At 45.8% G+C, this 136,793-nt stretch overlaps 4 protein-coding genes across 8 annotated transcripts; all 4 read left to right on the forward strand.

The window, feature by feature from the left end:
* Positions 1-561: 561 nt before the first annotated feature.
* Positions 562-32,387, forward strand: CCDC187 (coiled-coil domain containing 187). Of its 3 annotated transcripts, XM_082775688.1 has the most exons (27): positions 562-686; positions 1,102-1,850; positions 2,210-2,301; positions 2,867-3,540; positions 3,901-4,000; positions 8,474-8,664; positions 14,657-14,763; positions 15,215-15,325; positions 16,217-16,320; positions 16,494-16,627; positions 17,011-17,156; positions 17,274-17,461; positions 17,987-18,074; positions 18,792-18,938; positions 19,332-19,504; positions 22,096-22,280; positions 22,842-22,954; positions 23,453-23,621; positions 24,562-24,683; positions 24,931-25,070; positions 25,574-25,653; positions 26,075-26,536; positions 26,633-28,947; positions 29,164-29,505; positions 29,835-29,978; positions 30,434-30,559; positions 30,864-32,387. In XM_082775688.1, exons 2-27 carry the CDS (start codon positions 1,125-1,127, stop codon positions 31,059-31,061), a joined length of 7,377 nt encoding a protein of 2,458 aa, XP_082631814.1. In that variant the 5' UTR covers positions 562-686; positions 1,102-1,124; the 3' UTR covers positions 31,062-32,387. The 3 variants fall into 3 exon arrangements, with proteins under 3 accessions (XP_082631814.1, XP_082631813.1, XP_082631815.1); XM_082775687.1 differs by having other exon boundaries at positions 26,075-28,947; XM_082775689.1 differs by lacking the exons at positions 29,835-29,978; positions 30,434-30,559; positions 30,864-32,387 and having other exon boundaries at positions 26,075-28,360; positions 29,164-29,334.
* Positions 32,388-34,899: 2,512 nt separating this feature from the next.
* QSOX2 (quiescin sulfhydryl oxidase 2) lies at positions 34,900-56,953 on the forward strand (the record flags this gene model as incomplete). Its single annotated transcript, XM_082775789.1, has 12 exons — positions 34,900-35,143; positions 38,882-38,982; positions 39,935-39,983; positions 41,117-41,222; positions 41,419-41,509; positions 43,419-43,564; positions 44,558-44,701; positions 45,637-45,766; positions 47,213-47,335; positions 48,990-49,140; positions 53,129-53,317; positions 55,855-56,953. The coding sequence occupies 12 exons, from the start codon at positions 34,900-34,902 to the stop codon at positions 56,403-56,405; spliced, it is 2,025 nt and encodes a 674-aa protein (XP_082631915.1). The 3' UTR covers positions 56,406-56,953.
* Positions 56,954-62,344: 5,391 nt separating this feature from the next.
* LHX3 (LIM homeobox 3) lies at positions 62,345-69,579 on the forward strand. Of its 2 annotated transcripts, none has more exons than XM_082775397.1 (6): positions 62,345-62,417; positions 65,002-65,173; positions 65,735-65,937; positions 66,137-66,288; positions 66,378-66,549; positions 68,098-69,579. In XM_082775397.1, exons 1-6 carry the CDS (start codon positions 62,348-62,350, stop codon positions 68,514-68,516), a joined length of 1,188 nt encoding a protein of 395 aa, XP_082631523.1. In that variant the 5' UTR covers positions 62,345-62,347; the 3' UTR covers positions 68,517-69,579. The 2 variants fall into 2 exon arrangements, with proteins under 2 accessions (XP_082631523.1, XP_082631524.1); XM_082775398.1 differs by lacking the exon at positions 62,345-62,417 and adding an exon at positions 63,828-63,932.
* A 48,647-nt stretch (positions 69,580-118,226) lies between these two features.
* TMEM250 (transmembrane protein 250) lies at positions 118,227-122,404 on the forward strand. 2 transcript variants are annotated; one of them, XM_082775880.1, is made up of 3 exons: positions 118,227-118,407; positions 118,814-118,924; positions 121,011-122,404. In XM_082775880.1, the coding sequence occupies exon 3, from the start codon at positions 121,144-121,146 to the stop codon at positions 121,561-121,563; it is 420 nt and encodes a 139-aa protein (XP_082632006.1). In that variant the 5' UTR covers positions 118,227-118,407; positions 118,814-118,924; positions 121,011-121,143; the 3' UTR covers positions 121,564-122,404. The 2 variants fall into 2 exon arrangements, with proteins under 2 accessions (XP_082632006.1, XP_082632005.1); XM_082775879.1 differs by lacking the exon at positions 118,814-118,924.
* Positions 122,405-136,793: the final 14,389 nt, after the last annotated feature.

The raw sequence follows: 136,793 nt of genomic DNA on the forward strand, positions 1-136,793 counted from the left end.
ATTAAGCAAGAATAATTTGTTTGTGCTGCATACTGCAGCGTTTATTTTTGCATTATACATGGTCCCTCGTCCTGTATTGCTCATTGATTCTTCCACGCTGCATCCTGCTGATTCTCACCAGTTTAAAAACGAATTAGTTCACCCTAGTTAGGCTGATGCAATCACAAGGAAAATCATATTTTCATTATCCCCTCCCTCCAGTTCTCAAATCTGCTGGAACCCAGCAAGTACCAGCTGTCTGCAGCTGCCATTGCAGAGGGATGCTGTCAGATGCTTGTGTCCTGACCTCTTCTTTTTGTTTTTGAGGACTCTAGGGTTCACTGGCTTCTGAGTAGAGATCATAAGAACTGTATGAATGTGACACAAGTGATAAATGGTATAAATTGTAAGTCTGAGTGCTTTAAAAACTTTTTGTTAACTTACTCTGACTGAAACTTTAGATCTCCCCACATCTTCAGTGTGATTTCTGGACATCACCATTAAAAAGAATTATGATAGAGCTGCAATTTTCTTTCAAAGAACATGTGAGGGTTTAATAATGAAGTTCTCTGTTTCAGATACAAAGCTACTTGGTGCTGCTGCATGGAGAGAAGGTCAGAAGCTAGCTAGGCAGTTGCTTGGTCCACCCCCTGCATTTCCAAAGCTGCAGAGCACAGCTGAGGAGCAGACCACTGGAAACACCTTGGGTACAGTTGCCTCTCACTGCTACGCTAGTTGTTTTGGCACGTGAACAAAAAAGTGGTGGACCACTTATTAAATCTAGTTGTAATAAATGGTTTCAGGGCTCTTCTAAGCACCTATCTTTAAAGACTCGAGCAATAACTCATTTGTCAAACACCAAAAGCTCTGATTTTCAGCTGGGCTGGTTTGCCAGACACAGCTGTATGGCTTCCTTGGCCACAAACTGCACATCATTTGTATAACTGGACACTGCCACTTCAAAATTAGCAGAGATTTGTCTTCCATCTAGACTATAGAACATTTTACAGCAGTCCTCAGACCTATGTTAGGAAGCAGATTTTGAGATGCATGTGATAGATACAGGAATTGATACATCACTGGAGTGATAACACCATTGTTGTTTCAAAATCATTTCCACAGAGCCTGAACGAAGATTTGTAGCAATGCCAGCAATGGAAAACAGCTCTAGAGAAAATGGAAATGAACCTGCGGGGAAAAGCCCTGAATTCACAAGCTGCACAGTTCCCCCCCACAGGCCCTTTGGAGGGAGCAGCAGTGCACCAACCAAGGATACAAACCCAGTACTCAGCAACCTGCATCTGCAAAGCCAGTGGCAGGAGGAACACAGATGTAGCAGGCTCCCAGAAGACACTGAGAGAGCAGAGGCAGAAGTTCTGCAGCAATACCCAGGGATTCGTTCTCCTTCACCTGAAGCTCAGAGCACGACTCCCCCTGCCTTCACCAAGGACAAGATAAGAGCTTCATTTATAAAGCCTGGAGCCAAGCCCGGCAGCTCTGGGAAGTGCAGCAGAGGAAAAAGCACACCTCCTCAGGGATGGAAAGGCTCAAGCAGCCCTCTGCAGAAAGGGCCTGAGAAAGAAAACCTTAAATGCCCTTCAAAGAGGAGGGTAAACATTAGAAAACCTCGCCCCTACAGCCCTGAAGTTGTTCGGGAATATATTCATAGGAAGAATAAAGAGAGAAAGAAAAAAAAGCTAGAAGAGAAAAAGTCTCTGATGAAAGCCATGGAAATGAGAAATAAGAGGCTGCAAGAAGTATACAGGAAACAGAGAGAAGCTGTCGGAAAGAAAACGCATTCAGACCAGACACACAGCCTGAGCGGGGGAACAGCTGCTGTGACACAAAGCCCTCGGTGTGCACTTGAGCAGGTAAGTCATAAAGGAAAGGCAGGTTGAAAACCCTACAATCTTGATCACTGCAGCACCAAGTAGGACACAAAATGCTCCATGCAAGTGCTCTGAAGCATCAGAAAGTTTTATCTGGAAAAACAGAGCAATTGACTTCTAATTATAGCAAGAACTGCTGTGCTCATTAGTAAGGCTGGAACCCTGGACTTTAGGGTCAAAAGCCTGGAAATCTCAATTGCTTTAGCTAAAAGAACAGGTTTGTTGTTTGGCTCGTGCATTTTTCCGGTTACATGAAGCAATTATTAAGTGGAACAAAGGCCAAATACCGCTCTTATTGCCCAGTTATTTAGTGCTTACACTAATGGTTGCTTTTGTTTCAGAAGCAAACCAGCAGTGGAATCCTGGAGAGGAGTTTCATGGCCTGGGTGGATGAAACATCCCATACTCTACTAAATAAAGATCACAGAGACAGGTACTCAGATGTTAAAAGCATCCTAGAAAGCCTCTTTCTCAGCACACTGCAGACTTTTCATAGAGTTCTGCTGAAAGCTTTAAGAAACAGAGCAATGGATTAATTTACTCTCTTATCTCACCCTAAAACAGGCCTCATTGAACCTAAGTCCAAAGCAGTTACAGCTCTGTAAGATGCAGCTTGTGTGTTTCAGGATGTGAAATATATTTTTCCTTCTGCCAACGCATTAAATGAACCCGCATGGTGCTTTACCTGGCCTCTGTGTGCTCTGGTTTACCAGCACTGCCTGAGCTACCCAGTGCAAAGCCCAGTTTCAGCCTACTTTTATGATTTGTGTTTTTAAATAATTATTCCTTATCAGCGCCAAGCAAAACTCTGAATCTCCCTTCTATTTGTCAGCAGTTTGAGCTCCATCCTGAATCTATCATGTGACAAAGGTATCTACAGATAGGGAAATCTGTTTCTTTTTCTTTTGTGAAGTGCTTTAGCTGAGGACACTGGTCAGTGTAAAAACCTAACGTTATTTGGTTTTATAACCTGACAGTTCTGCTTTTTATTTAAACAGGGATCAGCTTCTAAAACGAGATCAATCACCTAAAAACAGAGAGACATTACCTTCTGCAGCAGCACTGGGATCTGAATGCTGGTTCCTGAGTCCTCTGAAACGTGAAGACTTGGGGGACTGCTCTCCCCCAGCTCTCTCTATACCTCCTCTCAGCTTTTCTCTTCCTCAGAAAGATGCAAAACTGGACTCCAAGGGCTCGGTTTCTGGTCCTTCTCCATACAGAAATCAGTGGGATCGAGTGAAAGCCATACACAATCTATCCAAGGAACTTGCAGACAAGATTGAGATGTCAACCAAGAGACTCAGTGCAACAAGCAGGGCTGGGGACTTTGCTGACAAAACATCAGCAGAGACAACTTGGGACCTTTTCAACAAGTCTTCTGTCACGGAGCCTGAGACTTGCAAGGATGAGCAAGACAGGACCATGACCTTACAAATGCTTCTGGGAGACCCGGATCCTGCTGAGTTACGTGTGTCTTCAGACAGGGCATTTCATGGACTGGGCAGGATCGGCCTTGTGGGCACTGAGAGAGCAGCGGACCAGGCCAGCCAGAAGAAAATACCCACTTCTCTGTCTGGGGGGAGTGCTGGGGGCAAGGAATTACCACAGAACACCCACATCATGAAATCAAGGCATCTCAGCCCTGGGGAACACGTGAGCAGCACACTGAAAGGTAGATAATGTTGGTAAGATGTGTCAGGGATACTCCCATACCATAGCCCAGCTCTTTCGAAACTATGAAGGCTAATCAAAGCGTTGTGTCTTGGGAAAATCCCTGAGAAGTGGGTCCTCTCGGCTGTATCCAAAGTGCCGACTTGGACACATCACTTCACCTTCTGGTGCCCAGGCTTTCCCAGCAGTAAGAAAGGAGTTATAAGCCTAACCTGACATACTTGGAAATGTGTGGATAAGAAAAGCCATATGGAAGTTAAGTGCTCGCACATAAGCAGGCAGAGAATAGGTGCCAAAGCTTGAACATTTCATTTCTACAAAGAGCATGTTTATTAAATGCCTTCATTTGTCTTTTTAAAAGGTTTCCCTATGAATAAAGGCTCCGAGGTGGACATGAGCCTACTGCATGAAAAGCCAATAACCAGCCCAGCCTTTCCATCTCACGGATTCCTCACTAGAAGGTAAACAAATTTGGATATATTATTCTCTGCTAAAATATTATTCTCTGCTAAACACACCACACATACATACAGTTAAAATAAATAGCACCAGCTCAGCACGGAGCCAGGCTGCTCTTTTCTCCTTACCCCGAGAATTGCCAAGTAGGCAGATTTTGACACAAGATATACTGAAAGAGGGACCCACCTATTTGTAGAGAGATGGAAGATCAATAGGAAGGTTTCAGCCTTATTTTTTTTTTAGAGAGATGGATCTCCCCTACAGAGGTTTTGCCCTAGATGCAACCTCCCAGCTGTGTAAGGAGGCTGGGGGCTGAGGGAGGGATTCCCCTCCTGCAGCCAGGCTCTGTTCATCTGCACGGGGCAGCTTGGCCTTTGTACACCCCATCTTGAGCAGGGGGAGCTGCAAGGAGGTGGTGAAAACCAGGGGGCATGCTGCGGGCACTGTCAGGGCTGCTGGGGCTGCCTGCCAGGTGAAAACCCAATGCCAACCCTATACCAACCTGCACCAACCCCATGCCAATGATCTGGGCGTAGTAGAGCTCCTACCTGACCAAATCAGTACAGACTAGTGCGTCAGGTGTTGGGAAGCACCTCCTCAAAAACCTTCCTGTTAAACTATAAAATACCTCTGGAGAGGTGGTACAGAAGATGGCTCTTGGAATATATCGAATGCAGTTCTGTCAGCATTATACTTGCTGTGTTGAGAAACACCAGAGCCATAAAGGGGGCTCAAAGTACACTGCTCTGCTCTGTGACTCCATTCACGAGTAACAATAAAGCACTTGTCGTGTAAAGGTGTTTGAAAAGCCACGTGTAGATCTAGCCTCCCTCCCCTCCCCAGTAAAATAAAAACCTCGCTATCTCAACATATGGCACCGGCAGAAGAATAAATTGATTATCTTTATGAGTACCTAGTTAAATCTCCACTGATCTCCTTTTTGCAGGGGATTAAAGAGTGATTTAATCAACTGAATACTATAAATTCATTTATAGTGATTGTTTTCACTCACTTTGCTCCAAAAGTGGGTAAAAAAAATCTGGTTGCTGCAGCTGCACAGATTGTGTGTATGTGCAGCAACACCTACCCACAGACTCTGAGCTTCCTCGAACAGGATGATAGAGCATGATAATTATGGAAAATCTGTTTCAGAACAGGAAGTTTGGAGAAAAGAACTACATTAATGGAGGTTATTTTCAGTCAACCAACGTTAATTAAATGTTTAATGTAGATGGCTATTGATAGAAAACCCTTCCCATTAACCTGTATCTTAGAGAGCAAAGCAATATCTGTGTAGCTGCCCCGGCTGGTTTGTCTCTGGTTACAGGGGAGCTGGGAAGGGAGCTGGTAGCTCAGAAGCAAGGCACAGGCTACAAACCAGACCGTGTCCCTGTACAGCCCCTGGAGAATGACAGAGTCCCACCAGGAGCCACGCATCTCCCTGCAGAGAGGTCTCCCTCAAAGAATAAAGCCCTGAACTTTAGCAGATTAAATATGGCCTGGGCAGGCAGTGCCAAAAAGGACATACGTGCAGCAAACTGCCCCCCATGTCCCCAGCTTCCCATTCGAAGAGCAGGATGAGGTGCTGGTGCTGTGGGACCCCAGCCCAGGTGGGGACAGTGTGGCTCTGCCTCACCAGGCTGCTCCATGGTGTATGCATGGTTATATGCAGCTCTAATTTACAGTAATAGAAGGTAGGTGCAGACCCTCCATGGGCCCCCACGGGAGCAGCTGTAATGGAGAAGCAGCAGGCAAAGCAGAAGTAAGACAGATTGCACTGATCTCCTGAGCAGTGCAATTACTGAGAGAGCAGAGCTCCCGCGTGTCTGAGCAGTGGAGTCAAACAAAGTCCTCAGAGCACCGCAGGAAAATATCAGCAATAAAAACCTACCAAAAAATAAATCACAACCCTGCTGCGAGTGCTGCTTCAAAAGATGAGGAGAGCTACTTGCAGATAAAATATCAGTGTTTTTAGAGTTTAGAAGTGGGAAGTGCAGCTATACTGCAAACAGCTCCAGACTCATCTCCTTGTGAGCTGAGGACTCCCTCTGATGCAGTAGTGACAGCAGGGAGATGATATAAAGGAAGGATCACCTCGTGTCCAACCCTTCCTTAGGTACTGTTAAAGTAGATAGTACAAATGTTTGGAGCAAAAGCCAATCTCTGAATGGCCCTGAGCTTTTATATGCATGGGATCTAGATCCTAACTTGATACCTAATCCTAGAACCTGCACAACCACTCATGGGATGAGAGTCCTGCACACACAGTAAGGATGATGTGAAGGTCCCATAACCAAGTGATTCCCAAGGTTCCTCCAACGTAAACTGGTTCACATGCCTGCTGAAGGCATATATCTACAAGTTGCTCAGAAAGCCACACACTAAAGGAGCACCAGCATGCTAAAGAGTGAAAGAAGCCAGTCTCTTGGCTAACACACCAAACTTCACAGGATTGTGCTACTGAACAGGGAGAGTGCTTTGTTCTTAGCCATTGGTAAACCCATGCCTGTAACACACATCACCAATGGAGCTAGGAGCTAGGTTAGAAAACATGACAGTAACAGCAGCTGAGTTGGGTCTCTGCTCTGACTTCCCTTGTTGCTACCAGTGATAATGAGTTACGTGTCTGCAGCTGGCTGCATGCATATTCCCTTCAACACTTCATTTAAACAAAGCCACCTGTTAAAAACTGTTTGCCAGCCTCATTCACAAATACAAAACATCCCGCATTACAAAATCAGTGCTCTTGAACATGATCCTAGCAGAGCCAGTTGCGACAGCACAGTTTTGTGTTTACATGTTTAATTAGAGCTGTGAAAACAGTGATTCATGTTCATGCAAGAAATCCCGCAGGTGCATCTTTCCATAAGAAATGTTCCCATTTCACGCACGGCTGCTCGGCCGTCCGCAGGGGCGGCTGACGGAGATCTGTTGTTAATGCAAATCACTCACTGATGGGAATTCTCCAAACTGCCAGAAAATGTTTATGCAATTTCATCCTTATTTTGATTCAATTACCTATAGAAGTGGCTTTCTGTGTCCCTAGAGAGTCAAAGAGATCGCAGCACTTTTGCCATAAGTTCATTTTTAAACTTGCAGTGGGTGGCCTCACAGCCCAAGGCAGAGCAAGCAGCAGTCAGGGAGAGGCCTGATGTCCTGAGACTGTTAGATGAGGGACCTCAGCTCTGCCTCCTGCTGCCTCCTACTCCAGTAATGCTTTCTCTTTGGTTGGTGCAAATCCAAAGAGCCTCATCTGGCAGTTGTGAAGGTTTTTGCCGGCTGCAGAGCTGGTTGTGTTCAGAGGAGAGGGGTTGCTGGCTACTCCTGTATCATCACGGTGTATTCTGTAGAAACTGGATTGACTTCCACTGATGTTAGCAGGAGTAATCCCAGGACCTAGGTAGGGCTGGATTCAGAGCTTGACATCAGGCTTTCCAACCAGAAGAAGGCATTTCTCGAAAGCCAAAAGAAATAGTGGCATTGTCTGAAAAACTAACACAACACAAATGCAGAAACTATACTCAGCATATTTGCCTGACAAATATTAGAATTGCTTTGTAAGAAATCCCTTTTATCTCTTCTCTTTCATCCCCCTTTGCTTCCACTTTCTGAAGACTACATCCAAGATGTGCTAGTGGAGACTGCTCTAATCGTTTTAGCAGTTTCTGGGTCACGAAAAACAAAGAAAAGCTTATTAACAAGAAAAATGAAATGAGATTTCCCTAAGCTGATTGCTGATTAAAAAAATTTCCACATTCATTTTTCTGTATAAAAAGAAGACATCTGTCACCAGCTCAGCGTGTCCCAGGGTCTTTGCCTGTGTTTCAGCTGAGGCTTGATCAACAAATGCCCATTTTCACACCTTCCTTCCTCATCTTTTTAGTTAAGCTCAGATAGTTACAGATCAAAACAAAGTAAACCCGGTTAGCTGCGATATTTGTCGGGACTGTGGGGTTTGGTGCTGACGTTGTTTTGGAATATTGAAGTGTGTGTATCCATAACTAACCTCAGCTGGGCCACAACCATGCTCAGCACAAGTCCCAGAAGCAGTGGACCAGCGAGTGTTACTCTGGGGAGTTTCTAAAATGATTTCAGAAAACTTTGCCGAGGTTCAGAGTTAGATTGTGCAACCAAGTACTAGCAACAGCCCGGATTGTACAATGCGGCCTCAATAAATTAAGCTAGGTTGTTTCTGCTCTCCACCAGGCTGAAAAATAATTCCATCTCTTTCAGAGCAGTAATTAGAGTAGGTAATGAAGAGAGTTTTTAGCTTTCCTGACAATATCAAAGTACAAGAAAGGGGATTTTGTACATGGGCAGGTGTGACTTTTCAGTGAATCTTTTATTTCCATTTAACAAAATTTAATAAATGATAGATCTGATAAAACGAAATAGCCATCCTTTAGTTCACCAGTTGCTTATGGTCGTGCATCACCTCAAAAAATCTCTGAGTAATTGTTGCTGCCTTGACACAGCCTGCAGAGAGAACCCGCAGCTCAGAGGAACCACCGCTGGCCTGAGACGATCCTGGAAGTTCAACATCGGGAGGGAATTGCCTGCTGGTCTCCTCCAGAGAGCCTGAGGACACTGGATGGCCTCAGAACCCAGCTCTCTGCTGCTCCAACCAGTGGATCAAAGACTCGAGACGGCTTCAAGCAGGACTTTGGTAAGGTGGCGTTTCCCATGGTGTCAGTGCAGTGGGTGCTCCGTGCCCTCCCCAGGTGCTTCTTGCGCTATTGCAGGAGAATGAGTGGCCTTTGGTTACAAGAGAGCTCTTGCTAAAAGTTCAGACCATGACTGAAAAACTTGAGGGGTGAAGGGAAATTTCAAGGAGCCGGTGAGCATTCCAGATTTTGAAGGTGATGAACGAATAAAGACAAAAATGTGGAATTGACCAGAACGTCACCGCACAGTGGCTGCTGTGCCGTGACACAGGGACAGCCACAGAGAGCCCCTAATGGAACAAACCCCATCCAGATCAGGCACTTGCAGCCCCTTGCAGCTTCCTCTGAAAGTCTCAAGGAGCTTCGCAATGAACTCCTCGTAATTAACACATCAGATAAGTGTGGGACGTGATCCTCCTTGTACAGCAAGGGGCAGCTCAGAACATTCACAGGGTTAACAAAGGCTGCGGGGCGAATGGAGACACATGCTCGAGAATCCCACATGGCTGGCAAAGCATCGCTACTGCTGCTGACAACAAGTATTTGCATAGAAACAAGGGGATTTTGTTGTCCAAAGGGTTAAGCAGCAAACGGCAGCGTGCAGGCCTGCTCTGGCTGGAGAGCCCTGCTCGCTTCCACCAAACGGCAGCAGATGGTGCATTGTTTTAAGGGCTTTTCCAGACAAAAGAACAAGCTCAGATATCCTTTCTTCAAAGAGGGTACTTACAAAAAGCCTTTGCTCTTATTAAGGATTCTTCATTGTTTTCCCCACAACATTTTATAAGTCATATTGGATTTTGAGGTGGTGGAGAAGCCAGCGTTGTTTACGCTGCTTCTCCCCAGCCCCCGGGGACTGCGAGGGTACCTTACACAATTGGACACAAGTCCATTGTCTGAAGTGTTCACCACGAGTGAAAGACACTGCATTTATTGAATATTAATAATTAAAGCCCCCAATTCTGGCAGCTATCTGACAAAAATACCCTACTCAGCACTCGAACAATAGGAGCTGCTGCCTGGTGTCTGTGCCAGGAGATCCCTGTCCCTTCCCTCAGCAGTTGTAGGAGCTGCTGAGTCCAAACCCAGGTTTGACTGCAAGCCAGCAGTTCCACTTCGGGTCATGTTGCTGCAGATGAGGCACAGAACTGTCAGCCTGAAGACAATGTTGCTCTGAAATATGGGTCACAAGTGGATCTGTTCTCCTCTCTTATCAGGGAACGGCTGTTCAGCTGCGGGGCTGCATTGTCTGCCCGATGCATCACGCCGGCAGCTGATCCTGTTCTCTTTCACGGAGCCCAGAAGTTACCGTGCACACGCAGCATAATGATGTGTAATTATACATCTGACGCAAAATATAAATATTTACATTTAAAAGATACATGCAGCACCTAACCACTAATTGCTGTGCCAAAGACGTTAGATGTTCCTGCAGTAAACACACTTGGCAGAATAACAAATTGCAATTTCAAACGTAACAAAACGGTACAAGAAGTGGATATTCACAAAATACTTGTAACTATTTATATTTATGTATATATATTTATATATATTTATAACTATATAACTGCAGCACACCCCCTGAATACAGCCCCAGCACCCAGGTTTCTGTGTCACTCTTAAATAAGGGAATGAGGTGGTTTTAAAACCATTTGGCCTATGTCCTTCCTACAGCCTTATGTTTGGAGTATGAACCAGAAAGTTCATTTCAGCAAGCCAGATTCCCCCCCCCCCGTTTTTTTTTTTTAGTACCTGAGAGACAACAAAGTATAAGCTGAAATTCCTTATTAAGCAGGTATTTTCTAAGTGTTTAATCTTCAGCATAGCTACAGGTTTAAAGTAATTGGCATTAGGAAACCAAATGAAATGCTACCCGTTATAATAAAACGCAATTTTATCCTGGATTTAAAAATAAAAATAAAAAAATGCTATGTAACATCTTTCCCCTTAGCTGCTGACTGGCTTACCTTCTCGTATCACTAGAGGGAGCTGCCTTCTTGCTTGTAGGAGAGGGAGAAATGATTAAACTAATGGCATCAGCATGGCTAACAGCATGGTTTCAGCTAATTGTCCTCTGATTGATAGTTTAGAGACGAGAGAGCTCTTCGTGTTTTGCTTCTATTTACTAAATACTGCGTTATTTTTCCTGGTTTACAAAGCTTCTGTCTGGCGGAGCTTCGGTGAGCAACTCCAAAGCAGCCTGCAATGAGGGCAGCGCTGGAGCACAGGATGCTTCGTGACTGTGACAGGCAGCACCAGAACTGCTCTTGAGAATCGCTCTCACTTCCTCTGACACCATTTTTTTCTATGAACTTGTTTCTTTCCACACCCTCACAAACTGCATTTGCACTGCTCTAGCTTGGCTGAACAACATCCTGCCACCCGTGTGTGCACAGCAGTCAGGACTTGGTCCTTCTCTGTGCCACTACCCCGTAACGTGCTGCTACCTGTAAAATACCGCTGCAAAGCATGTGGACAAGGGAGTGTTTCTTGCTCTGTTGTGTCCTGTGTTGCTTTGCCATACAGGCTGGGGCTTTGTTATCGATACTAGAAGTGCAGTGGACTGAGGGAATTTTATAATTGGTGAGAAATAGAAGAAACATTTCATGGACATTCAGGGTCCCGGTTAGGTCCAGATTCAGGCTCGTCTCTCTCCTGTCAGCCTGTGGCAAGAGGTGCTTGGCTGCTCTGTATGTGATGCCCCACGGGGAAGGGTCAGTAGCAGGGAGGCGTACTGCCATGTGCTGCAACATCTGGCTGGAAGCTGAACTCTGGCCAACCCTATGCACTGGAGGATTTAGATGTAAGCACAAAACATGCTGAGGACAAGAGCAGCACAGGCCGCATTAATCCCTAGTTTAGCAAGCAGCCACTCTTCGGTGACAAGTGGGATGCCAGCTGTATTTAGAGAGGAGAGAGGAGACTGATCCGGTGGGTACAGAAATCCAGATTCTCCAAGGTACTCGAGAATGCAGATGAGCCCATTGATTTTCCTTGGTAAACGAGTACAGCCTTCAAGTTTAGAGTCTCTTGAATAGGACTCTTGGCTCAGCTCTTGCTAGAGAAGGGCCAAACAGCCACACTATTTGTTTGTGCTGCATATCTCAGTTGTGGTCAGGAGTTAGCAAACCTTGTTTCTGAATCTCCATTCACTGTAATCACTGTGGCTCTGTTCCTACACACGAACAAACGCATGGCTATAGCATTTCTTCCCTTGCCTGAAGAGCATCAGTAAATAATAAAGCAACAGAGACAGTGCAGTAATTTTGGAGATAGAAAGATTGCCTGACTTAGGTACCAAGTGGGTCAGGTACTCCTGGATCTGCTGCTCCATTCCACAGCAGCCTTTCAGCACCATTTTCAACCCATCTTCGTATACCTCCAACACAGTCAAAGTTGTGCTTCTATCCAAAGTTGCAAGTATGTAGTTTTGTAATGACTGCTTTGGACTGATTGCTGACATGGGCAGAAAGAGGAAAAGCTGTCCTTGAGTAAAGCAGCAGTAAGTGCTTCTGCCTAGCTTCGAGTGATTAGAAAAATGAGACTTTTAGCCCAGCTTTTTTAATTACATGTCACAGAGATTCTACAGGGCTTTACTGAGATTCTGCAGGTGCAGCGGAAAGTGATTTAATAAATAGCATTCTGTAAAAAAAGAAGACTGAGTGTATGAACATTGAAGCTATCTGGGTATGCAGTAAAATGCCATTCATCATAAGGTAAGAGGACATGAAGTTTAGCCAGATGGTATTTTCTTTGATGCAGGATGTCACAACACAAGAAATGCATCTGGCAATAGCCACAGTCAGGAAAACTGTGTTCAAGAGGAGGGAAAACAGATCAGAACAAACTTTTTATTCACCTTCAGATCACTACCATTGGTCAGTCCTTGAGCAGAATGGCAATAACATTGTTCAGTTTGAAGAACAAATTGAAAATACTTCCTGACAGCAACAGATTCCTGTACTTCAGAATGGCCCAAATGTTAGCAATGAAACTACTCAGACAACTTAGCATCAATAGATTTAGGTTGTAATTTTTTTTGTATAAGGTTACCTTATTTCTTTGTATTTAAGGGGACATCCTCATCTAGTTGTTGAAAATGATGAGCTATCTGTATACCTATTGAAGAGCTGTTCAGTTGCCTTTTTTTTTTTTTTTTATTACATTGCTTAAAACAAGTAATAAAACTTCCTTGTAGAAACAATGGCACTTTCACCCACAGGATTATCCTAAATATACCATTTCACAAAATTATCTCTGGTAGCTATTAAGGAGTCTGAATCAGTCCCCAGAATTGGAAAGATTGGGGTAAAAACATTTTTTATTCATTTTTTTAATGAATAAGCTCTTTAATGGCCATGTGATTTCTAAATCAGTCCGTGTGATTTTGCCTTTTCAAACAACCACACAGAACCAGGAGATATGTATTACTGACATAAAAGATGAGATTTTCACCCAGTCTTAGGGGGGTTAAGAAAAGCCTCCTATTGTAAAAAACTTTGATAACTGGAAACACTCTTAAGATGGAAGTGAAATTCGCAACCAAGCTGTTTATAAAAATGCAGCAACATTCTAATAGAAAATCTGGATCAGGCTTGAAGCATTAACATTTTATTTCACTCACATCCTTGTAAACATAAAGAGCATTTTGGCATGCAAAGAAGTCCACATCACTGATCCTCCCCGTGTTACGAATCCTTCGGTATTTAAAACAAAACCAAGCCCTGCATGTTGTGGGCTTATCCTGGGGTATAGGGTAATTTGGATTCAGACAATCTGAATAGGGCTACAGATTTTATCTGAAGTTTCCAAGTCAAACCTATTTCTATTTATGACCCACACTTCAATTCATTTATGACTCTGGTTGCTCTGACAGTGTCACAGCTCAGAGTAAACACTCAACCTGTTTGCATAAGCTTAGCAATTCATCTGAGAAGCTCAGAGCAGCCAAGAACATATCACTGGTAAACATTACATCACCTACACTGTAAAAGACAGACAGGAGAGTCCCAATAAGGAAGCAGCAGTGCAATAGGTGCACCTGGAGCTAGAGATATTTACCCCACTTGAAAGCAAAAGCTTTTTTTCCACGGGTTTGTCTCCCCTGTGACAAAAGAGAGAAGACAAGTCTGCAGAGAAGCTGCAAGATGGAGGGGCACGCGGGATGCTGCTAGAGATCCCAGAGAGGTTGGGAAGCTTTTCTTCTTCTGTAACTGGTGGGTCTGACTCTGATGATGCAGAGGAGGAGCAGGGAGAAAAAAGAGCAGCAATAGTGTACCCTCTGGACTTCAGGCCAGGGTGTGGTTTGGAAAGGGAACGGCTCCTCCATCCTTCTGCTTCCTGGGGCTGGCCCCTCCAAATCCTACCCCTTCCCCTCTCCCCAGTGCTCACAGGAGTTTATGCTAACAGATTTCTTGTCAGGCTGGAGGTAGTGACAATTCCCTCCTTCAGATATGGCAGAAGCTGTAAGTGCATGCAGAGAAGTTATTCCAGGAAAAAAGGCAGATGTCAGATTTGGGAGGCCTCCAAAAACGGGCCCAGGGAGGATTCAAAAGGAAAATGCAGGTAGGAGCCATGTACACAGACCCCTTCCCCTCTCAGCAATCTCCTCTGTAAGTCTATGTATTAAGACTCAGGCACGTTTGAAGAAGTACATCCACGTCTGAAATGCAGCAGAGTTGAGGATCAGATGTCCTGGAACCCCACTGAAAATATCACGATGCTGTTAAATTATTTACAGGGTGTGCCAGCCTCATTTGTGACCCAGCAAGCCATCCCTCCCAGCAAAATACTTAGCAAATCCTTAAATCTCCATGGACTTGGAGAGCACAGAAATGCAGTTTGAGGACAACATCCCACTAGAATCTGAAAGAATCTGCTTCCACTGCCTCCCTCTAGTAACCTCTGATACTTTGTTCAGCTGGTACCTATCAAATGGAACACATGTTTTGTTTTGTTTTTTAAGAAATGGGTGACTGTTAACATCTATTTTCTAAGCTTCTGCAGGTACAGGAAACCCTAACTGTGCAGAACTGGAGGAGAAACACTGGAGCCATCTGGACAATTTGAGACACACCTCCCTCCTGCTGGCTCACAGACTGAAGGTACAGTAAGCAACCTATGCAAAGAGCAATGCCAGGGCTGCTATCACAGGATAAATAAATAAATAAATAAATAAATAAATAAATAAATAAATAAATAAATAAATAAATGGTGCTAGCAACCACCAGACCCAGGTGTGATTAGGCTACAATCAGTTGGCATCAGCTGGTTCTGCAACAGGTTCATAAAACCCATGTACCTGCGGGGGGAGGTGCTGACCTTAATTCACCACTTGTAAATCACGTATTAGTTCTGGTGTGCAAGAATGGGTTATTTTGCTCTAGCTAAAGAAGCATTTAGACTGCCTTCTAAAGGCAGCAGGGTGCAACAGGAGTTGGTGGCATGGTACCTGTGCTGCCTTCTTCTGGAGTTTGCAGCCCCTGGGGACCCAGCTCTGAGGAATCATGTGGCTCAGTTAAAATATCATTTATAGCATGCTATTTCCTAATGCAGGCCCATCAGCTCCAGCAGAAGCAGCAACTTACTGTGCTGAGTGAGAAAGCAAAGCGAGAGGTTCAAGAAAGCCAGAGGTTCTTGAGTGACATCCTTCAAGACAATTTAAAGGTAAATTAATTCAGTTTGTGTATCATTGCTTCTGAATTCAGCAAAACATTCCCCTGATCTCTATGTTTCATTCTGTTTTTTATCTCACTTGGAGTCCCTTAACCAAATTTTCTAACTGGTAAGGAATGTAGATCAGGGTAACGTTTTTCAGAAGCACCCACATCTCTCAGGTAACAAAGTCCCTTAGGCTGTTATTTGGATTGTGGTTCTGAAATTACTTATACTGCAGCTGTTGTTTTTTGTAAAATCAAGAGAAGGGGTTTTAAGCCCTCGGGAGATAACTACTGCAATGTTTGTTTACGCATGAGAGCATAGTGAGATGCTAATCATAACCAAAAGTTATAATTTCAGGAAAAAAACACCATGCTGTTTATTAATTGTTTACCTTTCTGCACTGGGTTCTGAAGTCCTGTAGAAACTGATGGACTTCAGCGACTATTTGTTAGAATAAAAATTTAGCTCCACATCCATAAACATAAGCTCAGGCCTCATCTGCAATTCCAAGCTCTCTTACATAATTGTGAACACTTGCTTTGGAAGATACTTCAGCTCAATGAATTCTCTCGATCTGTTTGAACAGCTCAGACAGAAGCGATCTCTGTATTTTTATTTATTTTTCAAAGCCCTTGGGATGGGCACAGTACCCCAACTCCCATGAGCAGAGCTCTAAATAAGAAACATTTTGTGAGCTGTTACACCACCTTTCTTCCCTATGCCCACGCAGTTATTTCACTGTGAGTAGTATCCATCTCATTAGTTACTCCAGTTCTTTAGGAACTATGAGCATTATTTATGAAAACATCTGTATCTAAGAGGACTGGGGGGGTGGGGGGGGGAGGTCTGCCTTCCAAACACATCATTCAGGTCTACGGACAACTTCTGTTTTTGCAGCTGTGCAGTAGCTCCAAAGGCAGTTATTCTTCTGTGCCAAAACTGGACCGCGCAGAGCAAACATGGACAGGATCCCAGTCTGAAGGTGACAACGCATCTGGCAGGTAGAGTGCAGTAGGCAGCGAGGCACTCAGGTGGTTTAGTTTGTGCATAAAAATAAGCACCATGCTGGTTTATAAAATATTCAGCCTCCAGAGGACTTTTCTATGAAAGCTAAGGGTTGAAATTGAATCTCTGACTGCAATAAGAAAAAATTACTTTTCTTTCCTACCTTCAGTAATGAAGAGATGCATTCACTGAAACTGTCTGAATTGAATATGGAAAGAGATCACAATCTGGTGGATCCCAAAGCAGTGGAACAAAGAAAATCTCCAGGAGGAAGGGATTTGCATTGCTCAACCCTCCAAGAAGGTGAACTCTGATTTAAGGGATTTGGTGGTTCTGAGTAAACAAACGCCCTTCAGCCTTAATTAAGACATAGCATAGCATCCAGGGGCTTCAGCACTTAATTACAAATTTTGTTAACTTCCAAACTGACCTCGAAATTCTTGAAGGCAGCACAAGAATAAGCCTGGCCGCTGAGTCTCTGCAGAGACTGCTTGCGTTCACAAAGGGATGCTAACTCATGTACTGTGTGAACAGTTTCTTGTGGAGAGTATATTAGCATCATATAGCTCTAACCTTCACTTTTTTATGCCCAAACATTCATTTTTAGAAACAAGACACATCACTCCATTTGGTCCTTTTGTTAGAGAAATGTTTTACTTAGTGATTTTAAATCTTCCTCTCCTTAGGATCCCTGCCGGCAGAGGATGGGGAGCTGCTGCACATCCACCAAGCCTCGAATCTGTCGTCACCTCTAGGAAATGCTTCCCATGGGGAGCCTGGTGCAGCAGATGGCTCTGCAGAGAGCAGTGACCAGGCCAGCTTGGACAGCCAGGTAACCCCAGCTCTGCTGCTGGCCTGCAGGACGTTCCTAGTTCTTATTTTTTGTTTGTTCTGCCACTCGCACAGCAGTTCTCCAGTCACTGTGGTACTCTGCTCTGTCTGTCCCCAGTGGAGTGAGGTCGGCCGGCACTATGGAAGCTCCAGCACCTTCCGCCACTTCAGCCTGGCCATGGCAGAGCAGTGTCTGAGGGGAGAGGAGCTGCGAGCTCGACACCAGGCTGCCCTCCTCAAGCTCCGCAGAAAAGCTCTCCGGGCAAAAGCCAGGGCTGAGCTGGCCTGGCTGGGCCACCAGAAGCGGTGAGGCCGGGGGCAGGTCACCACAAGCCTGCCCTGGGGTCTCTGTGAGGGGACGGGTCCATGGGGGAGCAGCTGGACACTGACTAGTTTTGGGGGAAAGGAGCAAGTACAAAATCCTCTCTCTTAAGGAGAGGAGCTTGTGCAGTCTTCCTTTCAGACTGTGGAAGAAATGGCTGCTGCAGCCTCCCTCAGGTGTGGTGTGAGGCATCCCTCAGTGACGGGTGAAGCCCACTGGGGCTGAGGGCAGAGCCCACCAGGTGGGCTGAGGCCCTGCTGGGGACCCTCACCAGTTGGTACCCTGCACTGGATGTCCCGAGGAGGCCCCAAACACCTCAGGATAGTTCCAGGCTGGGTGGCCCTGGGTGTCCTCAAAGCCCAGCAGAACTGCTGCAGAGCCTTCCATGGCTACTGCTGCTTCGTGGCTGTTTAGAGAGAAGCTTTGCTCCTGTCCCTTTGTTTTTTCAAGACTTATGCTCACGGCAATATATGATCTAACTCTGATACCTGTCTTTCTCTGGTTTTCAGCTGCCTGGAAAGCCTGCAGGATAGTAAGGGAGCCTCTGCTGTGGCTGAGAAGCAGCACAAAATTTTAACAGAGCTGGAACAGGAGCAGGTAACACTACAGCAAGAGGAGCCAGGCTTCCTCTTGTGTGTGGTGGAAGGGTGCAACGCTGGGGAGGTGGCTGGAGCTGCTGGAGCAAACTTTTTCTTTTTTTTTTTAAGAGAAAAGGTCACTAGTGTTATTGTTCTGTTTCCTGCATTCAGTAAGTCTCTCAGGGGAGAAAAACTTTTTTTTTTTTTTTTTTTTTGCACTACTCCAATGTAATTGTGTATATTTCTGTTTGTGCCGTAACAAACAGCATGAGATGTATTCAGGATTTCACTGATTTCTGTAGATTTACGCTTCTGCTGTTGAAATGTATTAATTTAATTTGCAAGCTAATTTTATAGTCTGCTTTCCTGACCGTAAGGAATGCTGGGCTCATAATTACACTTAGTAAACAGACTTTTGTTACACTCCTTGTGTACTACAAGCCTCTCTTTTGCTTCAAGGAATTCCTTTGCAAACAGGGTACCACAAGTGACCTGAAGGTACTTCATTTCCAAAGGTCTCACCTCTCAGAGACACCCTATCTCTCAGTCAGCATTAGTGAAAAATAAAAGCACAAAAATCCTGTTATAAACAAAAAATAACCTGCATGTTGAATTCTCTGGATGCTGTAAGAGTAGTATTGCCTTATGTTAATGAATATTAGACATGTTTTTTTTAAGTATATCTCTTTTCTACTATCTTTGCTCTTACACTCCTTCCTTTTTCTGTTTTGTTTAGGTAGAAATACAGCACCTGCAAAATCTCTACAGGGCAGCCCATCAAGAAAGGAAGCTTTTACTAAAGCAGCAGAGAGAAATCTTAATGATGCAGCATTCAACAGCACAGCTCCAGGAAGAGCTGCATAATTTGACTGGGAAGAAAAAGGTTAAGTCACTTTAGAAGTGATAGCTTTTAGTTGTAGGGTTAGCCCTTCCTCAGACTGAAACACACAGAATTTCTGGCCTTAGTCTCATAAGGATTACGTTTTTCATTATTTCAATGGAATCTAAGACAATGATTCTTACATAAGAGGTTCTTACCTGGATCTGCAGTGGTACTTCAACGCTTTCAAAACATTCAATTCTCACCTAAGGTTGTTACCACTAAACTCAGTCATAGCCCTTTGACTACTTTTGCTGTCTTAATGAGGCTGTTACGAGATTTTTTGTGTGTGTGTGTGTTTGTTTTTTTTGAATGGATAATAACTGAAGTCAGAAGAACTGGCACTGCAACTAAGGAACCCAAGTGAAAACTTACGCACTATCCTCTTCCTTTTAGCTTACAAGGAGCCCAGCAACTGAAGAAGCAAATAAGCCAAAGACAAGACAGGTTTTGAGCTCAAAGTTCAACTCCTTGGCAGAATCTACAGCATGCTCAGAAAGGCCTGATATGACTGGGGATAAAAAGAATTGTGCCCAGCTAAGGAATGAACAAAGCAAGAATTATGATAGGTAAGTACAACCCTTTCCACAATGATAACTGAAGACAAAAACCAATCCAGTAGAGAAGACAGAAGCAGTTATAGCCTAGATAATTGTGTGAGCTTTAAATGCTCCCAAGAGGGAGTTTTATAATGACAAGTTTTGAAAACCTCTGTGGTCAAGCAATTGATGCATCAAGATCGCTACTTAACATTCTGACCGATACTGTCTCATTGATCGGCGTCCTCTACCTGTCCAATCCACCATCTCATGTCTAAAACAGTAAGCTCCTTGGGGCAGGTACCAGCTTATTGCAAGGTATGTGAACAGCACCAAGTAAATTTAAATCTGGATCCATACCTGGAGATCCTCTACCTACCACTTGCTAAACTGTTCAGGTAGAATACATTTACCATTTCCATATTATCAGTAAGAACAAGTGTATTTTTTTCAGATTTTTCTACCCTTTAGGAAGATTGTGCTCTTCTGTGCATGGGGGGGGGAAAGTGTCTTAACTGAAATTTTGGATTTTACAGGAAAGGTATTTGAGTCATTATAAACAGGACATCTGGGCTAAATCAGTGATTCCTTCTAACCTTCTAATGTTCACACGTGCCCCTCCTATACTCCTTCCTGGTGTTACAAAGGCAGCTGCATTATGATCTCAGTTCTGTTTTATATCACAAACACTAGCTCCTTCAATAGAACATGAAAAATCTGAGCCTGAATTTTGGAGAGTATATATACACATGTAATTATGTAGTACTGTGGTTTGGATTTATCATTACAAATTCAACAAGCCTGTTTCATGCACAAAAAAGCCATGTTGATCTGCCATCATAAACTGACTGCACATGAGAAGGAGTGGAAAGGGCTGTACTAGGTAATAAACTTTAATTCTGTGTGTAAAAGGTTGAGCAATATTTGTTCTCCAGGCCATTGTGCTTTCATTAGAATGTCTCCGTACTCTTGCATTCAATGTCACAATCCTCCATGCTTTGAGAAAGCTTTGCAGGCTTTACATATTCATTTTTAAGCTGCATTTTTGTGCGCATAGGTATGACATTTCACTAGGATTCTCTATAGTATGAACTGTTAAGCAGTGTTTAAGTCTGTGGGACTGGGACCTACCACTGTAATATTAGGAACAAATGTAGCTTTGACATCAGACCTAGGCCAGTTAATTTACATAGCATTAATAACCTGGATATTTTTTAATGATGCCATACAACATTTAATGATAACTCACACTTCCATGATGGCTTTTAACTACAAACCTGAAGCACTTTGCAACTATATGTTAATTAAACTTCAAAATACCCATATGAAATGAGTAGAAATGTATTGATTTAATTGGTGAAATTCACTCCTTTGTCATCTGCTGGCTCTAAGCCTATGTATCACTTAACCCCTTACGGGCAGGTTTGTGTTCCACTTGGGATTTAATCACGGGAAGCTCTTGTACTACTTGGGGCTTAATTTTATGTTTAAATTGAAGCTTAGAGGTGTCATGTTCTGAGAAATCATTGGACTCCCCTTCCCCAGATGCTGTATCCCCAACATCCCAATTTGCTTCACCTTGAGCAGGAGGTGCTGAGCAGTGCAGATGAGGATCCAGCAGTATGCACGCTGCTCAAAACAGCAGTTGTCCAAAACAAGCTCAGATGAACAAACATATTACAGAAAGAGACACAATTGAAGTCAAATATATATCTACATGAATTAAAAACTCCTTTCATTCAGTATTACCCAGACCCTTTGCAGACTGGTGAGTCAGGGCTGTGCATTTACTTAAGTTCCCCACAGGGAAAGGCTTTCAAATAAATCCCTGCATGGAACTGATCTATAATTCATGGTGTTATTGATTATAAGTCACAAGAATCTTTAAAAGGTTTCTTGGCTGTGCTTTCACTTCTTATTATTGACAAGCCTACTCATAGGAGAACAGTGAATATTAGAGGAAGTCTAGAGCAGACAGGGCCTGGCGGAGCTCAATGCACCCAAACTCTGGCTGCTGTGTTATTACATATAGATCTGTTTCCTGTGTAGAGTGATAATTATGCCATCTATCCACCAGTGTGGGTATGTTAATATTTTACACTGATCAAGAAGGCAGTTAATAAGCAGGGCTGTAAGGGAATGGAAGGGGTTGGGAGATGCTTGTAAAATAAAAGTGAACCAAAACAATAAATAAATTGCCAACATGCAGGAAAAGCTGCTGGTTTGGAGTTTCATTAATAGATATTAAATACTACAAACAAGGAATACAGAGCTTGCAATTGTTATTATAAATAGACAAGCTAGCATCATTCAGGTTCAGAGTATGACTATTTTTGCTTTTTCAGTGCCAATGACTTTTTTTTTTTTGGTCTTTTCCTATTCTTGTCTATAAAGACAAGATACCCGGCTTTATAAAATAGTGTATTGTGAGATGGAGGAGAACAGAGAAATAATTTGCTGTTTTATAAACTTATGCACATGTAAACACTCTACAGTTACTGTCAAGGGCTACCAGAATCATTTAATTCATACCTTTATTGACTTTGCATAGATTTGTCATGATTAACAAGAGAACATGAAAACAACTCCCAATCGTTAATTCCTTGTCTAACTGTCTACAGCTTTTCTACTGAGAACAAGAAAACACCGGTACAACATCAGAAATGGGCAGAGGATTCCCCAAGTTTGGAGCAGTCCCTTGTCCTGCAAGGTCCTGATGTGTCTGGAAGAGTGACCAGGGAAGTGTGTGATGCCACCAGTCAAACCACAGGCTTGGTCTTCATGATTAAAAACTGCAAAACCACAGGTACCCAACATAAAAGACTTCTGAGAAGACTTCTGTAGTCAACTGTGAACTTAGAACAAAGTTGAAATCTCAGCTGTTTTCTGGAGCAGCTCAAATGAGTTGAGGACTGTCAAGCTGATTAGCCTATGAGAGAGAACTTGTGATGCTAATCTGTTTCTTGGTCACCTCCAGTGTGGGTTTTGGTACCAGGATCTATTCAGGATTAGCAAGCAGGTGTAACAAAGGTCTAAATTGTCTCGTTGAGGTACTTGAGGTAATTGTCTCATTGAGGTATCTGTGCACAGATGAAAAAAGCATGTGTAGAAATATCTGGAAGTGGGCATTATAGTTCCTATTATGTAAGGAGAAGATAAGAAAGGTGATGATTAGATTAATAAGGTCGTTGCTCCTTTCAGCTTCTGTTGGAGTGACAAGGAATGTGTAGGGCAAAAATAAAATTATTCAAACTATAAACATTTTATATAAGCATTTTTGACTTTGACAAAAGATGATAGTCAATTTACTCATGGGGGAAAAAATGCAAATCTTCAAATATTGTAACTTCATGCTGTAACCTTTCAGAACTTAATGCTCAGGATCACATTTTATTACATCTGGAACGTGTAAATTCAGCTGGAACAGATGAAGCTATAGCCACATCCACTACAATAGAAGGCAGAAAGTGTGTGATTCCGGTAAGAAAAATCACCTCTGGAATTCCACTTCTGCTTAAAGTAATGGTGTCCCAGGTTATACCTGCCTTAAGACAGGACCAGCACAAGATGCTTCAGCTAAACACTTAATTTTTCACATGGGCTGACTTACTATCGCTTTCCTGCTTCTTCCCTTTTCTTCACGTTGTTAACTGGTGATGACATGCTTAAGCCATCTCTTGCTGCTCAGTGTTGTGCTGCACCAGGAGAAACTAAACCTCCTGCTCTTGAAGCAATAAACTATCAGCTGTCCTTCACAGTTGCAGAGACTAGTTCCTTTCCTATTTCCTACGTCAGTGACACTACCCTAAAGAGAGTGTACATGTATACACACTTATATTTTGAGCCTGTATAAACTGACATTTAGATGAAGACTAGTGCAAAAGTAGATTTAATCTCTGATCTCTGTGCCAGTCTGCTAAGAGCAAAGTCCCTTTTCCTTAGGATGTTAATTCTATCTCTTGCATATTTACGCTCTAGGAATCTGTGCTGAAGGAAAAGGCATTTGTTTCAAATGCAAAGATAGAACCTAAAGATAATGAAGATATTAATCCATGTTTCAGCAAGTTTACAGTGAAAAACTTGGGGATGCTTACTACATTGTGTAACTTATGTCAGGCTCAGACAGAAAATATTCCTCAAGAAACAGGTAAATCATATTTAATGCTATTATGTCCAATCTGTTTCAACCACTTCAATCAAACTTTAATCCAGACAGAAAGAGAGACAATCTTCTCATTTATTACTGAAGTGTCTTGCTCACTATACCTAAAGTATAAATCACTGCTAGGTAAGATGGTGGAGATCTCTCTAACGTTTATTATGAGATATGATTACACTGCTTCCTCAGAACAAAATCATAACTTATTCTGATTGTGTCATTAACAATTTACTTTCTTTTGAGGCATTTTTTAAATAATTTAAGGGTGTTCACTTTAAAAGAACATAGATCAGTTGAATATAGACTTCAACAGCGCATGCTGCAGTTATTTTTGTTTCCAGGTTTTATTCTCAGTTCATATTTCTTGCTCTCAGTACAACATATAAAAATAAAACTGGTTGTTATATATGAGCCAGTTATACAATTTATAGAGTTTTGGGTATGCATAATCTCTGTATTATTAAATACTTGCATTTTGTGGTAATATTTCATATTTTTGTTTTTCTAATTAGCTACTTTTCTGCATCTACTCCTAGATACCATAGTGAGTGAGACTGACTTAGTCTGTAACTAAGAGTTAGTAAAAATGGTCTTGATGATAAAAGTTCTGCAGAGGCTGCACACTTACTGGATTCTCAAGCCTTGCTCTTAGCATGTGGACAGCAAACTGTCTGATATAAAACTTGTCCCTCAGGTAAAGAGAGAGCTTCCCATGGATTTCAGTGGATTACAATTTCACCGTTAGTGTTTTGACTTTATTTTTGTATTTGGCAGGAGTCTCATGCTCTTTCATAACCTAGAGTGTGAGTGCAGAGGTGACATGAACTCTAGTAGCAAGCCTTATATTGTTTTAGTCGTGGCACTTAGTGTGACTGAGGTGATGGAGAACCTTGTATTTGCCTTCTGTGCTGAGTAACCTGTGTTTCAGGTGATGATGCACCATCCTTAATAGAAGATCAAGAGAATGATTCTCTGACAGTGGAGAAAGTACATGGGGAGCAGAGAAGTCACAGAACTCCAAGAGAAGAGCAGGGCTCCTGTCCGTTTCAGGTATGCAGCAAGCTTATAGTTTTATCTTAACTGTTTTTCTCACCTAAATTTTCATCAGAAGAAATCCTCAGTGTTGGCTGTCATGGAGATATTACACTTGGGACTCAGCTTGCACATTGAGAAGCTGAAGCTGTATGAGGTTTTGTTGTACTGAGCTAAAATATTGCCCTTAAATCTGGGGGAATTTCAATAGCAATTCATTGGCATTCTTCAGTTTTCCTGCATACTTAGTGATTCTTGATCATAGTCTCTTCAGACTCAGACACAGAAGAAAGATCCTTCTTTTGACACTGAAGATAATGAAAGAAGGTCAGCACTGATTTCCAATGAAGCTACGGTAGTGAAAACGCAGTTAAGGAAGGAAAACTCACCACAGGAGCAGCAGAGGTACTAGATCTGTCAAGGTCAAGACCACCTGCCGTACATTCTGCTTCTTGTCGATGTGTCAAATGTTGCCTTGTTTGCATTTAATGCCCACAGTCGGTTCTGTTGTGGAAAGGGGGGAGGCAGGCTATAATGACCTTAACCTGGGACTTATTTTGTCTTGTAAAACCTTATAAAAATAAAAAGGGGAGGTGGGGGGGGGAAGCTCTCACAAACTAATATTATTTAATACATGCCATGTTAATCAAATATTGGCTGCCAATTTTTCTTCGGATGTCTAATTTTTTGGAGTCAGTTGAAGGTATGTTGAAATCAACTTGGAAAAAAAAGTCTTCTTTTCAGAAGACTGGGCTAGACAGAAAGCATCAGCAGTAAGAGCTAAAAACAAAGCATTTTGCATTATGCTCCAAAGAAATTTGATGTTCTACACCAACGTTCTTGAATGCCACTGAGTGCCTTCACTTCATAACTTCAGTTTTAACCTAATTACAATGTGGTGTTTTCAGGGTTAGCACAGACTCCGAGAGAAAAGCAGAAGTTGTGCATATGAATGAAAAAGCACCTTCTGAAATTCTGTCTTCAGAAGGTAGGAAGTGCTTTTCCCCAACATGCCTTCTACATTTACTTACTTTATAATCTGAGTAATAATTCTTCTTGGAGTTGTTCATAGAGGATATTAGTCTGCTGCCTGTACCAGGCAGTGAAGTTGCTCTTTGGGCTAAAATAATAAAGATCTTAATGTACGCCCTACATTCAAACCTTTCTTATCAACTACCTTGGACACTACTGTATTAGCTTGTTTACTAAGTTAATGATTTCTTCATCTTTCTTTATTTGATGTCTTATTTATTTTTTGTATGATTTGATATTAAAAACAATCTTCAAGTTGACTCAGCATTTAACACTGCTGACTTTTGAATGCAATTCACTGCTGAGGATTACCAGATTTGAATCAGAAGTTAACTATCAGCACTTCTATCAAATACTTCTCTGAAATTATTTTTTAGATGCTCCAGTTAAAGAAATGGAAGCATCTTTCCCTTGTGAGATCCATCACGTGGATGGAAGTCCATGTTTGAAGCCTTTGAACCATAATTCTCATGAAGCTTCTGATGAAGAACTAACTTTAAAAGTGTTTTGCAAAGGATTAGATCCTGCTGAGTCATCGCCCAAGTCAAACGACTTCTCTCCAAGATGTGAAAGTGCCAAATCAGACTCTTCTCTCTCAGAATTTCAGAAAGTGTCTGCAGTTTGGATTGACATCTCTGAAGGCTCTATCTCAGACTCTGAATTAGAGGTGAAAAATGGAAAGGACACAGATGTCAGTATCGCAGAAGAGTTTATCTGTGATAACAATGATGCATTTTCTAGCACTTCAAAAGAGATGCCAATAGCAGTAATTATTGGAAAAGAAACATTACGCAGTGACAAATGTAATGAACATGAAGCACCCAAAGAGGACAACAGCAGTAAGATTTCTTTACTCTCTCAGAACTCCCAGAAATGTCCTGGAGAGGCTTCAGATCATGGGTGTCCTGATCATTTGCTTTCTTTCCTTCCCACAGACAAGGCAAATACCCTCAAAACAAAGCCACTGGATCCCCTCCAGTTTGAAAAACCAGCCAAGGAAATGGATAAGCCAAGTTTGGAAGCCTCAGAAAACTCAAAAGATGCAGCTGCCAGCTCTTTGGGCAGTGATGGTGTTTACCTCCTTAAGATCTATGAACAGCAGGAGCCTACTTCCAGAACTAGCAGAGTGAAAAAGGATGGTGGAATTAACAGTTTATTCATGGATCACAGCAGAGAGCAAAAGCAGCTTATTCTGATGGATTCTTTGGAACATCTAGACTTGGCTACTGACCAGTTCAGTAGCACAGTCTCTTTTCCCCCTGACAAAGGTATTACAAATGGTAAATTAGTAGCATGTCTGTCTTCCAGAAATGCAGCAGTGCAAAATAATCACGCACAGCTTTTGAATGAGAGCCTTGCATCCAGAAAACTTGATAAGATTGTATCTCTGCCCATGTCTGTGCAAGGAATTTCTGAGGAAGTACATACAGAAGCCTACTTGTTTGAGTCTTTGCAAAGGGTGGCCCCAGGAAATCAAAATCACTCAAAAACTGAAAGGCAAGACGCAAAGGAATTGGGGAAGGATTTTTCTTCCAACTCCTCAAAAAAGCAACTGTTTCAAGCTGAGAAGTGCTCTTCCAAAGGTGAAGATGATACAATTTTTATTAGTGATGAGGGCCTCCCTCTAGCTGATGAGGACACCTTGTCAGAAATACTGTCTCCTGTTGATGAAGTGCTGTCCTATGGAAGTGCTGACTTGCCATCCTCTAATAAAAAGGATTTGTCATTTCCAAGTGAAGATCTTCCTCCTCCCCCTTTAGGTGTAAATGCAATGAAAAATGATGATTCTAGCTTTAGTATGGATGATTTCCCATCTCCACCAGAACAAATGACAGTCTCAGAGACTAGACAGTGTATGGATGAAGATATATCACTGCGAACGGATGCATTACCCCCATTACTTGATAACATCATGCCTGAAGAATTTCCCCTGCTCAGTCGAGAGCCAACTGATGTTTTTTCAAGGCAGGTTAGGAATGTCTCAGAACAATCTTTAGTTAAAGAAGATAAGTCCTCCTTTGCACAAGAACTATCAGAATACCGAGAAGGAGAACATGAGACACCTTTACAGTATTTGGAATGTCTGCCTGTGTCAAATCCCATTTCTTCTGGTCAGGCCAGTAAAAATCCTGATTCCATGATGAAACAATGCGGAACATACTTAACACTACTCAAAGCTGAAGAGGATGCTGATGACCCATTATCATCGTTTGAAATTGGGGACAGAGTGTTAGTAAAGCAGACCCAGCCTGGAACCCTCATGTTCAAAGGCCGGACTTGTTTTGACTGTGGCCATTGGGCGGGTGTTGCACTTGACAAAGCTGAAGGTGATCATGCTGGAACTTACAAAGGGGTGAAGTATTTCGAGTGTGCTCAGCGCTGTGGTATCTTTGTCAGACCTAATGAGATTTCACACCTCTTGGAGGATAACAACAATGGTTCCAGTAACGCTGGGCATGAAGACTCAGACTCCTCCTATGATGATGAATCCTTCAAAAGAGACTGCAAATACCCTGAAGCTGATGAACAGGGCACAGGGGTAACAAAACAGAACACTAAAGACACAAAAAGCGCAGGAGGATCAGAAATGCCAGAAAACCAGTCTAGGTTACACGTTGCCTTGCTGCCTGGAAAAGGTCAGAAGTTCACACATTCTGACCAGTGTAAGTGTAATGAATTCCTTTGTCAAAATAACTTAATGTGCTTGGGGTCAGATAAAGAAAAAACAGAAGTTACCCAAATAAAACAAGGCATGCTTGCAGATGTGCTTCTAAAGAAAAATAAGATCAGCAGCAGAGATGGGGTAAATACAAGCAAAAGTATTTGTTGCTTGTTAGAGGATCAGAAAAGAAATATACTTGCTGATGATACCACAGGTGAACTCGATAAACTTCTGTTTGACACATTAATTGCATTTGTTGAAACAGATCAACACAAATATAAAAGTGCCTTTGAAAAAGACATTATGAATTATGGCAAAGGCCTAGGACAAGAAGACAATCTGAAACAGTTTCTCGTCAAAGAAAATTCAGTTGCTAGCTTATCTGAGCAATCAGCAAAGGTTTCTGATGTTTTACTGTGTGACTTCAACATGCTTAGCATTCATGGTTGTCACACAGTAGCAGAAAGAATTGTGACTAAATTTGTAGATGATGCAGTTAAAGAATATAAGAAGATTAAAAGAAAACATGGAGCAAAAGCAGACAAGATATTTCATTCATCTTCAGAGACTTCTCCAACCACTTTGCCTGTAAGTAGAGTCAAAGTTTGTCTGAGTGTTCAGCCTGAAATTGGGTCTACACAGGCAAGCATTTCTGTTGCCCAGTTGTTTTGAGCCCATGAGTAAAAGAATCTGATTCCTTAGTTTTAAGTGCAACCTTAAATAATTTGCTAATTTCAATACCTCTAAAATTGTGGAAAAAATATGGGGTATGTCACCTGTTTTTTCTTTTTCTCCTTACTGAAGTTCCTTATAAAAATCCTTGATGCGGGTGTTTTTGGAAGCTCTGAAGATTTTGATCAGCCTAATTCTGATGGACATGCCCTAGAAAGACAAACACAAAAGCAGTACTTGTACAAATTGGATCGATGGCACTCAGCTCCTTGGAAAAAAACTGTGGAGGTTCCTCTTGTGGTACCACATTACAGTTCATATGTTAAAAAATTATCTGCATCTGCTGTAGAAGAATTATGGACTCCAGAAAACATATATTCAAATTTCAAGAGAATTAGTGTGCCAAAGCATTTTGAATGTAATGACTTCTCAGGGAATCATTTGGAAACAGAAAGCAAGAGGATGTATAATCAGGTATTTTAAAAACGGTTACTAATTTTTTTTCTGGTATTCTGTAGCCTGAATCATATTAGCTACTGCTTACTATTATTCTAGCTGCTAATACTAAATATAGTAAAGGAACACTGAAAGAGTTATTGCAAAATATATTGCTGCTTTTAATCAACTGCGAAATAATTTTAGTAGGACAGATATCCTTGCTGTGATGCAAGCCTTTTGCTAGAGCTCTTCTTTCGTAAGACCAAATATTGTCAGCAGCCTTTCTTACTGTTCAATGAAAAATAAAAACTTTTGAAAGGGTATCAGAGTCGGTACTCAGTTTGGTACTGTTTTGGTTGTTACAGGTTATATTTGATTTGACTCGTGAGGTGCTATGTACCGAATATCAAGTAACTGCAAATCCAAATAGACTTCCATGGTTAAAAGAAAATTTGGGATCTCACTGTTCCAGATGTCATTGCAGAAATGCAGATGTCAATGAGGTCAAGGTAAATTCTGGAAATGCAAAGTGCACCACAGTAAGAGTCGGTGAAGGGAGCAGACATTGCAATGACACAATGGCAAAGACATTGGGAGGGCGATAGCATTACAACTGAGGTGATCAGAGAAGAAAACAGCATTGATCTGAAATGCCTGAATAAATACAGACTGAGCTGATTTGTTAGGCTAAGTATTCCAAGTGCATGGAGTTCTGTAGAGGAATGGACTTCTAAAAATATCTGTGGTTATGATGATCTTAGGTGTAACCTCTAAAGTAATCTTATGTTTAAAATGTATTGGTTGGTCAGTACTACTTAGCTACATCTAGTTCTGTTCCCCAAACACCAGGGTGTTTCTAGATTGGAAACTGGATCTTGACATTAGCCCCTGTCACTCATTTGCAAGCTTCACAATGATAGGTTTCCAATGAGAACAATTCTTTTCAGCCTCTTTTATTTTGTAGGCATTTGTTCAGGGTGAAGTTATTAAAATAATGAACCTGGAAAAGAATGACTTAGAAATGAAAAGAAAAATTCTTAATATGACCAAGTATGGAAACTGTGAAAGAGACAGAGTGGACCTTATTCTGGTAAGCAGACATCCAGATAGACATTTGTTTACTTTAGGTTTAAACTAGAAATTTTCATGTTTTTATGAGAACCATGTTTACTTTTTAAAAAAAAAAAAAAAAAAGAAAAGAAAAAGAAATTTGAGTTATTGTCTTCCTTTTTGTTACACTTGCAATAATAACCCAGTATTTTCATTTTTTATGAGTGGTTTGAGTGGATTTTGCATACATAAATTGTCAGATTAGGCACAGCTTCTTATTGCCTCTTAGAACTGACCATGCTCTTGTTCTTCAAGTAAACATTCATATCCATGTTGTATTTTAGATTCAGGAGCTCCGCAAAGAAGAACCTCAGTGGACTTACTATGATGATGACGAATTAACTGTGAAGATGAGAATGACTGAAAGAATATTTGATAGCTTGATCCTTGATACAATCAGAGTTCTTAATAAGATTTATCTGAGAAAAGCCTGTGATAAGAAGTTTTTCCCTAATGGTGGAATTTTAGTCCCTGATTTTTAAGGCAAGAATACATGATTAAGAATTTTAATTCTGAACTGTACCCAATACCAGTTTTACATTCATATTTACAATTAAAGGATGCAAGCAGCGATGTAAGCATGTAGAAAAAATATCACATAAAATATTCTTCTTGAGTTCTGAGCTCTGGGAATGCTAATTAAGATCAATGTTCTTCTTAGACTGATGTTATTTGGAATCTAAGTTGTGGAAATTTTATTCTTGTCTGTTTTTTAATCAAGATGGCACTTTATTCACCTATGCATTTTAAGAGCATCATATGTGTTTAAAATTGTATAGGAGTCTATGGTTATACAAACAGTTCAGAAACAATTTGTGTGTAAATGATTTTATTCTGTTATCATGTTCTGATGGTGAATGATGATGAAAATTATATTTTGAGAATACTGTTTGGAAAATCAATGTTTTCAGAGCATATGGGTACAGAGGGAATTAAGTCTCCCAGAAATTGAATTGCTATGGACCTCTGTCTTTTGGAATGAACTCTTCCAACTGGATCATGTCTACAACTTTTCCTAATGGGTGAAGCAGCATAACAAAGGTGACTGAGGAAAAAAATGACCATTTTTTTACACCCTGTGGAATGGTTTTAAATTAGCCCAGAGATGACTTGAGAGATGTGGCATATGCCAGGATCTACAGCCAAACATTCACTTCTAATGTCTATAACATCATGTAAATGAGACATATACTGATGTAATGCACTTTAAATGGATGCTTTTCTACCAGTAACTTCAAATTCTGAATAATAAATATGTGCATTTGATTACATTCCTTATCATGGAATTCATATGGGCCCTTTGAACTCCAACACTGTCTAAACACCTGAGGATGTACTTTAACTGGCAAATCAGAAGAAAATAACCTTATTTTATTTTGTATTTGTAAAATGGGAAAAAAAAATCAAGATTTGAAGAAGGAAATGTAAGCGTTCCCCAAATATGCTAATTGCTAAAAATGTATAGTAATGTGTCTTTACCTATTTTGCATTAAGACTAATGATAAATTTGTATTAATGTTTAAAACAAATATGCAACTATTACATAATGGCATTCGGAATTTTTTCATTACTAAATAATTGAATATAAGGAGATTTATTTAAATCCCCTTCCTTTAGGGAGTCTTTCAAATGAAAAGCAGGACAATTAATATGATTTTTAAAAATTGAAAGGCACTTTGTTTCTGTTTTTAACTACTGATGGTTTACTTGTTTTCATATTGAATTGTTTTCTGAATAAACAAAACTTCTCTGTGTCTCTTATTTTTACTGAAAGTTTGACTTCAGATTATATTGTATATATTGCTATTCCCATGAGTGAATGGGATTTGTTCTATTGTTTTTAGAAATAGTTCCTTAGGCCATTAAAAAGCACTGTCACACTAGCTGCCCTATGAACAGAAATAAAAAGGTAACTTGTGTTCCAAGCACATTAACTATTGATCATATCCTGTAAACTAGTTTCATGTCCCAAGTGCTACCTTTTCTTAGAAGCCTGACATACATTGTAAAAATTTATTCCTAACTGATTGATATAGTCTGGAAGATTTTACATGCTGAGCTTGGGCTCTAGTCTTCTGCAAAGGTTGTATCCCTTCTGCTGGTAAGGATAAAGACTCAGCTGCACTCTTCCTTAACTGATTAACTGACTTTGGTGCTGTACTTGAAGCCTTGACTCTCCTGGTTTGAGAACCTCTGGTAAGACCCTGCAGCTGATGGCACTGCTGAGATACAGCATTAACTGAGCTCTTCCTTCTTAGGTGAGAATTACCACCCTCATGACCTTTATCCTCATTGATTAATTAATCCAGATAACTTATTTGTTCTAAGATTAATGCTTTCTTCTTGTCAGCTTATGGTAGAATTTAATTCAATGCTTTTTTTCCCTGGACTTATAGACAAATTGTTGGATACAATGACAGATCTATATATTGAAGTGCTACAGATTTTCAGTTTGTTGTTGCTGTGGTTCTGCAGCAGCAGCACCAGGATCCTTGTTGTGTGTTTGGAATGAAAGCTATTAAAAATATCATTTATATGTGTGAATGAATAGATGAAGGACTTGTTTAATTTCAGACTGCTATATGTTACGCTGGAGGAAGATAACCATTATGTTTGCAACTCAGGCTGTGAGTGAAGCCTGAACCCTTGCAAGATAGCTATATACAGAAGGACATAGCCATAAAGTAACTACTACTGATGAGAATAAAAAGTGTACGCGTAGAACATGTCAGACATATTTAATATCCCCTACCATTATGTGTTCAAAACCTTAGATTCTGGCACCCAGATATATTGACCTGTTCAGTCAGCGGCAAGACTTCAATATCAAGATTACTCTACTTCAAGGTCTAATATTTTGTTTGCCTTGGTTTTGATCAATATTAACCTCCTAGGTCAATAAATCTTGATACTAGCCTCAAGAGGAGTCATTATCTTTCATAGAAAATGATTATTTCTCAGTTAAACCCTACATTTAATTTTCCTGTAATCCATCTCTTTCATCTTCACACATTTAATAATTCTTCTGAATAAAATGCACTCTAAAATACCTTACACACTGCCGATTTTAAAATCCTAATTAGCAGCTGCCACAAGATTTTCCATTGCTTTAATGTATTTGGATTCCACCACTGTAACCGTCTCATTTTGTTACTTATAGAAGGTAGGAAAAATAGAGATGGAAAACCCCTCAAATGGAACGTAATACAAGGAAACAAATAACTTGTGTTGTGAATATGGATGCAAAAGCTATGTGACTGAACAACTTTAGACATTAATGGTCAAGAAAAGATGCAATCAGGGAAAAAATAGGTAAACGTGGCAGAATCTGTTACTCAGTTCTCAGATGAGAGGATTTTTACTGCGTGTGAGATTCCTACTCTTACACTGTTTGTGTACAGCTGGCCATAAATGATCATAAACCAGATTCTCACCTCTGAATTTACAGCAGAGTGCATGAAGTAAGAATTTAGATTCATTTGTTTTCTATTTGGTCTTGAAGGATTAAAAGTACTGTTTGTGAGTAAAGGAAGCAAGAATTAACTTCTAGGGGACGTTAGCCTTTTGTCATCCCCTTAAACTCCACTGAATTCTTCCTCTGGGGACGTTCTCTGTTGTTTTTCTGCCTCTGCTAACGTAACGAAATTTCTTAACCCTGTATTTACAACTGAGAAGAGCCCTTCGTACTGTGGCTACAGCTGTACGAGGAGCTAAAATGCATTCCCGGCTCACAAGCAATCTCAAGTAAAGGACAGCATCTAGCAGCTTGTCAGACTCACAGCATCCTACGTGCAGCTTTTTACCGGCTCCTGCTTTGAAGAGAGCTGTCCCCCTCCTGCCGCCACGGCTCAGTGCGAGGCTGCGCTGTCTTCAACCCAGCGCCCGGCTCCGTGAGGCCGCGATTTGTTCCTGCAGCGGTTCGCCTGCGTGTTAAAACCACCCACCGAGCATTTAAAGCATTGCTTTAACCTACTTCTTCATTCCACCCATTCCCTTAGGGAGCCCTACGGGACACGCGCATCCCAACACAGCACCCACAGCTTCGCACCGCAGCAGGGGACACCGGGGAGCGATCTCCCCCCCCCTCACCCTACCCCAGGCCCTCAGCGGACCTGTGTCCACCCCGGGCGAGACAACACCCGCTCCCCTAACCCTTTCAGAGCCCGTTTGGCCGAGAGGGGCTGCAACACCCCCCTCCCCCTTGCGGGGGGATCCCCCCCCGCGGGCTTCGGGCGGGCGCCGCCGCCGCTAGGCCGCGTTGCCAGGGCCGGCCGCGTTGCTAGGGCGCGGGCCCCGCCCCCTGGCCGCCGGCCTCCCAAGATGGCGGCGGGCAGCGGCCGCCCGCTGGCGGTGCCGCTGCTGCTGCTGGCGGCGGCGGTGGCGGCGGTGACGGCGCGGTTGTACCGGGCCGGGGAGGACCCGTTGACCGTGCTGACGGCCTCTACGGTGCGTAGGGCTCTGCTTAACTCCTCGGCGGCCTGGGTGGTGCAGTTCTACAGCTCGTCCTGCGGTCACTGCATCGCCTTCGCCCCCACCTGGCGGGCGCTGGCCGGGGACGTTAAAGGTGAGGCGCAGCCGCCGCCGGTCCCGGTCCCGGTCCCCTCATCCCCGGCACCGGGGGGGCTCCGTCAGGGCCCGGCCCGGTGTGGGGGAACGGGTGTGAGGCTGGCACGGGGCCTGGCGACGCGGGGGGGCTCGGCGGGGCCTGCCCTGAGCGCTGGGGCCCAACGGGGGCGGTGGGGTGGGAAGGTTTTGGGGTGAAATCCCTGAGGTTGGGAGGTTTGTAGATAAAAAGTGACTGTTGGGAGGCAGCGGGGGAAGAAAGAACAGGGAGAGATAAAAAATAAATAAATACAGAAATCAAGCTCGGTGAGTCAGATTTGTGGTGTCTGCCTGCTGGTCCTGGCACCCGCTGAAGCGTTTCGCCTTCTGGGGATCTGAGACAAGCGGGTCCCTGAGCTCCTGGTTAAATTCAGGGCCTGTGGCGGGGAAAAGACCCGAGATGGAATTTGTGGGAAATGCCATGCAGAGTATGGGTGTCCTAAAAGGCCTTTAAAGTGCTCTGGGCATCACGTTTTACCCAAGGGGCGCTCTCAGGATGGCGACAGCGGTTCTGAGGCGCTGATGTGGTTTTGTTTTGAGGGGCAGTGAAGTGCTCTGGCTTTTCTGCTGTGCTCTGGGGTGTGAAAAGTGTTAACAAAGTCTAAAACGAAACGTAGGTGCAGTATTGGGTATACACATTTTTAGACGTAAGGATACGGAGGCCTACCCAAAAATAGGCCCTGACGAGTTTGTCATGTGCTGGGGGCTGCTGACTGCCGAGCAGAAACTGAGAAAAACAAGAAACCCAGAGCACTGGTGGTTTCCAGGCTTTTCAAACACTCATTACTTCCATGGGTCTTCTTTATTTATAAAAGCAGTATTTTTCCTGCTTTCTTTGCATAAGCTTCTGTCACATTTTCACCTTCTGATTTGATTTGCTTTTGGCCAATTTACCATAGTCTGTGTCTTCATAAAGACTTTCTTTTAAACAGTGCACTCTTATACTTGTGGATGTTGGCCTGACCAGCAAATGCAAATTGGCGTTATTTGTCCATCTCGAAACCAGAATGGGTGGGTTTGAGCAGGAGACTGAGAACAGCCACACTTCTCATTGGTGGCTGCATCTGAAAAACATTTCACCCACATACGCTGACTCAACATCTATTTTTCAAAAATATTTACTCACCTGCTGGGATGTTTCAAGGATCTTTGTGGATGCAGACTCAACTGTACCTGAAAATTCTTTAATCATTATGGTTATATTTAATAATTGAGTATGGATCAGTTAAATTGGTGCAACTTTTTGCTTAAATAGAAGGCCCGTGCTAATAGAACTATTTTTTAGTCCATTTCTCCTTTGTTAAACGTTGGCAATATTGTTGCAAGCTTAAAGATAATGCTCCTGAAAAATGGGAGCAGAGCTCACTTTTGTGTAATTTGCATTTTTCATTTTGATACTTTGTCCTCTCTGGACAGGCTTTAAGGTTGAAGTTGTTGCTGCTGTGTTCCTAATCATACATTTTGTTTTTTTATGGTAGTGTCCAAAGTGGACATTCTAGTTAATTGTACTTTTGATATCTTAGAGGGTGGTTGAATCTATGCACCGAAATTTCTGTGGACAGGAATTCTGTGCAGAAGTAACAAACCCTTGGAAGTCCCACATCCAGCAACCCTTTAATTATATGCAGAAGTAATCCTGGCCAGTTGTTCCAGATACAGGAACTCCTAGAAATTGCTTTATTTATTTGTTGAGGAAGGATTTTAACCTTGCCCTTATTCTGGAAGCAGCCTGTGTGTTAAATAAATACGTGGTTCTCAATTAGCACTCAAGAGGGGATCCTTGTGATGTATTCCTGATCTCCCTGACTGCACGTCACAACAGAAGCCAGCACGATGCTTGTAATACACGTGCTGCAGGGAGTACGCAAGGTTTGTGCAAGGAAGCATGTTCCTAGCGATGCACTACGGCTGGTGTGCTGGTATTCTGTAGCATTTAACAAGTGGGAGCAGCATTTCAGTTGGCCAGCCTGCTGGATTGTCAGTTCATTTATCCCGTGTATTCACGTGATTGCTGGAACTCGTTTAGCATAAACAGAAGTGGGCTTGGTTAACGTGGTGTCATTCAGCTGCCCCTTCCTTGTAGTTTGTGAGTTAGTCAAGCTGTTTGGAGTCTCTAATGTATCTTCTGTCAGAAATTTTATCTTTCCCTTACATTTTTGTTACAAATTTGGAGCAACCTTCAGTATGCTTAAACATTTTTCTCAGATTTAACAACATACTCCGTGTGGAATAGGCCAAGCTAATTGTTCTACCCTGCAGAGCTCTGAATGCTACAACAACGCTTGTACTCTGTCGTAATAGCAAACTCCATGGGTATTTTCCTTTGCCCTCTCTACAGCATGCAGCGAGTAGAACTGAGTTATGCATTATTTCAAAAATGCTAATGCTATTTAAAAATTCAGCAGCGTAAAACCCCCCAAATCTATGCTGCAGTGATAGTGTGAACTTACACAGCCTACGCTGTGTACTCCAGCAACTTCCACATCCCTTAGAGACGAGAAGCTCCTTTTTAAGCAGAAGCAAATGCTAAGCAGCACACATCCCAGCTGGTGCTCTTTAACCCAAGTGTTTAGCTGGAGATGCGTTCCATTGTTGTACGTGGGCTATTTGCATCAGTTCATAGAGCTGCTATTCAGCCTGCCGAGGAGGATGGAGACAGGTGGAAAAAGGAGGAGGAGTGGTGGAAGTTGAATGAGATAGATACCCAGAAGCCGAAGTTTTATTTATTTTGCATTTTGTTTGATAAAATGGACGGTTGTATCCTTTGTGTCTGTGTGAATACGTGCCCATCTGCTCTAGAATGCTTGTAGTCACTCCTGGTGCCTGTTCAGCTGTTGGCATGTTGAGCACAACTGAAATTCCCCCTCAGCTGCCCCATCCTCCTCAAAGACAAATAAAGGTCAAGCTACATTTCCAGCACAGCTAGGCGTACAACTGAGAATCAGATCTTGAACTTGATGATGCTTTCATGCTCCTTGCTATAAAAGCAGATTTAATTTTTAGTGCTGTTTTGGTTTATGTTTTATTGATCTTGGGGAATTGTGATGCATCTTCAAATTCTGCCCACAGCTGTCTTGATTCAGCTTAGCTTTAAAAAGTAGCTGTACAAGGAGCCTCTTGGAGGGGGTCTTCTTTAAAGTGATTGCTGCAGTGGAGCATGACTCGAAAAGACAAGTTCCTGGCAATATGAGAAGGAAAAAAGGCTATGAATGAATTGAAAGCTTTTATTGAAGTTATATAAGCATGTTTATGGAAATACTTGAACTCTTGTGGTTGTGGTTATTAAACATTTATAAAGGAAACTCAGCCATTTAGCGCTCTGGTTAAAACTCAGGTATTTCTGAAGTATCTCTAAGGTACTCCTGGAAAGTACTAAAAGGTAAGGACATACTGGTCAGCAGGCAATGTGGGAGCCTTGTGGTGAGTGTGAATCTGAAGACCTCTGAGGACACGGCAAGTTCAGCAGCTAGTGAGTCCTTTTGTTAAAATTAACCCTGATACCAAATGCGTCAAAACTAGAGTTTTGTAATTGATGGCCACGCAAACGAGTAACTGCTGGATTCATCTTATTCAGTTAAATATATTCTGCGTGCTTATCTTTGGAGTTCTGTTGCCTGATTTCCTTGGGAACCAGGCTGATCTGTCAGCTGGCACCTCTGATCACTTCTGCTGAAAATAGAAATATATATATTTTTTCCAGATTGGGAGTCTGCAATTAGGATCGGTGTGCTGGATTGCGGGGAAGAAGAGAACTATGAGACGTGTAAAGAATATGGTATTCACTACTATCCAACTTTTAGGGTAAGTGGCATGATATATTGCTGTATGTAAATGATGCATGGTTCATTTATAGTAACTAAAACCATAACAAACTTATTTGTCCATAGTAATGCATGGAACCAGTTGTTCTTTATCTTGGCTTTTTCTGTGATTTTGCAGAGAAAATCGCAGGGCTGATAAAAGATGGAATCAAGTTCTTCTTACTCAGTGCGACAGATGATGCAGTTATTTGGAGTAGGAATTCAGTCCTCAGTTTAGAATCTGAAAATTTTTAACTTCTGTCTTTGCCAGTCCATATAATCACACTGAACTGTAAGCATTAGAAGAATGTGATTGAAGGAGAGGGCTGAATGAGCACTGTTACGACAGAAGAAGGATCAGTAGGGGTTTTATTGCAGAAGTTGTGGTGCTCTACTCAGATAGAAAGAGCAATGTGGTTTGTTTGTTTTTGGTCTTTAAAGTTTCGGTTATAAATTGTAATATACTCTTTGTTAGACACTGTAAGTTTTTTTTTTTTTTTTTTTTTTTTTTTGTAGTAGCAGAAGGCAGTCAAGCTCCACTGTCTATCCAGTCTAACCACTGGATTTGAGAAAATTTGAATACAATGTTCTGAGTGTATACATAGTTTGTGGTACTGATTTGGTGATCGGTCAATTTTAGTTTGGGTTAATGTTTGCAGTAACAGATTGATAACAATTATGAATTATATGTTATGGTATTTTTCCTCTGAAAGTTTGCTTGATTGTTAGATCAGAGCTTTGACAGATGAGCTCCTCTCATGTGGTTGAGAAGCAGGTCTTTGGAACTCACAGGCTAGGAGTAAAGACTGGAATAGATATGTGTTTTGTGATCAGAGCTGTGAAAACTCTTGAAGGCTTCATTGTTTCTAAACTGAGCGTTTTTTCTTAAACATTGAAGTTATTGATATTATTGCTTTGAAAATAATACTTTTTTTTTTTTTCTCCCCACATAGTACTTCAAAGCATTTACAAAGCAGTTTACAACTGGAGAAAATTCCAGAGGTAAGACTATTCTACTGTAAGCAATACCCAAAGCAGTTGTCCTATCAGCCAGGAATTTGTCAAAAAATTAGCAAAATCCCTTGTCCTGTCAATTAGTTTAGACACCTAGACACTGAAAAGCTTTTTAAGATGTGATGTTACAATTACTGTATTAAAATATCAGGCAGAATTTTAGACAGGTGAAAACACGGACCTTTGTTTAAAAGCTTACATTTCTTAGGTTTTGAAATGTGGTTCACAAGTGGTTAGATTATTAAAAAAAAAATAATAATTGTTTGGGGGAAAACAAACAAACAAACAAACAAATCTCATGGGCATGAGTTCCAATTTGATCAATCATGGCTCTGGTGCTTTTTGACCTGTCAGCCAGTTTCCAGGCATCCTGAATCTCATTGGGAGAACCCCTATTCAGATGTTGACTAGCTGAAACCAGGCTTATCCTGTGTGTCTGACAAGATCACAGCTTGAGGTGATTTGTCTGAGGACAAAAGTAATGTTGTCTTTTCCAAGGGATTAACATTCAAAAGGCCAGAGGTCAGAAGAGGGACCACCTGCACCATTAACCCTTCATGTAGAATTAGACTGCAGTTGTACCTGTTATGTTTGGCGTTTGTGAGAGCTTCTGCATTTTGATTTCTTTCTTTTAAAGCATACAAAATGTTCTCACACTTCAGTTATTTCCTTATATTGTTCTGTGGCTTTGTAACCTCACCTGGCCCATTTGGTAAGAATGGTACACCTCTGTTTTAAATCCGTGGTGAATATCCTTATTGCAAAAAAGCCACTGAAGCCTCCCACTGCAACTACTGTGAAAACAAGCATGGATTTAGAATGAAGCATTGTTGTAAGAGAAAATCAGCAAGGCAGGCAGATGGCTAGGTTTGGAAAAGTCTTAATATTTTATAAATTTGGGGACGGGTTGACAGTTTTTAAATACGATCTCATCTCAACATTAAAGTGAAATCCTACAACTAAATCCTCTGTTCTTCAGCCAAATAGTAATGCCCGGTTTTTGAGTCCAAATGTAAATCAAAAAAATGCAACACAAAAGCACGAGAAAGGTAACAAGTTATCAACATGCAGATTTTCATAGTTTCCTGATTTTACATCTTTTTGTAACCTGTACTGAGCAGGAGCAGACCGTGAGCTGCAAACAGTTCGCCAGATGATGATTGACTTCTTACAGAACCATTCTCAAGAGTCAAGACCGCCTGCTTGCCCATCGTTGGATCCAGTTTTGTAAGTTCCGTGTTTAAAATACAGCTGGTGTATTCTTGCTATGTTAATTTAATAAAATGTAGATGATCTTATTAAAGATGGAGTAAGCTTTTTGTTGTTACTAGTTCTGCTACAAGACAGGTAAAAAGAAATTTAATTGATAACACTGAGTTTATGGCATTCTACCTGTGTTAAATGGCTTTTCTTTTCCTAAAAGGTCCAGTGATATCACTGCTCTTTTTGACAAGAACAGCAATCATTATACTGCCGTTGTGGTTGAAAGTAATAACTCCTACGTCGGGCGAGAGGTAATGTATGATTTATGACATAACGAGTATGAATGAATTTTATCGTAACACAGCTGAGTTTTACGTTAGTTAGCCAAGCAAAAAAGTTTGTGATTGTAGGACAGTATTAAAGGATGATGAGGGTCAGGTCACGTGTATTTGGGATATCACAAAGTCAAGTGATTACATAGGGCTGTTGTATTTAATTACACAAAGGAACTTGCTTACAAATGAGCACAATGTCATATTAACTTCTGTTTACACTCGGGAGGAAGATTAATATTTCAATTTCATTGTTAGCATAATTCTTTTGTTTGAAGAGCTGGAAGATCACAACAAAAATATTGTCAGATGTTGTGTTTTGTTACTGCTAGAGAACTGTTCGTAATACTCATTCTTCTGGACAGCTCTTAAGATTTCAACTGTTCTTAATCTAAAACCTCTGTTTCTCTTTTTTTCACATGTTGTTTTCTAAGTTAAGATGATAACAAAATTTTCACAGCTCTTAGCCACTGATGAAATGAAAGTCTTTTGGTTTTTGCTTTCCTCACCACCACCACCCCCCCAATAATATATTTGATTTGGCATCATTTTGCCATTTAATGAGCCTGCTGTTAGCTTAGACAACTGTTACTTTTCTCCTGCTGCCAAGATCTAGGATAAGTAAAGAAAATAAATTGCACAATTATCTAGGCATAATCTGTGTAGAAACATCCAATGTGTGTGAAATGTTTCTAATTAGATTTGATGCTGAGATGGCTGAGTTGTGTAAGTGGAGGGTGTGCTGCCAAAAATGAGAATCACTTTGAGAAGCAGGCTGCTTCTAGACATTTGTTTTCTGGAAGCTGCTGTGTTGATACAAGTGGGCATTACCAAAAAGAAGGTGATGACTGTAAAGCTCTCTAGTACTTTGTCAAACTGATTTTACACCTTCTGTTACAGGAAAAGCTGAGTATCATTTGAATAACAGAAAATGGAATCTGTTTTCAGAAGGACAAACATTCGCTAATGTAATATAGAATTTTAACTTTAAATAGTGAAACAGGAAATAACATTGTAATAAGGGAAAAAGGAGTGTTTAGGCTGTTTTTCTTAAATGGAAAATTTTCACTACTTAAAACTGAGTCATCATGTTCATAGGAGCAACACTGACTGTAGTTGGCAAAGAACTTCTATAGCTGAATCCTGGCAAATCTTTGAGGCATCCTTACGTTATCGCCCTCTTCTGCCTTGTCTGCCATTTGCTAGAGTTTACACCTTGTAGAGAAATGTGTGCCCACTCCCAGCTGCTCCAGTGCAAAACCCCAGCATCAGGTTTAAAGAGGTGATGAAGAATGTTTTGAGCTAAGATGCTGGACTCTGAACTGGAACTTCTGAGGTATGGGCACTTACTCATATACGCAGTCTGTGCTGTGGATTGGTAAACAAATAGCTGAAGGGACAGCTAGATGCTGTGACACCACAGAGTACAGGGCTTGCCAGGCAAAATCTTGTGTTACTTTAAGCCCTTGATTATTTTCTAAGTCATGGACTTTGACATCAGAATGCCCTAAAGTGATGGGACCGAATAAATGTTTCTTCACTTCATGAAAACTTGCCTTTAAACTCTTATATATGTAACATGAAACATACCTGTGGAGTATCCTCTGTGTTGTTTTGAAGTGTATGAGGACACTTCATCATTCATTCTCATGTTTTCTTTGCGTGTTAGACTTCAAAGGGAAAAGATCAGGATAGACCAAGAAAAAAAAGGAAGATAAGAGTAAATTTCCAGAGTAAGTTTTCTTCAGCTGAAATTGTTACTGTCCATGGAATGATCATAGATGCACTTTCTTGGTGAACAGCTTGATGATGCACTTGACCTATTTACCTGTCTTGTCTTCCATATTTCTTTAAGGATGTATAATTACTGTTACCTTCTGTTGCACAGGTTATCTTAGACTTGATCCAGTATGAAAACATTGTGGTAAAAAGAGCGCTGAATTCTGATAAGCCTTTTCTAGAGAAACTTGGTATAACCTCAGTCCCTTCGTGCTATCTGGTGCATCCAAACGGGTCCCGTGGATTAATTAACATGTAAGTAGTTTCTGTCTCAGAGGAACATAAGGGAATTCATTGAAGCTATAAAAGCAGTTGCTATAACTTCCTTTCATACAGATTAAGTTATTTCATAACCATTTTTTGCATGTATGTAATGATGCTGTCATGGCTTGTATTCAGTACATTATGTGGACTAAAATTTTGTGTTCCATTCCTTTGTGTTTTGAAAATCACCTGGCTTGAGCATTCTAGCAATTACTAAAGTGTATGTAGTGATCTTGTTACACAGTTTGCTCTTAAAATACACAGATATGGGTTCTGTCAGTGGAAGTAAGATTTCATATTATGGTAGGAAAAAGTAATCAAAATGGTGTGGCAGTTAATTATAACCCTTGAGATGCTTGGCTACAGTAACAAGATTATTTTCTGACAAAACTTACTTTTAAGTAGACTATTCTGAAGTAGTGCTTCTTACTGGAAATGGAAGCTCTAGGCAAATGTTTGTTTTTTTTTGAGTTTGATATGCTGAATGAAATTTGCTGGTAGTTCTTCATAAAGCATTTAGTATTATGTATATTTTTTTAATAAGAGACCTAGTATTACTTTTGCTTACCACTGTTGCCTATTTATAGCTTTAACCTATTACTGTAATGCGCCTGAAAGGAAAATGCTTGAATAGAAACGGAAAAAGATAATGACACATCAGAGCTCTAAAAACCTTGCTTCTAAGTCAAAAAGCAAGCTGTACATATAAGCTGTATGTGTAAGCTTGTCTGTATAAGGCAAGCTGGTATTTCGATGAAGCTGATGTTCTTAATTTGTATGGAATTTCAAACTACTAATCCCAGTGTTTTTTTATTACTGTTCCTAAATTGAACAGTTTTGTTTTCACTTTTTAGCAAAACATCATGCATACCAGAACTGTAAAATGGAAAACAAAGTGAATATGTTATAAACTTACTAATTTGCCTTGGATGCTCTTTTAATGTGAGATGAAAAGTAATCTTTACTTTGTTCATTTATATGCAGTGTGAAGCCTCTTCGGTCTTCCTTTTCTTCGTATTTAAAGTCGCTGCCAGGTGTAAGAAAGAAACTACTTTTGCCACTTGAGCTACCTGTTAAAGAAAACAAAGAGGAAAGCACAGAAATCAAGCAGTGGAAAGAATTTGATAAGTAAGTGATACTGATGTTCAAATCTTGAAATTCAGATCAATGCTTGATTATTAAAATTTGCTTGCAGTTTTTTCTTGCCACATAGGAAACTGCGCTGTCATTTATTATAAAATTCTAGTGTGGTTTAAAAATTTTTTCCACCACAGGTGATGCACCTTGAACTGAATAGGTTGGTCACTACTTAATCATCTTCATTCTTCTGCTGAATAAAATAAAAGGCATTCATGCTTAATACGGAAAGCAATGCTTTCAGCTGTTGATTCAACTTAGTCCATTTCTCAGTATATTCAGATAACACTGGTGAGTTAGTTCCAGCACCGAGGTTACAGCTTCTTCTAAATGCAAGTAACTGTTGTGATCGTGAGCAGTGATTCATTGGTCAAATTACTGGGCTTTCAGTATTTTATTTTTTTTTTTTTTTCCTCTCAGTCTTGTTTACACTTCTGGTCTGTGTATAATCATCTTTGTGTTAAGCAAGAGTCTCCCTTCTTTTGTAGCATGTCATTTTACTGCTCCTGCCAGATCCTGAAGAGAAACTATAATTTCCTTACACTAGCTATTTCCTTGCTGACAATTGCAGGGTTATAATTTCATTACAAAGTAAAACTGGCTGGGAGATGAAAGTTTAGTCAATTATAAAAGAAATTCTTGTGTGACTATGCTTCATTCGCCTCATTTCAGAACAAAGTGACATAAAACTACTCCTTTAAAAGACTACAGTGAAACTCATTGAATTTGGCATTCACCATACCGAGCACCTGAAGTAACTGCTGTATCTTTCCATGTATGCCATAGGATATACTGCAATCACTGTGGAGTGGCAAATGTTGAGGTTTTAATGACACCTTACTATATATCAATTTTACCTTCATGACTGGTGAGAAAATGAGCGAAAGAAACCTGCCACTTCATAACATTATATATGTGTGTTTCAGATCTAAGCTGTACATGGCTGACCTTGAATCAGGATTGCATTACCTGCTTAGGGTAGAACTTGCTACGCACAAGATGCTTGAGGGAGCTGAGCTAAAGACCTTCAAGGATTTTGTTACCATCGCTGCCAAGGTATGCACTTCTGGTCCTTGATTATTTTAACAAAAAAATGACTAACATAAAATTTATTACGTGATGTAAGCCTCTCAAAATGTCTTTCAGAATATATTTAAGTATCTACTTCCTCAGTAGCTTAAAAATAGTTTTGTGGATTTCTTTAAGTGTTGCTTTTGAGTTACTGTATACGGTTCTGATATATTTAAAGGGCTGCAATACTTCTTAGTTTCATCTTCGAGGGCTCAAATTTAGATAAATTTTTAAGCAGTCTGCAGCATATTGAACGAATACTATAAATAGTCTTTATCAGATTTTCAGGATAAATAGCTATTTTAACTCGATGAGATTGAAAATGTTTTTCACTTCTTAATTTTGGGTTTTATTAGTGCGTGCTTGACAAACAGTGTGGTATTCACAGATATTTCTAATGTCAGTCTAAATTTTGAATATAATTGAGGTACAATACTTCAAAAATGAAGACGCTCACATTATACTTGAATGAAGGGATAATGTAAGTAATGTATGTGATGTAAGTTAAATTATTTTTTTTCCAACATCAGCCTACTGAAGTCATCAGTGTCACTGAGCAACTAATGCTTTGCTTTATTTTAAATAAAATGAACCAATAGCTGTTTAAGGGAATAATAAGGGCTATATGAACTGTCCCCAACTATCTGGATTTATCAGTCAGACAGTTTCTTGCCCCCCTGCAGCCATCAGAGGTCAGAAATCTCTAGCTGGCCTCATTTCTTTAAGAAAGTGTAGTGGTAATCTTTCTATCATATTATCCCTAAAGCATCCTCTCTTCTTCCTGATGGCTCCTGGCCAGCTTATGTCATTTGCTTCCCTGGCTATTAGTGTATAAATAGGGAATGCTGTCTTTTAGTTGCATGCTCATCTCCAGACTGCCATTATACAAGTGAGGGTTTCTGTCCTTTATTTGCATTCTCTTGTGTAAGGCTTTTCTCTTAGTTCTCAGTTGTGATGCCCACTGATTTGTATTAGGACCCTTTAGATTTGAAATGGTCAGAATCAGAAGTCTGAACAAAAATTTTGTAAGAATCCATATTTGTCGTTAATATTCTAAGAGTGAGAAAGGATTTTAGCCTTTCTAATTCACTCAGGTTTTATGCTCCGTCTTGAATTATACACTGCTGAATTACCTTAATACAAAAGTTTATGTAATCTGGCAAAAGTCGTTCTGTAGCATTTCTGCTTGAAATTGAGTAACTTCATAGTGGTTAACATTTTGCGAAAGCAGCATGCTTAATTTTTTAAGCAAGTTAATGTGAGATGGCTTTTTACTGGTAAACAGAACAAGCATTTGCACATAACAAAGAAAATCTTGTCTGTTAAACTTACTGAATACAAGAAAAAGACGTGTCAATAAATAGAAAGCTGTCTTGCGGCTAATGAGATTTGTGCTTTAAAATATTGTTTTTTTTTTTTTTTTTTCCCCAGCTTTTTCCTGGCCGTCAGCCTGTGGTGAAGTTGTTAGAGACCTTGCAAGAGTGGCTGGTGAGCCTTCCATTAGACAAAATCCCTTATGATGCTATTCTAGATCTGGTCAACAACAAAATGCGGGTAAGCTGTTACTAGTTTCCAGCACACAAATGCAGCATTAGTAAAGGATAAGATTCTATATAAATCTAAGACATCACTTACTGATGGTCCCTCAGTCATAATGGAGTTATAAGAAGGTTAAAATGAAAATAAAGTGAAGTCATTACCAGAAAAAAAAATCTACATGAAGAAATTGAAATGAGAGAAATGAAGCCCACAATCCTGTCTGTTTTATGAGGAAGCAATCACTAACATATACATGTTCACCAATGTCAGTTTCAAATGCAAGATTTCCAGCAAAAATTTCTATGTTAGCCTTGCTTGCTTTGCCTCCTATCAGCAGGTTTCTCTTGAGTGAATGTCAGAGTTAGAAGATGAGAAACTTACCCATTGAAATGGGCACTATTCCTGAGGAGTTTTCAAAACAAAACAAAAACAAAAACAAACAAACAAAAAAACTCTTTAATTTCCTGTTGCAGTATAGTCCTTGCCAGGGATCCCATCTCAGTTTGGTAATGCAAAGCGATGTGATAGGGCCATCTTTGCACATAAGTTAATTTCTGTCTGTCTTCTTATTAAGAGGGGTTGCCATCTGAAATTTAGAAACTTAATGTGTGTTCTAGGAAGCAGAGAGATAAGTCACTGAAACTAAAAATATTGCACTAGATTTCATTTATAGTAAATAGTGGGTTTGTTTTAAGAAGAAATAAAAATGAATTCTACATCTTATCCTGTGAATATGTTACTACTGTAAGTCACTTAGATCTTGCCGAGTAATGCAGAGTTTTTGTCGTGCCCAGGGATACTGTAACTCTATTTACAGTAGTATGTGTGTGCTTTATTTTCATACTGGGCTTAAAATAAAATCTTTACAAGTTAAGCTACTTAATATACTCTGCCAGACTAATCGGACGTTTCTGATGTGCATCTTGGTAGGTTTAACACCAGTGATTGTACACTGAGTATCATGTAATGTGCTTGCAAGAGGGATGAGTTTAGTAATGGTGCATCAGAGTATCTCAGACTTAAGGATTGTTCCAAGGTTACAATTTGTTTGCCTTAAGCATGAAGTCATTAACAACAAGTGCAGAGAATAATTTACTGTCCTTTATACTTGGATCACCTCAATTTCAGGAGGAATTGTCATTGTTGTTAATGCTAGTTGAAAAACTTAGGGGCTGATCTGGAAATGTACTGAATGTATAAGAGGCATATTTCCTCCCTATTTCAACTGAGAATTCAAAGCCTTTATCCTTTGGGGTTGGGCCTTTCTTTTCTGGACTGAGCATTGTAATAAGAGAGGGGATGCATTGTGTTTTGAAAAGTGATGTCCCATGAAAATACTAAGCTTATTTAAACACAGCTTTTATTTAGGTGGAAATGTTGTGTTTCTACCTGCAACAGGATTGCTTGTATGTGTTTGACTACGTGAGTTTGCCTGTCTCAAGTTCTCTGAAATTTCCAGTGCGTATAATGTATGTTTGGGTATTCAGTAGTGAACTAGCTTATGGGTAACCATGTGGAAAAAAAAAATGCAAAAATACAAGCATATTTTAGGAACTTTGAAGCTTTTAAACATACTTGCTGTGTTCAGTAGTGAAGTGTCATTTCCAAAATTGTTTAAGTTAATTTAGGTACCAAAGCTGCGCATATCTTAAATACACATTATTTTCAGATTTCTGGGATATTTCTCACTAAGAGAATTGAGTGGGTCGGATGTCAGGGCAGCAGACCAGAGCTGAGAGGTTATACCTGCTCCCTTTGGAAGCTGTTTCATACCCTAACTGTTCAAGCTGCGCTGCGACCAAAAGCATTGATAAATACAGGTAAGCAGTAGTTATGTGGGACACTTGAAGGACAAGACAAATAAGTGTGTAGCAGTTCTGCTATGCAATAGAAAAACTACAGGAAAAGATTGCTTTAATCCATTCAATTCTCAACTAATACATTCATGGACAGTGGCTTTTGAGGCTTAGTTTTCAGTTTTGTACCAGCAGGGGTCAGAGCATAGCTTTATTGTGGTGCCTTTGAAAGAAAGTGTGTCAATTTGTCCTTGCTTAGAAATGTGGTAAATAAAATATGTTGCCCTAAAGATGCGAGTAAGAAAACAGGAGAGGGGAGTAGGTTTTTTATTAAAAAATAAAAAATAAAAAAAATCTGAACTATCTGAAATGGGAAGAAGATTGTTATCTGAGGTGGCACTATTAATTTGAAAAGAATAAGATGTAACCGTAGAATTTAGTAGCTATAAAAACTGCATAACCATTAGCTAATCCTTCTGTAATTGTATTTCATAAATACAGAATGTCATGACACATTTGTTTTCAGATGAATTTAGATAGTGTCCCTTAATCTGTGCAGTGTGATGTATTCACTTCTTTGCAAACACTTAGTAAAATCGCTTCTTTTAGACTTGCATTGTCTTCTGAAACTGTTAACGTTCTGGTATTGATTCCTAGTCATCTTAGCACAAATGAAAATAGAATTATAAATGCTAAAGCATCACTCCCAATATTATTTTATACTTGTCAAGACAGTGCGTTGTTTGATTTTTAGTTCAATTTTGTTTTTATTCTTAAATTTAAAGTCTGCTTGATGTCTTTCGCAAGAAATGCTTTATACAGTGTTACCTGGTTTTCTAGTTGTTTGTGCATTAAATTAAAAAAAAAAATAAATTATGGATACATATATTTGTCCAGCACTACTTGCAATCACAGTGATAAACTCTAAATTCTTAATGTTGAACCTCCTGCAAAATAGGAGTTTGAGAATAGCTAATCATCCTGTATACGATTTTTGTTTCTGTTTTTTTGTTATTGTTTGTTTTGTTTGTTTGTTATTGTTGGCAGAGTAGGTTGAATCCCTTTAAGTTATGCTGTGCTCTGCCACACCAGTTTTTTTGTGCTGCATGATATATTAGCTGTTCAACAGCATCATGCATAAGTTAAATTCCCCCTTTTGTTTGAACTGCCCAAACTGTCCTAATTAAATTTATAAATGTTCTTAATATCGAACTATGCAAAATTGCATCTTAAATTGCTTCCATGTCTCAGTTGTGAGCTTTAGTCAGTCTGAAGTTAAAAATACACTGTGGAACCTGAAAACTCTTCGGCACACTTAAGCATTGATTTAAATCGGGACAGATATGTGATGATCACTTCTTATGGCGAAAGAATTGGGTCAGTCTGAGACTGTCGGATTATGTCTTGGGAGGTTTTCCTCTCCTTATTGCTTGTTTAAATCCCATCTACTAAAAAGCATGATGTACTCCCTAATCCTTCCCACCACAGGTAGGGTTTTATGGTTCTTGTCCACTTTAAAGATTAGGGTTACCCTGAATTGCTGTAGTTTGGGAGGAAAGAGAAAAGGAGGATTACACGATGATACATGGCAGATGTTAATAGAAGATTCATCTCTGGGCTGATAAAAGAAAAACAAACAAAATGAGCCATTTTGCAATTGTTTGTTTTCTTTTTAAACCAGATGTATTTTTCTTGATAGTTTCCCCTGCTTGCAGAGTCTAGCCATGTGGACTTGCTGTGGCTTTCTTGATATAATGTTTTTATTGTTTTGTATTTGATGTGGTTTAATGTTGACCTGTGTAATTTGAACCTGCAGTGGGATCAGCATAACGGAATCCAAAGGAACTTAAAGTATAATTGTTCCTATCAGAGGGTGGATAAAATCGTTGCAGGAATCACATCCTAGGTGTACTTAATTGTATGAAATGTGTTTTCAGTTAATAGGATCCATTGGTATGAATAAGACCGGCTTGTGGATTTTTTTTTTTAAATATATCTGAATTCTTTTTAATCTGTTGCTAAATTAGAAAGCCTCCCCTAGAAAATGAACTTTGAGGGAACTTTCAAGAATGTAACGCTGCACAGGAGAATAATTAAATTTGTGTACAAATATCTGTTTTAAGAGGTGGTTTGCTGGTAGTTATTTTTAATGTTTTTTTTCCTAAATTCATATTCAGTATATGTGATAAAACTATTTGGCCTGAAATTCATTTCAACTTTATAAAATTATTTTTCAGCCTTTCTTTTAATACTGTATTTTAATCTGCTTTAATCTCATAGCTTTTATTTATACATGCCTATTCAATCACAGATATTGAATGTCTGAGTAGAGATTGTTTGCTTTTTATGATTTCTTTATGGTTTTAAAGACTTTTTACCCCCGTGTTTAAGACTGCAATGTCACTGTTCTAAATAAAGGTGCGTTACGACGATCTGCATACATTTCTTACATAGTTAACAGGTAAATATTCTGATAGTTTTGAATAGGTTTTGCTAAGGATTTTTTTTTTCGAAGAAATAATGCTTGTATGGAGGGCATATGTGCTACTAGAGTTTGTTATTCGCTACCAGAATAGGACAGTGAGCTCTGTAACCCCTTGCTGTGCAATCTGTAAAACTTGTATTGCAAATTACTTTTAGGGAGACGTGTTCAGCTACAGCAGTCAGGAGTTTGTTCAATCCAGGACACTGCATCAGAAAATGTGTTTCTGTTGACAATTGTTTTTGAGATAACACAGGAATTTGTAAATACATTTTGACACAATTTATTAGATCAATTAAGCATAAATCAGAAAATCTGAGACAGAAATTAAAGGTCAGGATTTTAGCAAATAACACTATTTTTGAGTCACTTATAGATGTAGGGGCTACCTGCCGGCACAATAAAGGTCCAGGACAAAGTCCTCAATCTGTAAAGACTTCAGCCTGCTTCTGAATAAAATCACCATTTTTTTTTTTCTCATATTATTAGTGTAAGAATATGGATGTTACGGAAAGAAGAATGTGTTTGTATTTATTTTTAGGAGGAATTCCTGAGTTGCACTTGAAAGTTCAGTTGTTGCTAAATAGCTATTAGGTGTGTGCGCTCAGTGCCAGCCAGAAAAGCTGTGCCATTAATAACCGTAATGAGATTCTGGTACTCTGTAATACCTTGGGGTTATGACAGAACAGATGGATATCACAGGTATCTCCTGAAATATTTTTCAGAGGGTTTTTGACTCTTGGCTTCTTGGTAGCAAACTGACCATAACTTCAGCACCTAATGGTGAATGCATAACGTATTAATTTAATTATTGGGCAAGATACTGAAGTAAGTCTCTACTTCAAGAAGAATTACGTGTAATATAGATAGCATGGACTGTGCATATTTTAACAATTTCAAAATGTACTTACGAGCTTCTGAGAATTTTTTTTTAGTCTGATGCTCATTTGTCCAAGTAAGTTCCCCTTCAGCTTGTAAATACTTTTCTGTAGGAGACATGTCACTAATAGGAATATTTGGCCTTTTAGCTGTTGTATTTAACATGTTGTTCAGGGCAACTTTAAGCACAACTGAATGGACTAAATACATAGCAACATACTGGTATAAGTAGTTACTCCACATTTTAGTAGCACTGTCACTCTTAGCATTTTTGAGCCTCTGTATGTTGGAAATAATTCACTTGTAGGTGTCTGATATCCCAGTCTTTCAAAACATACTGTTCTGAAAGATACTGTTTGAGATCCCTTTAGCCTCTGTATTAGAAACCAAGTTATTTGGTAGTGAATAAATAGATGTCTCAGCTTGACTACTCAGGAAAGATATTAAAAAATGTATTTTGTTGGGGAGGGGTATTTCTTCAAAGAAATGTGTGAAGCTTTTCATCGCTTTTACATCGAAGGTGTAAATACGCATGGAATGAAAAGGTAGCAACGTTTCCTTTCCTTTTCCTACTTTTAGGTACGTTACGCATAGCATATGGAACCTATGTTTGTCCAGATGGTGCTAAATGCATGTCATCTGTCTTTTTAGGTCTTGAAGACAATCCCCAAATAGTACTTCAGATCATGCGGAGATACATTCATCACTTCTTTGGATGCAAGGCTTGTGCTCAGCATTTTGAGGAAATGGCTAAAGAATCCATGGATTCTGTTAAAACGTTAGACAAGGCTGTTCTCTGGCTCTGGGAGAAACACAACGTAGTGAATAACAGACTTGCAGGTATGGAAGACCTTGCTTAGGAAAATCCACCCAAGGTAGCTGTGTCTGAAAGACAAGGCTATGTCATTTTATACAGTGCAGTTTATATTTGAACAAATAGTTATCAAATTATACTCTGTAACATGAGTTTAAAACAATGGTAACTGTTATTTCTGCTTAACATTCCTTTATTAATTTCTGACTTGAGAAGGCAAACTCCATGTTTACACTGGTGTACAAAGTTACCAACCTTAAGGATGTTTGTGTACAGAGCAAAACAGAGTGTCCTGGGCAGCTGTAACTCCAAAGACCGACATGGTACCTTTAGAGTGACTGAGAAATGCATACATTTGAGATACGCTCCAGTAGTGCAGTTCATCTCTTATGCTATACAATGAAAAATCTTCATCATTCACAAAGAAACTGTTTCTTCTGAAATTTCACCTGTTGCTTGGTGTGATTTCTTTCTGAAGTACAAATCAAAAGTCTCTTCAGAAAGGAGCAAAAAAGTTAAGTTACTTCTTAGTGGATAGAAATAATTAAATTTATTTCCATTACAGTTTAGAAAAGTTTTAATAGCCATTTAAATTTCTTCATTTTCTTCTGGAGAGAAGCTGTACAGAAAATGGTGATAATTGAAGAGGAGGATTTCTCAGGATAAAAGAGCCTAAGCTATTAGTGGATCAACAACTGAATAAAATAAAATTACTATGAAGAATACCTGTTTCCCCCCCTCAATTGCTATGTTTTCAGCTAGACTAAAAATACAGTTAAAATACTGTGTTGTATTTAATCCTTTCAGTTATGGGGATATCAAATAACTAAAGCACTAAAGAAAATTGGTTTCTCTTTGCACTTAATCCCTGTCTGCTGTTATGGATCTGTGTAATGTAGCATTAGTTACAATTTAAATATGCTATATTGTGTTTATGTTGTGGTTAAGCTGAATTCCCACGATTTATGAAGTATTAAATACTGTTGTGTGTATAAACAGTTTGTCTCCTTTCTCCAAAGAGAAAGAAGAACACGATGAGGTATTAAATAAAATCATCCCCCTTAATGTTTGTTACTATTGCCAGGCTGAACACAGAAAAAAGTAGTCTTGCTGACTTGAAGTTGCTAAGTGGTGGAACAATGAACTTAATTTAAACATTAAGTTATTGGAAAACTCGCATGGATATTGATTTAAATAATGCAGCAGCTGGCTAAAATACCCTTTTAGTAAGAAGTATAAAAATACTGGAATAAATAATAATGTCAAATTATGCATTTTAAGTTTGCTAAAATTTCTCTTTGGGACAGTGACTTATTTTAATCCCTAAAAGCTGCATCTGTATTTCTAGTAATATATGTAGCTTCTGATGAGAAATAATGGTTGGTCCGTGAAAATGCCTTGGCACAACCTTTAAGTGTGGGCCTTAAGACTGTTGTGTATGGTTCTGCCCTAATTAATTATTTCCTGTTGCTTTAAAGTGTACAAAATTTATGGCATTCTTTTTGGCAGGGGAACATGAAATACAGTAAGTTTTCTGTTTGTAATCATTCCACAAGTTGTTTTGTTTTTTGCTTTCTCTACTGAGACAAATTGATTTAGTGAGTGACTTTTATTGCAAACTTGCTCTTTGCTTGTAAATACCAAAGAGACAATTTTAATTATTCTTCGGATCCTTAAACAATATTTTGGTCAAAATCCTGGAGAAGTTTCCAGCCTTTAAAAAGATAAAAATAATAAGAATCTATATTTATTTTGCAGATATTTTAAGCATTAGTATACTGATAACAAATAAATGAGCTTTTTTGTGCTGTAGAGATTTTTGTTTTAAAAGTGTTTTAAAGATTTTGGTTTTGTTAGAGCAAAGTATAAAACAAAAACACTAGCTACAGCGTTCAGCTCTGCCACCAAGACAGAACGGTGGCCGGAGCTATGAGCAACTGAAATGTTAAAATGAGATCTAGTTCAAGGTAGTGTTATGTTTAAATGCTAAAAAGCAAACAGAAAAATACACCTTAAATATGATAATGGTTTTTAAAGTACTGGAAATAGTTTGCTATAGTAATGAAACAAGCTATGAAAAAGCAAGCTTATGATGGAGTAGTTCACAGTATAGAAACACGAAAATAACTGCAAGTCACTGGCCTTGAAATGGCTTTCTGCAAACCAAGCTTCAAGATTAAAGAGTATCGAGAGCAAAAGAGCAGTTTGTTTTGAACCATAACTCAAATTAACCCCTGAAAGGCCCAGATGGTGGTGTTTTCATGCCTTCTAAAAACATAGCACTTGTGGGATCCGGTTGCATTAGAATTTGAATGCTGCAGCTTTTACTGAGAGAAAAGGAAAATAATTGATTGTGTTTGTAAGGGAAAGAGGAAGCATCCATAAGGAAACTCATGAATTTCCTAATTTGTTCGCGATTGTCTTTAGTTTAATACAAACATTATTGTGATGGCTTTTTATGCTAACTTCACTGTTTATAAGTGAAATATATTTTCTATGTTTTCCAATGGTTCGCTTCTCCTAGTTCATTCACTTCTGATTTTTTTTCCCTCCTGTCAATTAGGAGATTTGACTGAAGACCCCAAATTTCCCAAAGTTCAGTGGCCAACTCCAGACCTTTGTCCTGCATGTCATGAAGAAATTAAAGGATTACACAGCTGGAATGAGGACCATGTTCTACAGTTCATGAAGTATCACTATAACAGTGAAAATATTCTGTATAAATACACTGAAAGCAAGACTGATGCCAGTGAAACTGAACTGGGAGATATGAGGGAGGTAAAAGACAAAAATCTACTGAAGAAACCAAGTGGAAACAGAGAAAATAACATCCTGGACCAAGAAAACATACGGGATTCAGAATCTAAGGTGTTAGATAAACTAATAGGGAATCATGGACCTGTAAAAGACAGAGGTAAAAATGCAGTTGAATTGGTTAACCGTGAAGAGAGCAGGCAGTCTGTATCTTTCTTAGGGATTGGATTTTCCAACATAGACATGAGTCTGTGTGTTGTACTGTATGTAGCATCGTCCTTATTTTTAATGATAATGTACTTTTTTTTCCGAATGAGATCTAAACGGTGGAAAGTGAAGCATTATCGTTCATCTGTATAGACGTTTAAATTGGAAACAACATTTTCATTGTACGTGGCTGTTCAGTACCAGATACAGCTTTAATATTTATGATCAGGGATTTTGTATACAGTATTCTTTGTTTTAAAACCCTTTCCTCCCAAGTCATTTCACAAGTGTTCTAGCTTAATATATGGAGCTTGCTGTAAGAACCCTCTTTGACTCTGAGGCACACGGTGCTGTCATGAAGTACCCAGTGAGGAAAGCATTGCATTTTTCAGTTCAGATTTTCCATGACTTACCGCCTACATCCTTTACTCATTTGCAGAGTAAACGTTACATTATGCAATCAACTGTGCCTGGTTTTGGAAAAGAAATTGGATATTGTTTTGTGTACGTCAAGCTATTTTTTTTTTTAATTTATCCAGAGCTGATTTTACCTACCAGAGTACTGAACAGTTACTGTTACCTTGACTTCTTCGTCTGGAGAAGCAAGAATTGGTTTTGTATTTTTTTTTTTTTTTACAGTGTTTTGTTTTTTCCTCCAGGAAACAAGAGTTCTATTTTGATTAAATCAATTCTAAACCTTGTGACTTTCTCCCATATTATTTACGCTGCATATTTAAAGTGGAAGGCATTACATCTTCAGGTAGATCTTCCATTCTCTCGTGTTCCAGCCAAGGATAGTTGCTTCTAGGATGAGAGGTTTGGGGCAGCAGGCATCTCTATAAGCAGCCTGATTCTGATTGCTGATGCTGTCATCCATTCTAAGGGAGCTCAGGTGTAAGTAACAACAAACTCAGACCCAGTGCTGTCCTTGCTCCTCTACTGATGTGTTAACGGAGCATTGTGCAACTCACCTCACCCATCTGTGAACCAGAGAAGTAGCTGAGTAAATACTGTGTTATCCAGTGCCAATTCTGATGGACTCCAGTAAAGGGAAATGCTGTTTTTAATGAAGGAAAGTGAAGCTCCGTTTGCATCAATAAGCCAGAGCAAATTTGTAGATCTGGAAATACTACATTTCTTAGGATGCCTGAATAGTTCCGTTACCTTACAGTAATTTTTCTTCCTGTGAGTCAGCACAAATCCTTCGTTTGGCAGTGCCAGCTCTGAGATCAGAGGGAATGCCACCTGCCAGCTGTAAAGCTGGCTGTACAGTGCTTAGAGCAGCCGATCTCTGTTCTGCTGCTGGAGTGCTCTGCTGTTTGGGTCAAGAAAGGTTTTAACTGTGGTCCAGTCCAGGAGCTGCTCCGTTCTGGGATGTGGCAGCCATTGGGAATAGAGCAGTTGCTTTTACAGATCTGTCTGGGATCCTAGCTGAGAGCAATTACAAGACAGCATGAAAACAGTTATAAAATTACCATTCAGAGTAGGAGTTCCTTTCTGCTCCTAGCTGTGGAGGATAATTCACGTCCTGGATAGTGAAGTTTATAATCCTATCCAATGTAATTGAGCATGTTCTAGTTATCCATTACCTAATCTTTAGTTAATCCTAATAGGTTTTGGCCTCAATGTTTTCTTGTGGCAGTGAGTTCTACAGATTAATTATGTTATATAAAAAGGCTTTTCCTTTCAATTCTACATTTCCAACTTTTAATTTAATTGAATGTTCGCTAGCCCTTGTGTTACGTGAGAAGGGGTAGATAGGCCCTGGCCAATTCTTGTATCTACTCTGGTAGTGTGTCGTCGTCTTACTTCCATCACGAGCCCCAGCATAGAAAGTTTAAGTTTAAAGCTCAGCAACAGAAATAGTCTAAAAGTTGCTGGAAAAAAAAAAAAAATCAAGTTATTTTTTCATAACCAAATCTTGCTTATTCACAAAACCGAGCATTTCTGACCAGTTTCTGCAGCTTCCACTTGGAATAACAAAGTGGAGCCAAAGCTGATTGCCCCTTTTTCTTTTAAGTCTCAAAATAATGTACAAATGCACATAACGTAGTGCAACCCTGTGTAGTTGTAAACATGACAGAAGAAAAAAAACTCCCTTTGCGTGACACTGTTAGTCTGATGTACACAGAGGTCCATTACCTGCAGTTCCTTTAAGCCACCTGTAAGTTCATTTATGGACCCGATGGCTCTTGATCCCATGTGAGAAACTTGACCCCATGGGGACGGTAGCTCCCTGCTGGAAGCTGCCTTCTGCAGTTTCTCTCGTGCAGACTTCTCTAATTCTGACCCAGCAGCATCAAGCCTGGGCTTTTTAAGGATCCTCACTGTTCTGATGCAACGAGGCATTGTGGTTTCCTACTTTATAGGTTTGTAAGGGTCACTATAAATATAGCACTTGGACTTGACTACTAAAACAACTTTTAAGCTACTGGAAAGAGCTGCCCAAGGGTAGCAGGTTGTCCAGCCTGCTCGATCTGTGCTTCGTGCTGGGATCCAGTGAGAGGTCCCTGCTACAGGACCTGAGTTGAGGGGAAAGCCCAGACTTGCCAAACTTAAGCTGGTAAAATAGTCAACTTCTAACTGACCTAATCTGGGGAAATCTTGGTATCAGCCAGCAATCAAAGAAGTTCACTTAAAAAAAAAAAAAAAGCAAACAGCAAAAGGCAGTACAGCAAGTGTTGGGTCTAGAAAAAGTTCCTAGTTTCTATGGGGCTGTTAATTTCCTCTTGTCAGTATCATTGCACGTTTTGAAGCAGAAAAGCTGAAAATTACTCATGCTGTTCAAAATTTGCTGAATACATTAGCCTGAGTTTGTTTAGTTTTGACTCATTAGTTGTGTTTTCATCTACACAGGAAAGACAAAAGCTTTTGGAGGTTGGTAGGGCTGGTTTTACCATTAAAACAGAGCAAACGTGTTGTTAGAATAAGATTTGGGGTTGTTTTTTGGTTTTGCTACATACCAATAACTATTATGTTACTGTGGCCCTGCTGGAAACATGACAAAGCAAACAGCTACGCAAATTTCCAGTGATGTTTTTTCTTTCTTAAGAGTGTAAAAGCATGAAATTAAGATGTCGATTGTGTCGCTGCTGTAACTCAGTGCTGCCATGTAACTGGCTCAGGCTTTCACTTTCATTGCTCCTAGTGACCTCAGCTGGAAAGGTTTTCTCGACTTTGGACTCAGTTGTGTAAATCTTGGTTTACTCGTTCTTACTTTGTATCTTCATAATGGAATTTTTTGTCCTTTTACGTACTTTGGTTGTAAAGATGCGTTGTGTCTGCTGGGGAATGTGTGATGCTGCATTGCCCCTCTGCACTACCAGTGTCACAAGGAAGTGTTTCCTTTTTAAAGACGCTTCACACCACCTTCTCCTTAGTCGTGGGACTTCTGTTTCTGCATTGTGCTGTACACCAAGTTTCTGCAATGCTATTAATGCTTCCAGTAAGGATTTCTTGCGCTTCGTAATTCACAGAGTCTTCTAAAGAGGAAATATTAAAGCTGCATGGAAAATAAAAGGAATACTGTGCAACGTGGCTGGTGAGAGAAAGAAAAGGTGCAAGTGCTAAAGAAACCTGACTAAATTATTCCCGAGAACTCTAACTTTTGTTTTCCAGCGCTGTACCCATCCTGCTGTTCTCACTCAGAACCGGGTGGGAACCGCCGGCCCAACAAAAGGCCCCAAGTGCGTTCTCTAGGCGTGTGCATTGCATATGAGATGTTGAAAATAGTGACTATAACAGTTCAGTAATTTAAATGTTTTATTTATTTGAATTCAGTAACTTGCTGCTTTCATGTCTATTCTTTTGGGGGAGTTGTTTTTGGTTTTGTTTTTTTTTTAAACTCTCTCTAGGAAGGAAAAGTGACCATTTTGTACTAAACTGTAAACTAATGTGCTTGTTAAAAATAAATTGCAAACATTTGGGCAAAGTGCTGTGTTTTGGGGTTTTATCTATATTTTCAAGTTCCTTTTAGCTGAACTATACTGCAAGGATAGCTCATATACACACACATTTCCCACCATAACCGTTATTTTATGTAGGTACTTAGTTTTAAGAAGTGCCAGGAACATGCAAATTTTATTCCATTTTTTTTCCACGGTTCTCATAACTTCATAAAACATTGGTAAACTTTTGCGGCAGTGACAGAAACACTCGTGGCTTGTGACCAATTATTTTTACATTATTTTTACATCCAAAGGGGCTTTTGTGTCACCTTGTCCCGTAAAGCCACGGGGCTGCTGCCCCTCATCCCGCAAAGCCCCAGCTGCCAGGACTGTGCCCAGCACCGCGTGCGCAGGGAGCAGCCACCACACACAGCACACACCCCCTTTCTTAAACTGCTTCCTTAGAGGATCAGACTAAAAATCCACTTATAAAACCGAGCTTAAAAGAGACTGCGTGGGTCATCGCCTGCCCCCCTCATCCGCCCCCAGGAGCTGTTTGTGGCTGTGGGGGGTGTCGGGGAGCCCCCGTGCAGCTGGTGCCAGTGGTACCTGGTTGGACTCACTGCCATACCCAGCACTACTGGGGCACGGTACCAGCGATGCTCCGCCAGCTCCACTCCTTCCCTGGCTGCACTCCAGCCTGGTGTGCCAGGGTACTTTATTTGGGGACCCCAAATCCTGCTCCCCAAAACGTCTCCATGCTTTATCTTCCAACCCTATGGGACTGAGCTGTCCCCCAGGCTGGGATCTGTCCCCTGGCCGCACAGGTATCACTCTCCACAGCTCTGCACCACGCAGGAGCTGCAGGAGGGGAGTGGGTGGAAGGGATCCTGGCCCCCCGGGATGCCCGGGGACGGTGCGGGGCCGATGCGGGCCCTGCTCCCCGGCTGTCCCCACCGCTGGGCGAAAGTCCCCGTGCTGCCCTCCGGCAGGAACATATGTGTGCTCAGAGGCTCCCGCCCCTAAGCTGCTTTTATTAATTTGTAATCCCCTGCGAGCAGGAGGTAAAGGGATTCGGGGGATTAGCGGGCTCATAGTAACAACCACAATTATCAGCTCCGGCCGCCTGGGACAAGCAGCGCGCACGCACGCACCCACCGGGCTGCACACGGACACAGACACACGCACCCCAACACCTACACACACACACGTGTGCACACACACAAACATCCCCTGAATACAGCACAGAACCATCAGGGTTGGAGAAGACCCCAAGATCATCCAAGCACGAGTGCAATGGCAGCAGACTCAGGCTCGCAGGGGCGCGCACAGCTGTGTGCAGACACAAACCCGCACACCCCCACGGGTACAGGGGCTGACACACGGCCCTGCACAGCCGAGCAACAGCCTGGCACAGACACACGCAGGCTGTGTGTGGACACACGCACACCCACAAGTGCACGCAATTGCGTGTGTGCCCAGCCCTGCGCCGATGTGCACGCACCGTGGCTCTGCACATCTGGAGCCTGCACGCGCGTGCACACAGAAATGCACAAATTTCACACACACAAATACCCAGGCACACACAAATGCACACACACACAACTCCACGTCCTCCCCATCCTCAATTAACACACTTAACCTCTGCCAGCCGCAGGGTGCTGATCGCCACGGCTCAGACACGCGTCCTCTCCCCGCTCATTAACTAATTAGAGGAGGGGGCCGAACCCCCCAGCACCCCACGGCTGCCGTCGGGGGATGCCGGCGCCGCGGGGACAAACGAAATCCAGGCAGAGGAGCGGCGGGGGGGCTGCCAGCCCTGTGGGGGGGGGACTCCACCCGACGGGGGCTCCCTCGGGCCCCGACTGCAGCGCGGATCCCCCGCGGGGGCTTGGCGGGGGCTTTTTGGCACCAGGGGACGGCTGCTACCGGTGGTGACAGCCTTGAACACGCGTGGGACGTCCCCATTTCCCCCCCCCCGGTCCCTCCTTCCCTCCCTCCCCGAGCTCTTTTGTGATGCTAAAGAGCCCCTCGGTGCACCGCGACCCAGCTGTGCCCGGCCCGACGGCTCGGTGCCGCCCCCGGCCCGCCCCCCCCGGCTCTCCCCGCTCCGCCCCGGGCGGCGGCCAAGCCCCCGGCGCTCCCCGCTCGGCTCCGCGCGGCTCCGCCACAAGCGCGCAGCCCCCGCGCACCTCGGACGGCGCCGCGATGCTGCTGGAGAGGGTCCGAGCCGGCTCCGAGAAGGCAGCGGAGCTCTGCCCCTTCCCGAGGAGCCCAGGTGAGGGGGGGGCCGCGCGGAGCCCCGCGGACACACCGGGAGCCACCGGGAGCCCACGGGATCCCCCGGTTCCGCGCACCCCCGGGGGCACCCACGGGACGCGCTGCGGGGAGCTGGGGCAGCCCCGACGGCACCGAGGGGGCCCAGCTCCGCCGCCCGCCGCCTCCGTTTCCCCGTGGTGTCCCCCGTGGGTCCCAGCCGCCCCCTCCCCAGGATCCCGTTTTGGTTCCTGGGTTTCCTTCGGTTCATTCCCCGTTGCCGTCGGGTCCATCCCGGCGGGGCTCAGCGGCCCCGCGCACCGCAGGCGATGCGGCACGAAACGGGGGGGGCTCCCTCCCTACCCTTCCTCCCCGGCGGCCGCCACCCCCTGCGCCAAGCCCCCCGGCTCCGTCCCCCTCTGGAAAGGCTCCCGGTAATTCCTCCCGGACTCGCGTTTTTCCCCCGGCTTTAACAAACGACGGAGACGTCGGGGCGGGAGGGAACGGGGCCGCGCTCCCTCGGTGCGAGGGCTTCGAACGAAAGCGGGGAGGGGGCGAAGCGGGGACCGGGACCGGGACCGGGACGAGGACCGGGACGGGGCCGGAGCCGTCGAGGCAGCAGCAGCGGGGCCGGGCAGCCCGGTAGCCCCCCCGCCGTCGGGCCGCAGCCCCCGCTTAGCGCCCGCTCCGCCGCACCGCGGCCTCCCCGCGGTCTCTGCGCGTTTGGCCCCGCGGGCAGGAGGCGAAAACCGGCGCGAGGCCAACCCCCGGGGGTAGGAACCGCACCGCAGCGCCGGCTCCCCGCGGGACGCGATGCCCGTAAATAGGGCCGGGGGCCGGGGAGGCAACGCCAGGGGCTCGGCGAGGCTCTGGGGGGGCTCGGGGAGCTGGGGGGGGTCTCACCGAGCTGGGGTGCCGGGGCCGGGTGGGTGTCCGTTCGTGCCCCCGGTGCGCGGAGCCGCGCGGTGCTGTTTTCCCTCGGCAAAACCCTCGCTCGGAGGCACACAACGAAATCCGGGCACCGGTCGCCTCTGAACCCCCCCGGTGCCCCCCTCGGCGGTGTCCCCGAGCCCGGCTCGGCCCCCTGCCCGTCCCCAGCCCCGTCGGGGGGCGGCCCCGCCCGGCTTTCGTTTCCGAGCACCCCGGAGCCGTCGCCGTGCCCAGCCGGGAAGGGGCGGCGGGGCGGGGGGGTGTCGGGGTCGGGGACGGGGACAGGGACGTGCCGCCGGCCCGGGGGGGTTAAATACGGCTCGCAGCGATGCCCGGCGGCACGGCGGGCACGGCCGGCGGCTGAAAATACCGCGCTGCGACCGCCTCCAGCCCCGGCACCGCGGGGGTGGCAGCGGCCGGGGGGGCTCCAGCGTCGCTGCGGTCCCGGGGGGCCGGGGAGGGTCTGGGGGGTGTAGGGGGGGGGGCAGCGCCCGGCTCCGAGCCCCGGCCGCGACGGGACGGGCGGCGACTGCGGAGATGCGGAAGATGCGCGGGGGGCTGCGCCCCGCCTGAGTGCGCCGAGCCGCCGGGGGCACCATGCAGCAGCGTAAGGGACGGGGACGGGGACGGGGACGGGGACGGTGGCGGTGGCCGTGCCGGTGACATCCCGGTCTCTCCGGGCAGCTCGGAGCCGGCCGCCGCCGCTGCCCGGATCGGAGCCGTTGCGGGAAATTTTTAGCTCGGGCGATTTTTGCTCTTTTTGAAAAAATATATATATATATTTTATTTTTATTCGGGCATATTTTGTGCGGGCATTTTTTGCTCGGTCGCGGCCGGGTGTTGCGGGGAGGATTCAGCCGTAAGGACATCTCCCCCACCCCGCTCCTGCCCGGCCGTACCGCTCCGTGCCGTTATCTCCGCGTACGGACCCCCCCCGTGGCCGCCTTTATCTGCATCTGCTCCGGGTGTTCCCCACGGCTGTACCTTTAGCGATGCAGCTCTATTTCTGTACCTCCGTATCTACATTTTACCCACCTGTGCCTAAATATCGATAGCCGTATATTTACGGCGATACCTCTGCACATTTTCATTTTCTATCTGCGTATCAGTTCATTTTCATCTCTCTCTACTTCTATCCTTATCCCTATCTCAGATATTTCTGTATCATCTTTACCGATATCTGCGGGGCGAGGAGACAATCCCGCTGCATTTTATTTTCAGTATAATTTTCGTTATTTTTATAGAAATTTTCTAGCCCACCCCGGCTAGGCTACCCCGCCGTTATTTGCAGGTGAAATTTTGAAGCGTAGGAAAAGAAAAGGAAAAAAAAAAAAAAAAGGAAAAAAAAAAAAAAAAAAGGAAGAAAAAGAAAAAAACGGAATAACTGTGAGGAGACTCTCGGGCTTTTCGGCTCGGCCCGGGTTAATTCCTCCCACCCCCCCCCCCCGTCACCTCCCTTCTTATTTTCCCCGTCGCCCCCGGGCTCTTCGCAGAGGGAGCTCAGCTCAGGGCCGCTCGCACGGCGCCGCGCCAACGAAATTGAACGAAAAAGACATTTTTTCGTCCCGGAACCCGGCCGTCCCCAAAAGGGGGGACCCGGGGAGAACCGGGCCGGGGTCGGGAGGGGGGAAACGGGGCCGTGGGGGCGGCGGCTGACGGGGGGCTGCCTCCCGCAGAGATCCCGCTGTGCGCCGGCTGCAACCAGCACATCGTGGACAGGTTCATCCTCAAGGTCCTGGACCGGCACTGGCACAGCAAGTGCCTGAAATGCTCCGACTGCCAGACGCAGCTGGCCGAGAAGTGCTTCAGCCGCGGGGACGGCGTGTACTGCAAGGAGGACTTCTTCAAGTGCGTGGGGCCGGGGGGCAGAACCGAGGGGGCAGAAAACATCGAGGGGGCAGAACCGAGGGGCAGGACCGAAGGGGAGGCACGGCGGGGGAGCCCCGAGGGGTAGGAGCCCCGAGGGGTAGCCCCGTGGTGTAGTAGCCCCGAGCGGGCGGTGGGGTAACCCGAGGGGTAGCCCCGAGGGGTAGGAGCACCGAGGGGTAGTAACCCCGAGGGGTAACCCCGAGGGGGCGGCACGGCAGGGGCAGCCCCGAGGGGTGGCAGCCCCGAGGTGTAGCAGCTCTGAGGGATGGTAGCTCCGAGGTGTAGTAGCCCCGAGGGGTGGTAGCCCCGGGGTGTAGTAGCTCTGAGATGTAGCAGCCCCAAGGTGTAGCATCCCCGAGGGGTGGTAGCCCCAAGGTGTAGCATCCCCGAGGGGTAGTATCCCCGAGGTGTAGTATCCCCGAGGGGTAGTAGCCCCGCGGGGAGCAGCCCAGCCTTCGCCGTCCCGTCCCCCCCCCCCCCCTCTCCCCAGCCGCCTCCTCCGCTCTCAGCGGCCGCCGCTTGTCCCCCCCCCCCGCCCAGGCGCTTCGGGACGAAGTGTGCCGCCTGCCAGCAGGGCATCCCCCCGACCCAGGTGGTGCGGAGGGCTCAGGACTTCGTGTACCACCTGCACTGCTTCGCCTGCATCGTCTGCAAGCGGCAGCTGGCCACCGGCGACGAGTTCTACCTCATGGAGGACAGCAGGCTGGTCTGCAAGGCCGACTACGAGACGGCCAAGCAGAGAGGTACCCCCCCCCCCCGTCCCTTCCCCTAAAACCCCGGGGGGCTGGGGAGGTCCGGCCAGGGCCCCCCCTGCCCGTCGGGAGCCGCGGGGAGGGAGCGGGGCCGGCGGCCGCTGCCGTCGGGGCGGGGGGCGTGGGGTGAAGCCGGGGGTCCCGGCTCCCCTCGGGGACCCGGCTGCTGATTTCACCCCCCCGTCGGCAGAGGCTGAATCGACGGCCAAGCGGCCCCGCACCACCATCACGGCCAAGCAGCTGGAGACCCTAAAAAACGCCTACAACAACTCGCCCAAGCCGGCGCGCCACGTCCGGGAGCAGCTCTCGTCGGAGACCGGGTTGGACATGCGGGTGGTGCAGGTGAGCCCCCGGGGATTTGGGGGGACACCTTGAGGTGGGAGGGGGGTCCCATCGGTGCGGAGCGAGCTGCCGGCCTGCCCTGCTCGCAGGTGTGGTTCCAGAACCGTCGGGCCAAGGAGAAGAGGCTGAAGAAGGACGCGGGGAGGCAGCGGTGGGGGCAATACTTCAGGAACATGAAGCGCTCCCGGGGCGCCTCCAAGTCCGACAAGGACAGCATCCAGGAGGAGGGCCCCGACAGCGACGCCGAGGTCTCCTTCACAGGTCGGTCCCCGACGGGGCTTTGCTGTCTAGTTTCACCTTCCTTTTATTTATCCTGATGGCAATTTTCGGCCGGAATATGTGAAAGCAGGTTCCCCGGGTGGGAGAGGAGGGCTTTGGGGGAGAGGTGTTGAGCTTGGGGGCTGCTGTGGTGGGGGAATTGCGGGGTGTGGGACCTGTCCCCATGGGGGCTGCCTCCGGTGTGGGGAGAGCTCCTGGCTGGCGCTGGGGTGTCCAAGCTGCCCCCACACACAGACTTTCCGAGGGGGTCTTAGGAATTCAAATCCCAGAGCCCAGAAGCACCGAGCTGAAGCATCAGTAAAAGCATGTCGATTTTTTAAATCCTTAGAGGCAGTTTTATTTGCGTGGCCACAAGTTTCCAGCTCCCACAGAACCAAACAGCAGCTGCCCCCCTGCTCTGTGCACAAAGGAGATGGCTTCGTGCGGGAGGCTGGGGTTGCAGGGCCCCGTTTTTGGGGCAGACCACACCTGCTTTTGCTCTCACCTAGCCCGGCTGTCTGGACCCAGGGCAGCTCGCTGCAGGAGCAGGATTTGGCCCTGTGCTGGGGGCTGCTGCTGTGCCCAGGGGCCGCATCCTGCACGGCCCCAGCTTGTGCCCAGAGCAGCCCCAGCACCAGAGGGGCTCTGCTGAGGGTTTTTGGGCTGCGTTACTGCAGGGCTGAGCCATGAGCATCACTCCCACGAGCCCAGGAGAGAAGCTGAGATGCAAACCTGTGCCCACCCGTCTGTAGGGCACGTGTGTTCCTGCTCACACAGCTCCGTGCTCCAGCTTCTCTTCTGCTTCCCTAAATACTGTTTGATTTTCAAGCCTGTGTATACACACTGCGCACCGGTGTCATTAAATATGAATATACTATAAATAATAACTAAAAAACGTTGAACAATTATTGATAGCTTGATGCCAGAAACAGGTTTGTATCCTAGGCAACAGAGCAGCTCTCGCCGTCCGTAAAACCCCTGATGAAAGCAAACAATTTTTGCTGGTAACTTAAAAAATATTTTTCAGAAGTATTCTGAAGTCATACAAATACATTTCATTAGCCTGTTCCTGAGCCAACAAATACTGCTGAGATTTAATAGGTTTTCATTTTATTTTTTTTTTTCTGGGCAATGGAAAGTTTTTCTCGAGCTGGTGAGAGCTCAGGTAGCTCCTAAAAAAGGCAGCAAAATTCAAGATAAACCTCAAAGCCAAACAGAAACGCAGAAGTGAAAGATCTTGAACTCACGCTGCCCTTCGAAGGATTATTTTTAAATCAGAGTCTTACATTTTAATATGTGCTTTTCGTGCTTTTCGTGCACATCTTTTAGATCCAAAATGTATTAGACATTTGTACTCAGACAAAATAATCCCGTGGCCTTCTACAGAGACCCGTCAGCAAGGACAGGAATAATAAGGAATTACAAGTAGCGAGCGTGGGGCTGCTCAGCTCCATCCATCTCATCCCTTTATACCCAGGGCTCGCGGAGCTGCCGTGCTGCTGCCGGCGGTGCTGGTGCTCTCCCAGTACAACCAGTGCGTTTCCCTTTCAGACGAGCCCTCCATGTCGGAGATGAGCCATTCCAACGGGATTTACAGCAACCTCAGCGAGGCGTCCCCGGCCCTGGGGAGGCAGGCTGGGACCAACGGGAGCTTTGCTCTGGATCACAGCGGCATCCCAGCTCAGGACCAGTACCACGACCTGCGCTCCAACAGCCCCTACGGGATACCCCAGTCACCAGCCTCCTTGCAAGCGCTGCCGGGCCACCAGCCTTTAATCTCCAGCTTGGTTTATCCCGACAACAGCCTGGGCATCATAGGACAAGGCGGACAGGGGGTGCCCCAGCCCATGAGGGTCCTGGCTGGGAACGGACCCAGCTCCGACCTCTCCACCGGCAGCAGCGGGGGGTACCCGGATTTTCCTGCCAGCCCGGCCTCGTGGCTGGACGAAGTCGACCACGCTCAGTTTTGATACAGGATCCAGCACCGTGCAGTGGGAAGGGGAAGGACCCGTCGCTCTCAAACGCCGTCTGCTCCCGGAGAAAAGGCAGGGACAGGCCGTGAGGCGGAGCGGGGCAGGAAGGCGCCGGCACAGCGAGCACCGACGGGCTTTGGGAGGCGGCCCGGCGGTGGGTCAGCAGCGGACGGCGGTCAAAGGGAGACCACGGCATAAGGGACGTCCAAACGAACTGGTCATTGTGTCTTTACTAAACACCGAGACTTGTGCTTTACATTTTTGATAGAAGGTATTTTGCTTTCTGTTGTCAGTGCATTCTCCAAAGCGAGGACTTGCTCCGTCACCCATCCACGCCGAAAACCTTTTTAAGAGAAAATAAAGTCCTCATCCACAGTAAAAGGTGTGACAATGTCTATATTTCTATAGGAGAAATGTTGATAGTGAATCACTTCAGAAACCCATGGTAGAAAACCTCTCTGTTCTTCCAGCAGATTTTTTAAAAGCGCACCGATGCGGTATGTTTTGTTTTATTTCCAATTTACGTTCACTTTTCTAAAATGAAATGTTCTTTAATATGCCAATCGCTGATCAGCAACTCTTCTCCTTTGTAAAGTGAAGCTCATTTGTTAACTCTGCTTCTCATCTTTTTAATTTGTAGATTCCTAGTTTAATTCTTCCAGATAAGCATTAAACTGCGAATAGCTGTATTTATTACCAAATAACTACACTTTTATCACGAGGGCAAGAGGTGTTTTTTCTTGGCCCGGGAACACCAGTGGCTCTGGGTTGTGAATTTCATGTTTTTCTTTAAAATCCCTTTGCAAGAGTTTTACTGCAAAGCGTCTCAGACTCGTCCTGATGTCTTGTTGCCAAATTCCTTCCCAGGAGGGCTCTGGGCAGGGGCCGGTGGCTCCGTTTCAGCCGCTCCTCGTCGTGGAGAGCGCTCGCCTCCCTGGTGGCACTTCTCTGTCTGAGGCATTTGTGTCATCCCACAGATACGGTGTGAGCCGACTGTGAGGAAGGGCAAGGCATTATGTATATTGTTACCTGTAAAAATGGTTGATTTACTGTAGATGATGTGAACGTCCCGTGTCTTTTATTTATATTCTCGCTTTCTCTCTGATGATCAAATACTTCAAGACTACAAATAAATTTGTCAGCTAAGCTTTAAATAGTCTTCTGCTAAATTCATATCAAAAGTATCAATAGAGGTAAATACCACACCTGGAAATAAAAGGAAAAGCCCCCGAAACTTGAGGCTCTGATCCACCAAATGTCAAAGCGCACTCTTCCCAGCAATACAGCAGCAATCCCACTGATATAAAAATATTTTGATGAACAGAAACAAAAAATGATGGTTTTAGAGGCTGGCAGCCCATGGGAGATCCAAACAGCATTGCCCAGTGCAGGCACAGCCCCTGATCATTTTTGGTGGTCATGGTTATTTTCAGCATTCATTGCAAAGTTAGAAATACGTAAGGCAGAAAGTTGTGGCAACAAAGCCAGAGCAATTCCCAGAGCCTGGTGTTGTATGGCTGTGAACTGGAAGCTGTGCACAGGGAACAGTGTAACATATATTGAAATATTTCAAAGAGAAATCAAGGAAAAAAGCCAAAACACTACGGAATTAAGTTTGGCCAAACATACACATTCCCTGTGTGCGTACACATGCATGAGAGGTGTGTGCACGCGTGCGTCTTCATATACAAATGCCTCCAGTCACACAGCTCGGAGCAGGGGGAAGCTCTTTACTGAAGTCTGATTTAAGAAGCAGGTAGGAGATATTTTTTAAGGCACGTGGGCTTCCAGCCTCTCCCTGCCCCAGGAAGCTGGGGCACATTTGTGAGCAGCTCCGAGCGCTCACAGCCCAGGCGGCTCCGCAGGGGGCAGCCGGGCAGGGAAGCGCTGAGCTGTGCCCAGGGTTTGTGCCCAGGGTTTGTGCCCCTTGCTTTAGCCTGCAGGAGCGGATGCAAAATATAGACAGCCAGCAGTGCTGTGCAAGCGTCTCCCCTTACACACATCACATCCGAGAAGCAGCATGTCCAGCCTGTGCTTGCTGCGCGCTGTCACCTGCTGGGGCTGAGCTGTGACCCCTGTGATGCCCACGGCTGCTGCAGGGAGAGCTGCCAGCACACAGCTCCTGGGGGTTTGCTGCCACCAGGACTGGGGCTAAAGCACTCAAAGCACAACAGATTTGGGCACAGAATTCACTCTTTTTGCATGAGACCCAGTCCAAGGGCTATGGGAAGGCAGGGAGAAACCCCACAGTGCAGCACTTTGTGGCTGCTGGTGTTAAACCCTTCGTGCCTCAGCTCCCGGGGGAAATCTCAGGTGGGTGATGCTGAAATCAGCCTCTGCCAGGCCTGAGGCTGGAGCTGGGCTCAGCAGCAGGGCTCGGGAGCTGCTCTCTGCCTGCACCAGCACCAGGGAGGGACAGGACAACTGTTGCTGCTAGCTCGGGGCCACATTGCAGGGACGTTTCTTACTGAACCATAAGAAGTAACCAGAAATTTATGGGATTTTAAAAATCAGATGACAAAGCTTCACCCAAGAAGAAAAGAGTTCTTGTTGTCAATAATTTTTTATTATTTTTTTTTTCCTTTTCTATTTCTCTGATCTAGAAACACCCCGTCCAAATCAGGCTAATTGTTTTGCATTGAGACATTTGGCACTTAAAGTATAAATTATAATTTCCTAGAAAAGACTGACTTTGAAGAGAAGAAAACAAGAGCAGAAAGACAGAAATGTAGTCTAATTCAGGCTGATGATGCTGTTATAAAACCACTGTCTAGAGACTGTAGTTATCAAACAACTATTCTGTAGATTTTTTTTTTCCTGGTTTCCCCCACAGCAAACACCCGACAGTGTTCCAGTTGCTTGGGGAATTGCCCGGGGATGCCCGGATTTAAGAAAGGAAGAAATGCAAATTCCCCCTGTTCCTTTGTGCTTTGCTGAATGGCAGAAGGGGCTGGAAGGTCCTGGTGGTGCTCACGGTTGCCTGCATGCAGAGGAGCTCCCCGACCACCCCGTCCCATCCTGTCCCTTCCTGTCCCAAAATGTCCTGTCCCGTCCCATCCCACAGGAGTCAGGGGTTGCTCTCGTTCCAGGGCTGAGGCCCAGGGGTGCCATTAATATAAATGCTTTCCTCCTGTTAAAAAGAAAACCAATTTGGAAGAAGCAAATAAAACTAACAGCATGCAACTGACTGACAGCTTGTAAAGCCCAGGCGGAATTAGGAAGAGGGGCTTTGCACTGCTCGGTTTGCAGGGGGGGCTTTATAACCTCTGGTTCGTGTGAGTGCATGACAGGAGGTAAGGCTTTTTGTGCTCTCCAGGAGGAAAATCTAATGTACGAATCTTTTCTTTCTGAACAGCAATTTCACATTTCATGAGTCCTTGTGCCCTGAGCTCGTGTTCCCTGCAGATGCAAAAAGTGTTTAGGTTTCATGCCAAGCAGCAGAAATAACTAATTTTTTCTTGTCCTGATTCCCTGTGACAGGCAGACCTCTCAGGCCAGGCGAGAGCCCCGCCACCCTTTTGTTTGAGTTTTTTTCAGTTTCCACGGGCTCAGCTCTGCAACCTGCTCACGGCGGAGCGGAGCCAACTCCTCGCGGCCGTAACCTGACGCGGCGAAGCCTGCGCAGCCCAGGGAAGGCAGGAAAGTGGAGACCTGCACAATTTATGCACCGAAACAACATTCACAGACAGCAAATGGCTTTGTTAAAACATGACAGGAAAACCAAACGAGCAAAAATATGCTGGAAAAAAAAAAAAAAAGCAAAGGTGTTTAAATTAGTTTGTTTTTTTTTTTTTTTTTTTTTTTTTTTTTTCTGACATCTTTATTATGTCTCTAAGCAGGATGCATTTTGTGCTGAAGCACACGCAGGCATGTTTGTTGGCACAGATGTAGTGGACAGGGAACAGAGCCCAGCAAAGGCGTTGATTTAGGGCACATGAAGCACTCGCTGCTTTTGTGCTCAGCATTTCACAACGTGGTGATGAAAAATATTTTAATAACCAAGTATGCGAGGCTTCTGGATTTAAATTAAGTTCTCCGTGTTAGAACGCAGTTTCTGTACGTGAGCTCTCTTTCCATTTTGAATGAAGGCGCAGGTAATTTCCAATAGCGGATCAAACAGACCCTGGTGCTGCAGACCCGATCGGAGGAGACCCGGCTGCCTCCTTCTTCACAGCTGATCCCAGGTTGTGAGGCACTGGGATTCCTGCTCTGAACCCAGGGAAAGCAGGGGGGGAAGCAGGGGTGGTTTGGGACACGCTGTGTGATTGATCCCCCTCCCCAGGGTGAGGCAGTGATCGCAGGCTTGGGACAGAGGCAGCTCGGTGAGTGCCACAGGAACGATGCTGCTTTAACTGGGCAGCCTTGGTCCCCAGCCCAAATACAAACAAATTCCACACCTTTTCTATTTTATTATTTTTTTTTTTTTAGCTTCCTGGTTATTTTTCCACTGCTGTCTGAGAAGCGTCTCTGTCTCCCCGGGGATGTCACAGTCACTTGCTGCCGCTGCCCGGCTGGACACGCGTCCCGCGTCCCCAGGCTCTGCCCTCCCCGGCTCCTCCGCCTGCAGGAGCCTGCAGAAAGTCTCTGAGTCAGCTGGAGGCGAGTAAATCATTCCTGACAGCTACATCTCTACAGGGCAGTTAGAATTAATGTAACAATTTGGCGTTTAATGAAGCAACAACACGCCGGGCCGCGGAGAATAGCCGGGACCTGCTGCAGTCACATCGTAATCCCTCGGGGACCCAAACGGCAGAGCCTCCATCAGACGCCGACCTGTTCGGCTGCAAAAACGGCTGCGGGGGCGGCGAGGCTGGGCTCCAGCTGGGCTCCATCCAGCGCCCAGACCCCGCGTTGGGCCCAGCAGCAGCGGCAGCAGCAGCCCCGGGGACACGCGTGGGGCTTCGTCACCTGCACCCCTTTGGGGACCCCCCCAAGCACCAGGGGTGGCGGGGAGCCCTCGTCCCGAGGGAGGTGGTGAGATGCTGAATCGATGCTGGTTGTGCAAAACGTGTCTGGGGAAGCTTGAGGGAAGAGGAGAGGAAATAAATCAGCCTTGGAGGTGCTGGCAGGACAGCGTGTTTTGCAAATGAACACCGTCTGGATGGGGTGCTGTGCACCCAGAGGTCTGATGCCTGTAGACGTTGCAGGTACTCCTGCTGTCTCCACGATGAGTCCTTTGCAAAACACCATGTGAGGGAGGGAGGGGAACAAATGCAAATGGCTTTGGAGACAATCTCCTCTCCCCCATGTATATACATATGTTCTCAAAGCGTTGCAGTTTGCAGCAGCTTGGATGCTTTAAAATAAATCATGCAGTGCTTCTTTTTTTTTTTTTTTTTTTTTTTTCTCTCTCCTCGCTCCTAAATGAAACCATGGCACAAAACAACGTCCCCAAACTCTCAAAGCCCTCGGTGCTGGTTCTGCTCTCCAGGGCTGGCCGGCATGTGTGTGGCCACAAACCTCCACGCGCTGCATGGCGAAGCCTCACGGTCGCCGGCTTTAAGGGCTTGACAGGTTTATAAAGTGCTGAGTGTCCCGGAGGGACGGCAGCACTGTTTGCAGAGAAGATGAAGCGTGCCATATCCAGCTGGTCTAACGAGGCAGCGGGAAATCTAAATTAATTCAGGAATCACTTCTGTTTTGCCAAGGGAGGATGTGGGTCTCAATCCACGGAAAGAGCACGTCGGGGGAATACTCATTAACGGCAGGTGTGGGGGTGCAGTGCCAGGCTCCCCCCTCTTACACCGGGGTAAATCAGGGGGCATTTAGCAGAGGTACAGAGTAGCGGGGTGAAACGGGGCTGTGTTGTATTTGGGGTGGGAGCCTGGTTCCCACCTGGGAGGGCTGATCCTCTGCAGCCTCTCTAAGGACAAACCCACCTCAACCACTGCCACCTTGGCTCTGCAGGTGAGGCTGGGGGCATTTAATGGCTCCTGCTGATTGTCCCCCTTCCCCTGGCCTATGTCCTGCTGCTCCACCACATCCTTCCTGCAGCATGGGTTTAGGACTTGGGCCTCAGCCTGCCCTCAGGTGCTGCAGGTCAGTGAGGGGCTGCAGGGCTTGTCCCGAAGGCATGGGTTGGGGCTGGTTTCACCTCTGGGTTGGGGTGCTTGGGCTTCCCTGAGGTGCTCGGACTTTCCCTTAGGTCATCTTGGCCTTCAGGTAGGCCATGGGCTGAGCAAGGTGTGACTTCTATCCACGGGGAGGTTGGGTCCCATCTTGTGTCTCTCCTAACTGTAACGGAAGAGAAACAATGACAAAAAGCTCAGCTCAGGTGATTGCAGTGGAGTGTACAAGCCTGTCCTTGAACACTGCCTGGGTTGACGGGCTGCAGTTGTTAAGTGGTTCCATTTTCTGAGGACACAAAACGTGGCTGGTTTTCCTTCTGTGTGCCCCAACCTGGGCCAGGATTTAGTGGTTAGTGGCTAACCATCATTAGTTTTGCTGTCTCAAAAGTGGCCCCCCATTACAAGACAGAGGGCTGTGGGCAGCCCCCAGCCACGTGAGGCCTTGGCCTGTGGGGATGAGGCTCCAGTTGTTGAGTTTATCCTTTTGAACTGGCCCTACACTAAATGGGGATTTTTATGAGTGTGATTCAGCTGGGGCAGAGCCAGGCCCTGCTTCTGCTCCTTGCCACCAGCACCACTTGGCACGGCCTTCTCGTTTTCTCTCTCTGAGTGTGGCCTCCTCGCTGTGCCCTGTTCCTGACAGGAGGCTTTCATGAGCTTCAAAATTAATTTTCCTGGAGTATCCTAATCATGCTGCTTGTTGAAATGTTCCCCGTTATGCTCTTACTGGGACTTGGCTCTGGGGGATAAGATTGTTCTGATGAAGCTGCCCGATATGGCAAAATTAAAACTTATTCTGGTTTTAATTTGTACTAATCATACACTCAGAAATAAAGAATTGGTCCCCCAAGTGTTTTTCTGGACTAGAGGACCAGACTCATTTATTTGCACGGATTAATATGCTGCCTGCTAATTGTGGGATGCCGGCATTAGCTGTGCTGCAGCAACAGGACTGTGGTGGCTCGGTCTGGAGGCACAACAGTAGCCCAGACTCATCAGAACAGATTTGTGCAGGTTTTGTTATCACTGGATTTGCCAACAGGACAATCATCATTTTCAGGGGAAAGAATAATAATAATAAAAAACCCCTTGTGTTAGTTGAAGCATCTCATTAACTCAGGAGCTCTAATTGGATACGCTTTGATCAGATGGGATATTTCTTTCACCCTTTGGTATAAAAGGGAGGGTTATGTCCTCTGTGTGAGCTGCACTGCTCAGACCAAGCAGAGCACTGCAGGCTTCTGCATTTCCCCATGACCCATGGCACTCACAGAAGCTGCCACTGAAATATCAAAGCTCAGAGCTTTGCAGCTGGTGCTTGGTATTGGGCCTGCCTCAGGTGTGCAGCCCAAGAGGGGTCCCTGTGCCCCAAAGGGGACTGGGGGCAGTAGATCCAGGTGCGAGGTGATTCTGTACCCGTGTGTGTCTGAGCCCCTGCTTCTCCTGCAGGCACAGCACAGCTGGAAGGCGATCGCTCCTGTGGCTCCGTGGGCTGGCATGCTCCTTCCATAAATATTGTATCAGGGCATGCAGGGATCGAGTTGCAGCACAGGGAGCCCCGGTAGGGCTGTGCGCTCCCTGCTAGGGCTGGGACAGAGGGCAGGGAGACATGGCTGGGGCTGATGAAGGCCCAGAGCCAGCACCTGCCTCCCCAGGGAGATGCTTTCCTTCCCAGCGAAAGGACCTGAGTGATCGTCCTCCATCAGGGCATGGGGAGAGGGAAAACCACCCGGACCCCAAGGCTTTCAAAGGAGTCTCTGGCCCTGCCTGAGCACAGGAAGGTGCCCACTGTGGGGAGAGGCTTTGTGAAGCTGCAGGTCTCAGGGTATCACCTCTATGGGCAAAGCCATGACCCAGCCTGCTGCTCCAGGCCATGTGTGTGTGCAGGAGGCATTTCTGAAAGGTTTCTCTGCTCCCTGTGTGCATACAAGTTCTGTACCCTGTGTGTCTGCTGTATTCTGTGTGCCAGGTGTGACGTGCCATGGTGCTGCCCTTACCAGTGGGCTGGAAAGCAAAGCCAGGCATTCGTTATCTCAGGTATTCTTCAGCTGTCACAGACAGACCTAGAGCCTGAGGGCAGCTACAGGCCCCGAGCTCAAATCCAGCCCTGAAAAGCAGAGCTAAAAACACATACGCTTGAGGTAGAAAGATGCTGGTGCTAAAAAATAGCTGCAGGTTGCCTTAGATGTGTTTTGGGGAGCTGTGTCACCTCCCACAGATCAGTCGTGCTAATGAGAAGCCTTGCTCTGAAGTCACCTCGCCTCCATTAATTAAAGCTGCTTTGCGTGAGGCAGGGAAGAGGAATTGAGGAAGGGCTCTTGATGCAGTTACGCTTCCCATAGATGCTGCTGGTATCCATTATGGCCCGTGAAAGCCTTGTCAACATTTTTCCAAGGAAGAGTGAAAATGTAAATAACTTTAAAATGATTCAATGTCACTGTGGTATGGAAAAAGGTCATGCTGCTGGAGACCATTTATCTTTTTGCCTATTTAAAGAGCTTTTTTCCTATTACATTTTTTTAAATTAATGTTTTTAAACATTACCCAAAGTAATGTTAACAATAATGGGGCTTATGGGATTGATCATTAGGCAGGCTGGGATTTAAATTGGAAAAGATTTGTTTTAGGTAGTTGCTGGGGTTGTTTAACAGACTTTTTAATTTATTGCTTATAAAAAAATGTTTGTGTGATATAATGAAAAGACAAAAACAGAACCTGAGTTCCTAAGAAAATATGAGGGTAAGGTATTCCTTGGGAGGGAGTTTGGGTGATGGAAGCAGAGCTCACATGCATGTGAATGTTACAGTACGCACATCTGAGGGGAAGCCCATGGGGACAGAGTTTATTTGCAGATTAAGGGCTGGAGGGAAGATGGGGTGGAGACGTTTCCCATTCACCCTGTGCAGTGCTGCTCCTTGCTGCAATAAAGGCATTCGGACCACTGTGCTCAGGTGTCTGTTCAGTGTCCTGGCCAGCCAGGGCACAAATGAGTGGGGGATGCATTTACCTGCCAAGCATCAGTGTGAGTGCAGAGTGCTGCACGGACACAGAAGATGATGTCCCTGCAGGACTCCTCTCCCCTGAGCCACTTCTGACTGCAAAACCAGGCAACACTGGTAAAAGGCAGCTCTCCTGCACAGGAGGAATTTCAGCAGGACCGAACCTTGGTTTGGGGAAGGGAGAAAATAGCTGTGCTCTTACCAGAAACACTTGGCCTGCTGAGATGTACTTGCATTTTTCACCTCTGTTGCCCCTGCTACATCAAGTGTGAGGGAGCAGGGGATGCCACAGCTGGTGCTTTGCATGTAATTTTCACCCTCTTGTTAATGACCTTGCAGGGATTAGCATGGCCTTCTCCATATGCCAGTAGATTATGTCTGTTGGCAGCTGCTACTACTGGAGCAAAATGGGATAGTTTTCATTAGGAGTGCTTGACACGAGGTTGCCCTGGGTGTCGTCAATCCTAAACTGTCAGTGCCTCTGAATAAAGCCGTGTGCAGATGTGATTTATTGGACGTGCTGCTGCTTTGCTGAAAATGTGGCATTTCCAAGGCAGCAAGGTCTTGCAGGAGAAGTGTGAAAGGGACCTTCCTGCTCATCTTCACCCTATCCGGAGTCTCTGGGGCTCTCCACTGGTGCTGGGCAGAAAATCTGCCCTGAAATGAGTGAGCGATGCAGGGACTTGCATGAAATAACCCCTTATGCTGTGCAGTTGCTCACTAGCAAGTACTTGTTTGTGTTCAGTGAGTGAGATGGTGCATTTAGTGACAGCTTTAACTTGCAAATGTGTTCTGAACCTGTGTTGCTATCCTACTTGGGGGGGAGGGAGGGAGGGGAAGCAAAGTCTCAATCCCTCTGAAAAATGACTTGACCTTGAAATGATTTTATTTTGAAGATTCATAAAATATTCAGATTGATCCCCATAAATCTCACCCTCCTAATCCAAGCGGTGCAGGGGGAAGCCGGCTGTCAGCACGGCCTCATTCCTACAGCTGAATCGGGGCATGCCCTGCGCCTGCAGGACACCCTTCTGGGGGCTGGGGTGGACACGGCTCACCTCTGGGGTATGTTTTTGGGGTCCGCTTTTCCTCTGGGAGTAGAGCTTCCCTTGGACATGTGCAGGTGCCCTGGGATTGCACTGTCCCTCCAGACCCCACATGGGAAGGATCGGTGGGCACAAGGGTGATGGAGAGAGCCCCTTGTTGCTGCTGGCAGGGCTGTGCCCCCTCAGGAATAGGGTTCTGCCCCCCGGCTGTGCCAGGCATGCTGCAGGGGACGGGGCTGAAGCGTGGGGAGGCAGGCAGGGTGCTGGGGCTGGGGGCAAAGCTGTCACCCAGCTGCTGGGGACGAGGGGGGGAGGATGCTGCCAAGGCTTCCCTGCTCCCTTTGACCTGGGAGGAACCGGGCTGTCTGTGCTCTGCAAGGTTATTAATCCTCTGTTTATCCTGTTTTAAAATAAGCAGTTTAAAGGAGGCTGCCAAAGATGATAGGCCACAAATCCGTGTCATTCTTTTGATTTGCAGCAGCAAAGCCAACCCCTGCCTCTATCACAGCGAGTGCCTGCACTCCCCGGCCGTGGGCAGCTCCCACCCAGCTCCCCAGCAGCAGAACCACTCTGGGCAGCAGTCAGAAGGGCCTGAGACCATCACAGGTAGTTTCTGGACAGTGAGTCTGGAGTTACTGGTGTGTATTGAGGGCCCCTGTCTGCTGCTGGTGTGGCTTTATTGAATATCAGGCTTGGTAAGGGACCGGCTGCTGAGAGTCCTGAAGCTCTTTGCCCTGCTTGGCTTCGTGTGTCCGCTCTCAAAACCAAAGACAACACCAGGCAGAGCAACTTCTCTGCAGTCTAACTGCTTAATGACTCTTTTTGCGAGTTCAATAACCACCAATTAATTATTTAAAGCATGCCAGAGGAGGATTAACAGCCACGTAATATACTAGGTATGATTTATCTTCAATAAATATGTCCCTTGTAATCAATGGGTAATTATTCCATGTGCAATAGTTCTGATTAGATCTAAATTAATAGTGCATGTGGGAGATTGGATTTAAAAGTGGTAAAGTCATGTTAAGTGAATTTTGCTTATCACTTGCAGTACACAAGCTGGTGTTTGTAACAGCAGCAGGGCTGGGCAGCCCAAATGCCCAACAGACACTGGGGAAAAAACAAATCCCAACCTGATAAAAACCTCAAGTTTGAATCAAACTGATTTATTGTCCCATAGCGGTCTGAAAACATTCACACATGTTGTCTGCAGGCAAAGCTCCCACTTCCTGGGGGCTGAGGGGATGCCTCTGTGCCAGCCATAGGAGCTGGGCACTGGGGGCTGGTGCCCAGGGCACTTCTGGTCGGAGGAAGACCCCAAGGAGTGCTGAAAGGGTGTGGGAAGGGGATGATAAATGAGGAGGGGGGGGGGGGAAAGGAAGGAAGAATAGAGAATGTGAAAAGGAGTGCGTGAACTCTGGCTGCAGTAGCGTTACCCCCCAGATGGGGCTGACTTCTGCTTTCAGCAGGAGGAATAAAGCAGCACCAGCAGTTAGAGGCAGGACCCACAAAGCTGGTTCTTGGGGGGGGAGAGATGTAAAATGAGCTAATGATGGTTCTAGAAAGCCCAGGAGGTAATTAGAACAGCATCTTTGTCATATGTAAAAGCTAAACTGTGGTGTAAGATGGAGTAAAAAGTAGTAATTGCAGCTTCTGCACTACAGCACCAGGTGCATGAATCTTAGGGTCCAGGTGAGACAACCTGCTGTCCTCACAACCCGCTGTCCTCATTTCTGGAAATGGCCCTGTGCACTCCTGCCCAGTGCCCTGCTGACCTCCAGCTGCACCCAAAGCTCTCTGAGCAGTGCTGCAGGCACTTTACTTACCCTAGCTGCAAATTCCCAGCTCGAGGAGGGCATGTCTAAATTAGAAAGAATTGATATGAAAACAGCTTTAACATATGGATCATCAACACCTATTAAATACATGATGTGATTTTTGACTTTCCGGGCACTGGGATCGCAGTCTCGTGCAGGATGACATCAGGCCACAGCCACCTCCCTGCCATGGCACTTGGGGATGGTGCTCCTCCTGTCCCAGAAGTCAGCCCATGACATCCACCTATTAAAACCTCCAAGGCACGCCGTTTCTGCAGCTAAGTTGTATCAGGAATGAAAACTTTTTGATAGAGCATTAGGGTGAGGAAAAATCAGAGCTCCCAGATATGGGTGATCCAGCCTGGGACACTGCCTAAGCCCAAGGGCTCCTGGCAATGCCAGGACCAACCCTGTGTGGTCCAGCTCTTAGGGCCCGCAGAGAGCCATACCCTACTTAGTAGGTGCAGTGGAGCTTCCTAAAACACCCAAGAACCCTCAAGTCTGCCAGGATGCTCTTGATTCCCGACTGGACTTTTCTTAATGAGGTGCGAGTCTGTAACCAGAAGACACTAAAAAGCAATTGCATTAAATCAAGAGCTACATTTGACTTTATGGATTGTTTATGGGATCTTTCTTTTATTAATTCTTTATCCTTTAATATTATAAAGGATTTGTGTCCACAATAAATAATGTAAAGTTAAATTACATCCTCTTTGGCTTAAAATTTTAATATTCCTATTGCCCATCTCCATAAAGAAATTGTATTTGAGGTCATTGCATATGTACAGCTGCAGTCATAACCCTAATGGAATTACTATTCAAGCACAGGCGAGATTAGTATGAACGCCGAGAAACTACCAGTCTGTCAGGGGAAAAGGTAAAAGTTCAGAGTTCACCTTGCATCCAAATTATTTATCTCCTAATAACTTAATAGATTGAATATATTACTTGTCAGTGACCTTGATGTACAACAATAAAGACCCCTTGGTTGTGTCAGAAAATATATGGGACTATAATAAGTAGTACTTATGTACTGGAATAAAAACATATTCTTTATGGTAATGAAGTCTCTTCCCACAAGGACACCACAAGGACATGGAGCTGTGTAAACACAAACACCAGGCTGCATTTGAGCTCCCCAACATCAGCAGAGGAGGTGCTGGTTTAGGATGCTGTGGAGTGCAGTGGTTCCCTCCCCATGAGTGGCAAGCGGTGGCTTCTGCCATTTGCCCCATCCAGGCACAGATCACACCCTGCATCCCCTCTTGCAACTGCTTTATACAGAGTGAGTCCCTTGCTTTCTCCAGAGTCCCACTGACTTCATGTCGTGCCTCTAATTAATTCCATTCTGGATCTCCCAGGTATATAAAAAGAATCCTTTAAATTAGAGTTTAGGATCAAAGGCAATGCTTGCGAATAGGCATGGTGTAAACATGCCTAAAAAATAGGAAGGCAATTTCACTGAGTGCCTCGGTCTCTGTAGCAGTGCCACACAATGTCTCTATTTCTTTCTATGTCTATTTTTCAAGGTTTTGCATTATCTAAAGGGGAAAACAAAAAGCTCTCGAAGGATATTGTTCTTTAATAAGGCTTATGATTATGGATTTTTTTCTACCTCAGCCGGTACAGAATCACCATTAATATACTCAAATGGAACAAGTCTCTCCCCTTTAATAGGTCATTTTAATCATATATTTAAAGTTTCGCTTGGTCAGATGGCAGAAGAGGGTGAGAGGGAAGAGGCAGGAAAAAGTGAAATTATTTGACCCATCTGATGTTTCCTGGTCAACCTTCCTGGTGTGCCCACGCCGGGTGCAGCTGTGGCTGGCTCTGGCACCCTCTGGCCGTTGTCCTCCTTGCCTCCTGCCTGCTCTGCGCCCAGCAGGGCTGTGATGCCCAAGCCTGGACACTGATCCTAGAAAGCAACGAGGCACCCCATGGTGTTCCTGAGGTCCTTGAAGTGCCAAATCCTCCTTCCCTCCTCCATCAGCAGGGCTGGGTGCAGGGCTGAGCCTCCAGCTCTCTCCCCGCAAGCGCAGCACCCAGGGAAGCCCCCCGGAGCTGGCATTGGTGCTGCCGTGCTCCTGCTCCCCCGGCACTTATCCCAGCAGCCTCACGTTTTTGATTGTATTTATGGCCACTTAATCTGTGCTAGCAGCCAGGATCAAATATATCTCCAAGTATTGATCAGCTTTAGGCTGATAGAAGTTCAAGCTCATGAGGTCTCGGTCTTTGACCCTCAAATAGGATATGAATCTCAATCCAATAGACTGATATTCACACACAGTCGCTGCCCAGGGTTGCAGGCTGCAAGGGAAAAATCAATGAAGAGTGCTAATGATTCACAATTTATAGAGCAGCTGCCATTTTAATATTAGAATAAATGTTATATTGCAAAGGGATGGGAACATAGGTGGTGGCATAGAAAATATTTCTTTGGAGCCTTTTCTGCCAGAAAATGATGTGCACAGAATTTTATGAAGTATAATTTATTGGCCTCATTTAGGCTTATAATTTAAAACTCCTTATGAAAAAGGTATTAACTAGAGTGGATTGGTAAGGAAACGGCAAGGACAGAGCAGGCTTCAAGTGTGTGCTGGTGGGGAGAAGGAAGCAATATCCTAATGTGAGATTGGATGTAAGAACTCCCCTTCTGTTTACACGTCCCTGCAGCATCTGGCAACAAAGAGGCCTCGTTCTCTGACCTGGCTCTTCTGAGCACACTTGTGAATGAAAAAATATATATATATCGAACGTGCTGATGGGGTATACAGAGCACATTAAGGTTAAATAATGGATCATGTCAGAGTGGAGAGCTAGGGCAGGGAGCTCTGCTGAACTGGTGAGTGAGGGCTGGAGAGAATTACTGGAGCTAAAGAGAAGGGGCAGACCACAAGACAGATTTCAAACCAGGGCAACATAAGAGCTCCCTGTCCATATTACACAGGTTTTATTGTAGCATCGAATAACTCATTTCTATTTGCAATGAATTGCAGTTTCCTTTGCTGAGGTTTCCTTACAATAGCTCATGGGGACAGATAACCTCCATACAGTGGAAAAGCCACAGGAATGGCAGGGGGAGCTGTCAAGGAAAAATGGGAGGTGAATTCTGCCCCTTTGCCTTTTTGCTGCCCAAGATATGCTTGGGTGTGTGACTGTGAGTCTTCCTGGAGGGAGCAAGGGGGAGGTAATCAATGTCCTCAGTTGGTGACGCAGCTTGGTCCAGGCTGGTGGCAGCGAGCTTCATCCCCTCCTCGTGCTCCAAGGCTGGGCACGCGAGCGTCTGAGGATGCAGCAAAGCCTCCAACACCCAGCGTGATGTCCTGCAGGAAGGCTGCCAGGGCTCTTCATTAGCAGGCAGTGCTTCTTACCTGTAGAGAGCAGCACCCAGTGTTGGTTTGGAAGCCAAACTTACTGGAGGAGAAAAGGCTTGAGCTCGGGAAGCCTGCGCTGTTCCTTCCAGCCAGAACTACACGCTTCTTTTGCCTCTCAGTTCTTGTACGTAGTAAGTCTTCACCTTTAAGTCCAGTTCAAGGGAGGCTATTTCAGTATGTAATAACGTCTTTCCCTGCATGGATGCAAATGGTAAAAGGATTTTTAGTACAAAGAGCCCAGGCTTTTTAGAACAGACAAGAAAAGATGGAAATCCTACATCAAAAGCACAATTTATGGCATCCGTTTTGGCCATCCCGGTATTTATTTTTTATAGAAGTGAAAAGAACTTAAATAATTCATCCACCTGAGAGCTCATAACTCTCTGGCCTGCGTAGAATATCTTTCATATATCTCATAACCTAGAGCTTATTGACAAACTGTATGAAAAATAACAGCCCTTTCACTTGCAAAAGCAAAATCCAATTTATTGATTGTGATAGTCTAAATAATGGCATTTCTATTGACCGAAAAGTATTGCCCAAACAGGTTAGAGTTTACTTAACTCAGGGTATGAAATGTCCCGTGCATACCATCATAACACCAAAATGTACTCAATCGTTTTCTTTCCTTGGTTATACTGCCACTGTGATCAAACTATTTTACAAAGGCACTTGAGATAGGTGCTTAATGGAATTAAACATGAGATTTTTTTGGCGAGGTGGGAAACAGGGTCAGGGAGGTGGGGCAAGAGTATTTATTTTTCTCTGACAATATGGTAAAGGTTTATCCACAGTGTATGCGTGCAGCTGATGTAGCAACCATTAGATGCTCTGAGGTGACAGATTGGAGCTGGGGGGGTCCTTCTGTGGCTGTTGGGTGCTGCCGGCAGTCCCAGGAGATCCCACGAGCAGGGTGCGGGTTGAGTGGAGGTAGCTGGATGTGCCTGATAGTGTCCTTGAATTTCCTTTGGAAAGGGCCATGGAGAAGCTCACACGTCAGCATCACAAGATGATGAATTTGTATTGTCTGCTCCTGTGGGGATTCAGGGAGAGATCCAGAGGGGAGAGCCAAGGGATGTGGAGCTTAGCAAGGATGAAGTTTTGCTCTGCAAGCAGCAGAGCAAACTCTTGGTTGGTTTTCGGCTCTCTGGTGCCTTCCTTTTCTCATTGTCAGTTTGACAGGGATCTTCTGCCTGCTGTGCGACTTTGGTGCTGTGCTAGTAACAGGCCGAGGAAAGAAGAGCCTGCTCTCATGCTTCCATTGGGGTGACAGATGCAAGTGCTAAAGTTAGCACCCATATTTGACTCCAGAACTACCTGAAGCTCCTCGTGGGATTGTTCCAGGGTCCAAAGTTTGCATTAAATTTTTCTTTCTCCTCATCTTGTCAGGTTTCTGCTTTTGTTTGTTTGTTTCCCTGTCAGATTCTCTCTCCTAACTGGGTGACAAAGAGACTCTTACAGCCTCCAGCCACTGAGACCCTTCCCCATCAATTCTGCCTGGTAGAAAATGATGTTCTCCAGTCCCGGTCTTGCACGCATTTTATTATTTAATTCATAAATGTTTAAATAGGGGCCTAAGAGATCCCAACTGTGTCTTTTTACATAATGAAATTACAAGGAGTCATATGTTGCTACCATCCATAAACTTATTGTGCACTTTACATAAAATTCAGATCGGGTGGCTCTGCATGCCTGCATATTTTACATTTTCAACTTTATTAAAGAAATGAATAGAGTGCTGGAAAGGCTGCGTTGCTGTACGGTCAATTCAGATCCTGGGGGCCATAAATCTGAAAGTCCATGATTTGTTGTGCTTTGCTCACAATAAATTAAGCCTTTCTTGATGGAAGGGTTGGCTGCATTTGTTGCAGTTTAGGTCACAGTATTTGGATAAAGATGCTGCTGGACTTGCTGGGAAGGGAGTTTGTGCTGGGTTCAAAGAGGCAGGAAAATATCTGTGGTTTTTCAAGCTACTGGAGCTGGAAGTGCCCACTCTGTGACACAGGTGTTCAGCTCAGGAGCCAGGAGCAGACATGATGATTTTCAGCTGAGGGCTGCATTTTAAAGGGTTTTGATGTGTTTCTTGAAGCGTGTTTGCACAGACAAAACAAAAAGCTTAACCAACAGGGACAAAACCTGGAGGCAGGTGTGACATGGCTGGGACAGGCAGCTGTGTGCCCGTGGCCTGACCAGGAAGATGCCACCAAGGCAGCTCCGTCCCCTGGGTAAAGCCAGCCCCACGCAGTACGTGTCACCTGGCACTGCAGTGGGCATTATTCAAACAAAAATGTGCAATTTTATCTCTATGTCCAGTAATGTGTCCACAATTGCTGAAGGGGGCTGATGTGCAGAGCCTGGTGATGCACCAAGTATTACAGCTGCAACCATGAAATCATGATATCATTTAAAAACAAATCACTTCAAACTGCTTAAGCCTGTCATGCCTAGCACGAAGGATGATTTAGTTGATAGTTACTTATATTTTTTCCATTAAGAAAAAATAATCATTAGTCCTAGATTTTTCTCCCTTATCTAGATTTAAACCTTCCCTTAGACAGAAAGGGAAAACATTCTTGCCATTGCACAAGACAAAAGGATGTTCTGTTGAAAGAGTAGCTCATTTAAATATAATCTGAAAGCAATGCTGAAATAACCAGCTATTTATTAAGGACTAACCCAAGAATAACTAGCTTCCCCTGCTACAAATGCAGGTTAGCTCACACCACGACGTTTCTTTCCTCTCCAGGCACCAAATTTTTGAATCAATAAAGTGAGATGAACTGGGGAGGTGAAAAAAAAATCCAATCAAAACAAATGAACAACAAACAAACAAATCTAAGCAGTGTTTTTTTTGTTCCAAGTGGGATATGATCAGCACTGGGAGGTGATGTGACAAATTCATTCCCAGCTTAATTGCTGGGAACCAACCAAACATAAGAAAATCAGACATAACAGCTGATTAACTGGCACTCTACTCTTTTTCCTAGAGATGCCTCTGTTGGAAACAGAACTACGCCAATAAGCGTGCACTAGGTGCAGATATAGGTATGAGAACTCACTGCTATTTAAGAATTCACTAAACAGCTCAGGAATATCGGTATTAATTTTACCACATGAAAATATAAAAGAGTTTAATCATTTTGGCCATATTACTGTATGACAGAGGGGTGGGCAGCGCATTCCAAATCTGCTCTGAATAAATATTGAGCAAAGACAATAAATTTTCTTCAAGAGAAGGATATATTTCAGGTTTAATATTGAAGTGGCCAGGCCCTGTCTGTGGCTTGCAGGATGCTCCTGGCAGCACTTCCCTACCTAAAGTGCCCTGACTGATGTCTTGTGTAATAAAAGGCCTTACTACGTGGTGCCCAGCGGTGGCTGCAAGGTGCTGACATGGCAAACTGGCCCTGCATTTCAGTTCTGGAGAGAGACTTTACACATTACACATTAATTACACTTTATACATTAATTGTCCATTAGTAATTGCCTGGCAGGTGCTGTCTGAGGGAGCTGGTGTTACTGTTAGCACCACAAAAATAAAAAAGAGAAAAAAATGGGAAACCTGAGCTGGTACCCGTGAAATGCTTGGGAACTTCTCGTATCTTCAGGCCAGGGGAAAGCTGCTCTGACCTCGGCAATCAGCATACCTCCAGCATGAACATAAAGCACCTGACAAACTCTTCCAAACACCAGCCTGAACTTGAGGCGAATTGCTTTTGCTGAACAGCGATTATAATTCCTGCTGTATATCCAGATTTTGACAAGTAAATCTCATATTTTAAACACAGGATTAAAAAATTTTATTACTACAGTGGGGATTAAGTAGTAAAGCCTCAGAATGTAAGTCTGCAAAGTAGGAAACACAGAAAAATAAAGTAAAATCTATTGTTCAAAATAACTCAGGCTTAACCCCTTGTCACCTGGTGCAGACCCAGACTGCAATCGGTGCAGTCCTGTAATAATTATCCCCAGGTCTCTCGTAACATTTCACAAGGGCAGGTAGGGGATGTGGAATTTCTTCCTGTTGTTCTTCAAATCCCTCCATTTCCAGACTTGGCTGCACCATCGTGCTCAGAAATAACAGTGGCATTGAATAGCATCCGAATGAGAAATTCAAGCCAGCCAGTCTTGTTTGCCACACAAACTCATCTGATTACTATGTGGCTCATTTCCGTTCTTTTCTTGTTTGCTTTTAAAGGAAAGTCTCTTTATTAAGACCTCCATTGTAAAAGTGCAGTAAATACAATAATTTCTCAGCTGACAAGTTGAGCTACAGGGTGAAATCCCAATGACATAGGAGCCAGCAGAAGCCTGTCCCTTGTTTTTGTTGAGCCCAGGATTTTTGTGCAAGATTCCTAATTTTGAATCTGCCCCCCACAAGGGAGATCCTGGGAAGGAGATGGGACAGAAAGAGCTGGAAATTGTGGGGTGTTTCCTAGCTGTGCACTGCCACAAAACCTCCCTTTTCTAACGTGATGGATAACAATATTTCTGTACCTGCCAGGTGGAAATTTAATTCATCTGTGGCGCGTAGGTGATTTGAAGTCCTTGGCTGAAAGCTGTTATGGAAATGGAAATAATAATTCTTCCAGGATTATTTGAATGCACGAATTTAGAGGCTGCCACCTCACACCTCCAGCTTCAGAAGGTGAACTCACAAAAGGCACAGTTGTCACTCCACTGAAATTTCCCTCCAGACTTTCCTATCCAGAACAATGAGAACCGTGAACTTTACCACAGGGAAAGCTGTAGCTGAAACTGGCACCAAGAGTAAGAGTCTAATGGAAATAACATCCTGTTTTTGGATGAATAGAGATACTGCTTGATGTTTACTATGGTTTTTCTTCTCTCCCTGTGCTCACACACATTTGACAAATTGTATTTTCCCCAGAAGTACTGGCTATCAGCAGCTGCTGGACTCAGGACCACTGTAGAATTTAGAACTTGATGCTGATATATTATGTGAAACTCTATCAAACCAACAGCTCGAGCTGTTCCTAGGATTCGTTTTTTCTCTACCAATATTGCTTTTCTAAACAGCTAATGGACATCTAGTATCCAATTAGCTGTCTGCTCCTTTGGATACAGCTTAAGAATCTAATAAAATCACAAGCACAATCCTAAATCTTATACATCTGAAATCCTTATTCTCATTTCTTCCAGACAGAATTCTGGAGGATTTGTTTCTTTCCAAATGAACATTTCTTTGTCTCATATACACTTGTGACTTTTTAGGATGAACAGTGAAAAGGCTGATGAATGTAAGCCTTCAGAGATTCCCCTGCTTTTCTAAGGGAGGTAAATCTATCTAATCATGGGTTAATTACCAGCTATTTTCACACTTCTAGAACATTCTTAAAAAACAAATCAATGCCTAATAAATGATTTGTGTGTATCCAATAATTAAAACGCTAATGCACAGCACTCACCAACTTTTACCATGCTGGAACTGTCAGAAGATGCTGTTTGATTCTAGCAGTATCAGCAGCACAGTCCTCTCATACAGCCCAGTTATTCTTGCATAGGGAATTAAAACTGCAGATGAGATTATTTAAACCCTCTCTGTGCTAAGGAGTTATAACAATTGCTGGCATGCTAAATGAATACTGAGCTATTCTACTTACTGGCACTATCAGTTATGCTCCTGTTTCTCCATGCAAAGAACATAGAGATTTGGCTACCCTGAATACAAAAGAAAGCTTAGGACAGGAATAGAGGTCATTCTGGGGCCAGAGAAATTTTTAAAGTTTTTTCTTTCCAAGTAATTTTAGCCTTCTTTTGATATGGTCCTTAATTAACCAGTAAACTTGTCTTTTCATTTCCAATTAAATGTATTGATGGTGCTCTCCAACTTGGCTTGTAATCTACTGTTTTCTCCTTGGTGTAATCAATACAGGGATGCCACAAAGCTACAGGTGACATTAAAAAGAACTTTTCTTTCTCCCACGTAATTAATTGCCTCTGTGTCTCCATTCCACCATATAACCAGTGTAACAAAATAGCCCAGAGGACTGCATTACGGGGATAGTGGGGCTAATTTTTTGGTAATACTGGGCCTCCTTGGTTGAAGCAGAGCTGAAGAGAAGTCCTGCAGTTCTGAAAAACAAACTTATTGATTTGTAATTGAGATAAGCTTTTAAGAGGAACGCACACAAATCTGGGAAACCATCTTGCCCTAAAGTTTTTGCACCAGTGAAGTCTCTCTTCACAGCTTCAAAACAGACAAAGTGTGTGGTCAGGGGCTGGCTCTTGGGCACTTTCACAGCCAGGAGATGCAGTAAAGGAGAAAATAGTAGGGCAAACACTAATAGTTCTATCCCAAAGACAGAATCTGAATTTGGTGAGCAGCTGAGGTTTGCAAGTTAGGCATGCAGCAGGCAGATGTAATTTAAGCTCACTGCCCTCAATCAGAGCCTTACCACCACCTCATTTCTGTGCTCTGCAAAGTCCAATCGCCCTAGAGGAAGGCCTGCCGAGCAGTGTCAGAGCCCATTGGAAGGGGTACACGCGCTGCAGTCCTCGTAATTAGTTTCAGAGCTTCCATTACTCAGAGGAGCTCTGCAATCCCAGAATAGGGGCCCTGCGTGTGTGCACAGCATGGTTATGGGAATGCGGCATCCACTGCGCTGCACCAAGCTGTTGGCTCACCAAGGCTGGTGCCCTGAGTTTGTTCCAGAAGCCCGTGCTTGTTGCGGCTTCAATGGGGTGTGATGGGGCCAAGGCATCCAGGAAGAGGATGCCTGAGGTCACTCTCCAAGATGAAGGGTTTAGCTTTGTTTGCAGCTTACCCTACCAGACTTAACATATGTAGCTGTAACCTAGAGGCTGCAAACCAGAGGTGGCTCTGGGTGATGTTGCTGGAGGTGAAACACAGGTTAGCTGGAGTTGAAAAGTTATTGGAAACAATCCAAATTCAGGCATCCTTTATGTTTAGGGTATGATTGGGTCATGCTCACTGTGCAGGACGTGGCCACTCACAGTTACACAGCCCTCCAGACAATTTGGGCACACAATGTGGAACTGAATCAAGTTGTTCAGTAGCTTGACTTCACGCTGCTGCTCTTGTCAACTCTAAAAGTAAGTACTGATAAATAATAAATAGTGGAGGATAGTGTTGCCCTGCTGTCATGAATTGCACAGAGCTTTTATCGTCTCAATGCAGACAATGTAGTGGGGCTATTACTTGGGTAAAAAGCTCTGGGATTTGGCACGACTGAAGGAAAGAACAAAAGATGACAGAAAAGGCAAGTGGAGTTTAGGGTTTTTTGTTAATTAACTTCCTCCTTGGCCCTTACTTTCACTGTTGCCAGCAATCCAACTCACGGCTTTGTCCGCAAAGCCCAGTAGTCACAGTGCCTGATCCTGGGGGCAGTTTGTGTTACATGGCAGATAAACACAAAGCTGCAGGTAAGCCGGCAGTAATGAGTTTGCAACCACTCCCTGAGCAGCTGGGCAAGGGGAACAGCATCCTGCTGAGCCTGGCGGGTGGGATTTATCCCCCTGCCACCGAGGCAGAGCACAAAATGGGGCTCATTGAAGAGCTGGGTCATGGGGAGCAAAGGGCCCAGCAGGGCAGGAGGGTGCTGGGTGGGGTTGGGGTGCATGGGCTGGTGTTTTTTTCTGCCCCTGTATCGACAAGGGGTGCTGGCAGGGTGTGACAGGGCAGGACGTGTCCTGAGGGGGAGGCATTTTTAATTTTTATTCAGAGGGGAACAACACGGAGCCCAAAACGTATGGTGGGGATGGGGGGAACGAGCCGGGCTCCTGCGGGCTGAGGGGAAGCGGGCGGCTGGCGGAGCGCCTCGGGAGGGCGCGGGGAAGCGCCTGGCTGCTTTTAAAACCTCTAACGGCTCTAACGGCTGGAACAGCTGTAACGGATCTAACGGCTCTAACGGCCCTAACGGTTCCAACGGCCGCAGCAGCAGCCGGGCCCCGCCGTCCCGCAGCCTCTGCTGCCCCCTGTCGGCCCGCGGCGCCTCAGCGCGGGCGGCGGGGCCGCGCCGGGCCCCATCGATCGGGCCGTATATTACCGCGGCCTGCTGGCTCCCGGGGCCAAACCTCGGGGTTTTAAAACAGGTTCACCAAATTGTCAATTAAGTGCAAATCAATCCTCAGCCATTTATCACCGTGTTAATCCGTCCGCGCGGTCCGGGGCGAAAAATCGATCGGCTCCTGTCACCGGGGACCAATCGAGGAGAGCTCGAAGACCAACATCTGCTGCATCAGGGCAACAGCTGAAATTTATAATCTCGGAGAAAAATTGCTGCTTGCCAAGAGGCACATTAGGAAGTTGGGGAAGTTGAGGGCGTGCAGGGGGGAAGGGGCTGCCACAAAGCGCCTGTGCAGGCGGGGTCCGGCGGCTGTGGCTGAGGAGCTGCTGGTTTGTGGCGGGGAGAAATAAAGGCTGCTGCTAACTTGGAGGGTGATGAGGGGATACAGGCAGCTCTGAGGCGTCCAGGGGATGCTTGGTGTCCAACATTTGATTCTGACCTGGGGAAGAGGCAACGAGGAGGCCTCCAGCTCTGCCACTGCACGCTGGTGGGCATCTGCTCCCCCTGAGTGAATCTGTGGCAGTGATATCCCCTGTTTTCTAAAACATTTGTAGTGACTGAGGTGCCTTTCACATAGAATATCTTAGGTACTGTTTCTCGAACTGGAATAAACACCAGCAGGGTTGTTCAGCAATGGTTTATGGTGCTCGAAAGCACAGGATGGAGAAGCAGCACCCACAGGAGTCTGCAACCACCCGCCCCGCTGCCTGCTGCACTCCCGGTCAGTCAGTTTTATTGCAGCAGCACCCAGAAGCACAAAGGCAGGGCTGCAGACCTGTGACCACGTACTGCTGCAGAAGCTTTTTCTTTCTGCTGTATCCCTGTGCCACGTCTTGCCTGAAAAGCCCGTGCAACAACCTGTGGGAGGAAAATTGGGTAAATGCTGAAAGAAGGAAACTGCTTGCAAATGTGCTAGCACACAAGCAGCAGAAGGGCCAGGCTGAGTTCAGATTTGTAAGTGCTTGAGACCGGGATACTGAATACAAGAGGAAATTTAACTCCTTTTATATGCTGGCTTCTCCCCAGTTCAAAGTGCTGCACTTGAGCTTATATGTCTTTCTTAAGCAGGCTCGCTTCATTTCTCATGGATCGCAGTACTACTGAAGCTTGTGTCTGCTCAGATTCTTGCATGAAGCTTCAGACCTACCCCTTGAGGAAACTGAAGCTCAAGAATTGTCCTAGGAGAAAGGAGACATGGTAATGACAGGGCCTTGCTGATATCTGGGAAACCCGACCATGCCTGCAGCAGCCAGCATGCCCTTGCAGTGTGCCAGTTTGGTGTACTGCAGAAGCCTGTGACCATCACATTTAATGGGAACATCTCAAGGGCTCTCCAGAGCCAGCTGCTGTTAACACAGAGCAGTGTTCTGAGCGTAATTATGGTTATTTTTTAAAATGCCTACGAAACAAACGCAGTTTTTATGTCAGGGGAAATAAAGCGTCTCAGTTATTGTTTCATGGAGCTACCAGAATTGCTAGAAAGGATGTCAAACTGCCTTCCCCAGAGGCTTGCTAAAGGACAACATAGTCAGAGTCTCTTTCTGGAAGAGTTTACAAAGAGAAATGACTGCATTGGAGAGCTTATTTCTTGAGCTTTCTTTTACTTCTTACTGAATGCAGAGCTTGAAATCATAAGCACAGGTTAAGAGCTGGGAAATTCTTTATTTATTTTTTTTAATCAGCATTCTTTCACAGCTGTAATCATGCTGTGTTTCAATATGAACTGAACTGAAAAGTGTCTTTTCGTTGTGTGTCCTAGTGTGGTCCTTACCAGAATCACAATTGGTTAAACGCAGTTTTCTTGCAGGAAAGAAATCTGTGTCCAATCGTGCTTTGTTATTTTGGTGATGCCAGCAATCTGGCTATACATGAACAGAGGAGCTGAACATATTATTGAACTGTTTAGAAACTGCCATATTTCAAGTAAAGAAAAAGGTACTTGCTACCTTCTCCTGACATTCAGATGCTCTTTATCCATGATACTGTGTAGTTATTGGGATTAATGGAATGAAGGGAGAAGCATGTGTGGATCTCTTTCCCTCCAGCAACTTTCAGTAGAATGAAAAAACAGAAAAAAGAAATCAACTCCTTTTAGAGGGGGCTGGGGGGTGTTATATTTTTATTATAAAATCCGGTAAAATATCACTCAGAATCAGTTTGGTTGGTCTTGTTTCCCAGATTAAAGAATTAAGGATTGACTAAACTCTTCTCAAGTAGTTAAGAAATGAACCATCTGTATAAGAATCTAGGACAGATTACACTTAACCTTATTCTGAAGCAAGAGATTATGATGAGAACAGCTACTGTAATTAAGATGCTGCAGATGCTGTTCACTAAATATGCAGCATAGGAGATCCTAGACTCCTGTACTGCAAGAAAGTGCAAAATAACACAGGATCTTTTCTAAAAGAGCCTCGATATTTTATCTGTGAAATCCACCTCACTCTGGTAACTTTTAACCAAACCTGTTACATTTGTCAGGCAGCGCTGTGCTAGTGATGCACTGCTGGGTTCACTTTCCATGGGCTGTGGTGATGTTCACCACTGCAGACTAAAGCAGGTTCAGGTGCCTGCCAGAGGGTTGCTCTCTTGCTAAACCACTGCAAAAGCTTCTGGAAAGGACTTCAGTCTTTTTGCGGGGTGTCAAAGGAAATAGGCAAGCTGTGCCAGCCCTGCTTGGCAGCTTCTGCTGGGATTCCCAGCTACAACAGATCATTCATCATAATATTAACCAACATTTGTTATTAATAATAAGAGCTATGATTTAGGAGTAAGAAACCCTCAATATCAAGATCGGAAGAAACTTTTGCTTCTTCTTTTTTTTTTTTTTAATTTAATTTATTTATTTGTTTTGGTTTTCCGTTTTTAAAGGTTACTGCAGTAAAAGGATTGTCCTGAAACCTTTCTTGAAGGTAAAGTAACTCATCAAGTGACAGTATGAAATATTGAATGGTGGGTGTAGAATCTGTCTGTCTTATATTTTGCTGGCCACAAGACTCTTTGCTGATGCCTGCAGAAGTCCGGGCTCCTCCTAACTCCAGAGAGCTGAAGTGCCTCAGACTGGGAGTACGTGAATATTGCTGACTTGGGGATTTTTCGCGGATGCACATGAAAGTCATTTTCTATGTGACCTTTGTATCTGGCAGCTCAGGAAAGATTTTTGGCTCCTATGACTCTTGGGTATAAGGTAAAATACCAGAGCATCAATCTAACTGGCCTTGAGAAAACTGCAGATAGTAATCTGGCTCCCATTGGGAAGCCCAGACCTGGAAGTGAGCAGAGTATTTCCAAGCACTCATCTGTAAATCTTGTCATGATGCATCAGTCTCATACTTAATGACGTGTTCTTCATACAGCAAGTTTCCAAATTGTACTGATAAAATAGAATTAAATCCCTAGCAGCAGCTTGGGATCCCAAATGAGGCAGGAATTAGACATAAAACAAAACCAAGAATTTTTTAAACTTGTTTTACCAGCATTGATATAGAGCTCTTTAGTGATGACATTTTTCTTTCACTTCCCATGCGGGAGGTTTTCTGAAAACAGAGAAAAAGCAATGAGGTGTTCCCTGAAGGAACTGAAGTTATTTATCATCATGTGAGTGAAATTCAAAGACATCCACTGCGCACTTGTGAAATCAGCCTGGGAGAATGACCACGGGCTCGTGTTCAGGTGAAGTAGTCTCGGATGCTAACATTTATCAAGTGAAGTTATCTGGTTAAGCATCACTGCTGCTAGCAGGAGAGCCTTTCCTCATTAATAGACTTGGCCTTCTTGAATATTGTCAGGGAGAGAATATTTTCCTAATCCTTTCCCTGTTTGACACCAATCATGCTCGTTAGGCTAAACTAGTGTCCTGCAAGAGAGACGGTCCGGCACCTCATCTGCTTTAAGAAAATCCTGCTGTGATGTGCCTGTGTCTGTGCAGTGCTTTTCATGCATTGCCACCACTTCTGGAAAAGCTGGTTGCTGGTGGGTGTTTCCTGGGTGGGGTGGAGCAGCTGCTGTGCCCCCACACAGCACCAGGGAGTGATTCTCCTTTATGCCAGACACAGCTCTGGCAGTCCTGGGTGTCCTTTGTGGGTGTTTGCCCAGCCAGGCTTTGGCCTGTGCTGTACCAGGCAGACCCATGTTCTTCTGCTTTGTTATTCCAAAAGCCTCACCTGAAACGGGGGGGAACATCTTCGGAATATTATCCGTGCTTAATAGAAAGCAACACATTTGAAGCTGCTCCAGAAATGAGTTGTGCATTATTTAAAAAGGGAAGAGTATTACTACCTTCCTTGAATCTCACTCTTCTTGCCTATCAGATTTTTTTTTTTTTTTCCCTGGGATGGCAGGGAGTTGCTTAAAATGAAAAATTGATCATAGTGAACAGCTGAAAACTGGTTTGCATAAGTCACAGTTATTATTCAGATATTACAATGCAAGGCAGTGAGGCCCATGAATACTCGCACAGAAGCATTTAAATATAAAAGCTTAGTACTTCCAACCCCAAACAATCCCTGCAGCCTGCCAACAAACGAGAATCTTACTGGAATACACATAAATCATCTTGTTTCTGACAAATCCTGAAGAAGCAGGGGGAGGGGGGAACAGAATCCCTTGCTAATTCTCCCAAGCTGCTGTTTATTGAAATTAGGCAGCAAGGATAAACTATAGCTGGATCAATAATTATCTGTCTAATATAATCAAGTGCCTCCTATGAGAGCCTGCCGTTAAGCACGAGTTCCTGCCAAAGCCTTGGACGATGTTTCATGCAGAGAACTATCTGGCGACTCGGATGACGGGAATGCAAACCGAGATGTGTCCCGCTGGGTGGCTGCACTTCTGGAGGGGCAGCTCCCTCCAGCCACTGACAGCTCCCTTCGTGCTGCTGTTTCTGTAGCTGTTTCTCCTTGTTTGCAGGATGGCAGCACGGTGCCAGGTGCAGGACAAACAGCAGAGGAGGCAGGACGAGCCTGGTGAAGCCAAAGGCTGTGGATCACCTTGATTCTGCAGCAGGCCTGCAGCTGGATCAGGCATGAGCGGGATTCCTTCACATAACACAAGCTGGTTTTTAGGTTGGTTTTATTTGTTTTGTGCTGTAACCTTTCTGTTCTGTCCATTCCTGCTCAAAGTCCGCGATTCTCCTGCCACCAACTGGGATGCTTGCTCAGAAGTGCAGATTTGGGGGCCTGCCTGTGTACCTGAGAGTGGCTGAGCTCTTTGACAGAGCAACATTATCCGTGGAGAGAAGGATAGAAACAGTGAGTGCAGCTGCAAATCAAGAAGCACAGCAAAATTAAGCAGCACTTCCATCAAAACAAGTGAACTGTGAAACAGAAATATGCAAGAAATATTTCCAGAAGTGAGGAAATGAAAGGCAGAATCCATTTTACCCCATTCTGCCCACCAGGCCCCATCACTTAAATCTGTATTTACCGTGCAGGTAACGGAGCTGCTAGGACTCCAGGAAGCCTGCAATTAGGCAGCTGTGCAGACAGAGCTAATTGAAACTTTCAGCAATGAGGATGAATGCAGAAAAGTATTCTGATAGTTTTCACCTTCTCCAAAATGCTTTTAACATTCATCAAAAAGTTCCTTGCATTCTTCTGATTTTCAGGCTTCCTGCTTGAAGCTTCACATCTGAGAGTTATTTTGACGGACAACCCAGTTAAACCGCGAATTAGTCATTTACAGGCAACTTTCTTCTGTTTCCACAGTTCAGCTGCAGAATATTAAAGGCTTGTAGGTGTTACGGGTAGTCATATATTGCAGCAATAATGTGTCCTACTGCTATGAACATCATTGCAGAATTCATCAATTCCATGAAAAATAGTTCCACGTGCACGAGTGTGTAAGTTCACTGCAGTGCTCGTGCCTGGACTGTGCCAATGCTGCCGACAGCAAGAGACATAGATCACTCCGTGATGCTGCTGAATGCCTCCCTACATACATATGAAAATGCCTCTTTGAAATTAAATTCACAATTTTGGGCCCTCCCCAATACCCCATAGGTACATCTGTTTTTGGAGCCACTTAATGTATATTCTGATAGGCACAGCTTTATATTTAATATCTTCATTTCAAGATAAAATCCTTCCCTCTTGCCTGTTCTCAGATTAAGTGAGTGTGGTTGCTGGTACAGCTGTGAAATGACTGCAAGTTTGGGGGTAGTGTAAGGATTCTTATTCCTGTTGGAAAGTGATGCTTCTCACAAATGAAAAATAAGTAAGCAACGAACACAAAACCAAAATAAGCACGAGGAACTGTACACCCATTCACTGCTCTGGTTGGTGTCCTCTGCAGGTGTAGCCACTCGTTAGATGCAGTCAGATGGAGGACCACATAATTAACAGCTTTTCTGACCCTCTAATCTCACAGCCTAGGAACGATCTCTCCTGCTGAAGGTGGCTTCTAACACAGAAGTCCCTTCTCTAAAGAGCTTGCAATCAGCAGTTAGGCTTTACTAAATGCAATAAGCTAACGTATCTCTATAAAACATCCCACTTGGTATTTGTGTTTCAGGTAGCAACACAAATTAGAGCAGGCACAACAACATTCAGATGCAAAGCCATTTCCTCACTAGCTAGCAAAATTGTAATAAATTCAGTACAAAGGAGGTTATTAGAGCTGCTTGCTAAACTGCTCTGCAGAGGAAGGTCTGGGCAGAGACCTGCAGCTCTCATTACAGCCCACACCTGCCTGAATGCCTCCAGGTGAGCCCTGCTCACTGCTCCCACCAGCCTTCGAGACCAGCAGGAGATGGTGTTTCAGCTGCTAGCAGGTAGTGGGGGCTTGTGTGGCCTTTTCTCTCCTTTCTGAGCAGATATTGAATAAGTTCTAAGTTATTGAATATTATTCTCTGTACTGGTGAGGCTGGTTCTGCTGGAAGATACAACCTTAGAAGGATTTCAGGAATTATCTTTATTTTAAAGGAGTGTAAATTAGTACACTGGGTAACTGTAAGTTGTGTTAGTTTAAAGGAATATCCTAAACAAACTCTGAGCTATAGGGATCTGAGTAAATTAAGCTTCTGTTTGCTTTAAAGGAAGAATTGCTGCTAAATAAAACCTTGTATTCAGGGAAAAAAAAAAAAAAAAAAAAAAAAAAAAACTCTCCTTAAAGTCTGTCAAGAAAAGGAATCTTTAATACCTGAGCAAATAAAATCAGCTACGGGTGCATGAAATCTGGCTCCTCTGAAATTGCCTACCAAATGAGTGTGGGAAACATTTAAAATTCTAATGTTTTGGAGCTACTTTCTGATCTAATTCTCATTTAGGGGAATAAGTTGAGCTGGTCTGAGTTTAGCCAACTGGAATCGAGATGGTTGTTTGTTGCCCCCTCTCCTGCGAGGGTGGCAGGTGAAATGCGATGGGCTGCTGCTGTGACACTGAGCTGCGAGGGGCAGGACAGCAGTAGTGGCCCGAAGGAATTCATCTGGGGGGTGTGGGTGTCATTGGCACTTTTGCAAGCTTTCCTTTATCATTAAGTTTTAGTCAAGCATCTTTTTATTGCTAGAGCTTCTATTGATTCTAGACAGGTATCTGCTGATTAAAAAAGAAATGACAATGATGTTTATTCTAGGGGAGAAAAGTAAGTCTGGATGTCTCTGATGAAGCAGTTTGGCTGTATAGATACCATGGAAGTAGCTTCAGAACTATTTGTAATACTTTGATCTGGTGATTTGTGGTCGTGCTGTTCTGAGGACTCACGCTCAAGGTGCTTTATGCAGCCAGAGGTCAGCTCTGCCTGGCTTCTAAGAACATAAGCCAGCGGCAGTAATGTGTAAGCTGGGAAAGATTTGACCTCTGGACTGTTTATTGATAGGCAGAGGGCATCTTGGCTGTACCTCAGAGCAGGAACATGCAAATAAGATGGGTTAAATTTAAGCCTGACTGTCTCGCAGTGCTGGACCTCTGCAAAACCTCTGCAAACACGAGTCCGTTAGCAATAAAATAAGTGAGCTCAGTAGGAATATGTGCAAAGTCAAACGCACACGGGTGTTTGCAGGGTTGGAGCCCTCCCCAAACATTCTGCTCGGTGAAGGCATGAATAAAAGATCTCCATTTGGCTCGGTGGTCTCTCCAGGCTGGGTTCATTTCTACTTACTGATTATTACTCACCAAATGTAAAGTCTATGGAAATCTAACTAATTTGCTGTTGTGTTCAGGTAGCTGCGCCCTGCTGAGCTATCGATTGTCTGCACTCGAGGTATGCATGTTATTGTAGGAGGCTCCTGAGCTCTTAGCCTGCTATTGACTCCATATTTCTCTGGAGCAAAGGAATTTCCAGGCAGGGGGAGGCTGTAGCTAACTCTCTGTAAATTTTCGTCTTTGGACTTTACACAGAAACATTTAGAAAATGAGAGTGAGCGTGGAAAACCGACATGCAGCAGGCAATTGCAGGGCTCTGCGGGATCTTGTCTGGAGATTCCCATACGCTCGTATGCAATTATGTGCTTGGCTTTTCTATTTTTGCTCGGCGGAGCACTTCCTCTTGCAGGGGATGTAACATCTCCAGCGGAATAAGTGACAAAGGGTGGGGTGAGGGCTTTATAACCATAAGTAGGGATCAGCTCGTGTTTGTCAGCATGGCTAATCCCTCGCCTGTTTCATCACCGATTCTCCCAGCTGAGCAACAAAGCCTGCAAGGAACCAACTTTAAAAAAAGAAAAAAAAAAGAAAAAAAAAAAAAGCCTGAAACTAAAGGAAATCAAAAGCAAATTATTTTCCAGATTATAGCCCTCCAGAGCTGCTGAGATATTGCCCATTTTTCACAGCAGACAAAAACATTTTCCTGGGGATCAATTTAGCTTCCAGAAGTCGGCTCCTTTCAACCCATAATCCATCATATTTCCCCATTTGCAATCTCTCTGTGTCTGAGTGTTTTAAGTTTCCTATGAATTATTTTATAAAGAGTATAAAGAGGCCTTTCTTCCTGCTGAAATGAGGGAGTTGCCTTTCTGCCCTATCAGGTCAGATACCATTAGACTGTTGTACAAGGGGGCCCTGCCATCCATACCTCCATATTGGCAACCACCTTAGTAGGCTCATCTGTCAAAGAGATCTAGTAATCAATCACTGCGGTGATCAATATGCAGCTTATGCATTCATCATTCCTTTGAGGAGACTATTAGGATGAAGTTGTCAGTGAAAGAGGAACAAAGGGAGAAATATACTGAGATGGCTGAGGGGTGTGAATGTGTGCCGGGGCAAGAAGAGGAGCTTAAAGAGAGGAAATACAGCCCCAGAGAAACAGGGAAGGGATTTGGCACCTGGGAGGAAGGAGAAGTTTGTGACAGATTTATTTGGGTGCCCAGGAACACAGAGCAGAGGGTGACTCATCTTTCAGGAGGCAGAGCAGTGTAAGAAAAAATCCCGATCCCTTGATTGGTGTGTCAGCATGATTTGTGGGCTGCTCTGCCAAGGTAAAACGGGTACCGTGAGCAGCTGGGCACGAGCGAGCCGAGGAGGAACACGGTGCAGGAAAGCTTACGAATGAGTCCATGAGAAGCACGCCGAGGCAGGCAGAGGGCTATTTATTTATTGCCCTCAACTCGTTCCTTTATTCCGTTTAATCTGAGCCCGGGAATTATTGCAAACATTGGTGATCACTTCTGCCTTGACAAACACACCGAGGGCCCTCCAGGTCTCGGCAGCACGGGGACCCGAAGGCATTTCTGATAAGCCCGGGGCAGCTGGCTGCCAGCACACAGCCACGTTTCCCTTCTGCCCTGCTGGGTGATGCTCTGTACCCTACAAGCAGCGTGTCCAAGGGGCACGGGGTGTCCTGCACCTTGCAGTGGGACAACCACGTGGGCTGGGGGTGTGGGGTCGATGCCTCCTGGCTGTGCTCCCTAAGGAATGGAGTCCAGAAAGGGATGCAGGGAGAAGGGTGTCCTTCACCTGCTGGGGGAAAGGATGGATGCTGGGGCTGTTGGCAGGCAGCTGCAGCTACTGCGATCCCTCTGGTGTTGCCAGGCCCTTGTGGATGGAGGTTATGGCAACGGGACAGATGGGCTCGGTTCCTGTGGTGACAGGAGCAGGGTGGCACCCAGCTCTGATCCCAGGTCCGGTGGACTCAGGGAAAAGGGTTAATTCAGCTGGGACCCAGGAAAATCGCAGGCTCGCTTATGATTATTCCCTTATCCCGATGGCAGAGCCATTATTTAGTCAGTGTAATAATTTACATTAATTGGATGTAATGCACAACAAATTTATGAGACGGGGAGCTGGGCTCAGCTTTTGCATGAAACTCATCATCGTGACGCGCTGCCCGAGGGCGGTGGGCTCAGACCTGCCCCTCAGAGAGACGCGGTGCCAGCCCGTGGTGCTGGCATGATTTCACCCACTTATTTTTGTACCTTGCAATGTTCCTCTCCCTGAAGCAGCGTCCTGGGCACTGCAGAGAGATCCCATGGGGAAAACAGGGCAGGGATCCAGCCTTGCCACGCGTTTGGATGTGGCTGAAAGCCCTCGGGCTGTGGTGGCCTTACCACTGTTACCGGTTATGGGTTCATTTCTCCAGCTCGTGAGTGCCCCCAATAAGAACAATAACAAAACAGGAAGGTGAGAGTAGGTTCCCTTCATCTTCCAGCCACCTCCCCAACACCCCGGGGCTAAGGCAGGGGTCTGCAAAGCCCAGCACAGCCAGGTCCCTGCAAACTGGTGGGACTGGGAGGCTCTGACCCCAGGACTTGGGAACAAAGAGAAAAGGGAAAAGCCGGCAGTGTGCTCTGCGGTGCTAATTAGCCTGACCCCAGTGACTGTGTCTTAAAGCACCACCGATGACCTCTGACCGCCAGGTTCCTCCGCTGTGATCCAATAAAAGCTGTAGGAATGAAGTTTGCTTTGCATGTGGCCCCAGGGTATTTGTCTCTTAACTAATTTGTAAGAAACCAGGGAAAACACAGAATCCTTCCATTAACCTTCGTATCCTTACTTTACAAGACCCACTTTCCTCCTCGGGTGTAATGACCATTCATAAAAGCATCGCTCACCTCTAACCTCGCGCCTTGGCAGCAGGACAGGGGCTGCTCTGCCTCAGGCCGGCGCAGGCCGTGACAGATGCTCCAGCGTGCCCACCCAGGAAAGCTCCTCCCGTGGCCATAAAGCAGATTTTTAGGGGCACAGCTGCTGGCAGAGATGTTTCCCCCTGCCCTGAAGCCCAACAAGCCCCAAGGGCCGAGTGTGGCTTTGCTGGGGGCTGGTTCCATTCTGGGAGCTTGCCTTCTGCCGTGAGCCCACCCTGTCCTTGCTGTTTTCTCTCTCCCTGTGTTGGCTGCTGACCCAAACTCACTTTGTGTGCTCTGGGGCTCGCAGGAGCAGACTGATTATTCCACTTTAAACTTTTGCTAACTGCAAAGCTCACTTTCATCCGTCCCTGACCTCGGTGCACTGATTTCACCCACTCATTTTTGTACCTTGCAGTGTTCCTCTCCCTGAAGCAGATCCTGAATGAGAAACGGTTCAGCAGCAAAAATCCAGATCTTAAAAGCTGCTGCAGGCAAAATCCCCGTGCATGTCACAGCCTGAGTGCGTGACTCAGATTCGGATGTCAGCACAAAAACCACAAGCCAAGCCTCCTCGTGAAGTGGCACAAAGCATCCATCCTTCAGGGACCCTTCTCTTGTGCTGAGATCAGTGTTGTCCTGGCACTTCTGTGGGTAGGACCTCGGGAAGGCCATGGAGCAGCTGTCTTGGCTTTCTCTAAGGTCTAGAGCAGAACTGTGCAAAGGCACCGACGTCCCCAGCAGGGACAGGCACTGTCCTGATGCAGGACACCAGAGAAAACAAGGACAGGATCTGACATCTCTCCTGCCCCACACTGGTCCAAGCCGCGACCACGAGGCCGGAGTCCTCCTGACAGCCTCTTCCAGGGTGCAATGCATCTTAGTCTTTGGTACTAATAATTTATTATGGAATTAAGTGTATTGCATAGGAAGCGTGCCAGTAATGCTTTGCCAGTATGTGTACAACACTTTGTTAATTAAAAGTATTAGGCAATATAGACTCCATTGTTGGGAATTAATCAGTTTAATTATGAAGAGTATTGAGTATCACAGTTAAAATAATAGCTTTTGCCATACACCAAGGTGAGAGCCTGGCATGGAATATGTTTTTGGTTTTGTTTTTTTCCCCTAAATAGTAAATCATTGCTCACGTCCTTCCCTAGAGCACTGTGTGGGCACCAAGCTGCTGAGAAGGTGGAGCCCAGGGGTGGTGAAAGGGAAAAGGGTGCCCCAGATTTCCCATCTCCAGCCCACTCAAACCCTCTTTGCTGTGGCTTTTCAGAGGATGAACCCCGTGCTGCCTCTTTTCTGAGCCCCGCCTGGAGGCTCACAGGTTTCTGAGTGCTGCCTACTCCAGTAAAGCCAGTCCTGGAGGGAGCAGGGTCACAACACAACCCTCACCTGTGCTGGGACATGGAGGGCTGCTGTCCCCCGGCCCTCTTCTCCCTCTTTTGTCCATCCTTCTCCTAGCCCAGTAATCACAGCCATATACCTTTATATTGGGAATAGTGGGACCTCTTTCACTCCGAGACGAAAAGATCAATTTGGTCTCTTCATTTAAAAAATGATTTATTCTCCTTTTATTTCCCTCTCATAAATCAACCCTGGCCAAGGCTCCAGGAGGGCAGGCTCTGAAAAGAATAAAATGCTGAAGCCAGGGGATGTAAATAAAAACTGCATCCCAAACAGTTTCCTGGCAGCCTCTGGAGCCACGGATTCATCTCAAAGAAAAATAACAGGATGGCATGGGCTCAGGGCAGCAACAAGCTCCCGAGCCATGTTGCTTATGTGTCCAGGCTGCTTCAGAGCTGCTGGTATTAGGGTGGAGGTCTGGAAGCCCAGCTCGGGGCTGCTGGGGCTGCGGAAGTCCATTTCCCTTGTTTGTTTGGGGGATTACTCTTCTCTCTTGGGTAGGAGCGGAGCGCAGGGGGGGCTGGAGGAGGTTTAATCCCCGAGACAAGAGGAAACCTTCCAAAAGGTTAATTGCTGGGCTTTGCATTTTGTCTGGTGCGGCTGCTCACGTTACAGCAGCGATGCCATCTGCTCGCACAGCCCGGTGCCCTGCATAATTCACCAGCTCCGGCGTGTTGGTGTTGGCAGGAGTGCTGCTGGGCTATTCATGAGGAAGTCACCTTTAGGCAGGGCTCAGGTAACCGGTTACCCGACACCCCCAGCCTGACTTCTGCCCTCTTGTCCTTTTGCCCTGCCTGTTCCTGCCCCCGGGTTGCAGGAGTCAATGGCTGCTGCGTGCTGGGTGGTCCGTCCCCAGTGTCCCCCTGCAGTGGCATGGGCTTCGTCCCCAGCCCTGCTCCAGCATCACCTCCTCACTGCAGCACCTCTCCAAGGGCAGGGCGGACGCAGTTCCCTGCACCTGCGAAGCTGCAGGCCCCAATCCCATCCAAACACACCGCCTTTTTCCTCCCATCTTAAAAGCTCAACCCATTTAGAAATCCTCTCTTGTTTCCTCAGTGCCCACGGACTTCAGGTCCTACTGAAGAAGCATTTCGGGGCTCCAGTACTCCCAGTGCACCGCCGTGCCCACCTCACCGAGGTAACCAACGCATTTTGGTAGCACAACGAGAATGGGATTTTTTCCTACTGCTCCGTGCCCAGACCTTATGTGGGGTGAGTCATTTCCAGGAGGGTTCTTAACTTGATATTGAGTCCGTCTCCTCTGCCAGCACAGCCTTCTCCTCATCTCCTCCGTGTAACCTGAGTTCTCGCCCCCAGTTTAATAGCTACCTCGCCATGAATATTTAACCGAGGATCCTAGCAGATGAGCTCCAGCTAACATGTGGCAAACAGATTTCCAGTACAATAGCCCTGCTAAAGTGATGATGCATAAAAGAAATCCTGGGAGGAAAGGAAGGGGTCACGGCTGGGGAGGGACGGGCACTTGGCACGCCGCAGCTCCAGCCGCCTGCCCCGCTCAGCCCCCAGCGGAGAGAGCGGGCACGGGGCCCTGGTGGAGCACGTGAGGAGACCTCGGTGAGAGGCAGGCAGAAGACAGCTCGGGCAGATAAACCCAGGCCCTGCTGGTTGGCCTGAAGGCTTACCCAGCTGAGTTTGGAGTGGTTTAATTGATATCCCTGCAAGCCGATGCAGCCTGCCCTGCTCGCCAGCCCCACGGCAGCAGGTGCCTGGTGAGGAGCTGGCCAGAAGGGCAACCCCGCTGCTGCTCTCAGCAGCCCATCGGCTAGAGACCTCCTGGCCTGAAAGCCGCAGCTGGACACGTAATGCACGAATTTGCATGGTCTTTTGTTCAGCTCCCTCTTAGCAATGACTTACATGACATCCTCCAGCAGTGAGGGCCACAGTCCGTCAGTGATCTGGGGGGAAAATACAGCCTACGGCCTGATAGTTTTACTGCTTACCAGTTAATTCTTGCACAGAGGGGAACAGAAAATAATTATTTTTGCTCCTTTTCTTGGATACAGTCTTGATTATTTGTGGACGTTTACTATATGCAATTTCCCAATACACTTTGCACAGGTAAATCTGTGGTTTGGGGGTTCATTAATCACAAAATTGAGGATTAACTTCAGATCTAATGAGAGATTAATTTGGCAATTTCCATTCACCAATGAGGTGAAAACCAACAGTGCTGTCAATAGCAAAAGGTCTTTGTGCTTTATTGAGCAGCCTGAATATTAACAATAATCTCTGCTGCTGTCTTCAGCCAAAAAAAAGATGCTCTGACCCCCACCCCCCCAAGGACTCATTAATGATAAAGGGCCCAGATTACCAAATTAAATGGAATTACTTTGACCCAAGCAAGGGCAACAGGTTAATTTTTGCATAAACCATGGCCGTGTGCAGGCCTGAATTGCTCTCCAGGCCTGGGCCTGGGTGCGGGGCTCAGAGGACACCGGGAGGTGAAGGTCTCTGGGAGGCTGCGTGCTGCTGAAATATTGGTTATCTCACCGACTTTCCCTTGTGAGAAGGATGAGCAGGATTTACAAGGCAGGGCGGATTTGAACTGAAGCAGCCATTTGCACAGAATAATTTCCCTTTCAAGTCCTAAATTCAGACTTTATGGCTTCCCCTGCGCCTTTCCCTCGGCCATGTGCTCTCCCCCCTCTCCCACTTGCTGCTCGCAGGGCTTGGAGCTGGGGGCTGCCCTGCTGGGTCCGAGGATTGGTGGCCACACCAGCACTTCCAGCCTGGCAAATATAAATCAGGACACTCGTTCCAGATTTAATCCTGCTGTGAGCCTGTATTTCAGGAGGAAATACACCACCAAAGCAGGCAGTGAGAGCGGGGCTGTGCTGGGCCAGGCTGGGGGGCTTGGGGCTTTTGGGGCTGTGAGCAGAGACCCAGCCTCTCAGGGGAAAAAGCCCAACAGCCTACAGGATGAGGTCTGGGCTGGCTCGTAGCAAGCCCTGGAACAAAGCCGGGGCTAATGCTTCAGCTTCTGGGTCTGGCCAGGCTCCTTCTCCTCTTACACACCTACAGCAGGATTTAAACCCTCATACAGCATGTTATGAGGGTGGTCAGGAAATCCTCCAGAAGAACACACAAGGCTTTGAATAAGGATCCTCAGCAGCTCCAGAAGAAGGGTGGCAGGCCCCTCGGCGGCCAGCAAGGACAAAGCCCCTCTTCCTGTGAGGTTGCGGGGTGCGGGGGCTCCACGGGGCTTCTCACATTGTGCTAAGCTCTGCAATTTATCGGTGTTAGTCAGGTTAATGTGCTGTTGCTTTGCATATTAATAATATCTTATTACATTTGTTCTTAAGAGTGGTATCATGTTGAGGCAACGACGATTAATGGCACCTCGGTAATATTTACATATTTACATTATTAAAAAGCAATACGTCTTTTAGACAGCCCCGTGCATGGGCTGGAATTGCAGATGCTGCTCCTCAGCCTGCCGCAGCCTCCCCCCGACCCTGTCCCGCTCCCAGCAGCCCGACCCAGTGCTCAGTGGGATCAGGCAGCACCCAGGGGGATGTGAGCACCCACCCAGCACAGCCTGGGGCTCCTGACACCCCCTTTGGTGCAGCCCCTGCCCATATCCCTCCTGCCTGGCTCTACGCCACGGTCCCAGGGCAGGCCTTGGCTCCCTGAAACATCTGAGCAAAGGGTGCCCAGAGCAGCCACCCGCTCCGAGGTGGGGCAATAGGGGAGATTTGGGGGATGGATGCTGTGGAGGATCCCTTGGGTCCCTCCCTGGAGGCCAGACCCAGGAGTGAAAGTTTCTCCCACATCGCGCCCCCAGGGAAAGGCTCCGCAACTCATCCGGAGGCTCCCAGTCACCTCCACCGTCCTAAACTTAATTAAAGTTGCCAGCGTCTAATTAAACCACTTAATTAAGTGCCACATTGTCAGGAGGTAAAGATGGAGCAGACTTAATTATTTAACGCAATGACACAGAAGAAAAAACCCACCTGAAATGTGTGACGCCTCGAGGTGGGCTGAGCGGCTCTGGGTGCAGGGTTCCCTGGGTGTCCCGTGGGTCCTGCCCCTGGGTGGGGGATCCCATATATTCCCCCCGGGTCATCACTGCCTCTCTGCCTGCACCCTGGGTACAGGGTGACTGTAGACACAGTGCTGGTGTGTGTCCCCAGCACTGCCATGTGCCACCCTGTGGTGCCATCAGGCCATGACCAGGCCCACCTGCAGCTATTTCAAGTTTCTCCCTAACAGGGACATCTCCAATTTCTAATTTACGGCAGTGCCCTGCTGGGGACACCCCAGCGGGGTCAGTGCCTGCCCCTCATCATCCCACTGTCCTCCTGGATCACCCTTTTGGCTCCCAAACCCCGCAGCACAGGGGCTGCATCCTGGCCCCATAGGATCGATGCTGCCCCAGGCTCAGCCCCTGTGCTCGGTGGCACCAGGGTGACGCTGTCCTTGCCCCACAGCAGCACCCGCAGCCCCAGCAGCGGCTTTGTCCTATTTCTGTCCTCCTTCCAGAACTTTTCTGGCTAAATGCCGGCGGGGTGATGTAACCCAGCGACTGGCATTCTGCGGGTGAGATTGATGGCAAAGCCTCGTCGATAAATCCATACAGACCCCAAAGCCGTGATGAACGTGCAGGAGGTAAAGGCAATGGTTAATATCTTCAAAATAGGCCCCAGAGCCTTCGAGTGCAGGCAAAAAGGGAAGGACGGTGACCCTTGTTAATCTTTTTATTGGCTCCAGCAGCTATTGGCACCTTTCGCTGGCCAGAAATTTGCAAGTCTTTGGGGAGCAATGATTTCACAGGCGGGGGCTCGGAGAGAGAGGAAAGAAATCCCTCCGCTCCTAAAATGGGACCATTCTTCCAGATGAAAATTGACATTTTGGTTTGAACTTCATGACCCCCAGCAATCACACTAATGGCCCTGGCTGGCCGGGGGCTGGCTGCGGCCAGGACGGACGGGCCGCGATGGATGGCTGGAAATGGGCCAGGAGATGGGGTGGTAGAGGTGCTGACAGCCTGCTCCAGCTGCCCGAGGTGCTGTGGGGTCATTGCTGACCTGCTCTGTGGACTCTCATCCGAATCAGGTTTGACCTTGGTTCCTGGAAACCTTTGGGGAGGCAGCGGCTGGGAGAGCCTGGGGAGTGCTCTCGGCCGTCCTGCGCCAAGCCCCTGCCTCCCCTCCTCGCTCACTTCTTTAAATAAACACACATCTCGTGAACTCTTCCCTTGGAGGAAGGACAAATTGGTTTCTCCTTGGAGTAATCCCTAAAGACAAGAGGAAAGAAACCCAATACACCCTAAAGGCTTCCTGAGCAGCCCCAGGCAGGTAGCGTTGACTTCCAGGTGGAACAAGAGGAATTAACGCTGCCTGGTAGTGCATCCCTTCCCTGAAAGGCTTGGCAGATATTTTGGCTAGGTTATTTTCAGCCCCTCGGCGGATCAAGGGGGCCCAGACCTCAGCCAGGGCAGCTCCACTCCTCCAGTACAGCCGAGATTCCTGGCAAGGCCAAATCCTGGCATCAGGTAAAAAAATCTGGGATGAAAATCACTCACGTCAGATGGCACGCTGTTGTTACCCACCTGGATCGTATAGCTGGGGTCAGGAAGCGGCTGTAAGGAAGGATGCAGGAGGGTCCTTCTATTTTCTAAATACCTCATTTAGTAGGTTAATATTCTATGTTATTTTAGGCCGCTTTCTTCATGCATCTGCCACCCAAGCCTGTGCAGATGTTTTAGGATTCTTTAATCCTGACAAAGGACTTAGCGTTAAGGAAAAATGGGTTACATAAAGATCCTTATCTCCTTAAGGAAAAAAAAAAAAAAAAAAAAGCATGTTTGGGGCATATTGTGTACAAAACAAGACTAAAATAGAGGCAGAACATCCCAGAGCCACTTACCAGATGTGCAGGTTGGATGATCTGGGTCTCGCCTGCCCGGAGCGGGCACAGGGGGCAGGTCCTTGTGCAGGCACAGGGCTGTGGTGTGGTGTGGGTTGCTCAGAGAGAGCTGTTCTCCTTGCTGCTGAGGGCTGGGAAGGTGACCCCAACCCGTCCTCCTGCCCCGGCCCCGAGCTGCCCGAGGTTCCTGCCCAGCATACAGTATTTCATCCCGTAAAATTGACAAAGTTCTTGCATTTTCGTGACTCTCGTGATTGATCCAGCCCATGTAAATTACAAAAAGGAGTTGCAATCCTCTGGGGTCTGAGGCAGAATATCAAAAGAGCACGGTCTCATGCTGCTTTAATTAAAACTTAGTTTAATTAAAAACCTTGAGAGCTTTATTAGACTCAGTAATTGATTTAATTTGCTTGTGGAATTCTATTACAAAACACTTCCAAGCACGCTGGCTTTGGGATCCCGGCCCCAGGGCCGTCCTCCTCCGTGATCAGTGCCTTTGCCCTCTCCAAGGGATGGGGGACACACGTGTGAGCTCCTTGGCCAGCAGAACCAAGCTGTTGGCTCTCAGGGGCAATTCCCACTCAGGGAGGGGCAGTGGATGCTCCAGAGCGAAGCCCTTCTGGCCAGGACACAAACTGTAAAATAATAATAATATATAAAATATATATATATAAAAAAAAAAGCAGCACACAATGATTGTCTGATCTATATTTATTTCATAACATCTAGAATTAATAGGATACAGGAGTTAAAGCAACCATGGCAACTGAATGCAGAAAGGGCTGTCCTTGTAAATAAATGAATTCATAAATAACTCACAAGTGCTGATATAAAAAGTCATGGGAACCTAATGCAATGCTAATGCAATTCAAGCCTTCCCTTTTTTGCATGCAGTATTATAATACGGGGTGCGCCATGCTTTGCTCTGTGCTACAAGTGTCATTCTTAAGATAATAGAACTTGCTAATTGTACCCGGAGCCAGGCTGTGATTGATGAGGGCTTTGGTTTTTTTCTCTTCTCCGTGTTCTCACCAGCAAAGTGCTGTTAAGTTACGGGCTGGTCTGCTGGCGACAAACGAGGGAAATTAGGGAGAGAGGAGTGGGATTTGCCCCTCTGTGCATCCCGAGCTGGGCACTGTGGGGTCCCCTCTTGGTCCTGCCAGGCCCGTGGTGCAGGTGGTGGCATCAGGCAGTGGGGCTGCCGCTTACATAGCTTTTGGGGTGTTTATTGGGGTCACTTGACTTGCCAGAGCTGACTCTCGTACTTTGAAAAACACGGGCACACAGCTGAGAACTAGGCAAATGTGACCACTGAGTGGACTTTTGTGTTCCATTTCAGAATAGAAATGTTCTCAGCTCTTATTCTTCTGCTCCCTACAGTGATAAAATTATATTTCTATTGCAGGCAGTGCAGTTTGTCACGGAGACTCACATTTCCCCAGTTTGGAGTTAATAAGGAGAGAGGCAGTGCTCTGATCTTACAGCAAAATCAGCTTTGACCATTGCAGTAGTTTTCCCTGTTTGGAAATAATCTGTTATTAAATATGGATATAATTGAAGATGGCTGTCTTATAAATCCTTTGGACCTTTTTCCTTGATCATTTTCATTGATAAGGATGCCACTGCTGTAATGATGCTGGAAAGTCATTTTCTCCTTTGCAGAACATAGTCTGAACATAAGCAAGGTCAAGAAGACTCCTGACGTGTGCTGAGCACCAGAACTTTCTCTCAGCCTCCAGCATGGCATTGCTCTGCGTTGGGGCTGAACTTTTCCTTGGACGCCGTGGGCAGGTGGTGCTGCCTCCCCTGTGAACATGGGCAAAATTCAGCGGGACAGAGGGAGCAGTTTGCCCAACACGAATGCAAGATTTTGTTTTACCCCCAGGAGCAAAAGAGGTGGAGATGGCTCAGGGGCCATGGAGGATGCACAGGGTCCTTCCCTCCTGCACCCCGCTCCCATCTCACACCTTTGGTGCTCCAGGACAGACGGGATGGGACAGGGCACTGCCACCACCGTGGGGTTGAGGACAGAGGTGAGCACCTGCTGTTGATGATGATGTTTGTTTGCTTCTTTGTTTGCTTGTTTCCCTTTCCCTGCTTCTGCCCTGTGGCTCCTCCACAGAGGCAGTGTGTCAGCCCGTGTCCCTTCAAAACAGTAATCAAAAGGGGGGAAAAATGGGAAAAGAAACAAACTCTTGCAGTAATTTACCTTCAAACAGCACGGACACATTTTGTGCACCCTGATGGAAAGCACTGGAGGATTCCTGACGCAGTGAACCCCCTAGCGCTGGAAAAGCTGCCATCGCAGCTAATCCCGGCGAGTGGTGGGTTTGGGCACTGACTGATGCCCTGTAATGCTGCTTAAGAAATACAGGCAAACTCCGCTTTCCATTGATCTCAGAAAAATGAACGCTGTCTCTAAATTTGACGTTTAGCCAATGCACGGAGTAGATGGCTCCATTGATTCGCATCGGAGGGATGGAGGCGGGGGGAGCTCGGGGAAACACACCTTTGGCAAGCAGAGGTTTGTCTCTCCTCTCTCCTGTCACTCTCCATCTTTCCCAAGCGCCTGCCCTTTTCCAGAGGGGAATGGAAAGCACGGGGCCGTCACGCTGGGCACTGCTCTGGCAACCAGAGCTGCCCGGCACAGGCACCAAAGCCTGGCCGGGGCTGTCCCGGTGGTGCAGTAGTTGCTGACCAACAGCCAAAGGGGTTTTGGCATTTTTAAGCTTGAATTCAGGTGGAGGGAGAGGGAAAACTGAGGCTTAAGCATCTGGGGAGGGACTTAAAAAGAACTGGCTGGGTTAATGGTGAGAGTCTGCCTGGGCATCTTGGGGCCATAGGTGTTTTTCCCTCGCCATCTGTATTTCTCCAGGAAATCGTTGGGGGATGACGGAGTGGGAGCTGCTCTGCGTCCTCTGACTGCAGAGCTTGGCCTGAACCCTCTCCCCAGGGCTCCGGGGGGGTCATTAGCATGCAGCTGCTGGGGGTGCTGCCTATGGCCCTGCAAACTCCCTGCCCCAGAGCCCTTCTGATCTAAGTGCTGGTGTGGTGCTGGGCGCCCCCCTGGGGTGTCCAAATCCCTCTGAAAATAGCACACCAGAGACCAGACCTGTCCCAGCTCTGCTGCTGACCCAGGGGGGAGGCTGCTGATGTTAAAATGACCTCAGAGCAGATCGATCCCGGCTCAGACCTGATGGATCCATGCAATGTGCTTAAGAGGACCCGCCTGCTATGACCATGATACGAACTGGGACACATTACTAATGAATCAAACACCGAGGAGCTGAGATTCCCAGAGAAAATGCTTTCTTTGCCCCAAAATGCCACCCTCCTGCTTCTCGAGGAGATGCGGTGCTCTGAAAGTGCTTTGCATGCCCCCCAAGCGTGCCCACCAGCCCCCTGCTTCCCGCGGGAGGTATGGGCTGGGTCTGGGACAATGCCACACGCTTCCCCTAGGCCTAGCCTAGCGATGAACAGAAGGCAGCACTGACACTTCTCTGCGAGAGTTTTCTGCATAATCGGCAGTTCTGACACCAGCCAGATCGGGGCTAGCCAGCATGATGCAGCAACAAGCGTTGGCAGGAGGCCTGTCCCTGGCAAAGTGGCCAATTCTATTTTCATTTGTTTTAGAGACAGTTTCTCTCCTGCCATATGTGTGCAGCTGGCTCCCGCCCCAGCCCCTGGAGGTCAGCAGGAATCTTTCCATGACTCCAGCGTCTCCAGAATAACCCCTGCCTGTTCCCCAGCCGTGAGGAGAGGGAGCCGGGCTGGGGAAGCTGCGTGTTTCACTACGTTATCTGGGCTTTTAAGAGTCCCCACTGCAGAACAATGCACATTTTTTTTATGTGTATCAAATTTGGGGGAGTTCACTGGGATCCCACCCACACCAGCATGAGCCTTTCTCTTTCCATGCTGTTTCACGTGGCGGGGGAGCCCCCATGAGCTGTTTTGGGGGGCAGAGGGAAGGAGGCTGTCCCAAACCCCACCAAGCATCCCCCAGGCTTTCCTGCTTTTAGTGTCATGAAGGCTCATGGCAGCAGTGGGCAGATTGCTTATTTTGCCAGAAAACATGCTGACGTGTCACGTATATTGAGCACATCAAATGTTACTGTCTCACCAGGCCTCACGTGAACCATGTATCATCTATTTCTTTAGAAACCACAGACTGATCTGGTTTTATATTTCACAAGTCACCTCTAAAATATGTATCTATAAAAGCATTACAGGAGCTAAGACTCCTGCAGGAACATGACAGCACACTGCAACCTCACCATCTGCGCTGGGCTTGTCATTGGTACCTGGCACTGCTGTACCCAGCCCTGCAGTGAGGAAGGAGAGGCGTGCTGCAGGCGGGTGTGTTTGTTGGGGTGTGCTGATGCATGGACTCCACTCCTTCCCTCTGATCCCTCCATTTATGCTGCTGCTGGACCCCAAATAATCCTACAAGCCTCACAGCCCCGCTGCCCTGCCAGGGAGCCCAGGGCTCTGAGTGCCATGGGGGCTGCACACTGTAGAAGTGGGAATTAGTTTGGCTTTCTGCCACATTTATTTTTATTTGATTAGTCTAATACACTGTGTTATTATTACTTACCACATGCAAATCTCTTCCAACTGATTAAAACTGACATTTAAACTAAGAGATCAGATCTGGAAAGAAGTAATAAGGAATGTTTCACAATATTTCACAAGCTTTTGCAGTGTAGATTTGCAGGATGGATCGATTACATTTAAAATTTAAGGTCCAGACTTGACCCTAAATCTCCTTTAAGGAAAAGGAAAGAATTAATTCCTCTGTTTGTTATATTTCAGCTTTACAGACCGGTTTAGCAAAACCCAAGTGAATTTGCACAAGATGCCGTTGGTTTTGGATGGTGTTTTTGGATGTGACAGGTTGCCAGCAGTGAATACTAGCTTGAAAATACCATGTTAACATGTTTATTATCTTTAAGACCTCTGAAATTATGGCTATCTATATGGTTTTATACTTACTGTACCAGGAGGTGTTTCTGTGTCACTGAAAGAAGCTTGTTAGCTACCTTTCTGGATATACTTTTCAGCACACAGGTTTACAGATTTCTGCTGGTGGCCAAACAGTACTGGGTGTTATACATTTATAAATGTACACACAAAATCTGTTTCAAATAAAAGCTTTCAGAAATGTAAAGCTAGCCACTGGAGGGGATATTTTGCAGAAAGGGAAAAAAAAAAAAAAAAAAAAAAAAAAAAAAAAAAAAAGAGAGAGAAGAAGAGGAAGAGTATTGCAATAATGAGTTAATTCCCACAGTAGCAATATGGGCATAGTTATTTTTTGTAAAACAGATGTAGAAAGGTTTCAGACCAAATATGGGTCTGATTTTCAGAGGTCCAGGTATTTTACAGGGTTGAATACCTTACAGCCTCCTTCAAATGAACCTCTAAATGAGAACCTCTCCATAAAACCTTGCTTACGCTTGCAAAAATCAAATGTTTAGCTCTCCACAAGTAATAGTATTGAAAGCTTTTTCTAGACAGGGGTCAGAAAGTGCAGATCCATTCTAAGTGCAAAAGGATGGAGCTAAAGGACATCTCGATATTAGAGGATTGTTACTCCAGCTCCAGCCTAAACGACTTGACTGAGGCCAAAGTGTGAAGCGGTGCCAGCAAGCAGGACTGTAAGTCAGAGTCCCTCACCTTGTGTTCAGAGCAAAAGATCACATTCACAAAATGAGCAAGAAATGTGGAGCAAATGTCTACATTGAACTGTTTCACCTCTTAACTCATCTCAGATTGAAACGGGATTGACTCACTGGACTAACATTAAAGACATGCATCCACACAAGATCTATTCGTGAAAGGTGTTTTAAGGTTTTTACTGAAAAGAAATCTCCCCCAAAAATGGGACTGAAAAGATGTTTCCGTTATAAAATGAGATAACTCTGCTGCTACTTTTTTTCCCTCAGCCTAGCAAGCATTTCTTGCATTCTTGTCTTAGCACACTACCTTAGTGGCTCTTCATGTGCAGCACCATAGTAATTTATCATTACCCAGTCTCCAAATTATTCTAGTGTTGATTAAATTAGTAAATGCAATCACAATCTGAAGCAAGTTAATTGAGAGAATTTATTTGGCCCTGACAGTTTTATGCATGTTTGATTAAGTATTATAAGGTTTGTTTTTGATTTTGCATAATTTAACTTTAAATCCTGCACTGGGGGGGGCCATCAACTATTAATGACTGAAATAAACTCTTTTAAGATGCATATATTTATGATTTATTTCTAAACGCAATATCTTCCAGATTTTTTTTGTTCTGTTGCCAAAGTGACAAATATGTTTAAAGTAATATTTTGAGCAATTCGGTTCATGCTATAAATCTCATGAAATGTATACAATTCATTAAAAGTTTTGAAAGAAGTACAAGTTAGCATTTATATTGCAACAAGTGACATATAAATGTGTATGTTTGTCTTCGAAGCGTGCCATAAAATATATCAGCGCTGGCTGGCCGCTGTGACTAGTACTAATGGCCCTCTCTCTGGGCTGATGATAAGTTTCATCACAAATCTTCAATGCTGTCAACACAAAACTGTTCAATCAACAGGAATATGAGTTGTGTCTTTAGTAAAATTAGCACAGGAAAGAAATACAACCGAGAGCCCCGCTGGAGTGCTGTGGGCGGGTTCTCTTCGGGCTGCAGCACAAGCAGTTGCTTAGGACCTCACCTCTTTGAATGTCAAAGCTTCAATTCATGCCTGACCCGGGGACTGTATATTTTTTAAGATGATACACATTTATTTAAGCAGCGAAGTGGTCAACGTATTTCAGGCTGAATGGTGCTGCCTTGCTTTTTGTCATCCTGACCTAAGAAATGGAAAGGGTTGGTCTCAGCACTGATGTTGTGGTGTCACCCCCTTGTGCTTGTGTACGGGTTTTGGGTTGGGCAGTGGAGTTCTTTGGGTGTTTCTGGAGGCAATGGCAGACCTCGCCTGCCTGGAGCAGTTCCTGTGGGAAGCCAGGAGTCCCCTCTTCAACGCTTGCATTCATTCTCCAAGCCAAAGCTGGAAAGATCAAAGTACTTTCATAATGCTGTTGCTTGGGCTGAAATTCCCATCCCTGACTCCCTGCTCTATGCAATGGCAGAGCGAAATAAATGAAACGTGGCTCTTGTGCTAATCTTAGTCACCGAACAGATGTTCCCATTTCATGCCATCGGGGAAAAATGCATCAGCTCCGCACCTCCCCTTCTCCCTCCCACCAGAAGGTAGGTGGGAGAACAGAAACGGGCAATTTACGAGGAGCACACCACCACTCCTCGCCTTGGCTGGGATTTTCCCTCGCTGTACATCCAGCACCTCGGGCCCCTCATTGTGTTTGCGGAACAAAAAAGCTCCGCGGGGCAGAGGCTGCTGTGGGTGAGCAGGGAGTGCCCAGAGCGGGGCGCGCGCGTCGGAGCCAGTTGGTGCGCTCGGAGGTATTTGGCCTGGTGCCTTCAGCTGCCTGTGCAGCGCAGCACGGCTCGCTGCTGGCAGATGGCTCGAGTTATTATTATTTAATGTTTTTCTACTGCGACAGTGCCTGGATGGCAAGTGGGGCAGGGGGCCAATAATAATAATAATAATAATAATAAAATAATAAAATGTTTTGTATCCTTTCCATTACAGAAAGTAATTCTTAATTGAATCTAAAGGGAAACAGCAGGGAGGGCTTTTTTGTTTTGGGTTGTTTTTTTTTTGTTTGTTTGTTTGTTTTTGTTTTTCCTCCTTTTTATTTCGCCTCTGATCCGTCCTCCTCCTGTGTGTATTTTAGGAACTTTTGGTGTCTTTTCGGTGTCTTTTCGGTGTCTTTTCGGCTCCCCAGCAGCCTGGGTCGCTCACACCGCGCCTAACACACAGCCAGGCTTTTCCACACCTCCCCGAACCGCCCCGAGGGGCTCGGTGCCCCCCTCCCTGAGGCCTAGTCCCGCTCCCCGCCGCCCGAAGCCTTCCAGGCCCCGTTGCCATCGCAACGCGCCGCCCTTCCCGCTTCCGCCTTGCGGGCGCTGCGTGATGACGCCATCCCCGCGCGCCGCCGCGGCCGCTCCCTCCCCGTTGCCGTCTCCGCCGCCGCCGCCGCCGCGGGCCGGAACCGGAGCGCGGCCGCTCCCCGCACATGCGCAGTGCGGCGCCCGCCACTAGGCCCGGGCCTACCGTCAGCCCGGGCCCGGGACGCTCGGGCTCGGCGGCCGCCGCCCGGCGGGAGGCCATGGGCACGGCGGTGAGAGCGGGACGGGGGCGAGGGGGGCGAGGGGAGGCTCCGGGGGGCGAGGGGAGGCCGCGGGGAGGCTCCGGGGGAGGCCTCGGCGGAGGCCTCGGCCCCTTCCTGAGGCGTTACCGGGGGGATTTGGGGTGTGCCGGTGGGTCCCGGCCTCTCGCCGTTGGTGAAGGAGGAGGGGGGGGGGGAGATTCTTTGCAGCGTGCAGCAGTCAGCTGTGACATACGGAGCATCGAGTGCCTCCTGCTTTTTGAAAGCGTTGGCAGATTAAAAATTGTGATTCTGAACCCGTTAACGCACAAAATGAGCGATCTGCGGCCTGATCTCTCCTTTTATCTCTTAGCTCAACTCGTGTGTAGGATGTTGTGGGTCTGTGAAGCGCCTTAGCTGTTTCTTTCCTTCCTCCTAGGAGGCCAGGTGTCTCAGGAAAGCTGCCCTTTTGTATTGGGGGAGTTAAGCGGCACCCAGGAACAGCAGCGGATTATCGACCTGCTGGGTGGATGGCAGCGCCGTTAGCAATGTAATACTTCGGGAAGTTTCCCGTTTGCACAGCATCCCCCTGTTTGTGGCTGGCACGGTGTTGGCATTTCAATTTATCTGAAGACATCAAGCTCCCGGGGGCTGTTTATTTATGTGGTGGGCACGGTGAATGTGAGCGAGTCGTTGCTGTTCACACCAAATAAGTTCTGCAGCTGAGCTGTTTGGGGCAGTTCTCTCAGATTCACCTATTGAAGGTTGTGTCAAAGAGAACCTAAACTCTTCTCCAGCTCATCAGATGTGAGGCCAGCGTGCTGAGTTTGCCCCAGAAACTGTAACTTATGCCCATGGGGGTTGTGCTGTGCTGCTCAGGCGTGCTTTCACCAAGTGCTTCTCTCGTGCTCACACTGATTTCTCCGTGGCTGCTCAGGGAATCAGGATAAGGAGCTGAGCCAGAGTTTGCTGGGAATTATAAGCTGTTTTCATGTCCCGCCGAAGGAGGCTGTAAGAAGAGGCGGCATTATCAGAAATGCAGTGCTCCAAGTCCACAGAATATGAATTTTTAACTTGTCTTGTTAATTTGTTCCTCCAAAAGCACCTCTGAAGGCAAACACTGAGCAGCTGATGCAGAGCACGTGGAAGGCACGCTCCGCTGCACGCTCCAGGCACAAAACTGTTGTCCTTAAGCAGTGTTGGGTTAGCATCTGACCACCTTATATGCCTTGCAAAATACATCCTTGTAACATACGTGTGAGCTACCGAGCATTTCCTCTTTACCGGCAGGAAATTATGACAAGGAGGCACTTAAATTACACCGGTGGTTTTTGTAGTTGAGACCAGAGCTCAATTATCACAATTCCTTAATCATAAGCTAACTCATCCTCCTTTTTATTAGCTTGATTCATGTAGAGCCAACAGATTCCTTTCCTCTGTTAGAGAAATTTTAGGTAATTAAAGCTGGGACCTCGCAGCAGTGCTCAGAGCTGTTATTGCCACACGTGTACAATTTGAGGCAGGGAGAAGTGAAAAGATTTACTCAGTGGCACACTGCCGCAGAGAAGGTTTTTGATATCAGGCTACAGTTGCCTTTAGCCTTATCGTTGACTCTGTGATTAGTTTAGGTAGTAACAATAAAAAAAATCCTGAATTAACTTTTAAATTACTCTTATTTTAACAGTGATAGGATCTCTTGTTCAAGTGCCTGAGTGCCTGGGTGTGCGAGGAACCTGGGGAAGTCCCTGTTGTTCTCTAGCGTTATCTGAGGAGTGCATTGTCATTTCATAATTCCCGGAATTTGGCACATCATAAGCCTGGGGTGAAGCAGAGAGCAGCTCGCAGGCTGCTGCTCATCCCTCAGATAACAACAGCGGGCGTGTGGAAGGAAGTTAAGATTGTAAATTCTAAACACTCCAGAAGGTCAAGATATTTCATTTGTCTCTGCAGGGCACAGAAGGAGGAACAAACTCCTGGGTATCTTTGAGATGCTGCCACGCTGTGGGGTGCAATGACAGGGGGACCACGAGGCTCATCTGAGCAGGGGAGGCACATCCTGTAGAGTGTGAAAAACACGATTGCCTCATGGCTCTTGCGAGACCTTTTATTACTTTCAGTTTGTTTATTCAGTGAAGCTTTGCCGGGATCTGCAGTGGGCAGAAATCTAGAATCACCGCCGTGTCCGGGCTGTAGAGCTCACTTGTAAAAGCCCTTGGAGAACTTCAGAAACTAAACAAGAGAAAACTGATCCCATGCAAACACACATTAATATTACTTTTTGCATTGGTGGGATGTTGCAGGACTTCTGTTTGATTAAGAAGAGCCCTAATTAGCTGGGGTAGTTCTGGAACAAAGCTCCCTTCTTTCCCCCATTAACACCAAACGGCTGGTAACAGGTTAAAGCTGGTGCTGCTGCTGCTTGGGTACTTTGGGGGATCTGCCTGGGTGATGGCAAACAGAATTGTGCTGCTGCATGGCTGCCTGGTGAGCCGTAAGTTGTTAGCAAAGTTGTTGTAAGCGAAGAAGTGGAGTCGTGCAAAGCATTTGCACGTAACCGAGCTGCAGAGCGTCTGTCCTGCTGCGTGTCCTCCTGCTGGGGCTACTGAAACGTGTTTTCCTTCTCTGCCTTCCTGCAGGTCCCTTCCTTCCTGGAAACTCAGCAAAGAGTTAGCGTTCCCAGGCTGTTGGAGCTCTTCCACGTTAACGGATGATATTTGCTATGTGCCCTGTAAGTCCTGCCCTGGGACTCGGTGAGCGGTGGGGTGCCCGATGCCTGTGATCCCCATTCCCCGCCGGGTCCGCTCGTTCCACGGCCCCCACACCACCTGCCTGCACTCGGCCTGTGGCCCGGTGAGGACCACTCACTTGGTGCGCACCAAGTACAACAACTTCGACATCTATCTCAAATCCCGATGGATGTACGGATTCATTCGTTTCCTGCTGTACTTCAGCTGCAGCCTCTTTACCTCCATCCTCTGGGTGGCACTCTCTATCTTGTTTTGCCTTCAGTACCTCGGCATCCGGATCTTTCTGCGTTTCCAGTACAAACTCTCCATCATCCTCCTCTTACTGGGGCGAAGGCGGGTAGACTTCAGCCTCATGAATGAACTGCTCATCTACGGAATTCATGTGACCATGCTGCTAGTGGGGGGGCTGGGATGGTGTTTCATGGTATTTGTGGATATGTAAATAAACCAAGCGCATGTGGGCCAAGAAGGTGACTGTTCTTCTACCCCCAAATGTGTCAATTATCCTCTTTTCTTTTTTTTTTTTGTTATATAAATTAATTTATTTATCAGTGCTACTTTTTATTGATAAATTAATGTACTTGTCTCTGGAATTTGTATATATTTTTTTTGAGGGTTAAGGTGCCATTTTGATCATCAAGGTGCAACACTTGATCGGGTGTTTTTTCTTTGCGTAGTGCAAGTTAATACACGTTTCTTCTTGCCCATAGGCGCCTGCCTTTGCTGCTGTTCCTGTAAAAAAAAGCAGTGGTTTTTCTGGAGGGAAAGAAGCCAGATAACTTTGCACCCCACGCTCTGAATTGGTCTTCACCCTTTTTAAACAAAAACATTCCTCCATGTCTCAGGCATGTAACGTGTACCCTGTTTGACCCGTGCTGTCCTTTCTCTGTGTAGTTTGCTTTTTGCATATTCCCAACTAAGAATACAGGGCCAAATTAAACGCTGTTTTTTGGTTTGTTTTTTAAGATTCGTGCAAGATTTGCATTCAGCACCGTATTGTCTTGTTCACTTTGCTGTGATTCGAATGGTTTTGTCCTTTTCAGGCAGTTAGTGCTGAGTAACTGGAGTCTTCCCCCGACAGAGCAAATCCACTGGAGTGAGGGGGGCAGAGTTCAGTGTCAGTGCTCTTGAAATTCCCATCATAGCAAAGGCGTTATCATCTTGCAGTGATTATGGGAACCCTTTGCAGTGGTTCTTAGCATTTAGATCTTGGTGGTTTTTTCTACATCCCCCTGGGCTGGTTAGCTGCAGGTTCCTCACAGAGGTGCTTCTGTCTTACAGAACACAGCGAGATGAGGCTGGCTGACCCTTGAAAGCATTGTACGGTCTGCAATGGCAGTGGTGGTCCTCCAGACTTACAAAAAACACCCCTGCCTTTCTGGTGGTGCGCATGGAGAGCTTTGCTAGCAGCTGAGGAAGAGAATTGAGCATTAAGCTTGGTTTTAATGGTCACGGTCTAAGATCTCAGACTGTTCCTCTGCAGTCAGTTAGGTAACTCTGTATTTATGGAGACAAGAACCTATTCCAAAGTTTATTTTGATTGTTTTTTTTTTTATGGTTTGGTTTTGTTTCTTGTAATGGAACATTACTCTTTCTTTAAGAACTGCTAAAAGCAAGCTGGTAAAAATTAGACCCTTTTTTTTCCCCCCTGAAAGCATCGGAGTCAATCACAGTAGAATAAGCAAGACTGCAGGTACGTGACCATCCCCTTATGATCTTTGCTTTGCGATGGGAATGTGGTTGAGAACAAAGTCAGCGTGCGCCCAGGGGAGGACACTCGATATTTCAGCCTGTGAGTGTTTTCAGTGCGTGCGGTGGAGCCTTTTGCTGACATCCTTTGATTTGTAGGCTTACAGATGCAAAATAGGGAAGCTTCTGTCTGAAGCCCTAAGCTAAAGCAAAACCAGAAATTATCTCATTATCAAGCATTACAGATAATGCAGTCTGAGCACACAGAGCTGAATAAATAATGGGCAGCGCTGGCATGAACTTGGGATTAGCCCCGGGAGAGCCAGAGGCTGTTTCTGCAGGAAGGACGTAGCCCGGCGCGTGCCGCGAGCTGTCTGGAAGTTTCCTCCTCACTGTGGAGCTCCCCGGAGCTCTGTGCTGGGACCACGCTGGGGACTGCGGGACCTCGTGTCCTGCAGGTCCCTGCTGCAGCCTGCTCTGTGGGCTGAGGCGATTCCCACAGTTCCCAGTAATTCCCAGCCTGGTGCTTTCCTCCTCCCCAGTATCCCTGTCAGCCTGGGGCACCGTGCAGGCTGTGGGCATCCTGTGGTGGCTGTGCGAGGGAATTCCTGCAGGGAATTGCATCCAGAGAGCAAACAGCCCCAGGACACGCTGAGAGGGCAGCCAGGAGCCCAGCAGCAGCTCTCCTTTGCCCTCTGCTTCAAGCAGCACAGGCACCAGTTGAAGGTAGGACCATATTTCACCTCGGAGCAGCTGTTTGTCAGCACTGCCTATAACAAAGGGTGAAAGGGTGACTTGTGGTGCCTGGGGGTGCTGCTCTGCTCCCCACCTGCACCTGCCCCAGCTGCTGGGTGATCCCGCAGCAGCGACAGCCCAAACAAGATCAGTTTTATTGTGTGGGCTTTCTGTCATCCCTCTGCATCCCCATTTGATAGTGTTTACTGAGGAAGAGGTACAAATCCCCACCAAATCACAAAAAAAGGAGCGTTTGCCAAATCTTCAACTGTTCCTCGAGAGAGAGAGAGAGCTCGGGGAGAGGTTGCTTAGAAGACAGTGGGAAGCGATTGCCCATTCTGTTACAAACACAGCCAAACTGCTGACAGAATGCCCTGAATTTAGAGTGCAGCTGCACACAAAGACAACCTGAAGATTAAATAATTGAGGAGACCTTGGAGGCAAGGTGAGGTTCAAAATGCTCTCGTTCTTGGTCGTTACCAGCACTTGGACACCTTGCAGCGCTCAGGCAGTTTGATACAACCAGCCTGCGGGGGGAAAGGAGCTCCCTTTGAAGGCACGCTGGCAAGGAAAAGGAGTTAATTTTCAAATGATTTGTTTTATGATGTAATAATTTGAACATTTTAGATCTACATGAGTAGAGCAGCATTTGGCACCTTCACGGCACTTCTCTTCAGAGCGTTTTCCAGCTAGAGCTAATTAAACCTCACAACATCCCCAGGAGACTGCGGAATAAGTAAGATCTTGGTAATGATTCAGAATTTAAATTCAGTGTTTTTGAGATTTTTTTTTTTAAGGCTTTTAGGATTGCTTTGCCAAAACATTTTTTCTCAAGGAGTTGAGATTCTACAAGTTCCTTACAAGCTTAAGGGGAGCCAAGCCACAACAGGGTGGGAGGAAAAGGCAGAATAAATGTTAAGTATGTGCAAAGAACAAGCTGTTTATTTTCCCCATAATATTTTCATTGAGAAACCTGGCATTTTTAATAAAGAGGGGGAAAAACATTTGCTATAACACAGCAAATAAGGAAACGGGCGGGAGCTGGACTTTCTGCTTTTCAAGGCAGACAAATGGCTCGTAGTGCTCCTTGCCAGAAATGCCTAATGCAAAGCAGGTACTGGCAGCCGTGGGGAAGTTTGTGCTCTTTGGGGTTGCTTTTTTTAATCTTTCCAAAGTCATTGATGCTGGATGGGGTAGATCAGGCTTTGAAGTGTGTTGTCTTCCCTGTCTGGCTGTTTAAATGGCTGTAACTTTAAAATCATTTGGAATTTATATTTTAACATTCCTTCACGCTGATGCCGTCCCGAACAAGAGCAGCTAGCTTGTTCCCTCTCATGTTATTTTGTTTGTTTGTTTGCTTGCTTGCTGCCATGTTTGGGCTTTAAATATTGCTATCGTGCTTACCGGGCTACAAATGGCCTTGAGGGCACTTAGGAAAAACACTAGAAATGCTGATCTGGGGGAGCCTGTCCCTCCCGGCCCCGTGCCAGCCCTGCCCTGTCCCTTGGGAGGGTTTCCCCAGCTCCTCCTGCCCACCAGAGCTGAGTGTGGTGTGGGTGTAAGGGCAGGGAGGTGCTGGTGTGTGCGGTGGCAAAGCTGCCTCGGCCTCTTGCCTAGCCTGGGAATGCACAAACGAGACCCAAGCGTTGGAGCTTCACCTTGTTAACGCTGCAGAACACGAGAACAGCTGGTGTTTTGGGTGCCTGTTAAATTCTGTACGGAACATGCCACCTACATTAAAGTTATTTTTTTTTTTTATAACATGTTGATGGGTCGATTGCTTATGGAGAAAAAGGAACAGCTCTGTGGTGCTGGTATCGTTCTGATGCGGGGAGAGCCTACATCCTCTTCCCCTCTGCGCTGGTGCAAATACAGCAGGAGCAGAGCAGGGGACAGTCAGGCCCTCTGTGGTTATGGCTCAGAAAGATAACTGAGAGTTGGGGAAAACGCTGCTTTTGCCTCCTGGAAAGGTCATTCAGTGACGTGCTGAGGGCTGGGTACAGCGTGGGTTTCTAGCTCCTAGGCTTTGGCTCTAGCAGGCAGCCTGCGTTTGCCCATCAGGGGCATTGGAGTGATTTGAAGGACTGCCACTTCTGATGGACATCGTAATTCCTGTTGCTGTTATGTGGAAGGTGCTACAGTGACGTGCAGCAGCGTGAAATCCATAAAGCAGACAGGATTTGCTCCCCAGTGACTGGCAAGGCACAGAGAGAGCCATTGCAGATGGTGTTGGGGCTCAGCTCCTGGAGAGGAATTTGTGTGGATAGAGCAGCCACGGCTTTGCATGGAAGAGATGCTCTGAACCGAGCAGCTGAAGAATCACAGCGGAGGACTCGAAAGAAAGGGGAAGAAGGCTTGCAACATGGGGTGACTTGGGCAAGGATGGATGCATTCTCCTTTTTAGGATTGCAGGAGGAACAGTAAGCGGCGCTCAGAAATGCGCCTGGTGGCAGATGGCAACGTTGGTTGAGTGCTGTGGAGCATCATGCTCAGGGATGTACTTTAAAACAATGCAATTTCTGTTATTAATGCTATATTTAAATACACGAGCCTTTGCCATCTCCTCGGGGAGGCCTCGTTTGCTCAGTCCCTATGGTGAGCACCTACCCGGGCACCTTGGGGTGCCCCCAGCCCGAAGGGTCCGTGGGCAGCAGCCTCGGGGTTTCTTCACGTGCAGGCACTGTGCTGGGGCAGGACATTCTGCTCACTCCCTGAGCCTGCTCCAGGAGCTGAGCCTTTGCCTTCTGTCTGTACAGCTTTCGGATCGGGGTTGCATTTTGCATAAAAGCAATTCCAGGTGGGATTCTGACACAATCTGTAGGCATACGTCTTGGAAAGGCGCTGGAAGCCCCTACCTTAAAGGGCCTTAGCTGGCTAAAAGCTCCTTGTAATTCTTCCCAGGGCTCTCCGAAGCCTGTGATATTTTTTTTTTCCCCTCTGTGGGGCAGGAGGCAGCATTTATTCCCGGTCACAGAAAGCAGTGGGCACGTTTACTTTCAGGAACGGCTCTGGCTGTTCTGGAGGCTCTAGCACACACACAGATAGCGTGCTGTTCCAGGGAAGACGTCGCTGGAAAATATGAAGCCCTGTTATCTTTCCATGATTTGATTTAGCCAAACAAGGTTTCCATAGCTCCTGGACAGCTCTGCTGCCGGGGAAAAAAAAAAATAAAAAAATCTCATTTCTTCACCTGCCAACTCTCTGCACTAATTTTGTCTTCCCGCTTCAAAGCAGTCATCGTGCCCAGAAAATGTCACTTCAAAGCGAAGTTTTGTCCAGTGATGAGTCAGGGAGGATTGCTCAGCGTTAAGAGCTTGTGCAGCTCTCCAGACTGCGCTGGGGTGAGGCAGAGCCGCGCTGTCAGGGCCCTCTCTGAGTTCCCTGCTCGAGTGGCTTGAGATCGGAGGCTGGGCTCCGGCTGCTTTACCAGCTTCTCAGCACGGATAAAAGGAGCTTGCCCACGTCTCCAGCTTCTTTTTTGAGCACTGAATTCATCTGGGAGGCAAACCGAGCACCAAACTTGCCCTGGGGCTGCGCAAACCCTGCGCTGGCCCCAGCTGAGATCTCACAGAGCCTCTTTCCCCGCTGCCCTCCAGCCCACAGTCTGGGGCCGCAGAGCGTGGTCGGTCAGAAGCGTGTGATGTTGGCCCAGGCTGGGAAGTGTGCGAAAGGGAGCAGCTCCCGGAGCTCCCCCCCAGCGCCCGGCCGCATGACGGAGCCTCCAAGGGCCACATCCTGACCTCGGGCACGGGGCTGGAGTAGATCAGAGCTCCTAACGCACACAAAAGCCAACTTTCCCTTGCATGGAAAATGCCGTTTATAACACCAAGAGACAAATACCAAAGGCCTTAGCTGGTTCTTTCAAAAAAAAAAAAATAAAATAAATCTCCTGTTGGCCCTGGTGAGAGTTTTGTCTGAGTAAGGACGTCGGGATTATGCATGCTAATTAAATGAACCACCCATCCCTTCAGATTCTGCTCTCTGCTGGGAATTCCCCTCTGAGTAACTTGCTCCCACTGAGGAAAGGAGTTGCATGAAAAATTTCCCAGATGGTGAATCCGTTAGAGAAAATCACAATCTGTTTGTGGCTTTTTCAAACAACAGAAAAAAAAAAAAAGAGCACGGGAGACGCTGTGGAATAAATTTGCTGTTGCAAACCATTTGCTCAGTAATGGGGAGAATTTAGATGGGCAAAGAGTTTTTTTTTTGTAGGAGCCTTCTCTCCCTGCCTCGAAAAATGAACAGAAATCACAGTGCTGTGTGTTTTAAAAGCCTGGTGCGGCCGCTGGGAGGACTCCTGCTGGGTTGTCCGGACATCCAGGGGGGCTGAAGCTGTGTGGGGACAGTGGCCCCGTGCACGCAGACCTCAGAAGGACCGACTGCTGCTGTGTGCTTCGTTGGTGGTGTCCCTGCTGTCACGAAGGTGCCATTTCACACCAGCCCGCTGCCAGCACCCCTGTGCTCAGGGACCCATGTGGCCATGGGACCTGATCACACCGAGCCACCCCAGGCAGGCAGAGGTGGCTTGAAACGTGTATTTTATAAAAAAGCTCCAAGCCAAGAGAAATTCTTCCAAGGTTTTCTTTTACTTTTTTTTTTTTATGTAAACTTCAAATGAAAGCTGCCAAACAGTTCCTTGGAAAAGCGTTTGCTTGCGGCCGTGTGCGGTGTAGGCACTGCTGCTTCCTCCTTTTCCCCGGGAAGCTGGGTCCCAGGCTGGCGCTGCTGATTTGCCAACAAATTTCCTATTTACCGCTCACCAGAGCATCAGTTGTGACAAATAAACAGAAGAAGGCAGCATTTCACTGAGAGCATTTGATGCGCTGATGAAGACAGCACACAAAGAGAGCTCCTTGGGCTGCAGGCACACACCGTGCTGAGCCCAGGGGCTGCCCTGCAGGGCTCGGCGGTGCCAGCCAGGGCAGGTGGCAATGTGTCTGTGACACCTGGCTGCCCAAAGTCTCTCTTTGTGATAGCAGAACTGTTGGTTTTGATTGTTTAAATCATGCCTATATTAGCACGTTATGAATGCCTTCAGAAGGAGGTGAATGCGCTGCTCGGTTTTGAGAAAACAGGGTAATTTTGGTGATAGGTAACAACGTGATAGCGATGTGCAACAATGAGGGCGAGCAATTTTGACACCTCGAGACCCATAACTGCCTCCCCGAGAGGGCAGGAGGGGACTGATGCTGCTTTTTTCTCTCTTTGGGAATGTTGGGCGTGCACAGAAGGGCTCAAGGATTTGTTGGGTCTTCCTTTAAAACATCAAACATCAGCTAAGAAGTGAAGCAAGAACCAAACCCTGTAACCTGGTAATAGCTCGGGATAAATGTCTGGTTCTGCTGGAGTCGATGGCAAAGGCTCAGTGCCTTCAGCGAGGTCGGAATTTCACCTTGTGTTCTCGAACAAAACTGCCTGTTCTCGGGGAAATAAATAAAACATTTGAAAGCGATGCTCAGAAGGTCAAGTCGCAATGTGCGTACATACAGGAGGTGTACATTGATTTGTGTCAGCGCGTGGCACAAGAAATATGAGGCCAAACCCTGAAGTCCCCCACTGCAGGGCACCGCTGCGGGTTTTTCCCCAGGCTGGCATCAAAAAACCCGGCTGGCTCTGCACGGGTGGGACCCTCGGCAGGACAAGGAGCTTGTTTTTTGTGAGTGAAAGGCATGCACAGGGGCTTGAATTCAGCCCTGTGCACGCTGCACCGCCATGGTGAGGTCCAAAAGTATGTGGTGTGATGGGAAGCCGAAGCCCCGGGGTGAACCCCTTGGGAGAAGGCACTGCGGTGGCATGAGAGATGGGCAGGGGGGGTCCGCTCGGCGGCCTCCCACGACCTTGAACATCTTCTGCATCCTTCTAGCACATGATTCGGGGGAGAAGGCAGGGGCGGGGGAGGCGGCACAGCACCGAAACGTTTGTTCAGCAATTGCCGCAAAAAGCAAACTCGCTCCAATCTGCAGAGATGCCAACTGAATTTTGTTTTGTTTTGGTATTTTGGAGGCGCGCCAGCAGCAGGATGTCGTGAAGTCTTCAGCAGCTACTGCCTGCTTGTTCCATACCAAGCATAACTTTGTATATATTTTTATCGGCAAACTCGGTCCCACGCACCGAGATGTGCAAACAAGAGCCCTGGCTGCAGGGCTGCTCTTGGGAGCGCTGGGGGAACAGAGCCATGGTCCCTGGCTGCTCGCTTAAGTCGGATTTTCAGGAGCTGGCCTGCAAAGGTATCTTTTTTTTTTTTTCCCTGCCAGCTGCCAGCTGCTAAGAGGAATAGCAAGTGGTTGATTTGATTGGAGAGGGGAAAAAAAAAACACACACACACGAGTTCTGCACCCGTTGGGGTCCCGGCTCCTCCTCCTCGATCCTGGGGAGACCTCAGTGCAGTTGTGGCTGTGACTGCGGTGGATTTAGGGTATCGCTTTTTTTTCCATTTCATGTGGGGACGAGGCGCGTTTCTGCTTCGTCAGCAGAAGGGGCTGTTCTCTGCCTTGCACAATGGAAAGCCGCTGGGTATAAATAGCCTTCCACGCCTGTCACCTCGGTGACTTTAACGGCGATGCCCTGATTTAAGCCCTGCTTCCAGAGGATGCTTTAGGTGCGCAGCGTCCCCACGGGCCCGACCACATATTTAAATTAAACGTGTGTTTAAGAGGCGACACGCTAAGCCTGTATTTTAATACTTCCCTGGGCTGGGACTGGCACGAGCCGGGGGAGAAGCCGGCCCGCTGCCTCCCTTTAAGCACTACAACTGTCGCCTTCACAAAGGATCAGCGCTCGGAACAGGGAGACATCTTCAGAGTGTCTGACAAATATATGTACAAGTGGGGACCGCGAGCCTGGAATTCCTAACACGGTGAGGCGTATCGAACATGACAGGGCGGCCCGGAGGACGGAGCCGGTGCTGTGCCTCCTGCCACGGCGGAGGGAAAGGCCCCGTGTCTCCAGTGGGGTGGGACGGGGATGGCGAGGACACGGGGTTGGAGCTCTCTGCCTTCTCCTCTCCTCGCCTCCTGCCTCCCCACAAAGAGCCTCAGCCTCAGCAATGGGAATTTTGGGCTGGGCTGGGTGAAAGAACCCTGAGGGGTGCCCAGGTCCCACCTCGCCCCGTTAGCCCTGCCTGCGCCCTGGTTTTCCCTTTGTTCCTCAGGGAAGCATCAGAGGTGGCTATGGATGCCTTTCTAAACGTTCGTCGTCGCATTATCCATCAGATACATATTTACAATCATTCATTAAATTAGGATGTGCGTTTCATTCTTCTTTCTTGGAATATTAATGCCTACTCCTGGCTGAAATGCCATATGAATATTCATTAAAAAATCAATCAATTCCTGTGCCAGGAATGATGTCATTTGAGCAATAACTGAGGCAGTAATCGAGCATGCTATGAAAAAACGATGAATGCCATCAGATCTAATGTTTATTGAACCTCGTGTGGGTAAATCACGGAGGGTTTTTTCCACACTTCCCTGCACACAGCCAGGCCCTCTTGATTCCCTTGGTGCCAACCAGGAGCAGCAGCACCTGGAGCAGGTCCCGTGGTGATGGAGAAGCCAAGGGCCAGGCAGGACGTCGTGTCACTGCCAAGCTCCCAAGGAGGAGATCAGAATTAAATCCCCCTTTAACAGTGGGAAACAAAAGTTCTCAAAACTATTGTGGGAAACCTTCTGGAAAATCAAGAGGCTGAAGTCTTCTTTCCAGTAGGTCTCAGGCTGGTGGAGTTTTCTCACCCCTCGCAGCATTGTCCAGAGAGAGAACAGAACAAAGAGTAAGGCTGCGCTTCAGGAGCGATCATGGCTACTCGAAAATTTCTCAATTTGAGATTTTCCCTGCAATAGTAAAGTAGCTGTGCCAACGTGTGGGCCCTGACTGCAGCTCCCATGATAAGATCATACTGTTTGTGTGGAAAATATTAAGAGTTTTGGCTTGGTTTCAGCAGCAGCGGGAGTCGTTTTGGAAATCTTTTGTGTGCAGTGCACCAAGATTATGGGAGAGGTCATCTTTGGGATCTGCCGTCTTAAAATCCTCCGTCAGCTCTGCAGAAGAAGCCACGTGGAACATTTATCCTGGGGAGAAGTCGGTGTGACTGAAACTAAAGACAATAACACCCGGCTTCCCCGGAGGGCTTCACAGGAGCGGCCTTGCAGTGCCACAGGCAGCTGGGGAACAGCGGTCAGATGAGGCCCGCAGGTAGATTTCAGCCCCTCTTGTTTTTTCCAGGTGCCTGGGGTCTGTGCCCCGTTTTATTGTAGCTTGCAGCTGGCTGTCCCAGCAGAACGACCTCTGCCCGTATCGGTATGCAAATGGAGAGGCGCTGCACCAGGCAGTGTTTTCTCCCGCCCCACTTGTCTCTCACTACAGAAGTACTGGCCAGCCCAGACCTGCTGCTTTAGCTCTCCACATGCCAGCGTTATGAGATAAAATCTTTGGTGTCAGTGTGAGCCCGTTTCCAGGGGTGAAACAGCTTATTCCCTGCCGGGGACACCAAGCACAGGCCCCTGGGAGCAGGGCTTGCAGCCCGCCCTGAGCCAGGGGTGCTTTTTTCCTCCTCCAGCACCCAAATACTGACTGGGAGGCACCGCTCTGACATGAGCGACTTGCTGTACCTGCCACATCACAGGCGTTTCAAGCCCAAATGTTCTGCAGAAAGGAACGGGGAACACAGACCAATTATGCCAGTCTGTCATTTACATGCTTAACTGGCAAAAATTAACTGCCTGGCTTCACCCCAGGCGGTTTTTCCTTCCTGCTGGTGATGGAGGTGTCTCCTGCAGCACAGACACAAACCCACCTGGCCAGCATTACTTGCCCCTCCAAAACCACCTGATTTTAGGCACCTTGGTTATGCTGCTGTGCATCTAAACCACAAAGCGGTGAGGGATGGAAGGGAATCTTTAGGGAGAGGCTGAACACCCTGCAGTTGGTTGCTCAGTGGTCTCTTTTGGGCTTTTTAAGTTAATTGGAATTGCGGTTCAAGAAAGACATTGAAAAAAGCGTTGGTTATGTCAGCAACGTGCTGCAGGGAGTTGGGGTGCAGGATACGTCACCGGTGCTGCTCCTTGTCCCCAAAAGCCCCGGGCTGGCAGCAAACACCCCTCTGCACTACATGGGGACACGGAGCACAGCCCACACTTTGCTCCTTCCCTGAGCTTTGGACTCCTTAGAGCAAATGTGTGACCCCAAATACAACACAATGCAGTGGGAGATAAACCTGTCACGTATCACTGCGGTCACCGGGTGGTTTGGCAAGGCACTCACGTTGGAGATGTGTTGTCACATGTGTGGGGAGCAGAGAGCACGGCCAGAGCTTAGGGCTTGTGAAAGAGAGGAGAGGGCTTGTAGGGATGGCTTACAGCAAGCCACAATTGCTTTGGGACAGGTGAGACCGAACACTCCTGGGCAGGAATAGCAGGAAGCTGCGTCCCAAAGGGATGCCCAGGCTTCGAGATGGGCCAGGAGGCACGCGGGGAGCTCGGCAGAGCATCTCCAGAAGAGCTGGGGCTGGGAAAGAAGCTGGCGAGCTGAGTTCTTTCATTTAACTGAAGGGAAAGTTGAGCAGCTGGGTCCCTGGGCGTGGAAGAAGCATCTGAAAGCAAAGGTATTTTAATCTCGTGAATTGTGCCAAGTCAAATTAAATAAAATTTCTGAGCAGTAAAGGCAATTAACCATCAGGATCATTTACAAGAAGAGGTATCTATCCACAAACACTTTGCATTCTCAAGATGAAAGTAGATGTTTTTTTCTGAAAATTTTATTTTAATGCTGCTCCTGGGAGAGGAGTCTGCAGCCTGTGTACAGGGAGGTCAGGAGCCGCGGTGCTTCCTTCCAGCATCGGAGCCCAGGAAATTCAGCAAACCGAGGCATTCAACCCCTGGTGTGTGAATTAATGCAGCCAAAGTGAAAATGCCTCCTGGGACCGGGTTTTCTCTCCTCCTGCTTCACGGTCACTGTACCATTACGTAATGGACGGCTATTTAAAAGGCCAATGATACATTATTTTTGTTATTGTCATACCCTTGTCTCTTGGGAGGCCCAGAAAGGAAAGAAGCAATGCCAGGCACTTCTGGAGCAATTCTCATGACAGGAGCTCAAGGCTTTCTGCATGTACAAATAAGTAAAGCCTTTTTACACACAACCTTGTATCGGCTTAGTCAGGACAATGCAGACCCCTTGGAGGCACTCCCAAATTCTGTTTATTTTAACTTATTCCTAACCATTTTAATGGAAAACAATAAGCCTGGCTGTAGGCCAAACACCCGCCACTCATGCCGTGCTGCCTATCGCTGAGATGCCTGCACCTCGCCTTGCTGCTCCACAGAAAGAGCTTTATTTCTAAAAACCCACAACTGTTACAGCCCAATTCTCGCTGGGCACTGCCTTGTTCCACAAGCGACTTGTGAAACTCTGTGTGAGGGGCGATGCAGGAGGAGGCCCTGCCCGGGAGCTGCAGGAGGCGCCAGGCCATGCTGCCCCTTGGAGTGGGGCCTAGTTCCAAGGGGGGGAAGCGAAATGAAGACACCACGGAGTGGTCAAGGAGCAAAAGAGCAGAAGACTAAGGCTGCAGAGCGGCCGGATGAATTCCTGTGATGGTCCCCAGTTGCCATTTAACCTCTTTATCCCCATGTCTGAAGGGAGAGGTGGGCATAGTGCCTAACTGAGGGCCCATTTTGAGCTTTGTGGCTGAGTGGGGTGTCACTGGGTGTCTGCACTGCTCCCCATGGCCAGGACCCGTGTGTCCTCCCACAGCAAACCCCCTGGGAGCACACTCTTGGCTCCCTTCAGCTGGCCAGATTCTGCACAGGGACATTTAAGGCTGTCCCTGCTCTGGCAGGGCACCCAGCACTCATCACCTGGCTGGGGTGGTGGGGAGAGAAACAGGCAAATCCCTCTGCCATAAACAAATAAAATATGTAAACGAGGCTTTCGGATACATTTTGCTTTGCCGTTTACTGCTATCCATGATGGTGTGTTAATCCCCCTGAACTTTGCACGGCTGTCATACAGCTGCTGTGTCCTCTCCTCTCGTATGAATACCAATTACGCTGAAGTGTTAGCTAAATGTACCATCAAAAGAAAGGTTTCTGGTAGCAAGTCATTTTCTCTCCTTTCCAGATTGCCTTGTAGTTCACAGTGCAAGACAAACACTGGTTGCATGTATTAGACTAAGTAGATAACGCTTTTTCTACCTGCAAAGCAAACTTGTGTCCCAGCTACAAGAATGCGTCCTGTTATGGCCACGGATCTGTTTTTCAGCCCTCTGAAGGTGTGAGGAATGGAAAGATCTTGTGAGTCTTGCTCATTATGGAGTTTGCTTGAAAGCCACATCTCTATAAAATGAGTTGGTTTTCCCTGGCTTTGTTCAGAGTCGTGGTGCAACACGATTTTGCCATAGGCTCCCTGGCAGCTCCAGGTGAGGTACCCAGGCAGCCCAGCTCCCTCACGCAGGTGTTTAGAAATAAAGCTGGGAAGCACCATAAAGAGTATCTCAACCATCCTCAGAGTCCTTACACCCTGGGATTTGGAAAGGGAACAGCATCTCTAAAGCTTTGCAGTGGGTGGCTAAATTTTAACGTGAGAGCTGCAGCCAGGAAGGGTTAACGCAGATGTGCCGTGCTGCAGTTTTATTTCCTCTGCTGCACTAACTACTGTTTGGATGGAAGAAAAAAAAATAAAACGTTAGCTTGTCTCCTGCAAGAATGTAAATGTTGGGTGTTTTATCAAGTGATTTCTTCAGCCCTCAAGCCGTTCTTCAATTTGAAATGCTTGATTAAAAAAAAATGCAGGGAAGAGAGAGAAAGAAAGAAAATATTTTCATCATCCCAAGAACACTTTGCAGACATTACGGAAAATGTTGCCTATTTTGTTTCCTCTAGTCTCTGAACCAATCTTTTGCATTAAATTCAGCACAGTAGTAAATAAACATGTTTTCTCTAGCCCTGGAGCCATTCGGAGACATCAAATGGTACTTAAGAAATGTTTCTTTCTCCATCACAGAACATTTTTAAAATGCCCATGGCTGAAGGGAGCAGCGGCGGTCTCCGGGCTGGCGCATTAGCAGGCTTTCTGCTCTCCTCCGAAGCTGAGGAAAGGCCCTTGGCAAGCCACATTTTCTATCCTATGTAAGCACCCGGGGAAGGGCAGGATGCCCCCAGCCCCCCCGGCTGCTCCGTGCCCCCGGGGTGGGCTGCTCGCCCCGTTTGCCCCCTGTGAGCCAGCGAGCGGGTGCCCAGGTGGGTGCAGACAGACCTGGAGCATCGCGGTGAGATCCCTCAGTGAAGCACAGGGAAGAGGAGCAGGGAATGTCACGTTTAAGGGGACTATGATTGCTTTATCTCCGAGTGCGGTATGGGGACATATTTCTCATGCATCATTTCTAAAAAAACAATTTTATCTTGCGCAGCAAAGAAAATGTGTTTGTCCTGACCTGACACTGTTTTTTAAAGTGTCGAGTGCTAATGAAATTCCTCAGCCTTGAGCAGCTCTAAGGATCTGATGTTGATTTTTAAAATATGGGGATATTTCTTTGCAGATTTTAAGGCAGCCTCAAAATGATAAATGTGTGAGAGAAAAGAAACTTCCAGATTCAAAGAAGTTCTGACACAATCTTATATGCAAAGCAGACAGAAAGAGGCTCATACTTTAAAGAGGTTTTTGTTATTCCTTTGAAATTTATTTCGAAGGCATAGGGCTAACACTGCTCACTTTAATCATGCAAATAGGTTCACTGATTTTAATACTTAGGGCTTAGAGAAACAAGAAAACAAAACGAGACTTTTTAGGCTGTAGAGTGAAATTTGGAATGAAAATTTCTTCGTGTTCCCAAGTCCCAAGCAGTGCTCCTTCGGATAATTCCGCTTTTCTTTGTGATGCTTCAAAGGCTTTCCGTGGCAGGAAAATGGCAGGGAGACGGTGTGGAGGAATGGGGCAGAGCTGGAGGCAGCCGGCAGAGCTGAGGCCGTGCACACGGGGCCGGCCAGGCTCTAGCCCGCAACTGCAGTTAGAGGTCAGTGCAGGTGTCAGTTTACTGCCGACGTTGAGGGACTTTGTCAAAAACAAATTCCCTCGTGATTTATGGGGAGGCAGCATCCGTGCTTCGTACCAGCACCACAGCTCGCTCGCCCCTTCCCCAAGGAGAGCAGGTGCTGCATGTGCTCCCTCCAAACCCGTCCCTTGGGATGCCGGGGTCCTGCCAGTGCCCCCCGCCTGTGGGAGCCCCCCTGTGGGTCGTGCCCCCTCCGTGGGACATTT

This window comes from Aythya marila, assembly GCF_965140915.1.
Source record: "Aythya marila genome assembly, chromosome: 19".
Classification (NCBI taxonomy): domain Eukaryota; kingdom Metazoa; phylum Chordata; class Aves; order Anseriformes; family Anatidae; genus Aythya; species Aythya marila.

Bases quoted from the DNA above. Each gene is read 5' to 3' on its own strand.
- CCDC187 (XM_082775687.1), top strand. From the start codon at position 1,125: ATGCCAGCAATGGAAAACAGCTCTAGAGAAAATGGAAATGAACCTGCG. The intron at 3,541-3,900 runs GTAGATAATGTT...TCTTTTTAAAAG, and splicing joins CGTGAGCAGCACACTGAAAG to GTTTCCCTATGAATAAAGGC. The intron at 17,157-17,273 runs GTAACCCCAGCT...GTCTGTCCCCAG, and splicing joins AGGCCAGCTTGGACAGCCAG to TGGAGTGAGGTCGGCCGGCA.
- LHX3 (XM_082775397.1), top strand. From the start codon at position 62,348: ATGCTGCTGGAGAGGGTCCGAGCCGGCTCCGAGAAGGCAGCGGAGCTC. The intron at 62,418-65,001 runs GTGAGGGGGGGG...TGCCTCCCGCAG, and splicing joins CCCCTTCCCGAGGAGCCCAG to AGATCCCGCTGTGCGCCGGC. The intron at 66,550-68,097 runs GTCGGTCCCCGA...TTTCCCTTTCAG, and splicing joins CGCCGAGGTCTCCTTCACAG to ACGAGCCCTCCATGTCGGAG.
- TMEM250 (XM_082775880.1), top strand. From the start codon at position 121,144: ATGCCTGTGATCCCCATTCCCCGCCGGGTCCGCTCGTTCCACGGCCCC.